The sequence below is a fragment of the Vicugna pacos genome, chromosome 4 (assembly GCF_048564905.1).
Source record: "Vicugna pacos chromosome 4, VicPac4, whole genome shotgun sequence".
In the NCBI taxonomy this organism is placed as follows: Eukaryota; Metazoa; Chordata; class Mammalia; order Artiodactyla; family Camelidae; genus Vicugna; species Vicugna pacos.
The window spans coordinates 44,433,245-44,568,467 of NC_132990.1; the positions used below are offsets into that span (position 1 = coordinate 44,433,245).

The 135,223-nt window shown below is 40.2% G+C and overlaps 1 long non-coding RNA gene across 1 annotated transcript; it reads right to left on the reverse strand.

Annotated features, from left to right (window-relative positions):
- Nucleotides 1–11,473: 11,473 nt before the first annotated feature.
- On the reverse strand, nucleotides 11,474–101,286 carry LOC140695855 (uncharacterized). Its single transcript, XR_012071685.1, has 3 exons — nucleotides 101,251–101,286; nucleotides 14,036–14,156; nucleotides 11,474–11,531 (listed from the first exon to the last, which is right to left on the reverse strand). It is a non-coding gene; the product is annotated as an uncharacterized lncRNA (long non-coding RNA).
- Between the last annotated feature and the right edge of the window lie 33,937 nt (nucleotides 101,287–135,223).

A 135,223-nucleotide genomic window follows, 5' to 3' on the forward strand; every position in this document is an offset into this window, starting at 1 on the left:
ATCTAAGAAATAAGTGTTGAAACAATATCATTAAGCCCCTTTTTAAAATGCACGTACTTAGGCACTGAAAAAACTCAGGGCTTGCTTTGCTGTTTCCACCCACGTAATGCTCAGTTTTGGATAATTAAACACGCCTGTCCCCACTTGTAGGCTAGTCTGACTGACTGTCCCAGTTTCCCTAGAACGACAGGGCTCTCTGGAATGAAGAAGTTTCAGTGCTGAAACCAAAGAAGACCAGGGCAAAGCAGGACAAGTTGGTCACCTTGTCATAGACACATGACCTGAGGCACTGCGTGGCTGGATGACTTCTCAGTCTCATCGCTTGATGGGAGAGTTATTTCTAGGTTTCCACTCAGACATTTAACGTATATTCGCTTAAGCAAGTTATAGCACTGTCAGGTATAATGGCCTCATTTGCTGAAAGTCAATCTGGAACCAAAAACTATCCAAAAATCTGTGTAATATCACTTGAGAGTGATCCAGGAAGCAAAACCATGTACATCCAGAGGGCCCAGGGCCTGTGAGAGTCAGACTCAGCTCTGCAAGAGCCATGACAACATCTCTCATTTTCCCGGTCACGGCCACTGACACCCAAGGTTGGATACAGTATTATGTCCCATTGTATCAAAGTATACCAAAGAGAAATGAAGTTTAATTAACTGCAGTTTTCAAAGTAAACATATACAGTATCACAGTCTGGAACGGGTTTGAGAAACTAAATAAACAACTATTGAATCTGGGGACTGGGACTGTCTTTACTGAGCACTGAGGTGAGCCCTGGACCAGAGTCTCCCAACGGCGCTTTGCAGAGCTTTGGCCTGTTGTTCCTCAAATCTTCATGTGCACTGGGAATCACCTGGGGAGCTTGTTAAACTGCAAGCTGTGATGCTAGCGGGCAGAGGTGGGGCCCAAGACTCTGCATCTCTTACAAGCTCTGGGGTGATCCCAGGTGGCCCAGAGACCGCCCTCTGAGTTGTGAGACCCATAGCTTCTGGGAGGTTGCCCGTGAGGTTCAGGGGAAGATCAGAAGAGAGCTCTACCTCTTTCTTCTCCACTTTTTTTTTCAACAGGAGCTGCTATCTCCTATACTGTAAGAATTTGTTTGAAAATGCATTCCACTGCTTAAAAAAGAAATGAAGACCACAGCATTAAAACATGCACACTGGTACGAAAAATAATTCTGCAGAAGCAGGACAATACCTCCTCCCAAACTCTTCTGCCTGACGCCGAGGTTCCCTTTAGGTTGGCCGAGGGCACTGCTCCCCCCGGGAATCTAGGATCGCATCACCTGCCTTCTGACCTAGCGTGGTGTGAACTCTGTGGCAGCAAGGCCAACTCTGTCGTTTAATTAAAAAAGGAAGGGAAAAACAAACCTCCCTCCAACACACAGAACAACAAAAGAAAAGCCTCCATCGGGAATGGCCCCATAGATCCCAACTAAACGATGAGTTTCATTTGTAGACCCTTCCACCTGACCCGTGTAAGCAGGAACAAAAACAGATGTTCTGTGGGCTGGTACCTAAGGCCAATTTTAAGAGGAAGAAACTGGCAAATGTAAGCTGTAGGTGGATGGGGGCCCAACTTAATTAGAGAATGTTTCAAAATCAAAACAGAATAGAACTCTTCCCGCAGGAGGGTCTCTTTGGAGCAAGGTCCCCATGAGAAGCCCTTTATGCAAGTTTCAAGCCTCCTTTATAACAACCAGAAAACGTATTAAACTTGGGCAAAGAACCACCGTGGGTTCAAAAACACCTAAGCATCTCTCACTGGAGCAATCTTCTCATATAAGGTTTAATTTGATTTAATTATTCATAATGGAACTTAGTGCTTTTTTGTTGTTGTTGGGCTGTTTTGCTGCTGCACTAATATTTTCAAGGGCCCAGCAAGGTAGACTCGGAGACCGGTAGCTCAGGCCTCCAGGATGCATTTTGCTAATTCGGACTTGAAGATTGCCTCCCAGACAGAGCACAGAGGCAGTTCAGATGGAAATCGAGTGGTTAATGAAGAAAGCTATGGATAGGCAGGCAGGAACTGAGAGAATTATGAAAATTAATTTTACATGAGATCTGGAAATGAAACGTCCTCGCGTATTTCTAGATCAGTGTCTGCTTGGGGAGGCAAATGAACTCAGCCACACATCACGTGAAGAGAATTGAGGTTTGAAACCAGGGCTGGTCCCCAGTTAGAAGGCAGATTCTATGAGCCTCCCGGAAACCAGGACAAGTGCCGTGGCCTACCTTAGCATTTAAATGAGTCCTTGTGGCTACTTAGGTGAACCTGGGTCATTGCTTAGAGCAGCAGAGATAACATGTTGGAAGGCCACTGATGAGCTGAGTTTGTGCCCATGGATGAGCTGCTCATGCAAAAATGGAATTAACTGTCAGGAACTTAAAATAAGGCTCTTTGACACCTAAGTATACAGTGAGAAATAATGGAGACAGGAGATGGAGGAGCTCAGGGCCTTCATCCTGCGTGGCAGCAAGTAGCCAGAGCTGAGTAGCCACTCCTTTTATTACATCCGTGCATCAGCTCCCTGCGGTTTTGAACTGGCTTGCTTCCCCCACTGGGCCTGCCTGCCTGGCCCCCAGAGGCAGGTGGATTTACAATTCCTAAATTAGAATCTCTCCTCAGACTCAAGCCAGGATCATGAGAAAAACAGTTACCAAGAGAATTATTTTTCTTCCCAAGATGACTCTTGGGCTTCCCAGGTGACAGAACACAACAGGGCACTTGCTAACGAAGTCCCATAAATGAGGAGAAAGCCAGCGCATCCAAGTCGCTTTCCTGGAGGCACTTAGTTCATCAGGCAACTATTTATCGGTAAGCTCTGAGCCCCCCCACCCACGGCACAGTCAAAGAATCTTGCTGCGTGGCTTGGGCTGGATTCCCCAGGCTTCCCTAGGAGGCGGCCCCCTGGTTTTCCCATTCATGCAGGAGAGATGAGGCCAGGTGGAGTGAATGTCGGGTGCCAGTGCAGGGGGGGTCATGAGCGGGTTCCCAGGACAACGAGGGCTCAGTCCTGCTGGAGACCTTTGGGGCGTGGTGTAGAACATGCCTCAGGTTTGTCCTACCTGAGGGGCAAGGAACATGAGACCTATATCCTCCAGTCCCCATTGTCACTTGGTGAGGACTACGCCCAGGCCCTCAATTCCCAAGCCTGCCCGGAGCGGGGCCTGGGGACACTCGAGGGCCCAGAGAAAGCCCTCAGGCAGGGAGTGGCTGATGTTCACCCTAAGAAGCTGCCAGCATGCAGGGAAGCAGTGGGTACTGAGGGGACCTGGGCAGGGCACCCATGTTCTCCACTATAGAGTCACTGACTTAAAAAAAAAAAATTATAGTCTCATTGAGAAGATAATCAATTAACATTTATCAAGCAAATGTCTATGTTCAGGGCTGTGTATTAGGCATTTTCCATTTGATTTTCATGTCTGTGACGTTAGGTAATATCATTACGTCCATTATATGGATAAGAAAACTGATGCACAGAGGCATTCAATTACTTGACCTTGTTTGCCCCAGCTAGTAAGTGGTAATAGTAGTAGTCATCCTGACAGGCTGGCTCCAGAGCCCACATTCTTAACCTCTCCATTACTTCTCTTTATGACTCATGAACAATGAAAACAAACACTATGAGACAACCAACAGAAAGGGATCTCCTTGCATCAGAATATACCTTCTGGAGACACTTACTTCCTGAGGCAACTGCATTTCATGGAGAACAAAGACTTAATCCAAAGGAATGTGTATCCAATGGGGGACCCACCAGAACTGGCAGCAACAGGGGATGTTTGGAGGGCCTGGAGGACCCTTAGCAGTTAGAGCTCAAGGGTAGGGACTGACAGAGGGGACCGTTACTCCTCCTGGCTGCTCACCTTTGGGATAAAAATCTTCTGATCCCTGTGCTGAACTAACTATGCTGTCCAACTGCGCTGACCTTGAATATTCAGACAACAAAGGTGTATCAAGTGTGTCCACCCTGAACTGTTTATGATCACAAAGCGTCCAGCAACAGGGAACAGCTCAAACTACAACACACCCATAAAATGGAATAAAACGCAGCCTTAAGTACAAAATCACTGGTTTCTAAGAACCTATTGGAAACTTGCTTGTTTACAAGTCCAGACGGACACTATAGCAGTGACTCCCAGGGCTTTCTGTTTGTGGCAGGCAGAGTTGATATTCTTTGGCTTAGCTTTCTTTCATTCCTTGAACTTTGTAAATCAAAAGTTTATCACAGAAATTTCTGTATTTATGGACATGAGAAAGATGTGTGTAAAACATCATTAAGTGAAAAGCAAGTTAAAAACAGCTTTTCTGGTATTGCTACCGAACGCACGTTCCTGTCCCCAGTGCACAGTGAGCGAAGCCAAAACATGGGAGTTTGGAGCAGAGAAAGGTTTATTGCAGGGCCAAGCAAGGACGAGAGGCTTGTGCCCAGAAAACTTTGAACACCCCCGAAGTTTCAGCTGAGCCTCTTTAAAGGCCAGGTGAGGGAGGGGCGTCCCAGGGCATGCGGTCAGCTGTGCACAGTTCTGATAGGACGATGACCAGCAACTCTAGGCCCAGAAAGTCTGGGGTCCGCGTGCTCATGATCATCAGCTTGTTACTTTCTTTCATTTGGTGGTGGTTTTAGCCTCTGAAAAACTCAGGAAATACCTGTGAGATACTGTGATCCGGGTGCTTCAGAGAGGAGCTACCGCAGAGGATATAGGGGTGGGGTCTGTCCCAGGAAGTCCCCATAGGGTCCTGCTCAGTTACAATTCCACCCTTTTCCTTTGATCCTCCTCAGTCTTGAGGAGAACAGGTGTTGGACAAGAAAGAGAATCATATTTTAGATAGAGAAGTTAATCAGAAATTCGGCAGGGGAACTCAGTTTCAATTTCCAATCCTGTCTCACCCCTCCCCAGATCTTTCAGGGAAGAGGGCAGTGACCACTCTGGCTACTTCCTGCTAAAACAGGACATAGTCCTACCTCAGTTTGGGGAATAGACGCCTGAAGTTGGAAATACTCTGGAGTTCCAAGTCCTGGATCTGAGTCTTGTATGATTAAGGTCTCCTTCCGTGAGGAATTCAGGAGAATAAACCTGAAAACAAGTCAGGCCCCGGCACTCTGCGGGAGGCTTGTAGCCAGGTAGCCAGCTGTCTACTTTTATCTGAGCAAGTTTTAACTTTTGATGTGGTATTAACATACATATAACAAGAGCTATTGGCCACTACACATTTCCTTTTTTCCACTAATATCTGATCTAAAGCAATTTTATTATCTCAAAATTCAATAGTTTCAAGAGGAGACCTTGAGGTCATCAGGTTGCAGCTGCCAGCTGCCAGCAGACACTGCTTTGAGAATGGCTGGTGGCATCCCAAGTATGACACAGCCCAGAAAATTCATGTTCCCAACATACAGGAAGACGTCCGAAATCACGTCCACAATGGCCACTTAATTTTACCTTGAATGTCTGAATCACAGCTACTCCATTTAGACTTTCAAATGCATTCCCCTCCTGAAAGCCAAAGCAGATGTACAATGCATGGCCAAAAGCCCATAAAACAGGCCCTTTGGGTCAGTAAAGTTTCAGTTAAGCCATCTGTAAGTCAGAATGACCTACCCATACCTTAATAGTGCAGGTTTCTTTCCAGCATTTCCCCTTTCGATCACAAATTTTTCAATAGAAAGCACTGATGATCAAAATATCAAACATTGTGAATGGGCTCAGAGGTATGTTAACGAGGAAACACTTTCTAGGCCATACATTTTGTCACTTATACCCGCCTGTTACACAAGCATTATAAATACGCTTTTAACAACAGACTTAAAGCAAACACTGTTCTGTATCACAAGTGGTGGTACTCTCATTACAACTCCGTTAGAAAATTCTCTTTCTCTCCTAAACGTTGGAGGCAACAGTGTGGTTAGAAGTAAAACAATAACTTTTAATATCGATAAGGAGACAAACATTTGGTAAAGAGTCAATTAAAAAATAGGTTAAAACCCAGCAATATTCCAGACAAAACCAAAAACTTACAATCACATTCACCAGGCCACCCAACCCCATTGCAGTCAATCTCCTCTACCAACAGTTTCATGAAACCAGAGTCTTCATTAGACTTTTCAAATATCCTACCCAGTTCACAGCATGATCCAAAATAAACCCGTGCTTGTCAAAAAGTCCCTTCCACAAATCCTCTTGAAGATGAAGCAGCCCTGCAAAGCATCAGCTTAACTGTCCATGAATGACAAAAGGCCCAAAAAGGCAAGGCAAAAGATCCAGTCAGTGTTCTTGACAAAGAGGCTTAATCAAGTTGCTGTAATGTAAATCACTTCAAGATAACAACCAGAACCACGACTGACAGCATTACACCAGGACACACCCAAACTTCAGAAACCCCACACAATTTCCAAAAGGTCCACACCAATGTCTCTCCAGACTGTACAATCCAAAGAGTCTGATCACTCATTTGACGATGCTTCCTGTGCCATTTAACACACCATCCAATCTTAGTTATTTTAATATTTTTCTCTCAGGTGCCTCAGGGGCCCTCTGAAGCCTCCCAACGTTAGCTGGAGTCAGAAGAACTTTAATTAGAATTTGACTGGAAGTTTGTCAAAAATATCAAAAAGTCTCACACAATCCGTTGTCAGAAGCATTCTAGGTAAACTTGTTCTCATAACAGAGAGGGACCAAATCTAGTCCTGCACCAGCCTGCTTTTAATAACAAAACTATTTGCCTAATTAAATTTAATCTAATCTCAGCCCAGCCATGCACAGAACTCCTTTTTTGGGGCTCCCTTTCCATAACTTTCTGTATCCATATTAGTTTGTCTCTTATTTTTTTCCCATTTAGAAACAAACAACAACCAAATCATTTTCTTTTCCTTTAACAAAATGCAGTTCCATTCTTCGTAACTTTTTTTAATTCAAACCGTATATCCTACTTTCCTACTGTACAATGAAATGTTTCCTCCATTATTTTCAGTAGTTTTAATTACATATTTAAATTAGAATCCTTAACTCTTAAAAATCTTAATTTGTAGTGAAAACCCAAGAAGCACGCAATCATGAACTCTTTTACATTAGCATTCTATAGACTGGCAAACCTGAACAATAACCTCTAAAAATATGTGCTTTTTATAGAAAGCACCTCAGTGTGCTATCAAACGTTAATAATAGTCCTAAACACCTTCAGCATCTCTGTAAAGGGAAGCCAGTGTTCAGTACATAATGCTTCAGTATCTTATTTTGTTTGGGAATAACCCAACTATTCAACTATTCAATAACCATCCATCATGTAACTTAGCACAACTCTAAAATTTCAAGTTGCCAAATACGTGGAGATCATTTTTAAGTAAATATTCCTAAAACGTAATTATTTCTAAAGAGTTCAGTCTACTTATAAGAATTTCATACCAGGTTAGTTTTTTTCTTTCTGCTGACAAACTCTGCTACAGAAATAACATTAAACTCATTGACCTTCAGTAAACCTAGCCACAATAAAAGACATGTCTGTGTTGATTGTATCAACAAGCTTATGCTCACTTTAACATCAGACATTAATTCAATATTGAATATTTCCTAGATCATGTGAACCTGAAGCGCGTTCTATATAGCTTCTTCTGTGTTAGAAGTATTTCATTTGTAAGCACTTACTTTTAAGTCAATTAAACAGAGCTCATTTACAAGTTAATTTTTACGTAAAGACAGACAGAAGCTGAGATCTGTTTTTCCATTTGTGTTTTAAAAAAAAAAAATTTGTTCCCTCAAGAGCCCACGTAGATCATTTACATCTCAAAGGCACAGGAAGAGGAATGCAAATGCCTCTAACTGCTTTTACAAAACCCAACCATCTCGGCTATTTTCAGAGACTTTTTTTTTTTCAATTCTCAAATATCCACTTCAGTTTAAAGAAATAACAGTAATAGACAATAATATATATATATATATATATATATATATATATATATATATATCATTTGCTTGCATTCACATACCTCACTTTCAGCAAAACCAGAAAGAGAGCAGAATTTAGACTCAGGTACGGACACACCCCCCCCAAGATAAAAGCTGATCATTTTCTTTCATTTATGGGAGCATAAGCTAAAGACCTCCTACTTCTGCTTGCAAAAATACCCCAGGGGGACTATAAGATGCAACAGAGCTCTGAACACCCAAATAATAATTATTCATGGCTGGTGTTGTCAAATACCAAGCAAACAAATGCAACGCAAAGCAGTCTCTCAAGGTCACAGTTCCCTAGCACCAGAAAGATTCCCAACCAGTGGCTCATCAGTCCAAAAGGGGAGAACCCCAACCAACGCCTCATCAGCGACGAAGCTGAACGAAAGACCCAGGCTAGAAAGGGAAAGTCCCAGCCAGCGCCGGGCTGCAGGTGACGCCAGGGCAGTGGGGAGGGGCGCCCTGGTGTCGTCACAGGCGAGCCCCGTTACTCACCAAAGACATCTCAGCTGGCCAGTGCAAGTACTGCTACACACACACACACACACACCACGAACGTGGTCCTGCAAACACAAGCTCAGGCAAGGAGTAGCCCCAAACTCCCACTTCCACTCCCATGGAAGCTTCCAGAGTGGCCTGGCTCCCGAAAGAGAACGGACCTAGAGTGGCTCCCAGGACGCCGAGAGTGGCTCCCTTCCCACAAGGGAATGAGCTCAGGTGGAGCGGGTAGGATTTTCCCATCCTGCACAAGCCAGAGCGGCTCACCCCGAAACCGCACACACACACAAACACAAACAGCACACAAGCGCCGGTCGCACAATCAGAGATGTCGTCAAAAAACTCCGCTTCCACTCCCATACGGAGGCCTCCAACTAGATGGGCCCAGCTCCCAAAAGAAAACGGACCCAGGGTGGTTCCCAGTGAGCCCAGAGCAGCTCGCCTCCCCGTGGGACTGAGCCCAGAGGGAGCGGAGAGAACCCCCAGGGGCTGGAGCGACTTACCCCCAGGCGACACCGCAGACGCTGCTCCAAGCCGCCTCGGCTGTGGATCGGTGGTGCCTGTCGGGGAGAGTCCTTCCGTCTTCCTCGGGGCCAAGCGAGCTCTGGCAGCTGCTGGGACCCAGGCAAGGGGCTGCCCCGGCCGAGGTCGACCTGCCTCGGGCACGGACTCCTGAGCTAGCTTCACCAACTTTGCTACCGAATGCAAGTTTGTGTGCTCGGTGCACAGTGAGGTCAAACAAACTGAAGCTTTGGGAGCTCGGAGCAGAGAAAGGTTTACTGCAGGGCAGAACAAGGAGAGCGAGTGGCTAGCGCCCAGAAAAATCCTAACTCCCTGAAGGGTTGCACCTGAGCCTTTATAAAGGCTACGTGAGGGCGGGGCGTCCCAGGTATGCGATCAGCTGTGCGCAATTCTCTGATAGGACGAGCACCAGCAACCATAGGCCCAGAAGGCTGAGGACCACGTGCTCACGATCATCACGTAGGTAATTTCTTCCATTTGGTGGTGGTTTTCAGCATCTGAAAAGCTCAGGAAAGATGCATCAGGTTCTATGATTTGGGTCCTTCAGGGAGGAGCTACAGCAGAGGATATGGGGGAGGGGCCTCACCCCGGAAGGCCCCACAGGGTCCTGCTCAGTTACAGTATGACACCAATTTAGAAATTATGCGTATGTAGACACAAAGGGTGTCAGGCATATACATCAAAATGCTGACGGGGTGGTCACTGCCTGCTGGGAAACTGGGTGATTTTTTGGCCATTTTTTTCTTTCTGTTTCTATTTTTTCTATCTTATAAACATGCCTTCTCTCTCTCCACCTCTCTCTCCATCTCTCTCTCTCTCTCCATGTGTGTGTGTGTGTGTGTTTATGTTTCCCCTGAACAAGATTTAAGATTTTGGTAAAATGTGCCGTAACATGAGAAATTGGGAAATCTCCCCTCCCTGCAACCAGTCTAGCAATAGTATAAACAACTTTGGTAAGGCGGGGACCTGACTTGGTTCTGCCATTTGTTAGCTTTATTCTTGGCCTCTTGACCCTTCCTCTACCTACAAAATGAGGATGACAAGATTTCCCGCTGGGTAGATTACGCACACTGACTTGGGACGTGACTGTTCAGCCCTCTGGAAATGGCCTTCGTTCAGGCAGTGGGCCGGTACGGTACCATGCGCTGAGAACTAAGAGCGAGGGGAGGCCTCAGCATGAGAAAAGATACACCGGGCATGCTCCCAGCAAGGGGCTGTCAGTGCCTGAAGGTATCAGACACAGCGGAGCAACGCAGGCACCACCTTCTAACTCACCAAACCAGCAGCCTGGCTTTCAGCCGCCCAGAATCGCTGGCTCAGTGGGTCACCCTACCATTCATAGGGAACATTTCCAAGGGAGAGACCCTTCCTGTATTCATTTCTGAAGAATTATGAAATTAAGGGTTAGTATCTGTTGTAGCAATTATGTGGGAAGTTAACTGCTGTTTTTCTTGATGAAGCTGACTCTCTGAAGCCTTGGATGAAAAAATGCATCTGCCTTCCCCTGAATGATGTGGGTGGTGGCGAGAGAGGCCTTTGCCTTGTTATGTGCCTTGTCTTTTTTTTTTTTTTCTGCAGCTACAACTGCTGCTCCCGCCACTGCTATTTGTTTTTGTAATTGTTCTTTGAAGGCCTCGGGCGAGAAAGCTGTTCTAATTGTACAAATCACAGTGCAGCTGAATCACAGAAACAGTCCCAAGTAATCTGTGCAGCCATTTGACTGAACTTCCAAACTAGCTGCGGGCTCTTGCCCAGTTCCCGGGAGGACAGCATCTGACGTCCGGCATAAAGCAGCCGACAAATGAGATGTGGGAATGGCTGTGAGTCACAGTGTCAGAGGTTCAGTCGTGGGCAGGCTGGGGGCAGGCCAGAGTCAGGCCACCCTCGGCCACACCGGATGGGCAGTGTGTAACGGGGGGTCCCAAGTCGCACCCCATCTTGTTAAAATGGGGTCCTGGTTGCAGGCTGGCGTAACAAAAGCGGATGTCTCCTGGACCAGTCTGTGCTGGGTTCAGAGGACTCTCGGCCACTAGAGCTGCGGGAATGAGGCACGTTATGCGGACTTGCTACGTGGAACCTTCCCTGTTGTCTCAGAATCCCAGCTCAAGTCCAGAGAAGAGGCTTATCCCCCACTGCTCATCCACACGAGGCCAAGAGATGGCTTAAATTGCCCTGTGACTCCCAGCTCCTCACCCCCAAGTGAGAGAAGTCCGGGGATGTGCTGAGGAGAATCCTTGAAGAGCCCAGTGTCCCCAGAGGAGATTTCCCAGGAGGGGGAGGGGCAGGGGGGCTTTTCACTCCTTCAGTCATTGAGCAGATTTGAATGGAGCCCTGATAGGTTCCAAGCGCAGTTCAAGGCACCAGAGGGTGCAGCAGAGAAGAGAAACTGCTTACTTTTAAGGCAAGTGAGGAGGGCTCCCAGAAGCGTCCTGAGAGAAATCCGTTGTCAGTGAGGAGGGAGAGTGAGGCCGCATCTGCAGGCTCGCCTCTCTAACTGTGAGGACACAGAACCAAGCGTCTTCTTAGAAGCAACATGCAGGACCATACGTTTGAGTTTTCCTACAGGATGAATGAATATGTGGACGTCAGAGGGGTGTGAATTGTCTTGAAAGGCCTGTGCTCCGCAGCAGTAGCCCCCTTAGACCAGGGCAAGAGGGATTCCTGCCTGGCCCCTGCGCTTTAGCGGACTCCCCTGGCCTCCCTCCGCCACGCTCCTCTCCTGTAGAGGAACGGTTCCTGAGGCAAAGGAGACATGACCACCTTAGAGATACCCCCCTCCCCAAACCCAGAGAAGATGCCCTCTTGTAAACTTCGGTGACTGAGAATGCAGAATTCTATTCCCAAATGGCCCCAAGCCAAGCCTACTTCAAGGGCAGACCCATCACCATGTGCACGTGTCTAGGCCCCCTAGGTGTTCAAGGGCTAGCTTTTTACTGGTGGATGCGAGGGCGAGGGTGTCCACGTGCATACACGTAAGACCCTTTGGGATCACCAAAGGGTAAGAGAGAGCTTAACAGTGGGCTAGGGCCTTAGGCTTGGAGCCAGTTTCTAGCATGAAATGCCAAGGAGTGTGAGAACTCTAGATGCAGGCCTGCCTGGCCGTCCAGGTTGTTATAAGGGTGTGGTCGTTAGGGAATAAGGGTAGAACACATTTGATTAAATACATTGTAGCTTGACTTCAAATTCTTAAATACACCTAAATATTTAAAATTGTGGGTTTCCGTTTGTACTCCTGCCTGGAGCCCACAAATGGCAGGGGTGGCTCTGTCCACAAGGGCGGCCTGCCGGTGCATCAGCCCCCAGAGAAGTAAACCGAGAGGACAGTGGGAGGCTCCACCTCTGAGGTCAAAGCGCACCAAGTCAGAAGCGCCTGGAGCCAAAGGGAGGGATGGGGCAAGTCTGCGAGAAGGTTAAGGGAAGGGAATTAGGAGGAAATAAAGGAGTTCAGGGGCATCAGGGAGGAGGTCATAAAGAACCCTCCAGAGCTTCCCGTATATAGTTAGACTTTGTGGACATTTGCCCTAACAGAGGGCATTCAGCAGCCAGGAGAAAATCCCAAACACAGCCCTGGAAGATGCTCTCACAATACACCCCTCATCCCTCCTGCCTTGACCCAAGAGAAGGGAGCACAAGCACCGAAAAAACAAAACAAACAAAAAAAACCACACAGCATTTGTTCTCCACTGAACTTTCCAGAACCTGGGTTCAGTCTGGGTTTAGGTAAAGAACAGCTTTTATTTGGATGAGAGAATGAAGTTTGATTTAGATTTAATTGGGCTTTTAAAAAAACCTGAAAAGGAGGCTTTTTTGAATACCTGAAAAGGATTAGGAAAGCTATGGGAGCCGAGGTATCTCAGGAGGTGGGGCAGTGAAGTGTGACAGAGGGGGTTTGAACAGCAGTGGCGGGAAGGAGGGAAGCAGAGCTCTTTATCGACTGTACCCCCCTTCGGTTCAAACTATTCCACAGATGTTAACTTCCCTAAAATTCAGTCTCCTCGGCTCCAGTAAAATGAGGGTGAAATACAGCAACTTTGAAAAGATATTGTATAGAACAGAATAACGCAGGTGGAGTCTCCAGCATGTTCCACGCATCTAGGGAGGTTCTAATTCTAATTGCTGTCACTGTTATAAATAGCATTATTCCTGCAATTGTGTGCTAACAATACAGAGCTTCAATTCCATGCCCTTCACCTGCTCATCCTTTCCTGAGTGGCACTGCAACGCTGGGGAAGTACAAGTTTCTAGAAGGCCCCCCTCTTTGAATCTGGTGGGCATGAACCTGCTAGCTGCCTAGTAGGGAGTGACTGTCCCTTGACACAGGGATGTCATCACTGACTCAATCAGTGCAAAAGGAGTGGAAGAAGGTAATATTCAGGGAGGACCTCCTGAGGGTCGGGCATGGCACAGGGGACTTCACACACGGTCTTGGCATTTAATAGTCACGCGAGCTAGGGCCAGGCATTAGATCGCTTCCTGGAGCCCTCCTCGGCCAGTTCCCTGAAAAGTGAAAGAAACTCAAAGAATGCGTCTGAAGCCTTAAAGCAGGAATCTTGAGAGGTGGGGAGGTGCTGCTCTGTCAAGGCTGCCTGGGAGGGCTTTCAGCTCTCTGCAGCTGGGACGACAAGAGCCCTTCAGAGAGCAGTTGTGTCTACAGGAAGGGAGGGACAGCGCACGGAGGACGTGCGGCGAGCGACGCCTTCTCCAGGCGCCTCTGTCCTGAGCTGTATGCGTCAGGCCCCCTTTAAAGCTCTGAGAACTGGGGGATCTTGCCTGATGAGGAGAATGGCTATTCATTCCTCCTTCAAAGTCTGCCATTTTGGCCAAACTTGCACGTCAAATTGGTGCTTCATTCAAGGGCCAGTAGTGAATTTTAGAGCAAGAACCCTAAGCCAGAGAGCTGGAACGTGAGTCCAGGCAACTGGCAGAATGGGTCAGAGACTGAATAAATCTGTGAAACACCCTATCTGGAATGTTCCTGCCAGGGGTGTATTATCTAGGTAGATGTCTCTCCTGGTTCGCCTTGGTCAGTGGCCGAGGTGGGGCTGCCCAGGGGTGGTACTCACCCTTCGTGGTTCACAGAGAAGGGTCTGAGTCAGCAGCTTTTCACCTGGGCTGCAGACAGGTGCTCCCCGGGGAGGACTGCGACACGTGATCCGATGCGGAGCGCTCCTCATGCATGGGGTCCTGTCACCACAGGAAAAGAGAGAACAAGCACTAACATGGCAGACTCTTCACGGGGAAAATAAAACATACGTACACACCTGGAAAATAAGCAGGGGGCAGGATTCCACCACACCAGTAATTAAGAAAACATAAACTCCAAGAGAAGTTTTTTCAACAAACATTTCATAAGCTCCTACCACATGCCGGGTGTTCAGTCCTAAGAATTCAAAGATGAAGAGGCAGTTCTAGCCTTCAAGGAGCTCACACTCCGATGGTGAGAAAGACAAATTAAGACTATGATAGAACAGAGCCAAGAAGGCACACAGAGATGGTCTGGCACAAGGGGGCTACGAGATGTTATCGGTTACCCCACCCAGATTTGGGAGGTCTGGAAGAACTTCATTCACCAACAGAGTGACAGCCAACTGAATTCCTGGAGGACGGTTGAGGGTTAGATGGCAAACATGGGGAGGAAGGGTCAGAGAGAGGAAAAGGAAGGCCGAAAAGCACAGGGAACATCCCATACAAAGGCCTGGAAGGAAGAGTAGGTTGTTCGATGCAGCTGGAGCCAAAGACAGAAAGAGGTGAGGACTGGGTGAGGAGGCTGCGGGATACACCGTGGGCAGATCATGGAAGGCCTTTGGTACCCAACTGAGCCCAAGGCGTTGGGACTCTTTCCTAGGAACAAGTAAGAGTCAGTGAATGGCTCTAAGTCTGGGAATGCCAAAAATAGATTGCATTTGAAAAGGACCCCTCCCATGTAGGGTGGAGAAGAGCTGCAGGAGCCCTGAATGGGAGCAATGGGACTAAGGCAGAACCACCTGTGATTCAGGAGGCAGCCCTATTTTGACACCCTGGCCCCATGTACAACTGGAGGCAAAGGTTTACTTGCAAGTGTTATTTTGGGGAGGTAAGCCCTGAAGTACGATGAGGGAGGAGGGAAGAGAATGAAGCCAAAGAAGGGTGTATTAATAATCAATGGGCAATTTGACTGTAGAGATGACACCTAGGAAACTGAGCTGTTTCTCCACCAACTGTGGCCTCTGATTGGTTCTCTCCCTGGCTTTTCCCCTGCCATAGGGAAGTCTCCAGCAGTGAGATGCAGGAGCTTGAGGTAGGAAGCCACAAGCAGACTGTCCACAAAAGGCTCAGGAGACCTCCAGCCTGGGCCAAGTAGATATGGGTGACAGTCCCCTCTATGCACCAGGCTTCCACAACCATGTCTCCCAGCATCTCCACACTTCTGTGGAAATTTACACATGCCCAAGGTGTAAGCAGGCTGTGAGTTAGACCCAAGGACGGGGACAGTGTCCCTGGGGCGTGGACTTCCCTCACTGTGTCTCCATGTGAAACCTGCCTGGATCTGGGCTGGGTTGACAGCCCCTCATTTCCTTCGGTGTCAAATATGTCACAATAATTACTATTATGATTATTTATTGAGCACTGACAGGGCTCACACAGAAAATGTTTTGTAAAATAATTAACGTTGTAAAAAGGCAATTACTGGAATTTATTTCTTGAAACAGATCCAAGAGCACTAGAAATTATTACCAGTAACGGGAGGAATGTATAATAGGCAACCAGCAGCAGGTCGTGTGGGGGCAAGATGTATATTTCTCTCTTGGTTTTCACTAGCACTACATTATAGACATGAGAAACGAGAGTGCTAAGCCAGCTACTGGCTCTCCATTTTTAAAAAGTTGGTAATTCTAGATGATTAATAGATAGGTGACATAGTTTAAATTATGGATGTTGGAGTCACAAGACTAGAATTTGGGTCCTGATTCTTACACGTACTGGCAGTGTGACTTGGAGGATGACATTTTACTTCCGTTCAGTCTCAGATGACGCAGCTATAAAATGGAGCCAGTAATCCCTGCCTTCCTGCACCACACCTGCATCACAGTAAGCACTTGCACTGGTCAAATGAATAAATATGCATAAAGTATATGCATGAAGCATTCAGCACACAGCAACAGCATAAAAAAGTCAGCAATGATATTGTTTTTGTGTTTTATAATAACACAAAGCTATTCAACAAACTAACTTCACTATAACTCCTTATTGCTATCATTACTTTATAGGTTATATAAAAGTGAATAAGAGATTGCTGAATTTGAAGTGAGAGGACCTGGTCCCAGGCCCCTGCTCCATCGCTTGCTGGCTGTTTGATCTTGAGCAAGTCACTTAACCTCTCTGAGCCTGAAAGCTCTATTGTCTGTAAAGTGGGATGATGATGCTTGGTCTCTCTACTTTATAAGTGCGGGTCAAAATTAGAAATAAGATCCTTGAAAGCATTCATAAACTGCAAAGTACATAAGGGTAAAAGCATTTGTTGTTTTTCTTGTGGTTTTTCCGGTGCTTTATTTTATGAGGGTTTTAAAACATCGATTTAAGACATTAATTTCAATCCTTAAAGAGGCTTGCTCTGTTAAGGAAAGCACATTGAAGGCCTGACTGGTCGCTGGAGGATCACGGAAGCATTCTGTTCTCCTTTGCATGTGATGAAGTGGCTGGTGGCCTCTGGGGCCGTGCGTTCAGGGAACCGTGATGGGGTCTCCCCCAGGCACAGCGAGTTCTCTTTGGGGAACCTGCAAGATGTCCATTCAGGGTTAAATGCAAGGTGAGACTCCACAGAACAGAGAGAGGTAGACTGATCTCAGCCCCTCTGACACATGCAGGAAGGACTCAAACCTGGGATGCAGGTTGACTCTCTACCTCCTAGTGTCCCCATCATTATAAAGGAAAGAGCTTGGAGATGATGTTTGTCTCATCTAACAGGTGAATCCATGAGTAGTTCCCATGGCAGTCCAAGACCAAAGGAAAGAGCCCATTAGACTTATTTAGACACCCGTGAGGCCATACTTTAATAGAAAACTGAGAGGATTTGTAACTGGGTTTTTTTTTTTGGCTGGATTTCACATAGCTTCAAAATCTCAAACCCTTTTTTTCCTTGAGTACAAGTAAGATGAACTAGACAGACAATCCAGGACCGAGAGGGACTGAGAGATCAGAAACCAGCAAGTGAATTCTTAGCTCTGGGAAGCTGGTGTGAGGTTTAGCTAAGGCAGATAACCAGCAGAATGTCTTCTCGCCCCCTCTCAAAAATTAATAGTCCAGTGGGAAAGTGAAGAGCATGATTAGGCAGAAAAAACTTCTGTTAATATGTCAGGCAGCAGAACACATGGCTAGGACCGTGGACTCTGGACCAGACTGCCAGGGCTCAAATCCTGGTATTACAGGCCATGTGGCATCTTGGACAAGTTACGAACCCTCTCTGTGCTGTCCCCTCATCTGTGTGATAAGGAGAATAAGACCCAAGGTATGAAGATTAGAGTCCACATTTGTAAAGGGCTTAGTGCCTGGCACATAGCAAGTATCATACAAGCGCCTGTGAACTCAAGTCCAGTCCTGTTGGCTAGTCTTAGAGCCATGACACCAGGTGAGCCGTGATCTGCCTGGGAGAACTCTAGCAGAGAGGTACTAGCCCTTCAGAGGCATCACTTGGCCTCCTTTTTTGACTGACAGCTTCAAAACCAGATGGGCTGCATCTTGGACCATCCCCCAGTGCTACATAAATCTTTACAGAACTGGATAGTAAAGAGCCGAGTATCAGAAAACTGAAACCCCTAATACCCTCGTCGATGGCCTGAGAGGAGTTCACCGGCCTTTCTGTAAGCTGTCCAGCCTCATCCAGGCCCCGCTGTAACAGCCCTCCACCTTGGGCCCAGAAGGCAGAGGGCAATGCCGCCTCGCAGTCTGTCCCTGTGCCTCTCTGGCTGCTTTCAGGTGGAACAAAATAAATGTTCAAGGGAGCCGAGTTAGTCTCGTTTAGCGCCTAAGCCTGGCTTCAGCTGTTGGCACTTACTCCCCACCAGCAAGGGTCACCATGCCCAAAGAAAGAAGCCCGTTGGGGTCTGAGCCCTCTGGGCCGTGGAAGAGGAAAGTCTCCTAAATGCAGTTTCGAGCAGGTCATTCTCCTCACCTAGTCTTCTGTCTCCCCTCTTGGTGATCGCGAGCTCATTTTGAACGAGTCAGTCTTAAGGCCTGTTTGAATTCCTGCGCGCTCAGCTCCCTGTGACCCTCATAAGCTTAACAGGAAGCACTTCAGAAGCATGACTGAGGCCAGCTGTGCCGCACCCCAGCCAAGCCAACGAGCCCCCCTTCTCTGTGATGGATTCTGACTGCTGCAGCGGCAGGGATCCTATCATGGTCAGCAAAGATGGCTAAGGGGGCCGGACGGAGTGGGGCTGGCCTGATGGCCCAGCCTCTGGTCACACCAGTCCGGGAAGGGCTCCTCCCTCAAAGCGTCTCTTGTGCAGACAACTTTCTGACCTTTTCTGAAATGAAAAAATCACCTTCAAGGAAAGAGGAAGAAATGCTTGAAAATGCCCTCAGAATGCTTGGCCTTTCATCAGCCTCAGTAGCCCAATACATTTGCCTCTTCAGCTGAATCTCACCTCTCATGCCAGTCATCCCAGCAGTCCCCAAGCAGGTTGTGGTTTGGAATTCCCAAGCTGTGGTGGGCTGTGAAAATGGCTATGACCCTTCATGCTTCCCTGTGTCAAATCACAGCACACTGTGACTTCGTAATTCGTGCCATGAAAAGGAAGCATCGCTTTCCCCTGCCCTTGCATCTGGACTTGTGCTCGCTTCAGCCAGTAAGTGGATTGCTAGACACACAACAGTGTGACATTTCCAAAATCTTGACCTCAAAAATACTTCTGCTTTCTCTCCCTCTCAGCCCTGCCCAACTGTCATATTAACAAGCCCAAGCTGGCCTGCTGGGTGATGAAACATCATGTGGAACAGAGACAAAGCATCCCAGCTGAGGCTGTCCTAGACTGGCCAGTTCCCAGCGAGCCAGAAACTAAACTAACTGCAGAAGCATAAATGAGCCCCCGCTGAGAGAAGTGAGCCCAGCCCAAGCTGCCAACCCCCAGAATCACAAACCAATTAAGTGTTGATTATCTTAAGCCATTAAATTTTAAGGTTATTTGTTGCACAGCAAAAGCCCCTCTTGTGAGGCTGGAGGAATAACCCTCCCAGACTTCAGACAATACTACAGAGCTACAGTCATCAACACAGCATGGTATTGGTACAAAAACAGACATATGGACCAATGGAACAGAATAGAGAGCCCAGAAATGAACCCACAAACTTCTGGTCAACTAATCTTCGACAAAGGAGGCAAGAATATACAATGGAATAAAGACAGTCTCTTCAGCAAATGGTGTTGGGAAAACTGGACAGTAGCATGTAAATTAGTAAAGCTAGAACACTCCCTTATACCAAACAAAAATAAACTCAAAATGGATCAAAGACTTAAACATAGGACAAGACACAATAAACCTCCTAGAATAAAACATAGGCAAAACATTATCTCACATACATCTCAAAAATGCTGTCCTAGGGCAGTCTACCCAAGCAATAGAAATAAAAGCAAGAATAAACAAATGGGATCTAATGAAACTTACAAGCTTCTGCACAGCAAAGGAAACCAGAAATAAAACAAAATGACAACCTATGGAATGGGAGAAAATTTTTGCAAAAGATGAAACTGACAAAGGCTTGATCTCCAAAATATATAAGCAGCTCATACAACTTAATAAGAAAAAAACAAACAACCCAATCCAAAAATGGGCAGAAGACCTAAACAAGCAATTTTCCAAGGAAGAAATACAAATAATCAATAGGCACATGAAAAAATGCTCAATATCACTAATTATCAGAGAAATGCAAATCAAAACTACAGTGAGGTATCACCTCACACCAGTCAGAATGGCCATCATTCTAAAGTCCACAAATGACAAATGCTGGACAGGCTGTGGAGAAAAGGGAACCCTCCTACACTGCTGGTAGGAATGCAGGTTGGTGCAGCCACAGTGGAAAACAGTATGGAGATTCCTCAAAAGACTAGGAATAGACTTACCATATGACCCAGGAATCCCACTCTTGGGCATATATCCAGAAGGAACCCTACTTCAAAAAGACACCTGCTCCCCAATGTTCATAGCAGCACTATTTACAATAGCCAAGACATGGAAACAGCCTAAATGTCCATCAACAGATGACTGGATAAAGAAGATGTGGTATATTTATACAATGGAATACTATTCAGCCATAAAAATGACAACATAACACCATTTGCGGCAACATGGATATCCCTGGAGAAAGTCATTCTAAGTGAAGTAAGCCAGAAAGAGAAAGGAAAATGCCATATGAAATAGCTCATATGTGGAATCTTAAATAAATAAATAAATAAATAAATACAAAACAGAAACAGACTCATAGACACAGAATACAAACTTGTGGTTGCCAAGGGTGTCGGGGGTGGGAAGGGACAGACAGAGTTCAAAATTTGTAGATACTGACAGGCATATGTAGAATGGATAAACAAGATTATACTGTATAGCACAGGGAAATATATACAGGATCTTGTGGTAGCTCACAGCAAAAAAGAATGTGACAATGAATACATGTATGTGCATGTATAACTGAAAAATTGTGCTCTGCACTGGAAATTGACAGTTGTAAACTGACTATAACTCAATAAAAACAAAATGGTAAAAAAAAAAAAAAGCCCCTCTTGTGGCTCAGATTTTTCAAAATGACAAAATCACCTTAAAAGAAAGTAAAGAGAAGAATTTTAAAAGGTGGGGGGCAGGGGGGATGTTGTACGGAGAGCTTCTGAATGCTGTCTTTCCTATCTTTAGGGCTGAGAAACTGAGATGCTCCAGAGGCAGCAGAATGTCTTGGAAAGCGGCAGGTTCTTGAGTGTGCCTGAGTGTGTGCTTTTGCATGCACACTGCAAGTGGTGTGGAGAGAATGAACATCTGTTGGGTGCCTACTCTTTGTCTGGCATGTGCTATGTCTTTGCTCTTTTGGATGAAATCTTACAGCATCACTGTGAGGACGTTTGGTTAGCACTGATTTCTAGCTGAGCACACTGAAGTCCCCAAATTTTAAGTAAACCGCCAAGGTCAACAGCCAGCGAGTGGAGAGCTCCACGTCGCCCTGTGCAGTCACCCTTGAGTGTTTTCACTGCGTTGACCAAATGAGAGGCTTCTGCAGAAGGGCATCAGAAGTTCTACAAATATTTGATTAAACAGTTTTCTTAGATTTACCTATTTAAAAGACCATAATAAAAATCCACGTACCCCAAATATGCTACCTTCCAACATTTAATATAGAGGTGAGCGCCATTATCTTGTCATTTTAGGGTTTCTGTACATTTTACTGTGCAGACGTCAGAATCAAGCTGCCCTTCGTGTCTGTGGCACATATGTAGATAAGTATTATGTATATTATTGCTTGGGAGGGTAGAAGATCTGTACTGTTCTTTTCTTCTTTTTTTTTTTTCTGTTTTTGGATTCAGGCCCACGCACATCAGCTGAAGTGAGCCGGCAACCACGCACGTGTGCACCATTCTTAATGGAACCCCAGGCTCAGCCCATGTCAAAATCAGAGCATTGCAAACAGTTATAGAGTGACTTGAGAACACATCGTGATACATCTGTGCTGTGGACGGTTCCCAAACTTTTTGATAGTTTGGAGTGTTCCCATCTGGACATTGATATTTATGATTCAAAGGGCAGGCTTTTATTGGGAAAGCAGAGCCAAGGGGAGGAGGGTCAAAGAGCAACATTGTGTAACCGAGCTGGGCGTTAGAGTTAAGGGAAACACGACAGACGGTACCACAATCGAGGTGATGACCAAATCTCAGGCTCCTGGCTACCTGTGAAGAGCTGGGGCCACTGAAGTGGCAGGACGGAAAGTGCAGGCTGCTCCACGGTCTGCAGAGCGGGGCTGGACGACCTCCTGCCTGGAGGAGTCCTCCCTGGACCACTGCCACCTTCCCCACCCTTCTAGGAGAAAGAAGAGGGAAAGGAAGGAGCAGGGTAAGGACAGCCTTGGGTGAAAGGGGAGACGGCGCCTTCTTTGCCAGAGCAGAGGAGCCCTAGCTGGGGGGCAGGGCTGGTCCTCCCAAATCTTGAGTCAGTGGACGATTCAGCCCTGAGACAAAAATGCCCCCACTCTTCCTTTTCTGAGCTGCTGTAACAATTCAATTAAAGCTGCTTCTGAGATTGAAAAGCAAGTGGCTTACAAAAATAAAACAAACAAAAAAATCCATTTCCATTTGTAAACTTACCTATGTGACTCCAGACTCTGTTGGTACAAAGGAAGAAGTAATAATAATCAGAAACAAAGCCAATGAGAAGTTAGTAAACTTCATTTTCAAATACTGTAGTATAAAGAGCATCTGCTTTAGGACCTGACAGACCCTGGTCTGGAGCCGTTTTTCCACTTAACAAACTGTGTGAGTTTGGGCAAACAACTTAATATCTTGAAACTCAGTTTCTTATCTGTAAAGTGTGGATAATACCAACTCACAGGGTTCTTCAGAAAACTCAGAATGAGATAAATATGTGAAATTTCCTAGCACAGCAAGAAAGGCACCAAATAGATGTGTTCATCCCGTTTCCATCCACAGAGACCTTTCCACCATGTTACCTGACGTGCCGTCTTCTTTTCCTTCTACCCTCAGCAAAATCTATAAAAGCCTGATGAACTCAAACGCATCCTGAGTTGCCAATGATGCTTAATGACTTTAATTTTCACAAAGCACTGGATCTGAAGTTGTATAATTTCTGGGTCAGATACTCAGAAAGCCAGGCATTGTTTTGGACAGGGAGACCTTTCTGGCATCCCTGAAATCACTCCTCTCTCCAGTTAGTAACTGAAATCATCCACAGTCTAGGTCAGTGATCTTCAAAATGACCAGGAGTGTTCACCCCTGGGGCTGCACAGAACACCCTACTAAGGGGCAGGAAGAAAATAATGGGTCTTTTATTTATATTAATCTTAAAAAGTAAGAAAGAAATTAAGCTTTCCTAAAAGTTGATTAATAGATTGATGGAAACAGTGTCCATGGGCTTTTGTGTCTACATGTCACATGCAGGGAAGAGTCAAATTTCAACAACACAAAGGGACTGACAGTGACCCATTTTCTCATTTATTTACCTTTCATTCTTTGCCTGGCTGATTACCCAGACCTTCATTCCAGAGGGAAACCGTTAGTGGTCCTGACAGTACTGAGTTTTATAGTTTTCCATTAACATATTCCTTTGGACATGGAATTAATAAGAGACTTCCCAGTGAATATCCTGGATTCAGACATATTCATCCTTGCACTGTATAAATTTCTCCTTGATTATCAGGAAAAATCACCCCAACCAATATGGTTTAAAGCATGAGAAGCTCAAAACAGCCAGATATAAGTCCCGGCTTCCAGCTCAGTGGGACCCTTGTGTCTCCCGCTGAAAGCACCCATCCTTTGGGAATATGACCTCTCAGTAAGTGAAGCTCAAAATTGCAACAAAGAAAAGCAAAAATGCTGCCAGTGTATTGTTAGGAGTAACAGAGAGGAGCCACTCCCAGCTCCACCCCTTGGCTCTCTAGTCTGTGTGGTTGGTTATGAGAGAAACGACGGCTTGTTGGTCACTGGTATTGTACAGGGTGGCGCCCCAGACCCAGGAGAAGTGTTAGCTCGGCCAGTGCTATACCTGGCTCCTCAGTAGACCAGACCACTGCGTTACAAGGCCAGTTGCTTTGGACGGCAGAGCACGCAGTAAACCAGTGAATTCTGTGGGTTGGGTGACTGCTGCAGTACATCACTGTAAAATGAGTCCCTGCTCAGAAACAATGTGGTGTGGAATACCATGACCACGACACAGTCGACGCAGTGGTGCTGACTGAAGCCCTGCAGGTGAAAGGCAAATCCAAAGTATATTCCAGAAAAAAATCAAAGCATGTTCCGTGATAGCAGTAGGAAATCCCTACTGCAGGCCAGGTTACCTATGACCCTGATGTCTGCGTCCAAATTTTCTCTTCTCATAAGGACAGCAGTTAGACTGGATTAGGGTCCACCTCTTTAAAGGCCCTGTCTCCAAATACGGTCACATTTTGAGGTATTGGGGTTTAGGGTTTCAACGTATGAATCTGGGGGGCACAATTCAGCCCGTAGCCATAACGAGGGACCATCATAATGCGAGGCAGTCGCTCATGAAGTTTATTTGTAACCTTCTGGACCTGCATGAGATTGACCTTCCATTCATCGATGGAAAACTGCTGCACACCCCATCGTGATGGCTGGCAGGGGGAGGGGTCAAACAACACCCAGTTCATGATCGGCAACTCAGGATCCACAGACATTTGGTATCACCTAGGCAAGTGTTAAGTATCTCTCAGGGCCCAGTAGCAAGATAGAAACTATTTTTCAAAAGGAAAGTAGTTAATCTGCAATCAGCCCGGCTTTGCTTCAAGACTCTAAGGGACTTGGCTGTGATTCTTCTGTCAGGGGATGGTGGGGGCGCCGTGCTTCGTCCCTGTTAGCCATAAGTGCGGAGCTCCTGCCAGATCACACGGCACAATTGGCCAAGCAGCTTGCATGGAAGCCTTGACCTGCTGTTGCACCTTCTCCTGCTCTGGATCCCATGCAAAAGTGGCTTCATGTGACACTGAGTCAGAACAGTATGTCTGAACATGAGATGTGTTTCTTCCAGAATCCAAAGACGTTCACCAGACCTTGTGCTCTTCTTCAGAGCCAGGTGGTGTACAATTAAGAACTGTATCCTTTCCATATCTGCATATTTCTGAAGTCTTACAAGGCTGATATATAAGTTAAGACTAATTCAGGGTATCCCAGACCATGACAGAAAAAGGATGTTTCCACCTGTGTAATCAGAACATAATCCCCACCTCATCAGACCCAGAGACATGGGATTCTAGGGCAATCCATTCAAACTGCTAGGAGCGCCTACAGCGGAAGCTACGTGCACCGATGCAAATCAGCAAGCTCATACCTCGGTAAAAGTGAAACACAAAGTCCAGTAGGCCTGATATACAAACAGGAGATACAGGTGTTAAACAGCATACTCAAAAGAGCATGGATTCTAGGTTCTTGAATATGAAAACAAATATATGTATGTGTATGCATGGCTGGGACATTGTGCTGTACACCAGAAAGTAACACATTATAACTGATGGTACGTCAATTAAAAAAAAAGGGCACGGATATTTAGTCAAGATTAAATATTAAAGCCACTAAGATCAGGAATACAGTTAGTCTCTCTGGTGTCTTTGTGCTAATTAGATATGGACATCCCAGGCCCCAGGGAGATGCAGGCCCAGGGCAGGAAGCATGGCCTGGTGACAGGAACCCAGTCCCACCCACCACGCATTCAGGCACCCTAGCTCAGGTGCAGTCTGCACCGCCATTTGTTCACAACGGCCCTGGCAAAGCCATGCATGAGTTGCAAAGAGACACAACAGCCTATTTTAAAAAGGCCACAAGGAAGTGCAGGCTTCTGTATTTCTCTCCTGAGTTCCCAGGCTCCTTCTCCATGATTTACCAGGGGATCGAGGGAGCTTAAAACATATGTGGGCAGGAGGAAAGAAACAGCTCCTAGGAACCTAGACATCCAAGTAATACTTACTGGAATGGATTTGGGATGAATCGAATCTCTTTAACTTGGCTTTGTCTAGATGTGTGTTTTTTTTTAATATATATATTAGGATCACATCATCCAAATAATGAAAATAAAGTAATAATTTAAACAACAAATTCATTTTGCCAATCAATTAATGATCAAGTAGTTATCTGTTTCCTTGATATATCAGATTTCTGAACTAGGGGATATAAAAGTCTTGAAAGAAATAAAACCTTGGAGGTTTTCAGAGTCGAGCTAGGGAGACGTTACTGATGCACGGAAACAATAGGGAAATTCAGCCCATAAGTATGTATTTTTCCCCACCTGGCAAGAACTATGAGAATGACATTTGTTTGAATATTCTGCTAGTTACTGGTAAATATTTTCCTCTTACCTTACAAAAGATATAGTTCTCATTTCACCAATGTTTTGGTATATGAGAAAATTTCATGACCCTAAATATTTTTTCTACATCAAAGTACGTCCAGACGCAAACAATGAAACCAGTCTATGTTGCAGGCCTGGGCAAGCGTACTTTCTAAGTTAAAAGTTTAGCCAGAGGAGAGGGAGCTAGAAACAAGAGAGCTGGTCTTCCAGGAATGTATCAGCAGTACTCTGTGCATCACTAGATTTGCTGCGACGTTGAGGCATCCAGCCACCATAGTATTTTCAAAGCCAGCAGCTTCTATATGTGTCCACAAATATAAATCACTTGCCGAGATGAAACCCTGCATGGCCTCTACTCCATCCCATTTATCACCGGGCAAGCCTGCTAACTGCTCCACCAAGGTTCTCACCCTGACCTAGAGACGTGACCTTTGCTGAGAGGCAAGAGTGAATGAACTGCCTTCACCCCTCATATTTCCATAATGTGAGTCCTCTCCCTGACCGATGAGTCATGCCCCTCGTTCCCCAGCTGCACAGGATGGCTCACTTTGAAGTGTGTACACCCGACAGTACCTCACAGTAAGGCCATGTCCATCTGCAAAAGGAAACGAAAGTGAAGAGGACCCTAAGAAGTTATAGGGGAGAGAGTGCTTGATTCCCCCCCTCCTTTTTTGGTTTTGTTAATGAAAAGTCAAAGCACATGACCATTTTCTTTTAAAGATGAAATTACATATTGAAATTTGTTCTGAATGGGTGAATGGGTTTGTCCATTCTTATTCATACAACGGTCCTCGAGAGTAAGGGTATCTAAGAATCATATATGATGAAGTTGTTTAAAATGTGAATTCCTGAGCCTTGTGTCCTGAGAACCTGATACCGCACAAATGGGGTGTGGCCCATGAAGCAGCATTTTAATTCAATACAGGTAGGTAAGCATCTGATGCAGTAAGTCCTTGGACCTGCCTCTGAAAACGCTAGCATCTGGCAATCACCGCTGTTGCCGGACCGTTGTTGCAGCCGCCACCGGTGCTCTCAACAGTCGTTCTCCGCGCATGTACCCGAGCAGCTGCTTACTCACTGCTTGCTGCTGGTGACGGTGAATTTTCAAGTCTGAGGTGCGGTGTCTGGGACAGAGCAGCAGTCAGCAGTCAGGAAACCTAACCCCAGGTTCTACTGCTAAGTAGGGGTGTGGCCTTAGGCCCCTCAATTAGCCTCTCTGGTATGCTATTGAAATAAATGATTTTCGAAGGCCTTTTCAGCTTGTAATATTTAGATAGCTTGAATCTCAATTACAGTGACCAATCTAAGCTTTCTTCATTTCATCTTTCTGAAGGCATTGGAGAGCTCTGATTCCTGGCACTGCAGCCTCCACTTACCAAGTGTGTTAATCTGAGGAAATGACTCCATCTCCCCAAATCTAATTCTTCTCGCTTGCATAAAGGAAGGATGAACTCCCCCTCTGTTTACCTCACAGGGTAAAGTTAACGCAACGGGACTCGGAGTATAGGATTCACAAAGTATGGCAAAGGTGTAATGTCTCACGCCCTCCGAGTCAGCAAATGCAACTGTGGGCCCTAGGGCTGGATTTGTCTCATAAATATGTCTTGAAGAAAGCCTGTGAGGATTGTGTTCAAATGGAATGGGAGGTAAGACAGTGGAGACAAGCAGCATGGGTAACGTTTTTAGGAGCTTGTCTTGTGAAAGGAGCAGAGAAACAGGCCAGTCACGGAAATGATAGACTGGCACCAAGAAGAAGGGGAAAAGTAAAGTGAGGGGTGTTATAGCACACTTACATGTTCAGAGGAGCGATCCAGTAAAGGATTAGACAGTCAAATGAAAGACTCAAATTGTAGGAGGCTGTCCTCAAATAGGTGAGGGACAGAATCCAGAATATTAGGCTGGAGCAATTACAGCTTGTCTGTGGTATGAGGCAAGAAATAGTGCAGAGATACAGATGCAAGGGAGTTGATGGATTTTTGGTGGAGAATGTGGAAGCTCTTTCTTACTGATTGTATTTACCCGGTAAAATAAAAATCAAGGTCAATATCTGAGACTGAAGAAGGAGATGAAGGTGTTGGAAATTTGAGGAGAAAGGAGATGAAAACTGGTTTTCTGGGGTAGTGGGACAGAATAATTGCAACATTATGAACACTAAAGGCTTAGAGTCATGAATTTCAAGTGAGACCATTCTTCATGATTGTGTATTTTCCTTCAGTCATATTCAGCTGCTTGGTTCAGGTGCAGAGTAGGTGTAAAACTGGATTTTTCCAGGGTTGAGTTCTTTTTTTTTTTTTTAACGAGGGGAGTATGATGGAGTGAATGAGTTAGGGAGATGGAGGTGTATGCAACAGAGCAATTATGATGTTAGAACATTATATCTAAGCTTAGTAAGAACCTGTATCAATGGATTGGTAGCCCTGATCACCTGGAGTCTGATTATTAGACAGAAGCAACTGGAAAACAGAAAGTGGTAGCCAGAGAGTGAGATGTTTCAAATTGATGGTAGTGGCATTGATAAGGTCTAGGGAATGGCTGAGGAAGGAAGTGAGTATGGTGGAGTGGAAAAATACGTAATTTGGGCAGTCCAAGGAGCTGAGGATGAGGGTGTTGGCTGGACCACTGACATAAATATCTAACTTCCCAAAGTGCTCCTTGAGTATGATGAGAGTCAGACACTAGGCCATGAGCTGATGCCTTTCTTCAGTGAATTCATTTCTAGAGGAATGAATAAGATAGTCCTCTAGCTTGTGCTTCAAAGGACTACATTTGGAGGGGAGTGAGAGTAAAGAACTATAGGTGGATGGTGGTCCTGAAGAGACCCTGAGTAGTGGAGAAAACAACTCCGGTCCCAGTGGTATGCAGGTTATTCACATGGACATACAGATTTTCATTTCTCCTGAAAAAAAATTTGAAGTTTCATCACAAGGGATCCCTTCTCCACAGGTTAACAGACGGCTGAAGTTGGGTCTGGCTGCCCCCTTTAGATAGGTCATGGAGTCTCCATTCCTCCATAGCCCCTGCCACATCCCCTCTTCTCCCTGAAACAGGGATCCCATGTTAACTTCCACTTTGTATGAGTCATGTTTTCTGAAAACAGACCTAACCTGTAAGTAAATGTTGTACTATATTATTTTTGTTAAATAAAGGATTGAAAGCAGAAAATAAGTCATACCAAGAGGACTATGTGTTTAACATAGGCTTCTTCTCTTTTTTCCCCTTTTTTAATTGGAGTATAGTTGATTTACAGTATTATATTGCTTTCAGGTGTACAGCATAGTGATTCAATATTTTTACAGATCATACTCCATTAAAATTTACTGTAAGATAATGGGTATAATTCCCTGTGCTATATATTTTTGTTGCTTATCTGTTTTTTTAATTGAAGTATAGTCAGTTTACAATGTAGTGTCAATTTACAATGTAGAGCATAAAGTTTCAGCAATACATATACATACATATATTGCTTTTCATATTCTTTTTCATTATAGCTTACTGCAAGATATTGAATATAGTTCCCAGTGCTATACAGTAGAAACTTGTTGTTTATCTACTTTATATATGCCAATTTCCATCTCCCAATTTATCCCTTCCCACCCCCTTTCCTCCTGGTAACCATCAGTTTGTTTTCTATGTCTGTGAGTTGGTTTCTGTTTTGTAAATAAGTTCATTTGTGTGGTTTTTTCTTCTTTAGATTCCACATCTAAAAAGTGATATGGTATTTCTCTTTCTCTGTCTGGCTTACTTCACTTAGAATGATGATCTCCAGGTCCATCCATGTTGCAGCAAATGGCATTATTTTATTCTTCTTTATAGCTGAGTAGTATTCCATTGTGTATATGTATATGGACCTTGACTGTACCCTTGACATCGCTCAAAAGTTAAAAAGTTAATGAAGCAAAGGGAAAGCAACCAAGATCAAGTTATTTCTGCAAATACATCACACATGGACCAGTTTTCTGGTTCTGGCCTAATTATTCTGAAAGGTAGCAGATTCCTAATGTCTTCAAAAGTTGCGTTTTTAGAATTTTCCCTCCTAAAAGCAGTTCATCAGAATGGACCAGATTTGGGGGATTTATTCCAAATACTTCATAACAGTTATAGAGTAGAGATGGGTATTTCTAGGATCCTAAAACACAATTAGGAAGTTCCCATGTATGCTCAATTACTTGAAGCTGAGTTCTAGATGATATAGCTAGGGGGACAGTATGGTTTTTTTTATCCAAACTTGGACACTTTTGAGAATAAAGGGGTGTTGCTATTAAAAATTACTCCAAGACAACACGTGTGAACAGGATTTCCAAACAAGCTGGGTGGCACAGTCACCTTAATTACACGTAGCTTGCCTCACAAGACTCCAAAACATGTCACCCAGAGACCAGAGAGGAAAGACATGGAAAAGATTTAGCAGCATTTACCCTTCTAACAGGATTTACAGAGCTAACCTGGGTTTGCTCCCTCTCACTGTTCACAACTCAGAGACAGGTTTTCCAAAAATATATATTTAACAAACGAACTTTATTTGGTCTCTGTGAAGAGCTTAAAGGGGATTTAGAGGAGGAATGGGTAAGTCAGGTCTTCAGCAGTAGAATTTGATGCCTAGCCCCAAACTGTTCATCCCACCCCCCTCCCCTGGTCTCCCTCCCTCCCTCCCCACTCTGCCTGCACCACCATCAAGCAGGAACCCTTTTCTCAGCCCCGCATAATAGGCAACATGCTTTGTTGTTGGTTTGCCTTGCCGATGCCTCATTACTGGAAGGTTGCCAGTGTTAGCATACCAGCTACATGCACCACCGGTCCGATCTGGGATGGGAAATCCTACTGTATATTCCTGTGCGGGAGACAGTGCACCAAACAGCTCTGAAGAGGAACTAGACAAATGTTTGAATAAAAAGCAACTGAAGGGTAACTGCTAATTCAAAAGAAGTCGTGGTCCCAGCTGACTTTCTTGGCTTCCTTCCCTCCTAGACTTCCCTGCACTCCTTTGTCACCTGTGGTTTAATCCTCAAACACAGTTCCGGTACTATCAGGCAACATTTCTAAATGCTAGCATGTTGGCTCAGTCATTCCAAAAGAAGGGAACCAAAACTGTTCTTCCTCTTGCAACTACCACAACTTTGGACAGCTTGCTTAAAAACACACCTGTACAAAATGGTTTGCCCCTTGCCTTCACGCTGCCAAGAGGCAGCAGGGGCCAGAATAAAAATATGGGCCATGTAGAGAAAATCTGTTTCACTTATTTGTATCATTTTTAAAAGAACACCCCCATCGTTCAGGTTGGATTTTCTTAAATACATTTTTGTTTTCCACTATAAAACAAAGAATTGTGTTAGTTCATTTTGCCCCCAATGTATGGGATTAGCAAATAAATATTTAGAGTATCCTAGTGAACTGCTAGAAACTTTTTTTTTAATCAAATTTCAAGATGTTAGGTCTGTGTATTGGGGGTACATATTCCTGTTCCCTAGGGGTAAGGAATGACCGTCCTGAGGATTCATATGGGACAATAAGTGATTTTTTTTTTCCGTGAGTGAACTGCTGCTGAAGGTTGCAGGGAGACTTTATTTTAGAATAGCTGCTAACTAGTTTCCATCGTATTTATTAAAAGCTCTCAAGCTATTTTTGTCTTCCACCCTCTTCTTTCAACAGAAATCAAAAACACAAAGGACCGCACGGCCTGACTCGCTCCGGATAAACACGGCCCATCTCGCGTTCCGTACAACGCGGGGCTGGGCCCATTGTGTCAGCGGGGCCCGTGATTGTTCATTAGCACAAGGAGTGTGTAATAAATATAATGAAAGACTGCTGGCTTTACTCTATCTTTGTCAACTAAAGCAGTTCCACGAATAACTACAGGGATTTGTCACCAAATGACGTATTTGCTTCCTTTCTAATAAATAACATGTAATTAGGGTAATATATTGTTTCCTCGTTATGTGAGCAATGTAGTGAAGGGAAACAAATGCACGATTTTCGATATGAAAGAATAGTAGATAATTTTTATATTATCCCTTAAAGTATTTAGACTCATTATGCATAAGTTAAACTGCTGGGAGGTCTAAGTACAAAGCAAGAGCCGAGCTTCTACATTTAATGAGTTTCTTTATTACTGAGGGCATGAATTACTACTCTGATACTATAAAACTGCAGCGAGTGCTCTGCATCTCAGATGAGACTCTCTTTGAGGAATGCACTCGTCAGTGAACTGTCAGCGACGGGATGGGCTAATCTGATTTAGAAAGGATTAGGTTGGGAACTGTGCCTCTGAATGTCAAGGTATCTACATCACTCCACAGAGGAGTGGAATGTTTTAACTCTTCGCATCCAGGGCCACAGTGTTAGGAGAGCCCTGTGTGACACAAGGTCACATCCATCACTGAGCACTGAGATGGGAATAAATTGCACTGATGGCCTCCTCTGGTCCCCTGAGAGAAATCCATCTTCAGTCCCACGATACCAGGGAGCCACTGCTAAGCCTTGGCCTTGGAATTCAAAACATTTTTCTGGGGAAAAAGGAAAAAAAGAAAAAGAAAAAGAAAAAAGGTCTCTGCTAATTATTGGAGAAAAAAACAATGATATGCACCAAATCTCATCTCCTTACAGCATCCCACACCTCCCTGGACAAGAGGGTCAGCCAGTTACTAGGGGTGGAATCTGCTGAATGTCTAGATACAGGACAGGGCAGAGGGGGCTTTAGGGAGTCACACCTTAGGGAGCTAGTCAAGATCTGTGGAGTCTACAATGGCATAGACCCTCCACAGACCGGGGGTTCATTACTTAGGAAAGTTAGATTGCCTACTAGTACCACAGAAGTTTGGGCAGTGTGGTCTCTCATCTCTACACCGTGTAGGACAGAAAGCACTGGAGGGCTTCTCTTTACTCAATCTTGTCCAGCTCTCTGTGAAGCCTGAGCCCTTTACCGCCAGTTCAGACAGCCTGGCGCATCCACCCAGACATCTGATGTATATTAAGTAGAACGTTAACTGGAAAAATAATCAGGAGCTCTGACCCAGCCTGAAGGTGAGCGTCGGGACATGGCTCCTCTTAGCTGGGGATGGAGGAAGAAAAGGGGCGCCTGAGAAGCAAGGGCTGATAGGATCTGCTGAGTGTTACTTTGCACTAAGCTTTGATCTACTCCCTCCACACAGAGCAACTTTTCAGTCCTCAAGATAACCCTGTGACCCCCCCTGCACCGAGGAAGTGGCAAGATCTGAGTTTGAACTCCACTGCCTGGCCACAGACCCCAAGCTCTTAAGGTACTCCGGTGGCTCTCTGAAGGTCACCTACTTCCTCAGTTTACCTTCCCACAGGGTGAGAATTGGAGCTAATTCCACATTCAAAAACAAAAACAAAAACAAACTACATCAGGAAATCGAACTCCAAGGCTTCCACTTGGGAAAACAAAAAGCGGTAGGCATCCTGTTCATTAAAGAAAAAATTTCCAATCTGAGACTGAGAGTTCCAGCTTTCCTCCTCGTGTTTGAGGAGTAGAACTCCAAGCTAGGAGTATATAGAACTAGTCATGGCGAGAACACAATTTTAGGTCCAAAGTGTCCAACTGCAAGCATATCTATGACAGACCTTATTTTAACAAAAATTCATTTCAAAAGATAGCAAGACAGAAAAGTGAGAGAGGCTTTCTTGTCCAGTCCAGGGTGGAGAGGCTTCACCCTGCATATGTCGTACAGCGTTATTAGCAAGAGGACGTCCAGGGAAGATGCGGGAACAGCAGCCAGTTTTCTAAGCAAGTAAGTGGGAAAACAAAAAGGCATGTTGGAATACATCCTTCAATAATACATGCCAGGAAAGTAATTTCTATTAATTAGAGTGTACATTATTAATAGAGTATTTAGAACTCTTACCCTCATTTAGGTGTTATAGGAAATTAAAGTGCGACTAATTCCACCCTAAAGGTTGATGGCTGAATATTCAGAAGACAGCGGGCGAGTCCTGACAAGCGGCAAATGTGCAACTTAACACGAAGGAAGAGGCTCTGGGGCTCAGGGAGGACGGTCCTGATCCTGAGTCTCACCAGGCATGCGCACCGGCGACGCAGCTCCTCCCTGCGAAGGTCTTCCAGCCCTTCCACTAAGTCATCTTCCCGCTAACGCTGCGCCCCATTGGCTCTGCATCCTGGAGAAGGTCGTTAGCATTTTCCTTCACATTTTAGCTCTTAGGACCAGAAGGAAACCTACCAAAAGGCCCTCTTCCCGCAAAAACAAATTGAAAGGGTTCCTTGGGACCCCAAGATTCTTTCTCACTGATGCCTAAAATTTCTCTTCTAACTTCGCTTGCTGCCAGCCACCTCTCTTCACTCCAGTCCTCCACAGAGCAGTGCCAGTTTCATCTTCTGAAGGCAGCGAAGGCTCAAGTCCCTTTTGGCTTGGTCTCTGCACCTCTATGCCACCACTCGCTTTTAAGGAATCTCCATACTGTTTTCCATAGTGGCTGCACCAAATTATATTCCCACCAACAGTGTAGGAGGGTTCCCTTTTCTCCACCCCCTCTCCAGCATTTATTATTTGTGGACTTTTTGATGATGGCCATTCTGACTGGAGTGAGGTGATACCTCGTTGCAGTTTGATTTGCATTTCTCTGATATTTAGCAATTTTGAGCATCTTTTCATGTGCCTATTGGCCATCTGTATGTCTTCTTTGGAGAAACGGCTAATTAGGTCTTTTGCCCATTTTTTTGATTGAGCTTTTTTGTTGTTGTTATTAAGTTGTATGAGCTATTTCTTTATTTTGGAAATAAAGCTTTTGTCAGTTGCATCACTTGCAAATATTTTCTCCCATTCCATAGGTTGTCTTTCCATTTTGTTTATCATTATCATTATTAACTGCTGTTTTACCTTATTTATTCTAAGCATTATCTTCTTCCTGAAGTCCTCTTTCAAAATTAACTTCTCTCTATGCTCTGAAAATTGCTATGCTTTCCCAATGTCTTCATGTGGACTCATTTATTAGATTTGATGACTAGAGAAAGAAGCAACAGAAAGGATGGGGGATTTTGAAAGGACAGGCAGAGGTGACATAGTGGCCACTAAAAGCAAGCCACCTACATCCCAATTATCCACCTACAGCTGGCACTGCCTTGTGACATATTGTTCTTGATTAATTGTACGATCGCTAATAGAAAACATTAACTAATGGATATTAACATTAATTTGTGATGAATAGTCGTTGGCATGGGTCTCTGCGGCTTGCCTTCTGACCGTCTGAATTAGATTTTAGAGAATCTGTATTTATGCCTATGGAAAGCCTTTTGAAGACCAGGGGAGCCAAGGGTGTGGAGTACATATGGAGAGAATAATGTTCATTATCTTATTAAACCCCAGTTCCTCCCAGGGAGGTTAGGAGACAGCTGGCAAATTTTATCCCTCATTTGCAGATGGAGAGTCGTTGGCTTACAGTAATTCCATAATATGCCTTAAGTCCAGAAAGGAGCAAATGGGAAGCTAAGAATGAACAGTGGATTCTCAGGTGCTGGCTGGTACCTACCTGTAGCTCTCAGGTACCGAAGAACACAGGGGCATGATGACAAGGACCAGTACAATTAGGCTGCCCAGGACAGAAAAATGAGCACTTCCGTGCCTCTCACCAAGCAGTTATTCTTTATACTAATACCTAGCATAACCGAATGCATTCTATTCACATTTATATCTTCACTAAAGATGTTGTAAGCTCAACTATAATACATATGTGCACTGTGCCTTCAGGTTTTTTAAAGCCTATTCATAAACATGATCTCACTTCATTCACAGGGTTTTCATGTTCCCACAGCTCTAATTTTTATAACCATCTGCCCTTTAGTGTCTCGACTTGGAGAATGAAACACTTGCTCAAATATATCCCGTGTATTTGTGGAAGAACAGAGCTCCCCCCACCACATCTTGCTCTGGGGTCCTCCCGACCAGCTGGGAACTTGTCCCTCTGCTGGTATCTCCCTTCCCCCATAGATGCCTCTCACATGATGTAGACAGAGGAGGTGTTTCCTGCTGCTGACGATGAGAGTGACGGCTGGAAAACACTTGCCTGAATACTGACTTCTACATCTGCACTGCACTTCTTAAGGAAGCAGTGAGGCTTCTGAGTTTCAGTTCTGGCTAAAACCCTGGACTCCGAGCGTGAACAGGGACCGCGGAACAGCGTTAGTCTGCCCTGGATGTGGAAACTAATTGTTTCCTTTCCCCCCGGGAGTATCTATTGAGCATCTACTATGGGCCACTCCTAGGTATGTGATGACAAATAGCACATGCGCAGTCCAGTCCCAAGCCTCCTGAAGCTCAGTCTGATGGGCAAGGTGGACACAAAGTGTCTGGAGTCATTTCAGAATTCACTGAACCCCGTTTCTGTATCTTGGGAAGTCCAGTGTCCTTCTCAGGAGTGTGGGAATTCCCAAGGAATGATGTTCTCATTTCCTGTCTGGCTCTGAGCATCTCCTTCTACTGAATTAGTTCAGTTTAGAAAACTTTTTACTGTCAGTATCACATTTTCACCAGACTCAGCCCTCCTCTTTAGCTCACAAACACACACACTCCCCATTCACAGCACTGCTTTAGTGAGTGAGCGAGACTTAATCCAAGTTTTAAGAGATGGAGAAATACATCACAGTAAATCTGACAACTCCACCTTCCAAATATGTTTACAATCTGACCACTTTTCACCACCTCTAAATTGACATTATCTCTCCTTTGGATTATTGTAACAGCCTCCTAATTGGTCTCCAGCTTGCCAGAGTATTCTTCACACAATACCCAGAGTGATTCTTTTAAAATATGAATTAGATCAAGTCCAAGGCGGCTCAAAACCCTCCAAACACTTCCCCATCTCACTCAGCATAAAAGCCTAGAGGGCCTACCTGTTCGCAACTCCCACTTCCTTGCTGACCTCATCTCCAGCCTTCTTACACTCGCTGCTCTGCTCTAGACGCAGTGGCTTCTAGAAGGTTCCTCAGAAACAACAAGCCCACCGCCTCCTCAGAATCTTTGCGTCTTCCTTTCCCGCTGACCGGCTCACCCTTCCCCAGGTAAATGTGTGACGTGTTCCCTTCCTCTCTCCAGGTTTCCATCTAGTTACCATTTTACGAGCAAGGCTCCCTGCTCCCACCTTTGAAAAGAGATCTGAGAACAGTGCCTAGCATGTAACAGACACTCAATAAAAACTGTTGAGGAATAAAAGCAGCTTAAAGTTAAATAGTGAGAAACACACTGCTTAAAATACAGCCTCTTGGCATCTCAGTAGGTTCTTCCTCCTCCCCCATGTTGTGTGACTTCAGGTGTCACGTTCTCTCTGCCGGTCTCCGTAGCCACTTCTGTCTCTCCTGTGCCCTCCCTCTCAAGAACATATTCCACCTACATCACCTATTACCTTAGAAAAGATACCATTTCCTTACTATAAAATAGGGATAAGAATGGTACCTCCACGTATGTTGTTGTGAAAACCGTGAGTTAATACATGGAAGACACTTAAGCCAGGCCTGGCACATAGTAAGTGCTCAGCAAATAGAGGGAAAAGCAGAACAGAAACCTCTCTTATTTTTCTATGCTGAGCAAATCAAATCATTCTGGGCCCTCAATCTAGCTCAGATCCAGCCCCAGTTTTGATTATCCAAACCCATCAAGACACTCTGCAGAACCATGAGGTTTTTCACTGGAATAGGAACCAGCCACTTAGAAAGTATCCATGGTTATGAAAGGCAATTTTCCAGTTATACAAGTCACCACAATAAAGTCATGTGCAAAGAGCAATGGGGACAGCACAAAAGTCACAACCTGGACTAGAGGTCAGAAGAGTCTTCTTCAAGCAAGTGATGATTGTCTGAGACCTGAAGGATGAGTAGGAATTGCACAATTAGGAGAGAGAATCCCCAGGCCAAAGAGTCCGTGTGTGTGTGTGGAAGCCCAAGGTGTGAGAGCCTGGCATGCTCGGAGCTCAGAAAATGGAGCCCAGTTCATACCATAAGGTCAGAGCAAAGGCTGGGCACCAGATGACCCCATGAAGGTGGTCTGGGGCCCAATCTTGGAGCTTTGTAACCTGACTGCAATATCTGGATGTGATCTCAAAGGGAAGGGGAAGAACCCACTGAATGTGTGAAGTTTGATAGTCATAGTATCAGACTTGCCCCAACTGGAGGATCATTATGAATGCAGATCCGAAAAGGGATCGGACCCGCATGGCAGGTTGAGTGGGTTTATCTTTAACAATGAGCAAGAGTATCCCCTGGACATAACCCTTGAGGGCCTTTCAGTCCTCTCGTGTGCAGGGACCACTTCTTGGTCATTTTTTCTTATACATGTCCCTCTCTCTACAAGCTCTCTACTTCTATGTTAACCCAAGAACCTAAAGAAATAGTTGGCAGCTAATGGGACTGAATCAAATACTTCATGTCACATTCTATTAATTTTGGTAAATCTAAGTTGTACTTGGTTGTGACTGGCAGCCGTCTGGAACCGAAGGATTCTAGATTTTCTCTGGAAAATCTCTTGTGTGTGTAAAATTGACATAATTCCACCTGTGAACCCAGGTTCCTAAGGCAGGGATCCCACCAGTAGCTGCTCCTAATTCTTGTCTTTTGTATCCATGTTCTGTTTAACTAAAAAAGATAATCTGTTTCTTCTTAAAGTGTTCTGTTTTTGCCAAAGTGCATGGGGGAACAGTCCAGCACCTGGCTCACCTGGCCAAGTGTTGCTTTGCAGCTGAGAGCTCCAAGTCTGAGCCTTCGGAAAGCAGGGTGGTATGATGTGAAGAGTGGTCATGGGGCAGAAGAACTCGCTCAAGGTCTGATCTTCCCATGATTAAGATCATGGTCATGGGCAGATCTCAGCATCCTCTGGATCTTAAAGAGCAGCCACTGAACATTATTTCAAATGAAATCTTACCAGGACTAATACCCGATAATGAACGCTAATTAAGGCTGCTCTGGCCATACGGCTGGGGGTCAGGATCCTCACCACTCAGTCTTACTCTTCCCACTTCACCAGCCACTAAGGTAACAGTTCTCAAAACCAAGTTCTGCAGGATGCAGTTTGAAAACATGGCTAGGTCACCTCCAAGATCTCTGTCCACTCAAAGTGTCTTTGGGGGTATTGGCTGTGACTTGTGTTCCGGAACATTAAGTGCAGGTGATTTCTCCAACGGTAATGTTTACCAGCATGCCTACACCATGGCGGGGTCACGTGACTTCTGTCATTCACGCCATCTCTTGATCCCTGTGCAATACAACTCAACAAATACTTATTATAAGAATAATATGTTCTGTTTGAATAGTATTTGACAGTTTTTGTTTTTAAACTTTTCGCTTCATCTTACGTAACCCTCTTAGCAATCTGCAAACTTCATATACAATGATCACTTGTCTTTACAGCTGAGAAAACTGGAGTGCAAAGAATTAGATGACCTGTACAAGAGCACAAGGAGGGAATTTCGTTGTTGCCATTGTTGTTGGCTTGTGGCCTACGTAACCTGCTCCATTTTGTAAAGGATTTGCAACAATTTAGAGAAAATTATCTTTCAACATCTTCCAGTACCTTTACAATATTGTTCCTTTTTTACTTTACAATAAAAAAGAAATAGGTGAATAATTAGTGTATCAGGACTACTGAAATTTAAATTAAAATAGAAGATTAGGGCCAGCAGGGAAGAAAGAGAAAGATATAATCTTATAAGTCATTTAACTCCCATGAGGAAGAGAAAACTCCAGCCAAGCTCTTTCCGCTCTGTGTGCGGGGCTTGTTCTACTCCACTGGACCTGCCTTTCACATACAGTGCCCTGCCCTAGGGCACTGAGTAGAGATGAGAAGCTCTCTGTTCTCACCTTCTAATGAAGATGCATTTGTCGGGATCATTGAGGACCTCTACTCCTTGAGGTACAGACATTAAATAGTCTTAATGTTTCCCAATAACTAATATCCAGGTCTCCTCCCTCAAACCCCCTCCCCTGCTGGGTCGTCAGCTCTCTTAATGAAAACTCAAGACAGTTCCATAACCTTTTCATCTCTTTGGGGTGTTGGGATAACCTTATGCTGGTTCTTCGTGTCCTGCCCTCCTACTCCACTGAGGGCAGGCTGCATGGGTGACTCCCAGGCCCAGGCAGGTGGCCGGGAGCTCTCTCACTCCTCCCCGCCCCCTTACTGAGCCTGTTATTCCGTACCAGAGGGTCAACGTCCGGATCAACTCTGAGGCTCACTTACTCATTCTTGGAAGGGCCCATGCAGCCCTCCCACTGCACAGCCCTCTGAAGTGGGTTTGCAACTGCAAACTCTTGTCCCTCATGACTCCACAAATGGCCCATCGTGCACCCTTTTGCTACTAGGATTTCTTTGGCCAGCAGGCAGCCCACTGGGATGGGAGGGGTAGAATTCATACCAGCCAGAAGCTTCAGCCCAGATGGCTTCAGCACTGCAGGCCCGACCCACAGGACATGCGTATGGCTATGCCAGCTGCCCCGCCGGTACCCCCCTCATGGCTCTGTCCCCTCTCTCCTGACTCTCTGTGCTTGCTCTAGAATCATCAGGGGCTCTACTTGGTCACTATCTTGGCAATTCGCAGGCACTAAACCATCATCAGTCTCCAACTCAGGGGAAAAGAAAGACTCAGGCACTTGAAATTTTTATGGAGAGGTGAGAAGAGACCCTCTTCCCAAACTGTACTCCCCCCAGAGCCAACCTCCTCCTCTCCCCATCAGGCCACCCCTTACAGCAAGGCTGGGCTGGGGAGAGGACAGCTGAGATGGTGGAGACTGTTTCTCTCAAATAGACCTCTCTGGATATACTTTTAGGAGATGACTGCTCCCTGAAGTCTGAAGGGTCTATTGGGTACCCAGTATAAATCTTGAAAATCAGGAACCCCAATGAGAAACAAACTACATCCTATTACAAATGCCAGGAAGGAAATATTACAGTTAACGAGAACATCAAAGAGTGAGAAATTAAATTCAAATCTGGAAACCTTCAGCCAGAGGTCATCGGAGCCTTAATGTTAGGAGCAGAGCCTCCGCCTACAGTGAGGCACAACATTTAATGGGGAGCCAAAAAGCTCAGTAGTCAAGATGAGTAATATTTTAGTGCCATATTTTAAAAAATCAAAATTAATGCAAAAACTCCAGAATGAAAAAAGATCAAATTTTTATATGAAAAATATCAGTGGAAATGATGCTTCTTTGTATAAGAAGATATTTATACAAAAATAAACAAGGGGAAAACTTGAGGAGATAAAGCAAAAAAAAAAAAAATCAGATTAGGTTCCCATGGGGCTGAGGCATATGGTTCTGGGAGAAAGGGACAAGCGTGTAACAGGTTTGTAAGATCAGGAAAGGAGGCCGAGTTCATGTTACAGAGAGTCACATGCTGTATTAAAGAGTTCTCATTCTTTCTCTATCAAAGAGAATCACAGAGGAATTCTTTGCTATAAGATAACTTGTTCACACCACGTTTAAGTAGGATACATCCATGTACTGGCTGTCACCTTGGGATGTGCCACCCCAGGTGTCCTGACAGGAGGTTCCGACAGCTTCACTCTCTTGGCAGCCAGGACTTTGAGATGCACCGCGCTGGGTGGCTGGGGAAGGGGAGTGCTGGGTGTGCTGCTCACTGTTCCTCCTTGCAGGGCACTGGGGCAGAAGGGCGAGTGAGGAATGGTCCTAGCATCACAGAGATGCTCCCGGCTTAGTCCATGGGGATAAGAAGGGGCCAAAGGGCAGAGAACTGGGCAGTTCATTTACTGAAAGATTCTGGCCTTTTTCATTTAAAGAGTTAAAATAGATGGTGTCAGGGAAAATTGCCTTACTCAACTTCTTTATTAGTACTGCTTTACATCAAAACTTTTTTGAGGACATGCCTGGCACATATCTTCAAACTCCCAGAACTTCAGCCCTTATAGAAAATAAATAAAAGACTATGAGCAAGGTCAAATCATTTATCCCCTGTATCCATGGTCCATCATTTAGAAGTTTTCTTTCTAATTAAGCACATACGTATATAAATACAAACTCATGAAGTGATCTTGTACAAATGATATGCTTTTATTTTAAAAAGAATGTTTCTCTGTGTGTACTTACTTTTCTCTTTCCTCTCCTTGTGCAAGTGTGAGTGTCACTGTTTCCTTTCTTGTTGCATATACACCAGCAAAAGAATTGTAGACTGCAAATCCCTCAACTAGGGTCATCGGACTTAACTGGGATCTTTGCATTTCCACTCAGTGGAATTGCCTCTACCTTCAAATGAGGTAATTTTCCACTAGTAGAACAGGTGAAAAAGAAAAAAATGTAATGTTAAAGTGCAGTTTTCTGAATGGGAGATTTCCTTTATTCAAATTTACTATGTGTCAAAGTCATTTTTGTCAGTGGGCATAAAGTAATTAATCAGGGAAACTGTATCCTTTAATTAACTTGAACATCAACATAATGGGGCAGCCACTCAGTGCAATAAGGTGGCGAGATGTTGCCTCTTTGCAAGTGCAAGAAAGAGAACTGGGGAGTCAGGAAGGGAAGAATTGTGTGTCCTGCCGGAGGGTGTGCACCATTTATCATGCTGACTGGGCTGTCATATCAGTGGGAGGACCCTGGAGAGCCCTGACCGTGAGATTGAAGGTTGGTGCCAATTTACAGCAACACAAATGCATTGAACAGGAAAGAGATAGCTCCTAATCTCTTCAATTTTCTTACATTACCCTGAAGGCCAGAGAATTAAATGAAACAGTAGCTGATGACAACTTTAGAGGGTCCTGAATGCATGACAGGAAAGGTATTAAAATAGCTCAACGGTTTTATTGTATATGTGTGTTCATCTTGCCCCTGAAAGAGAAACAAGGATAGAAAATGCTGCCTTTTGGTTATACCTATTCCTCAGTGAGAAAATGATACATTAATTCTGTTTGCCTGTCAGAGATTCTTACACAGGCAACAGCAGTAAAAATGGAGAACAAGAAACATAAGGTAGACTGAATCCGAAAACACCTGCCACAAATGTTATCTGGATCATAGGACTCACAGTTTGTTGGTATGTCTTTAATGATGTCTAGTGAATCCATTAGTCTGCTCCTGCCTGCAGTGTATGTCAGGAGAATATTTTTTAAAAAATTATTATTAACCTGTGGTCACATTGGGGGAAATGGTCCCTGATGAAGTACAGGTTCTTGGCACACATGTGGTTAGTTTGGACAGGGGTCAAACATCAAGACTACTTCAGGGCCCTGGGTCACAGAAACTGAGCAAGGACACAGCCAAACAGGCCCTGCTAGGGGCCTGCCAAGAACCATATTCCATTTCCTAATTTACTAAGTTGCTGTTGAATGCCTATTAAGTTCTAGGAACTGAACTGGGTACTAGAAACACAAAAATCTGTAAGTTGTCATCCCAGTCCTTAAGGGTAACTCATTAGAACAGTGATTTAAGAGGCAGTGAAGACCTTCAGTCTGGGGTCAAAGAACCTGTTTCAGATCCTGGCAGAGATACTTATCAGCAGGATAAGTGTGAGCAAGTCATCCCTGCTAAGCCTGTGTGATCGAGTTCTCTGATAGAGGAAGGGTGAGGAAGTGTAGGGTAAACATTCAACAGATACTCACTTTTATGAGCTACTAGTCTAATGTGTAAAAGTTATGAGAACCCAGATGAGGAAGCATCTAATTCTGTGGGGAAAGCAGAGCTGAAATCAGGAGGTGTCATACTTGAGCTGTGTTTGAAAATATGAATAAAATTTGCCTGCCAGAAGTGATCTTAAGAGCCTGAATGTATCAGTTCAACTCAACTGACTCAGTCAAATAGTTCTCTCCTTGTTAGAGCATGAAGATCGGAGGTCAAAATTAGAGTGAAAATCAGAGCTTCTGTGGCTCATGTAGAAACGTCACTTCATACAAAGAGAAAATTACTGTTCTGTTACCACAGGCCATACCCTCAAGCCCCACTTAATGGACATTGATGATCAGTGGGCTGTTTGAGGGTTAATAGGGTAGGTTAAACCCATGAAGAGTTTAGAACTATCAAAGATAGCTAACGATCACAAGTATCCTCTTCCTACAATACTTGGAAGTTACCAAATTAATAAATCAGGAGACACTTTATTTTCATTTAAAACTAAGATCATAGGAAAATTTCAAGTTGAAACACTTCAACTTGAAATTCAATTCAATTCAATTTATTCAACAAATATTTCTCGAATAGCTATTATGCACCAGGAACCATGCCAAGCCCTATGGATACAAAATAAAAATAATATAATTCAAGACCTAGAATTTTCATTTTAGAAGGAGAAATTTATAGAACTGAGTTAGTACAAGCTGATATGTAAATTTATAATGCAACCAAGTTATATTACATTTTATAAATGCCCCAAATTTCTAGCACTGCATCCAAACAATGAAACATACTGATCAAGGAAATACTGATCTATTTAATAATGCAAGAATAACAAATGTCACTGAGTTATTAAAAAAAGAGATCATAAGTAAAAACCTAGTACAATACAAATAGATTTTAAAGAGTTAATATCTATTATCAACTTTCCATATTAATGAGACACACATATTGATGAGATCCTGCTAATGTCAAAAGCCAGAAAACACCAAAAGCTTGAAAAATACTACATGAAAATGATCAACCTCACTAGTAATCAAATAAATGCAAATAAAAATGAGGTACCATTTTTGTCTATCAAATTAGCCAAAGAAAATAAAGGATTATCCCATATACTGATGAGGATGTGGTGAGACAGATGTTTTCATGCACCACCGGTTGTCAGTAAACTGTAATGACCTTTCTGAGACATTTGGCAACACATACTGAGAATTTTAAAACTGACACTATTCTTTGGTACTATAAGTCTACTCTTAAGGTGTATCATAAGAAGCTGTTGAGAAATGCAGGCGATGGCTTACATACAAAAAGAAATTTCAATTTTTTATGCTAGTAAAAGATAAATAAAAATGATAACAACAGATATCCCCAACAGGAAAACATTAATACATTCTGGTATATTCTGATGCTAAACTAAGATACAAAACACCCTTTGAAAATGCTATTTTAAAAGAATAAATTTAAAAGCGCTCATGATACAATATTTTAGGGGAAAAAAAACAAATAAGTGGATATTTTAGTCAACAAATTAAGAAAAAGAAAATGTACTCCTGTTCAGTTACACTGAAAATTGAAAATAATCTAAGACAAATTATTTTTATTAGTTAATAAGAGAGTTTAGCAAGATCCTTGAATATTAAATCAATCTACAAATACCAAAAGCACTTCATTTTCCAGTAATAAATATATAGAAGAGGTAATTTTAAAAGCAATACCATTTGCAATGGCAATAAAAATAACAAACAGAGGAGTAAATCTTATAAAATATGTTTAAGACCTTTGAGGAGAAAATAATACAATGTATCATGAATACATTAAAGAGAACCTAAATGAAGGTGGGGCTACGCCTTGTTCATAAGCAGTGATTCACTACAGTGGAGATGTCAGCATTCCCCAAACTGATGTATGAATTCAGTGAAATTTGCTTTAAAATTGCAACAGGAATTTGACAAACCTACTTAAAAGTTTATATGTAAAAGCAAATGGAAAAGAACAACAAAGACATTCTTGAAGTAGAAAAACACGTGGCATGGAAGATTAGTGGGAAAGGAAAGAGTTGATAATCAGTGCTGGGGTAGTTGGGTATCTAATATCATAATATGGAATTCCTTGTATTAAAATTAATGCCAAATGGATAAGAGTAAAATTTGAAAAGCAAAACTTTACATCTTTTAGAAAAACAATATATGAAAAATTTAATGTCATCAAGCTAGGAAAAGATTCCTTGAAAAAGACATATAAAAGCACAAGCCATAGTGGGAAAATATTGATACATTCAATTATATTCCATTTAAAAATTGTTATTCTTCAAAAGATACCATTTTTTAAAGTTAAAAAAAAATCCACCACCTGGGGAAAGATGTTTGCAGCACATGTAGCTGCCAAAGAATTAATTTCTGGAATCTATAAAGAACTCCTAAAATGTAAAAAGAAAAAAAACAACCCAATTAGAAAAATGGCTAAAAGGACATGAATAGACAGTTTGTGGGCTGGGAAGCAGGAATGGCTATCAGCGTATGAAGATGTGCATCCTTAGAGGTCTCCATGGAAATGCAAGTTGATATCAATGTACAGGCACTCCAGTTTGGCAAAAATTTTAAAGACTGATAATACCAAATTTTGGTGAGGATGTGGAGCAACAGGAACTCAGTACTGTTGTCGCAAATGTAAATTGGTATAGTTCAATATGTGATTTAAATCAATAATAAATTGAGATCTTAAATAAGAATTCCTGAAGAAAGGGGAAAATACAGATAATGCCAAAAAAAGAAGTATGAGCAGCTGGGGCAAAAACTAGGAGGTAAATTATTTCTGTTCAATTCATCATTCACATCTTGAACAGGAATAGTCACTTAATTTATTCCCCTATAACTTTTTAAATAGAATCTTTTGAGGATTTTTTCCCCCATGAGTTTATATCTCCAGCTTTATAATGATCATGGTGGTGGACACCAGTTGTTTTATTTGTCTCAAAATTCCTTTGAGAAATGCACCTCTTCTGGGACACACTAGTTCCCCTGCTCCAGGCACGCTGGGCTGACATTAACAACCTCAACTTCCCTGGCCACAGGGATTGGACAGGACCTAGGAACATTATGTCAGAGATAATGAGAGATACATAGAGTCCTTCTATGGTTATAGGTAGGCTGGGAGATGTAAGTCTCATATTTATTGGCAGCTATGTTTCCACTGATGTGGAAATATCTAGACTAGGAGAATAAAGTTTGAACATACAAAGAGGCAGAAGTGAGAAAAGGAGATAAATATTTTGAGAGAATTAAAGTCCTTATACCCAGGCCTAGATACAACCTTGCCATTTTTGCAGATTTATTATGTGAGTCAATATATTACCATTTTTGTTCTAAGCTGTTTTCAATTAAGTTTCTTTCTTGCAATTCAAAAATTCCTAACAACAGCTAGTTTGAAATCAATTTACCCAAATCTATCATGTGGCCAAATTTATTTAAAAATGTAAACCTCATAATGGGAATGAGTAAAGTCAGTTCCTGAAATGAAGGACTACATCTAAATTGGTAAATACAATCACATTTACATTTGAAAAGACATGTATGATGAAATGAAATCAATTACAGTGAGCATTTCTGAGAGACAGTTGACATCAGTCATATAAACTATCTTTTTTTGTAATGTTGCTTCTAGTATGTACTTTCCAAATTATCTACATTCTTCTAGCATTGGTGATACAAATAGTTAACATCATTTCAAAAAATTGTTTCATATCAGATACTCTTTCAATATTATAAATATTGAAAAAAGTTGAGATTAGTTGAGATTCCTGGAGCAATAAGACTGCAAAAAAACCCAACTGTAATCAAAATTAAAACTCAAATGGCAGACTGGAGAAAGCATTTGTAATACACAAATTTAACAAACAACATGAAGAATACATATTTGTTAAACTTAAAAATCAGTAGTCAACAGAAAAATTAGCACAAATATGAAGAGAACATGAGCACACAATTCACAGAAGAAGAAGTACAAATAGCTTATAAATAAATGAAGATATGCTTCATCTCCTCAGGAGTCCATACTTTGCAAAATAAAGCAGGTAAATATCATTTTGTAATCATCATATTAAACTACCACTTAAAAGTTAAATAGCATCATATATAATAATTGTAATAACCATGCACAAACTAAAATGATTATTTCATTGGCAAAAATAAAATGATTAGTGATAGCATATGTTAATTAGAATATATGGACAGAAGTATTCCCTCTACCATTGATAAGAGTTTATATTGGTTCAGTTTCTTCAAAGCCAACTTGGCAAGTATCTATTTAAATCTTGTGTGACCTCTGCCCTGTAATTCCTTGATACTAGAGTAAGTTTTACATACATGGGGAAAAAAATAACATGTATAAAGCTGTTTCTTACAGAATCGTTAATGACAGCAAAAAAGAGCATGTGATCTAAACATCAATAGAGTGTTAAATTACGCTTCATATATTCAATAGACTACTATGCAAGAATTGAATAGGAATGATATGATCACTGTGTGCTGACATGGAATATTCTTCAAGGCATATAGTTATGTGAAAAATTCATCTAATAGAGCAATTATTATAATACGATTCAACTATTTTAACCCTTGATGATAGTTTACCTGGTGATAGAATTCTAAGTTGAGTGTTCAGTATTTTTAGAAGTGTATATCCATTGACCTCTGATATCTAATTAATGTGGAGATCTACAACTTTACTTTGTAGATCTTTTATCAAACCTGTATTCTAGATGTTTACAATTTTATTCTAATATAACTACATGCACATTTATTACTGTTTATCTAGTTCAGCATTTAGTATAAACTTTCAATCTGAAGACTAATGCTTCTCCAATGACTGAAAATTCTCATCGTTTCTTTTGGAATATTGTTTTACTTCCACTCCCTATTCTCTGTTGCTGGAACTCCCATTACAAATATGTGGGAGCCTCTTGCTTCATCTTCCTTTTCATTTAAATTCTCTTTTATAATTTTTAGCCTTTTATCTCTCTGAAATTTGTTCTGGATGGTTTCTGCATTATCACATAACAATCCATCCATTCTTTCTTTGATTTCAAGTCTACTCTTATTTCCACCTATTGATATATTTCAATGGCTGTATTTTTTATATCTGTTATTTCCAATACATATTCCCCTATTCTCGATTAATATTTTATTTTATCCTTTTATGGGTTGTTACTGTTTGATCTTTTTGAGAACCTTAAACTTACAGATTTTAAAGTCACCATCAGATTGTTCTAATGTTTAGATTTTTCACGGCATGAATTTTTCCAATTGTTGCTTTTTTTGGCATCTTTTTCAAGGGATACTTTTTTCACGCATTGTGGAATATACTTTCTATGAATAATTCTGAATCTGAGTTCTCGCTTATCCCTCCTTGTCTGGTTTTACAGTTTTAAAGATGCCTCTATCCCGTCCCCGGAGCGCCCAGTGCGTAACTGTGTCTTACACTGCCATTCCAGGAGCTCTGTCCTGTACAGGCATGTGAAACCCCACTCACTGAGCCAGCAGGCAGCCTGGCACAGTTCCTCCTTACGTCATTGTTTTTTGCCCTCTGACCACTAGAAGAAAGCTACATCCCTGGGTGGTAGCGTTTTTTGTCAGTTTTGTGCTGAGGGCTCAGTTCTCAGCGCCAGCCCTGTTTGCAGGACACTTTTCATCTACCTGCCCTGCAGTAGTTTCACCTGTGTCCATCTCGGTCTGTACACGATGCGACAGTCAGTCCAACAGTCTGCAGCTTTAGCCCCCATATGCTTCTGCTATATTTCTCTTCCACAAGATTTCCACCACGTATTTTACTGTGTTTTATCATTTATGTTTAATTTTTAATTAGGGGTAGGTGAGCACTTAAAGCAAGAACTCACAATGGCATTTTCATCCGGTCTGTAAAAGGAAGTTCTAGCTGAGAAATAAAAATGTTACATTACTCTCTGGAGGATGGATAGATAGGTTGTAGGGGAAACATTTATTATAATTTTGGCTTACGAGAAGTATTAAAAAGTTGGATTTGGATCAGAGAGAACAGCTCTGATCTAGCTAAATAAAACTTCTACTGAAAAAGTGATTAATATTAATAAACATGACCAAATATGTAAAAGTTGCCAGAATTCTGCCAAGAAAAAACAGTAGATATATATTAATTGACCAATTGATATTGACTAACCTGAGTTCACAAGAAATTATAAACTGATTGAAGGAATGAGTACAGTACATATTTCAAAATAAATTTGTCTTATTTGTTTTGTAACTGTGCTCTATTTAACATCATATAAATTGAGAATTATTATCATTTGTATAGCATATTCAAAATGTAATGTTTTGGTATAAACAGGGGGTACCTAAAATGTGAAATCATTTCCATAGATTCAACTTACACATTACTGAATCTATTAAGTTACTGACTCAAGATAACGGTCCTTTAGCAAATTTAATGGAAAGTATTCAATTGGACTTGTAAATCCTGGTTACATCTTGAAAGTCTTAATTAAGAATTACTTTGGTCCTAAAACAATAAAAATAGTTGATTAGCATTAATTTTGGTAAATGTTACTCACAAATGTTGCCCATGACAAATGTAACTTCCTTAACATCAAAAAAAAAAAATGAGTTAAATTCCCTAATTTGCACAAAGATGTGTTTCCAATTTTATCCAAATCCAATCTCCTTTCTAAGTGGAAATCTTTCTTTCTCTGGCTTTGTGATATTGTGTTTGAAGGACATTTTCTAGAGAGCACACCATATTATCCTTTGAGGATATTAGTCTATCAGGTATTCAACCTGGATTAAACAGCCCTGAACCCTCATCTTAATTTCCTCCCTTACATTCAGATATGTCCCACACCATTTAAGAGACAGCTTTAAATGCTGCTGCTGCTGCTACTGGTGGTTTTAGTTCAGCTGTTTCAGTTTGATGGCAGCACACTAAATTAACTCTGAATAGAGATAGTAAAATTAATTCTCACTATACCCCTCAGCCATCTCCAACTCTAGCAAGCACCAGCATTTGAAATAAATTTTTTTTTCCTGTCCCACAAAAATCTTAGGCCCCAGCAGTGCAGAATTATAAAACTAAAGCTTAAGAATGCATTCCCTATGGAGCCAAAAAGTATGTCCATTTCACCTGTACTCTTCCATTCTACTGCAATTTGCTACACCACTTCTTGCATCCTTTAATCTGTTTAAAAACTTTTCTCCAATATTCCTTGAGAGAATTTAATATGAATACATTTACTGGGGTAGGATGCTTGAGAGCTTAAATACAGGGATACTGGCTCCAATTTTCAATCTTACTGGCAACTTAGGCTACAGCTTCTGGGAGTGACTTAACCTTTCAAGAGGCACACACCTAAAGTTCTGCTTGTGTTACTTTCCTGCTCTGCCAGTGGGTTCATTTGAGTCAGGGTTACTCAGCTTTCCTTTATGAAAAGTGGATTCTAATTTGCACAGATCTTTTATCTCCAAAGTTGGGATGGAGGAAGTAGATGGCAGTGAGGCAGAGTAAGGAGACAGGAGAAGTCAGAGCCAGCAGCAGAGTTTTGCTACTACATTTTACTCTACAGTTTCAGTCATGAACCTGGAGTCTGGAAGGCTGCCTGAATTTCTTTGGAATGATTGAACAGTACCATTTTTTTTTCCATTTCTTAACTCTATCACTGATCTGTTTTTCCTTTTCCTGCATCTTGTCCTGGCACATCATCTGTCTTCATCTTAAACAGCGGACCCATTATGTGGTCAGTAAGGTCATCTGAGCTAGGAGCTACACTGGCAATGCTTTCCACAAATGCAAGGACACGAATTTAGAGTTATCCCTAGGCTTTTTTATTAGTATAAATAAGAACATGATTATACTTTATGAATGTGTTGCTATTGCTAGAATTTAAAACTGTAAGTTATGAACTGTATAAGCCCAGTCAAAATATTCCAAAGGGGCTTACATTCAAAATGGAGGACTTGGGGGAGGAGCTCAAGTTATAGAGTGCATGCTTAGGATGCGCAGGGCCCTGGGTTCAATCCCCAGTACCTCCTCTAAAAATAAGGAAATAAGTAAAACTAATTACCTCCCCCCAACAACAACAACATTTTTTTTAAAAAATGGAGGACGTATTCTGACTGTTAACTTTTGATTTAAAAAACTCAACTACAGTCTGTCAGTCAGTCGATCACCTCATGTTGACCCACTACTGGCTGGCTCAACTAGAAGTTTCAAGAAGCCATTTTAGGTTTAGCAGTCCTATAACCAGGTTTACAGACATAGCCTACGACCACCTGTTTACACTTGTCACATTGTAGTAAATGTCATGCACATTTTCAAAAATGACAGAATCATTCAGGTGACATCTTCTTACCAGAAGGATAACTTATCAAAGTTGGTTTCTGAAACAATCAATTTATTTCTGACTTCAACCCAATAGCCTCAGTAACAATGCCATTTTAGGTAGGAAATACCATGACATTTGATCTAGCCATGGAGGCATTGCACATGAATTCACTTCAAAAGAAAGAAATGATTAAATACTTCCTTTACAAGAAAGAGTAGAATTGAATTACTGCTCCCAAAAATGAAATTATGATCGATGAACTAATTAGCCTCCAAGATTTCCTTACAGAGAGATGCGGGAAGGGATGAAAAATTTACATGGACTACCCAAAAGAATAACTAAGTACTCATGGCAAACGAGCTAAGGGATGTGGGTAGTGTTAAAATGAATAATTTGACAATATAAACTGTCATTGGAGGGTCTATCATTAAATTGTCATTAGAACAGCCTCTTGCTATTGAGCAACACTTTTATGAAGAAGATAAATATTGCCAATCACGTGGGGAAATAGAATTATCTTTTGTAAATCTCAAGACAGTCTCAAGAGAGGTTTATTATAGTATTATTTTTAGATGAAGAGGGTAACGAAAAGCACACACTCTACTCTAACAGCTCCTAGACAAACTGATGAAAACCCACAGACAGTTCAAGACAATCCTGTTTATTCTAGAACAAAAGAGATCCTTAAAACTCTACTGTTCGTGAAAAACTATTTCTTAATTTTAACTACTAAAAAGCCAGGACCCATGGCATTTCAGAGCCCTATTTAAATAATTATTTTAATTAAAATTTGTATCTCTATCATTGCTTATAATAATACAATTCCCTCTATAATTGGCCAATTTTCAGAAGACAATGTGAACTAAGACTAGATCACTAATAGTTATGTTTGGCTAAGAGAAGGTGAGCAGTTAAAGCCAATCTATCACTTCCAACAGTTTGGTCAATAGCTCCAACATTCTCTATGCAAGTATTATGCCATGCCAAAGAAAAGAAAAATCAACAAGATATATTCTTCATTTTCATTTCCATACATTGCATGTATCTTGATCCAAAATTCAGGAGGAGGAAAAGCAACATTCTCGAATCAACCACTGACTCAAGTTCTTGAGCTTTAGCTCAATGGAAACATCTAAATTCTAAATAAATTCAAAAGGCAGAATAATCCCAAAGTGAAATGGAGAGCAACAATAAGCCAATATAACTACCGCCCAGTGTAGACCCCAGACGAGTTACACACCAGTAAATGACACTGTCTTCTGAAAGAGATTCAAGCCAAAACCCAGGAATCATCATGGAGGCCTCTATTGCTCTCAAACTTCAAATCTTCATCTGCAATCTGCCAGCAAATCCTGATGGCTCCAGTTCAAAGTCACATTCCTCCTTGGTCTACTTCTCCCCATTCCCACAATCACTCAAAGCCAGGCCACCATCACCTCTCACCTCATCTAAGGCAAGAACTGGTCTTCCTGAGTCCCCTTCACCACAATTCATTATCTAAATAGAGTGGTTAACTCTTGTAACTGATATCTCCAAAGTGTTTGCATATAATTTAAACTCATGAACTTGGCCCATACAATTCCACACAATCTGGCCCCTTCCTACCTTTTCAGTTGCAACCGATACCCCTCCCCTTCTCTTGTTCTCTCCAGCAGTTAGTGGTCTCCTTCCCAATCCTAAGGGATTTCTGCCTTTAATGTTCTCTCTCTCTAGTAAGCTCACACACTAGCTCCCTAATAAGGAGCTCAAACCTCACCTCTCCAGAGAAACTGTCCTTAACTATTTTCCCAAATAGTCTTTTGGATTACTCCCCAGCATACCCTCCATTAGTAATTATGCACTTGCCTTTCTCTGTTCTCTAAAATATGTGTTCCATAAATAAAAGTAACTTTCTTGTTCATTCCTTCATTTATTCATTCCACAAATATTTCAATCTCCTACTATTTTTCAAGCCCTCTGCTAGGCCTAGTGTTGAACCAGACAAAATGGGTACCCTTGAGCTTCTGTTCTACTAGAGGAGGACAGAAAATAAATGTCACAAAATTTAAATAAGAAGAACAGTGAATAAAAATTAAAGCAGAGTAAGAGGAGAGACAAAGATGGAGGGTGTGGACAGAGTGTACAGATAGGGAAGGCATCTTTGAAGAGGTGACTGTGAGCAGAGATTGAATTAAGTGAGGGAGAAAGACAGGGGAGGCTCTAGAAAAGGTCAAACTCCCTGTTAAGAAAGTGTGCTCAAGGCAAAGGAAATAAACAAATGTAACTGTCTTGGATATTCTATTCACAGCTAAATGCCCAGGGCCCAGCACAGGGTCTACTATGCTCAGTAATGTTTGTTATGCTCAGTAAGTATCTGCCGAGTGAATGAATGAGAAAGCACTCCATAAAGATTTATTAAATGAATGAGAAATTTGAGGTGTGGCTCTTAGTGTTGGTAATCAAAAGTGGATACCTGGGGAGGTGAATAATTGTTAGTACAAACTCTGTATGCCAAAAGGAACACACACACACGGGCAATTATCTTAAAAATGAGACTGGCTAGTCTAGCAGGACGCAGATCCAGTGGTGAAGAAGATAACAACAGTAATAGTGAAAGCATTCAGACAAGCATGCTACTGTAAAATCTGCTAAAAAGATGGGACTACTAGACTAAGTGGACCAATGTAGAGTCAAATAAGAATTTTCAGCTGCTGTAACAGGTCATCAGTCACACTGATATAAAAGGTATCAGATTTATTCTAAGCATTGCCTGATTAGCCAGCAAAATGACCTTTTGAGGGTTGGTTATTATTGACATCATTAGTCTGATACTTGATATGGGCTATGGGTTGAAAGATAACATAAAAGGGTCATAACATTTGGTCAAGCATTTAAGAAAATGTCTGTATGAAGTAACTTAAGTGGCTATTACCCAACAATGTGTTTCATACTAAATAGCGCTATCTTTTGTGTCTTGGAAAATTTTCAGACTTTGGATCTTGTATCGCCAGTTTTCAAAATAACCAATGACAGTTCCAAATCAGAAAATCAGATTCTGTTAGGCTGCAGAGGTAACAGAAATGTCCCCCAAAACACAGGTACGTACACATTTACTTTTTCTTTTTTTTTTTTTTACCATTGTAATAATTTATTTTTGTATCATATTTTAGAGTTTACATTGCACTTTCAAATAAAATGTGTCATTTACTCTTCATATCAATCTTTTCTTAAACATTTTTTATTGATTTATAATCATTTTACAGTGTTGTGTCAAATTCCAGTGTTCAGCACAATTTTTCAGTCATTCATGGACATATACACATTGTCACATTTTTTTTCTCTGTGATTTATCATAAAATCTTGTGTATATTTCCCTGTGCTATACAGTGTAATCTTGTTTATCTATTCTACAATTTTGAAATCCCAGTCTATCCCTTCCCACCCTCTACCCACCCCCGGTAACCACAAGTCTGTATTCTCTGTCCATGAGTCTATTTCTGTCCTGTATTTATGCTTTGTTTTTGTTTGTTTTGTTTTTGTTTTTTAGATTCCACATATGAGCGATCTCATATGGTATTTTTCTTTTTCTTTCTGGCTTACTTCACTTAGGATGACATTCTCTAGGAGCATCCATGTTGCTGCAAATGGCATTATGTTGTCGGTTTTTATGGCTGAGTAGTATTCCATTGTATAAATATACCACCTCTTCTTTATCCAGTCACCTGTTGATGGACATTTATGCTGTTTCCATGTTTTGGCTATTGTAAATAGTGCTGCTATGAACATTGGGGTGCAGGTGTCATCCTGAAGTAGATTTCCTTCTGGGTACAAGCCCAGGAGTGGGATTCCTGGGTCATATGGTAAGTCTATTCCTAGTCTTTTGAGGAATCTCCACACTGTTTTCCATAGTGGCTGCACCAAACTGCATTCCCACCAGCAGTGTAGGAGGGTTCCCCTTTCTCCACAGCCTCTCCAGCATTTGTCATTTTTGGATTTTTGAATGACGGCCATTCTGACTGGTGTGAGGTGATACCTCATTGTAGTTTTGATTTGCATTTCTCTGATAATTAGTGATAGTGAACATTTTTTCATGTGCTTTTTGATCATTTGTATGTCTTCCTTGGAGAATTTCTTGTTTAGGTCTTCTGCCCATTTTTGGATTGGGTTGTTTATTTTTTTCTTATTGAGTCATATGAGCTGCTTATGTATTTTGGAGATCAAGCCTTTGTCGGTTTCACTTGCAAAAATTTTCTCCCATTCCGTAGGTTTTCTTCTTGTTTTATTTCTGGTTTCCTTTGCTCTGCAGAAGCTTGTAAGTTTCATTAGGTCCCATTTGTTTATTCTTGCTTTTATTTCTTCTAGGAGAAAATTTTTGAAATGTATATGAGATAATGTTTTGCCTATGTTTTCCTCTAGGAGGTTTATTGTATCTTGTCTTATGTTTAAGTCTTTAATCCATTTTGAGTTGATTTTTGTATATGGTGTAAGGGTGTGTTCTAGCTTCATTGTTTTACATGCTGCTGTCCAGTTTTCCCAACACCATTTGCTGAAGAGACTGTCTTTATTCCATCGTATATTCTTGCCTCCTTTGTCAAAGAGGAGTTGACCAAAAGTTTGTGGGTTCATTTCTGGGCTCTCTATTCTGTTCCATTGGTCTATATGTCTGTTTTGGTACCAATACCATGCTGTCTTGATGACTGTAGCTCTATAGTATTGTCTGAAGTCTGGGAGAGTTATTCCTCCAGCCTCTTTCTTTCTTTTCAGTAATGCTTTAGCAATTCTAGGTCTTTGATGGTTCCATATAAATTTTATTATGATTTGTTCTAGTTCTGTGAAATATGTCCTGGGTAATTGGATAGGGATTGCATTAAATCTGTAGATTGCCTTGGGCAGTGTGACCATTTTAACAATATTGATTCTTCCAATCCAAGAGCATGGAACATCTTTCCATTTTTTAAAGTCTTCTTTAATTTCCTTCATCAATGGTTTATAGTTTTCTGTGTATAATTATTTCGCCTCCTTGGTTAGATTTATTCCCAGATATTTTATTACTTTGGGTGCTATTTTAAAGGGGATTGTTTCTTTACTTTCTTTTTCTGTTGATTTATCGTTAGTGTAAAGAAAAGCAACTGATTTTTGAACATTAATTTTGTAACCTGCTACCTTGCTGAATTCTTCGATCAGCTCTAGTAGCTTTTGTGTGGACCTTTTAGGGTTTTCTATATACAGTAACATGTCATCAGCATATAATGACACTTTTACCTCTTCTTTTCCAATTTGGATCCCTTTTATTTCTTTCTCTTGCCTGATTGCTGTGGCTAGGACTTCCAGGACTATGTTGAATAGGAGTGGTGATAGTGGGCATCCTTGTCTTGTCCCAGATTTTAGTGGGAAGCTTTTGAGTTTTTCACCATTGAGAACTATGCTGGCTGTAGGTTTGTCATATATAGCTTTTATTATGTTGAGATATGTTCCCTCTATACCCGCTTTGGCGAGAGTTTTTATCATAAATGGGTGTTGAATTTTATCAAATGCTTTTTCTGCATCGATTGAGATGATCATGTGGTTTTTGTCCTTTCTCTTGTTGATGTGATGTATTACATTGATTGATTTGCGTATGTTGAACCAGCCTTGTGTCCCTGGGATGAACCCCACTTGGTCATGATGTATAATCTTTTTTATGTGTTGTTGGATTCTATTTGCTAAAATTTTGGTGAGGATTTTGGCGTCTATGTTCATCAGTGATATTGGCCTATAATTCTCTTTTTTTGTAGTGTCTTTGCCTGGTTTTGGTATCAGGGTGATGGTGGCTTCATAGAATGAGTTTGGGAGTATTCCCTCCTTTTCAATCGTCTGGAAGAGTTTGAGAAGGACTGGTATGAGTTCTTCTTTGTATGTTTGGTAGACACATTTACTTTTTCAACTTTGATATTCATATTTTCCTCTTGTCTCTGAACCTTCTGAAATGTTGATTCTGTTCCTGGGATTTTTTTCCCAAAGCCAGTGATGGGTACCAAGCCTCCTAGATTTTAATTTCTGCTAACATTGTAGATGGCGTAGTGGATGCAAAGTTAATCCTCACTCATGGACTACTTCACTAAACAACTGCCTGATGCCTTCCTTAACATGCTTCTCCAAGATGTTGAACAGAGCTGGACTCCTCTCTCCCATTCATTTTGTATCTTTCTGAGAAGTAACATTCCTGATACATTATCTGGATTCTATAGCATCAGGTACTTTCAATCCCTGCTACCTTCCTCTTATCTTCTTTAAACAACAGGCAATAATCTCTGTGTCATGGACTTTGTTGTTTCCATTTCCCCCATATCTCATTGCATATCTCTGCCAAAGATTAACTTATATGGAGAGTAAACACTCCATCTACCTGAACAGTGAGTCTTCACCAGTAAAGGAATCTTTTTCCAGATTTGTGCTAGATTTTCTTATTCATAGACATATTTTCTCTCTGAAATCTTGAATTTACATTTTGAGCTGCAGCCTTTTATTCATGCTTTCTTTCTTTTCTTCCAGAGTTAAAAATAAGGTAAATGTCCCACATTTTCAATATTTCTAAAGGTCTCTTAGAACCTTGTGTTTCTTCTTACTTGGTATCTTCTGAAATCATCCCACATTAAGAATACTATTTGAACAGTACTTTCTGTTCACCTCCTTTAATCCTCAGTCACCCTACAAGGTAAATATTCTTTCAGTCTCCAGTTCACAGTAGGAAGCTGAAGCGAAGAAATGTTGCATGACTTGCCCAAGGTCACCTACTACAAAACGGATGGAGCTGAAACTTGAACGTGGAGCCTTCGGATGTGCGATCCTACATTCCTTCCACGGTGCCCAAACAGTTTAGGCCAGTACATTTCTCTCATCGACTGTTTTCTCTTGGTTCTTATTGTCCTGTAACTCATGACTTTATTTTTATTTTAAAGCAATACTTGTATCCCATACAAAACTGAAAGATCTGCACACAAGTATACTACTTTACTAGTTTGCATTTTTCCAGAAATATGTGGATAATAATGTACCTGTTCTTTTGTCATCTGCTTTTTCCATTAATGACAGATGGTGATGATTTCCCAGCTCTCAAACCATGTCATTTTGAATGTCTTCTGGGGATCTTTCTTTCTGTGATCCTCCTACAACGTATTTAGCCAATTTCCAATTTGAGGAAAGTTAGTCTGTCTCTAATTCTTTAGTATTATAAACTGTATCACAACAGTCTCTTGATTCTATGTTTGTACCTATCCATAAACGTTTTGTTGTATCTGTTACTTGAAAAGGAATGTTTTGTTTACAAAATAATTAAGTTTAGCCAAATAGCTCTCTAGAAAAATGTACCAGTTTACTCTTCCAACAGAATAATAGGTGTATGTATGTTTTCAGGGTTCTCCAACATAGGGTACTGTAACTTAAAAAATAAATTCTTGTCCAGTTTGATAGTCATATGATTTCTTTATTTAGAATGAAATTGGATTTTTTTCATGTTTATTCATATTTTTGTAGGTTGCTGTCATATTTCATAAATCTTTTCCTTAATCAGATAAATTTATGTATGACTTTCAAACATTTTTCTAGTTTATCTTTCACCTACAAATTATGTTTCTGGTATTTTTAACATATAAGAACTTTGTTTTATTTTGTTATATGTATTTGTCTGTAAAACCTAGAAATATTTTTCTTTACACTGTCTGGTATTTGTATCCTAATTAGAATGGACTTCTACTCCTCAAAGTTATATAAATATTCACTTTCTTTTTTCATCAACTTCAAAGGTTTCATTATATATATATAAAACTTTGGCTTGTTTTGGAAATAAGGCTTTAACTTCCTGTCTCTCTCCGAAAGGCCAGCCAATTTCCCCTACCACATCTGGTGAAAAAATCCTTTTCCCTACCAATTTCAAATATCATGATAAACATGCCTCAAAACTTTATAAGTACTTGGATTTGTTCATGGAATTTTAATTGTCTTCCTTTTTTTCCTTTCTCCTACTTGGGATCAGTTGAACATCATGTTGTTTTTTTTTTAATCCGGGGTGTAAGTCTTCTTTCAGTGCATGTCATCTTTCTTAGACGTTTCATGCTTACTCCCAATTAGCCTTCCAAATCGACATTACAACTATTCTACTACCTTACGAAAATACTACTCTTGAGGCTTCCTTGGAGAGAATCAGTATCTGTACATCAAGTATTCCCACTGAATATCATGATATGCATCTCCATTTATTCAAATTGTCCTTTATGAAGTTCCTAGTCTGTGCCAAATACTGCCATACCTCTGCCATAAATTAGAGAATACACTTGTGTATATGCTGATGTAAATGGAACCATTTCTTTAGCTGTATTTTCAAACTGGCTATCTGAAATGTTGGAAAGCCATTCACTTTTTCATATTTATTTATAATCAACCAATTTTCTGAACTCTCTTATTAGCGCCAATGTTTTTAAGAAATTATTTGCATTTCTAACAATCAAATCATCTTCAAGCAATAATTTGCAATGTTTCTTTTTTAATGAAGTATAGTTGATTTATAATGTGTTAGTTTCAAGTGTACAGTATAATGATTCAGTTATATATATATGTATAAGTATATACATATATGCATATGTATATTCTTTTTCAGATTATTTTCCATTATAGGTTATTACAAGATACTGAATATAGTTCCCTGTGCTATACAGTAGGACCTTGTTGTTAATCTGTTTTATATATAGTAGTGTCTATCTGTTAATCCCAAACTCCTACTTTATCCCTCCCCCTACATTTTCCCTTGGGTAACTATAAATTTGTTTCCTATGTCTGTGAGTCTGTTTTGGTTTTGTAAATAAGTTCATTTCCATCATTTTTTTTTTTAGATTCCACACATAAGTGATATCATTTGACAGTTGTTTTTCTCTATCTGACTTACTTCACTTAGTATGATAATCTCTAGGTCCATTTGGGATATTTCTTTATAAATATTTGTATATTTTTCCCTTGTCTTATGAACTGGATTAAATCTTCTAGAGCAATAGTGACTCATATGTATTTGCTTATTTTAATGGAATATTTTGAAAGTTTTCATTATTAAGTAGAATGTAAACTGTTGGTGTGAGAGAGATTCTTAACTAAATTAAAGAAGTTTTCTATTTTAATTTTCAAAGAGCTTTTAATTCAGAATGATTTTGATTTTATCGAATGCTTTCGTAGCATTTATCAGTAACGCGTTTTCCTCTTTGGCCTCCTGCTGTCGTGAATTGTATTCGCGCAGCTCCCCACGTCAAACTATTCTTTCACTTTGCCGAGAGACCACACTGCACTGCTGTGCTTTGCTGCTCTCTGATATACCCTTAGACTGATTCGTTAATAATTTGTGATTTTTGCATTTTTAAATATAAGTGGAATTCATGTCTATTTTCCCTTTTTGTATACTACATTTTTCAGAATTTGGTATCAGTCTTATGTTAATCGTATGAAACAGATAAAGATTATTTCTTGTGTGTGTGTCTGTGTGTGTGTTTATACACTCCAGAATAGTCTAAGTCCTCTTTCGATTTTTTTCAAAGATTTGATAAAAATTATTATCTGGGTCTGGTAATATTGGAAAAGTAGATCTTTTGACAATGTTACTGATTTCTTACATAGTAATTGATACATTCTGGACTTTTACCTCATTGTTAGTCAATTTTGATCATTTTTGTTTCCTAGAAACTAATCCATATATAAAATACTTCTTATTAAATTAGTATAAATATGTCAAAACATTAGTAATTTTTAATTGCCTTTCTATCTATAATCTGTTCCCTGGGAAAGTAAGCCACTTACACAATATTTCCTACTTAATTACAATAAATATCACATGGTATTCTAATTTTTAATCACCTGTGTATCTGAGATTATATCTTCCAGCATCTCAGAATGTGACCTTATTGAGAAATAAGATTGTTGCAGATGTAGTTAGTTAATGGAGCAGGATGGGTCCTGTATCTAATGTGACTAGTATCCTTATAAAAATGGGAATTTGGACACAGACATGCACACAGGATGAATACCACCCGAAGATGAAGATGAGGGTAAGGCGATGCTTCTATAAGTCAAGGAACATCAAAGATTTCCAGCAAACCACCAGCAGCTAGTCGAGAGGCATGGAGCATTCTTTGTCACAACCCTAAGAAGGAACCACCCATGCCAACACCAAGGTTTTGAACTTCCAGCCTCCAGAACTGGGAGACGATACATTTCTGTGGTTCAAGTCATCTAGCTTGCAGTGCGACTGTATAGCTAGCTGGGAAGCGAATACGCTTTATTTTGAGCCTTTCTATTTATTTCTTCTTATGTGGACAACTCTTATGAATGATATATAACTAATCAACTCAAAATTAATAGGATAATGTGAGGCATAGGGCCACAGATAACCCCAAATCACCAGGAAAAGAAAACTCCTGTGACATTTTATGATCCAGTTTATCCAGTTAATATTCAGATTAATGAGAGTTCAGGTTAATCCTGATTAAGCACCCACAGGAACTAGAACTCACTAACTTTCAGTGGGTGTAGTAGTTGAGTACCTGCTTATTAACGCTGATTATTATAGTCCTTCATAGGGCAGCATAAGATACAGGCCTTGAGATGAGAAGGAACCTCAAGTTTTCACCCTCAGTTCAAAAGGACTGCTGTGTGTCTGCCTTGGAAATTATACCTACATTTGGCACCTGGAATTTTTTAACTCATAGTGTTATGCTCCACAGAATTAAAGTGGCCAAAATTCCAAATTTTTTTAGAGAAGCTACAACTTAATAGACTGACGGAAATGACACAACTCACTTATATAGTAGAGAATAAAAGGAAAGCAGATTAAACCAGTATGAGAAAAAGCCTTTCTCTAAATTCCACACCACGAACAAACTCACTGTTGCTCTTTGAGAATATAAAGACATGACGGATCCAAATTTTCTTTCATCTGAGTGTATACTCACAGTAGCCCAGCTGTATCCTCCTACTTAAATAAAAATGGGAAGTGTTTCATTTATTTGATCAACAAACATTTATTAAGTACTTGCTGTGCGTTAAACAATGTGCTGGAGAATAGGGAGGAATAATATATGGTTATCAAATAACTCCCAGGATACAGGAGAGATAATTGACATCATTCTATTAAGTACAATGGTATCCCACAAAGAAGAAAATACAAAGCATCAAGGAACATGGAAAGCAGAGTAAGTACCTCATGTCATCACTGGGTGGGGAGGGAGGGAAAGAGACAAAATGCAGCACACACACACAACTATTGTACATTTATAGCCACGTTCAAGAGGAATAAAGTAGATCTCTAGGTATCAGAAATAGAAAACCAAAAGCCAAAAGAGTAACAGAAATTGGTGCCAGCCCGACTCATATGGGAAATGGACTTGGACACAAGCCCAAGAGGCTGAGAGCTAGGATCATAAATACTCATTGGAAGCAGACATCATGGCTCCCAACCTGCAAGGCAAGGGACTGATGATGCTAATAACTATGCTTAAACCCTGGAATCGCAAAGAACTGAGCCTTCCATAAAAAGGAGTCAAGAAAATCGGTGCCCATTATCCTAGGGAAATGGCAATGAAACTCTCATCAATTAAGGGCAATGGATGAGGACAAACTCACAAACAAAAAACCCAAAAACTCAAGCTTGAGTTATATCTCAGTGAATAGAGATTAGAATTGTCAAATCAGAAGAAAGCAGTGAAATGTTTCCAAAAGACTGAAAAAAAAAATCAACTCGAATTTTTACAGTCATCCAAACCATCATTTGATAGTGGTGAAAAAATAAAGACAAAGATTTGTAATTTGCTACATGCTGACCATCACCAAAGAATTATTAAAGAATGTACTTCTGTAAGATAATAATATTAATAATAGTGGTAATAATCATAGAAAAAAAGCAGGATACATAAACAATGACAAGCAAAGGAATTGATAAGTGTAATTGTAAATAAAAATAAGCAATGATAATCATAATAGAGAAAATATAATAAATTGTGTTGGGGTTTAAAAAGAAAGATGGATTCATAAGATTGGGGGGGGTATTATAACTGAGTATGCTACAGTTGCCCTCCACTCTCAACCCTTATTTCAACTGAGTTGCCTTTTTTAATCATAATAATGCTTTATTTTGCCTAGGCTTTATTTTTCAGGTGTTGATATAGCTTTCTTTATTTCTTTCTTTTTTTTTAATATTTGTCTGGTGTATCTTTTTCCATCTTTCTACTTTTAGTCTTTCTGGTTCTTGCATTTTAGGTACCTCTTATAAATAACATAAAGTTCAATTTTCTTAGTTTTAATCCAAACTAGAAATTTACAAATGATAATTTATTACATTTATACTTAATGTGATTAATAAGATATCTGAAATCCACTGTACTATCATATCTTTGCTTTCTAGTTGTCCTTTTTAGTTCTAAGCTACTTTTATTTCTTCTTTCTTTGGGAATAATGTTATTTCTTTTCCACTCTTTTCCCTCTGTTGTTTTGGATATTACACAAACTATTTCTATTCTCTTAATGTCTAAAATTATTCATCAATACCTCTATTCCTGAATAAGATAAGAGTTTCAGAATACCTGAATGCCAATCTTCCACATTCTTTCTTCCCTATTACTACTGTCCAGTATTTAATTGTGTATCATATTTATAATCCTCAAATTAGATAATATTATTATTGCTTTATTTAGTTAATATTAACTTATATTTTTACCAATTCCCTTAGTCTCCATTCTTATTGAATCTCAGACCTTTTTTCCAAGATCACTTTCCTTTTTTTTTAAATGAATCTTTCAGAATGTCTGTTAATGTGGGTTGATTGGTGGTTAAATTCTGTTTTTAATTTTCAGCTCTGTAATTGAAAACCTTAAAGTAAGTAAGTATACTTTTACAATGTTTTTTACCTTATACTAGTTGTAAATTATACAATCTTTTTATTCTTTTGGTGTCTTCCCTAAAATGTTAACATACATAGATTTTGTTTCCTAAATCCTACTTAGGCTTTATTGTGAATACTAAATCTAAGGATTTGTACCTTTCTCCATTATCAAAAACTCTCAGGTATCTCATTCGTTATTACGTCTCCCCCAGTATATGCATCAGATTGACAAAAAATTAAAGGTTTGGAAACATCGAGTTTTGACAAGGATTGTGGAAAATGGGAAGGTTCATACACTTCGAGAGAGAGTATAAATGGGCTGAATGCTTTAGAGAGCAATTTGGCATTATCTAATAATGTTGAAAATTTCATCCTTTATAATGGAGCAATTGCATTTCTAAGTATGTATCAGATACACACTCACATACATACACAAAGAAACTTGGCCACTGAGTGCATAGCAGTATTGTTGGTAATTACTGAATGGTGGAACTACCTAAATGTCCATTGAGATAGATAAACAAACTACTATACTCATACAATGTTCAATTAAAAATTTATTACATGGCAGTTGATAGTAATGAAATTCATCTAATTGTATTAAAATAGGTAGATGTTAAGTACACTTGCAGTATGACACATTTTATTCATTTATTCATTTATTCATTTTATTCATTCATTCCATTGTTATGTATGTACTGACAACTTACAAAGATTTGGATGAATGCCACTTTGGGAAGGAAGGGGAGGAAGAGGCTTGGGAAAGGAAAGGGAGTTGGGAAGGGCAGGAGGATTCGATTATATCTATAATGTTTTATTTCATCATAAAAAGACAAAAGTCTGAAGCAAAATGTTAACTTTTTTTAGATTTGGTTGTTAAGCAAATAATTTTGATATTTTCTCCTTTAATTTTTTTCTGTCCTTTTCTTTATATTTTAATAGTTAATCTATACCTACACACACACGTGCACGCGTGCCAGTAACACTAAGGGGTTAAAATCTAAGAGAAATTTCAAACACATTTTTGTCCTCTTGATTTACGCCTGTGAACATTCTAAGACACGGCTGGCTACCACTATCTCCAATATTCTTGTCATAGCTCCTTGTCACTTCGGTGTGCACATAGACAATCATTCCAATTATGGGTTCTCCCCAGTGATTACTCCCTGCACTGTACCCATACTTGACCTCTGGCTTCTACCTCCTAACTTCCCAACTCGTTCCATCTTATACCACAATTCCAACATTCCTCAGTCAACAGATACCTACAATTCAAATTGTACCCCTGCTCTGACTACATGTCTCTGCAGGTCCTCTGACTCCCAGCTTAGGTTCTAAATCTGTCATTATAATCTCTCCTTTGCGCAATACTCTTCTAGCTAAACTAAAATCTTGTTTGATCCCCTCCCTTTGCTTGTTGTGGACCTGTGCCCAGATAGATGAATATGCCTGGAGAGAAACCCACAACTCTGCTGAGGGGTTCCCTTTAAATTCATGACTCATACCTTAAAAGATCCTTATTGCTGTTCAACACTACTAGTCATCTTATTTCATTCTCCCTCCTAGGCTTTTAGACCATTATTTTATATCTTCCCTTCTTTCCTCAAACTTCCATCATCACCTCCTTCCTCTTCAGTCAGCTAATGTTTTTACTTCCTGTTGCTCTAAAAAATAAAAACAATTAGACTAGAACTTCACATATTCCCACCATTACACCTACCAGTCCTCCTGCATTTGCACCCACTTTCTCTGCTACCTACTGTCCCCCCATTACCGTAGATAAACTATTTCCGCTCCTTTCTGTATATAACCTCCCCTATTCTGCACTGATCCCATTCCCTGTCTCCAGTTCAAATCACCCGTCCAGCAATTCTCCCTTCTCTCTTCTATACATCATTTTTCTCTCTCCACTTATTCATTCTCATCAGCATGAAACATTCTGTAAGTCATCATCACACACACAAACAAAAAAAACAGTAACTTTGCTCCAACATTTCCCTTCAACTTCACTCCATTTCTCTGTTCCTCTTTATAGCCAAACTCCTTGAATATATATATATATATATCTTTTCTACCTCCTTTTCCAGCATCCTCTTGAAGGACTGCTGATCAGTCTTTCATCTCTACCTCTGTACAGCTTTTGTCAAGTTCACCATTGATCTTTACATTGTCAGATGTGATGAACAATCTTTTGACCTCGTCTTATTGGACTTAGCAATAGCATTTGAAGAAATTGATCACTCTCTTTTCCTTGAAATGCATTCTTCACTTGGCTTGCTAAGTTTCACTCTTCCCTGGCTCTCTTCCTTCCTCACTGGGAAATTCATTTTAGTTTTCTTTATCTCCTCCTTTCCTCATCTTCCTGACCTGTGAACACTGGAATGTCTCAGGACCCAGTCCTTGAACTTCCTCTCTTATAAATCTTTGGTAATTCCCTTGATGATATCATCCTGTATTATGGATCTAAAGTTCACCTACATGCTGATAACTCCAGAAGTTTTATCTTCTAACACCAGCCTCATATGTACAGCTGTCTACTCAACTTTTCCATCAGAATGTTTGACAACCATCTTAAACTTACAATGTACTGCACAGAACATATGATTCCAATGCTCCCCTGACCTGAAACTGAGCCTCCAACAGTCTTCCCTGCTCAGTAATTGGCAAGTCCATTCTTTCTGTGGCTCAGGCTAAAATCCTCGGTAGCTTTCTTCACTCCTCTCTTTCACTCAAAAAACATTAACTCTATCAACAAACCCTGTCAGATCTGCCTTCAAAATATTTCTAGAATCAGACTATTTTCAACTGTCTCCATCTCTACCATACTCCTTCATGCCACTGTCATCTCTCCTCCGGACTGGTGCAGGAGTCTCCCACTAGTCTTCTGTTCTTGCTCACTTATAGCTCACTCTCCATGGGGCTGCAAAGAGATCATTTCAAGACATAAACCAGATCTTATCAGTCCTCTGCTCAAACCTATGCAAGCAAAGTCCTTAAAACCTCACCTCACCCTTGTGCCTCTTGGCCTCATCTTCTAACTACCACCCCACCCCCATTGCTCATCCTCCTCCAACCACTTGAAGATTTTTGTTCCCAGAAAATAAGCACCTGTGGCAGTTATAGTGTGATTGCTGGGACTATTATCGTGGGTTTGAATTCCAACTCAACTAGATGCATGCTTGTGCCAAAGCTAATTACTCTCTCTCTGTATTTCTTTATCTGTAATCAGAGATGAGAACAAAACCTGTCCATAGGGTTTTGAGAACCATATCAGTAGTTCTCAGTGTGGGACAATTTTGCCCCTAGAAGACATTTGGCAACTCTAGAGACATTTGTGATTTTCACAACTTGGGAGGTGCTGCTAGCATCTGGTGGGTAGAGTCCAGGAGTGCTACTGAACACCCTACAATGCATAGAATACCCCCCCACCAAAACTGTCTGGCTCAAAATGTCTTAGTGCTATGGAGGATTATAAAACTTGGGTTACATAGTAATGATTAAATGACTCAATATTTGTAAATCATTTAGAACAATACATAACATATAGTAAGTACTATATAAGTCCCAGTTTTTAAAATATATACATTATATGTGTATACAGTATATGTGTGTGTGTGTGTAAATATATAGTCCTCATCCAGGGTTTCTGACCTAGCTGCTCCCTCTGCCTGAAATGCTCTTCCCACACTGTGCATTCTCCACTTTTCACAAATCTTGCTCAGATACCGTCTTCACAGAGGAAACTTCCTTGATCACCTTATCAAAAATCTCACCAATCTTGCCACTTTTCCTCCCCCACCTACTCTGCTACATTTTTCTCCATTGCATTTTCAGCACATGAAATACTAAATATTTTATTTATTGGTTCATTGCCTGGACTCCAACAATAATTGGTGGCTTCTCTGATACTGCATTTATATTCTGCTGTGCATTTGTTTTAACATGACAAAATAGATTGCAATATGCTTTCAGACCTCAGTCATAATTGATTATGTGTTATTTTCTGGGAATTCTAGTGTAGTACTCTGCAAACAGTAGGTGTTCAGCCAACATTTGTGAAGATGTTCAGCAAGTAATTGGAGACATAGACCTAGATGTTGTGAAGGAATTGTGAAGTCAGATACGGCTATTTGGGAGTCCTTTGAAGTATGCAACAATTCAGATAATTCAGACTCAGAAAAGATCTTTTAATTTTAAAAAGTACTTACCAAGAAAAAATTAGCCTCCTTATTGGTCTTCATTCATCCTAGTCTTACGATCAATCCCTGAATTTTCCCTCTAAAGATACAACTATTTTGATAATTGTGGGATATAAGTCAGGCAACAGTTCAGAGTTTCAGAACCAATTGCCAGAGGGCAATATCACATTAGGAATTGGAGAAGGAAAGGGAAGGAGAGTAACTGGGATTTTCTTAAGTAAATACAATACAGAGTAATTCGACTGTGAAGAGCACACATGAGACCCCCCAATGCATCTACATCTGGGGAGAAATGGAACTTTAAAGATGTGCTTTCATGTGGGAAAAGCCCTTTTTATTACAAATATATTCCCAGTAAGTGGCAGTTTTCATACCAAAATGGTGCTGCATTCATAGCACATCACCTGTCTCATGTGACAAAAGCTTGGAATGCACCCGCCATTTCTGAGTGCTCCAAACTCTTTGGAGGCTGTACAGATTATATTATACGTTATTTATGGAAGTAAGTGCTGCTTTAGCGGGTTGGCGAAAGCACTTCCAGTATAACCCTCCCCCACTCTCAGAAACACAAAACTTCCCAGATGAGGGAGAGGGAGAGTTTGTGCTTTGCATGCACCAGGTCCTGGGTTCAATCCTCAGTACCTCCATTAAAAAAGTAATTAAATAAACTTAATTACCTCCTCCCCCACCAAATAAAATAAAATAAAAATACATGAGAACAGTGCCTTAGAAAAAAAGATGTTATTAAAAAAAAAAATTCCCAGATGAGTTTTCAGGGGTTGATGTCAGCTAATAAATGGTGTTTGTTGCCTTTGTCTTGTTTTTATTTTTCATGACCCAGTAGTATGATTTAAAATTATCTTGACACATGTCAGGAATAAAAAATTATTTTCATTTCAAGAGAATTTTTTAAATTTGAGCAAAAAAAATAAAAATGAGCAAGCTTAAACTTTGGACTTCATGAATGCCTAACTCCTTGGAAAACGACAACTGTACTTAGGAAATTTAAATTGGCAATGAATTTGATACAGTCTCATTCATTATCATGCTTTTCCATTATATATTTTTTATGAGATCAGGAAAAAAGAAACATTTCCTGGTGAGCATTTTTTTTTCTATTTTGGGTTTTTTTTTTCTTTTTTCAGTTTAAACTATCCTTTAATGTTATTCATTTCTATGAACCCTTCCTTCCTCACCAGATTTACTTCCTAGTGATTCTCTTCATGAACTCTTCGCGGGGCCCACTGGCCTTCTTATTTTCTCCCCCGTGTATCTTGTACATTCCCACCTCCACCTCCTTCCTCACGTAATGCCTCCTCTCCCTCCCCTCTGTCTATCAAAATCCCGCTGCTTCTTCAGTTCATACCTCAAATTCTGTATCATCAGATTTCTGCTTTGACCCACAATGTTCTTTATATCCTGTGAGCTTATAGTCATTACTTTAAACTGTATTTTAATTCAATGTTAAAGTAAAACATGCATACACAAAACTACACAAGCTGTAATTATGTGACTCAATTAATTTCCACAAGGTGAACACACTTTGTAACCAGCACTGATATCAGGAAAGAGAATATTAACAGATCCTCAGAACTAAACTACATCAAGGATCTAAAATAAAATGGCCACAGGGGCCGTGCTCTGTAAATGTAGTTAAGTAATGACGTATCTTTCAAGAAAAGAAAATTGGAATTATAGAAATGCATTATGGATATGGCTTCTGCAAGAAAGATGGCAAAGAATTCCATTCCTCAGCATTAAATTAAAAACAATAAAAACAATAAGAAAGGCCTGGACCCTATAGTTTCATGCTAAAAGGCTGACTAATATGAATTTTATATTTATAACTAATATGAGTTTATATGGTTTCTATTAAAATGAATTTTTAAGGTATCATTTTAATATTTCACCAGTTTTGGCCTACTAAGTAATGATAACGGCCAGCAGTGGTTGTAGAAATGGAAAGAATATGATCAATTTGAGAAAAACTTAGAATGTAATATTGGCAAGACTTGGTTCAATGCTGGGGTGAAAGAGAGAAAAAAGAACATGAAAAAGTTTATATTTCTAGCCTGGACATCTGAGTGGCATCAATAACAATCCAGGATGTAGAAGAAGGAAGTGCTGGTGATGGAGGACACTGATGAATCTGTTGCATAGTTTAAGTCTGAGCTGCCTATGGAACATCTGAGTATAAGAATCTAGCAGATCCTTGGCTGTAGGCACCTGAAGTTTGGGAAGCTGCAAGTGAAGAATTGAGATTTGAGGATGAGAGCTGTTCTTAAAACCGTATGTAAAACCAACCAAGGAGCGAGAAAGTTTAAAGGGTAGCTTAAGGAGGAGACACCTGCAGAGGAGAAAGAAATGAAGTACTGTTGGTTCTGGTTATTCACTGAAATTAGCCCATTACATCACCACAAACATTGAATTAGAGAATCTTGAATCATTGCTCTGGTCACAACATTTTCATCAGCTGATAAATACATAATCTTGTTTTATGTGTGTTTCCATTTAAGGATACCTTATTTAATATATGTATACTGTTGATTCAGTTCCATTAAATTAATGAGCAATAGTACTGTATCTCATGCCTGAAAGAACACATTTTCTTTAAAAGGCACATCAGAGTCTTCTTGCTCTTAGAACATTAGGCAGCTCTTCAGCACTATGTTCCAGGGCCATTTTAAACAGTGTGATCACCAAGAAAAAGCACAAACATGCAAAAAAAAAAAAAACATTGACAAAAACTAAAAACTGCAACAACTAATTGACAGTGGAAAGGACACTTGTTTACCGTATGAGAGCTGAAACAAGAAATTAGAGCATCATCTCGTAAGACCTCAGCTAGGAGCATGTGTGTTGAGTACCTCAAATTTTTCCCCACCCCGTTCATGACCATAAAAGTGCCACAAATATGATCTGAGGTTACAAATAAATTTTAGCAAGTAGGCAAATTTGCAAATACGGGATCCACCAGTAATGAGGATCAACTATAGTAGAAATAGTTTACTTTTAGGAGCCATGATGAATTTATCAGTTCTCAGATTGTGTAAAGGGAAGGAGAGATAGTCTACAGTGAATTGAGGAGCAAGCGTGCAGTGAAGTGAATAGAGAATTTAAAGAATAATTCTAGGAAGTTTGAAGGGAAGGAATGAGGATCAACTATAGTAGAAATACTTTACTTTTAGGAGCCATGATGAATTTATCAGTTCTCAGATTGTGTAAAGGGAAGGAGAGATAGTCTACAGTGAATTGAGGAGCAAGCGTGCAGTGAAGTGAATAGAGAATTTAAAGAATAATTCTAGGAAGTTTGAAGGGAAGGAACTAGAAAGCTGAAGGCATCCTAAAGACAAAAGGAATGCAATATCTTTTGCCCAACCAGCTCACTGGTACTGAGATCAAGCTGATTCTGATATATGTGTTTTCTACCTAATTTCGGAAAGCAACCAGAAGAAGGTAGGCATTTAAGGATTGAGGAATGTACCTTTTTGACAACTCTATATGCAGTGTTTGCAATCAATTTAAAATAATTCAGTCTCCATGTAGGGCAAGCAGCCCAGGAAGGATGATTCCACTGATGCCTAATAAGATGGCTGTAAAAGAACACAATAGTGTTTGACACATTTTCCTTTTTGTAAATCCTGAGCCGCTTGCCCCAGCTGCAACATTAGCTGACTCAGTAAAGAGGTTTACAAATGAGTATTATTCTTTGGGATTCACAAAATAATGTCTATCCAAACTTAATTATAACCACAAATGTTTCTAACGTTTAAAAAGTACAAATAAAAAGCAAACCCTGAAGAGGCTGTGTCTTCTAAAACTCTGTATAATGTAAAAAAAAAAGTTTTTAAATTGGAAAATGAAATCCTTAACCTGTCTTTGAAGGGACCACTAAAAGTGCTCTTTTACATATAAGCAATTTAAATAAAATGAAAGGAGCAGAACTGTTCAATTTGTACGATGGTTGTTGAATCAACAACCACAGAGAATCTGCTACAAAAGAAGGCAGATGTTTTCAACTTCTTTTCTCACCTAATCTCTAAACTTATATTTTATGTGGGGAAAATTACAGTTTGTGAGAAAGACCCCTGTGAAGCAATTTATACAGTATTATTTATATTTTCAATCACTCCTATCACATTGTTGGAATAAAACACTGAGTAGCCACAATAAAAGGAGACATTTGAAAGCAACTGGAAGAAAATGACTATGTAAACATATTTTGATGATTTAGGTCAATATCAGGTGAAATAGTTTCCAGCATACAGAATGTTGACCTATAAAGCCCTCAATATAATAAATATGTCAGTGTGAGTAATAGGAGTGGCAGGTTCCTCCTTGGGCATGACTGTATGCTTCCCAGATTGACACACAACTGCCCCCTTACCCAGATCAAAAACTATAAACTTTGGTCAAACTATAAAATTCAACTACCTGAATGAACTGAAGAGTGCATAAGCATACAGCTTCTGAAGGAAGTCAACATTTGAAAGAAAGAAACTGCACAGAGTGAGTTTCCCATTTTTCCAGCTTTTAGCTTTGGAGAAAGGTATAGTTGTCATCATGTAGGGAAGCCAAAACTCCGATATAAAACTTGCAGTTTTTTTCTGCCTAAGAAACCAGAGGACAGAGATCAGGGCAACCATAATCACTGGAAAGTCAGAGGTATCCCAGAGAAGCCAGAGGGATGAAATCCTAAATACTTGTGTATAAACCCTGCCCAAATTTTTAGCTAAACCTTAACCATGCATGTGCAGGACAGACTCAAAATAGCTCAGATAAGGATAAAAGAACTGAACTGACATTTGAGCTCTCTGCAAGAAGAGAGTTTGTGGTTTGAGTCCAAACAACTGAATTGTCTGCTAAAACAAAAATATTGACACGCTTCAGAAAAATAATAGGAACCAGAGTGTTCACACATAATATTCCCAATGCACAGAATATGATCCAAAATTACTCAATATATAAAGAAACAAAAAATATGGTCCCTTCTCAAGAGAAAATACAATCAACAAAGATCAGTCCAGATATGTTCTAGATGCTGGAATTAACAGACAATGGTTTTAAATAACAGACCAGAAAGTGGTGTAACTATGTTTAAGGATGTAAAGGAAAATATATTCACAATAAATGAACAAAGGAATTCTAAGAAGAGAAATAGAAACTATTAAAAAGAAAGAAAATGTAAAACCCAGAACTGAAAAACAAATATCCGAAGTAAAAAATTTATTGAATATGCTTAAAAAAAAAAAACGCAATGCAAGAGAAATGAGTCTGAACTTTAAAATGTATCAGTAGAAATCGTCCAGTCTGAAAAAGAGAAAGGATGGATAACTATGGCAGAGACTGGGCAGAGATTCAGCAAAAATGTTTCCCTTTTCTCCTGTGACTGAAGCTAAACTATATTTTCTGACTTCTATTGCTGTTGAGTATAAATACATGACTGTATTACAACTGATGGAATATAGGTAGAAGTGAGGTATGGCACTCTCAGTGGTAGAACACAGAAACACTCCATGTTATTCTCCACACTCTGTTCAACAATCTACCAGCTGAAAATACCTAGGGTGATCACAGGAGCTATGCACTGAAGATGGCATAGCCTCCATGCCTGAATGCTGAGCAGAGCACAGCCATCTTCTTCAACCAAGACACATTAGCAAGAAATAAACTTCTATGGTGTTATGGTCCTGAGATATTTAGATTGGCTTTTTTCAGCAGATATTATTACCATACCAAATCAGTTATTGTTGTTATTACCTTCAATGTCATCTTCATATAATGCTTTCATACTTTGTCTTTGGCCTTCTTCCAGCTAATCTTTATTTTTTTAATTGAAGTATAGTCAATTTACAATATTGTGTTAATTTCTGGTGTACAGCGTAGTGATTCAGTTGTACATATATGTGTGTATATATATTACTTTTCATATTTTTTCATTACAGGCTAGTACAATGTATGGAATATGGTTCCCTGTGGCAGTCAGTCTTTATATTAAAAGTGAAAAGACCTTCTGAACTATTCTTCTTCTGTGACTAATACTTTCTTCCTATACTAATCATAAATAATAATAGTTAATTTAAAATTTTTAACTAGATTTTACTATTTAATACTTTCTTTTGCTAAGTCAACTTATTTGATATTAACAGTAATCCCTTGAGATAAGTGTGGCAATTGTTAGTGTCTCCATTCTCTAGAATAAAAAAAAAAAAAAAGGAAGGCAGGCAGAAAGGAAGGAGAGGAAAAGAAAACAACATAAGCTTAGAGAAGTCTAACAAGCTGGCTGAAGACGGCACCGTTCCTGTGGGAGGCAGACAGACTTCTCACACAGGGCTGCCTAGCAGCTGCCTGAGGACGACCGCCTCACTGAAACGTTTTATTTCCTTGTTCCATCTAAAAGTGAAATTCGAACTCCAACTTTATTATAGGCTCTCATCTTTAGAAGCTGCACATCCTATAGGAGATAGTTCTATCAGTTTTCCCTGGGGTACCTGCCCTTACCTTACCAATAAACTAGTTTGGAAAGTTGAAGAGTTCCATAGAAAAGGCCCCGCAGGGCACCAGGTGTCTGGTGGGGATGACTTGTTGCCTGAATGTGACAGACTTCAGATGCTCAGTCTGACCTGCGCACAAGCCCAGTACTCTTGCTCTGTGACCTCCTCTACATCTTCCGCCGTCTCCTGAGCAAGTGCTCTCGCAGGAGTGATCCTTAGGTGGCTAGCTATGTGAGACTTTTTCATCAACAGTGAACTCTGCTGGTGTTAGTCTGGTGAAAACCTCCTCTTCGTCTGTTTGCTTGGCAAACGGGGAGGGGGTGGCAGACAGGGGTTAGAAGTGTTGCTCTGTTGTTTTATTTCATAGTCAGAAGAGGGATAACCTTGCTGAGAGGGTGACAAATTCAGTTATAGTCAACCAGTACTTGACAGGTTTTATCAGAAAACCAAACAAGGAAAGAGTATGTATGCCTGCTACCAGCTGTCACAGTATTGAACAATAAATGTTTGATGAAGCCGACCTGCAAATACACACATCTCTGTGGAAGTCAGCTTTAAGTAGCAAGTGGCTGGCAAAATTAACAAGCAAAGGCCTTGGTAGGGGATATCAAAGGGAAAGGAAAAAAAAAAACGAAACCCAGAATCTCCCAATTCCTTTCTTTGTTTCGGTGTGTGTAGAAAGAGCTTCCACACAAGGTGGAATTTGAGATGCAGTTGCAGTTTTGTTATAATAAATACAGTTTCCATCTCAGCCCATATTGAAAGGACAGTTTGGATAATTGTCAGATTTTCCCAAATGAGCTGTGTTAAGAGAAAACTAGAAGCTGTTCTGCTGGAAATGCAAGGGTTTCGCTCTGCTTCAGAAGCTGCGCCTGGCTCCCTGCTGACAGGTCAGGTGCTGGAGAAGCAGCCAGGGTGGCACCGGTGGAGGGGCTCACAGAATGCCCTACGTCACCCAGGCCAGCCCCAGGTTTGGTTATCCTATTCAAAATCACTTTTCCTGAAGCCCAAAGAGGAACAAAAAAATTTCCTTGAGCCAACAAAAAGACCTCTAGCTGACGAGTCCTGTTTCATACCCCAACTTCTCCCCTCCCAAGTCAAAATCAGTGGCATTTCCCACCTTGAAGGGAAAATCCTATAGGATTAGTTTAAGCTATATGGTAAATCCAATTTCTCTCAGAGGCTTATGAAATTACTTCAAATTAGAGAAAAATCAAGTATTATTAAAATATTTCAGGTAAAGCAAAAAAGGTTTTCTCCACCTTCACCTATCCCCTCCCCAGCGTTTCTGTTGTGCTGTTTTTACGCTTCCATACTAAGCCTAAGTTGCATCTTAACTTGTATTACTTTTGCACAGTTCATTGTGGGTTTCCTGATGACAGCGATCTGCTCTTATTTAACCTTGATACCTTGCTAATTCTAGCTATTGCTCATAGTAGATCTCAGTGTGTGATGATAGAATTGACCAGCAACCAAGAAATGTTTAAGAGACTCACTTGAAGCAGACCATGGGCACCCCAGGCAGAATCCTGCAGCCCCTACGTCATTACTCTAGTGATATTATTTTAGTTACTACTTGGCAAAGTGGAAGAATAAATCTGCAAACTATGGAAGAAAGACACAAAAGATTACATCCCGTGCTTTCCATTCAGCTGACTGAAGTAAGTAGAAAACTGAGGAAGGAAATTCCACATCCATATCCCCAGATAGAGGCTGTAATAAAATATAATATATCATAATTAAACCATCTTTCAACACATTAATGAATTTTCACATGTGCATTTTCCCTGTGAACTTTCATTCTGTTTGTACATTTTTTGAGCCCATCTCATGATAGCATCTAGTATTTTATGGTGAAGAGAGTGGTGTTATAAATATAAATTATGTGTTCTGTCAATCTGGAAAAGCCACAACTATTATCTACTGGGGTTTCTCGCTTCTTATCTCTGTCTCTCCAAATTTTTCCAATCTATATTGTGTTAAAGAACTTTGAAGTTTTTTTTTAATCTGTTCTATTATTTAGCTATTTCCAAAGTGGTGAAAAAAGTTTAATCTTGGCAATAGAGATACAGAGATGAAAAATGTCTATGATGGATTCTATAAGCAAGAAATGTCTATAAAACTAAATAATCCTTTATGCTGCATAGTGGTGGGTCTCCATATGCACCTGAAAGGGCAAGAGCTGACTCCCTTTTGATATTTTGCTATTAAAAATATGAAGAGGAGAGATGTTGGAGGAAATTAATGCATTTATATGAACAAATGTTAAGGGACAAAATTCCACAAAGAGAATGATGACAGAAACATATTCTGTGGTGATCAGTAAAAAGAAACAGAGGTAAGGGTTAACCTTACAGTCAGTGTTGTGTAGAAATGAAACTGCCAGTCAACCTACTATTTCTCCTTGAGAACAGGAGGAAAGGCTTGCTAAGAAATCTCACATCTATCTTTAACGTTAACAACTGAGACACAATTTAGGTATCCTTTTTGCCAATATCCAGCACAAACTTCAGTGTTCAGAGAGCATCCCACAATCCCACACCTCCAGAAGAAGGAGGAGGAAGAGGAAGAATAATAGTGATGCATAAATCCCAAATAAATCATCAAATGCCAATTGGGGTACGTGTGTCCTTTAACCTAGAGTAACACCGTAAAAATGGAGAAAAACTAAATTTTAATACTGACCTTCATTCTACCTCTGCTCCATGGGCATCTGTAGCTCTATTACAAATTCACACCACGTTTCTGTGAACTAGATGTAATATGTACATGCAGTGAAACTCTCTTACAGATCTTGCTGAAGCACAGATTTAATTACATATGCAGTCCACTCCTACAACCCAGAGCTTTGCCCTCAATGAGGAAAATCCAGGCTCTTATTAATATTGTCAGTTAGACCAAAGGATCTAGCAATCCCAGTTCTGGGTGTGTATCCAAAGGAAATGAAGATACAATAGGGAAGACATATCTGGACTCCCATGTTCACTGCAGCATTATTCAGAACAGCTATGATATGGAAGCAACCTAAGTGTTCATCAATAGATGAACAGATAAAGAAGATGGGATACATACATATGTATACATACACACATATATACATATACACACACACAGTGGAATATTATTCAGCCATAGAAAAGAAAGCCTGCCATTCGTGACAACGTGGATGTACCTTGAAGGCATTATGCTAAATGAAATAAGCCAGACAGAGAAAGATAAATACAGCATGGTCTCATTTATATGTGGAATCTTAAAAAAAAAAAAGTCAAATTCATAGAAACATAGAGTAGAAAAGTGGTCTCCAATGTGCATAGCAGCACTATTTACAATAGCCAAGACATGGAAACAACCTAAATGTCCATCAACAGATGACTGGATAAAGAAGATGTGGAATATTTATATAATGGAATACTATTCAGCCATAAAATGACAACATAACGCCCCTTGCAGCAACATGGATGTCCCTGAAGAATGTCATTCTAAGTGAAGTAAGCCAAAAAGAGAAAGAAAAATACCATAAGAGATCACGCATATGTGGAATCTTAAAAAAAAAAAAGAACATAAATACAAAACAGAAACAGACTTACAGACATAGAACCCAAACTTGCGATTGCCAAGGGGCCAGGGGGTCGGAAGGGACAGACTGGGATTTCAAAATTTGTAGATACTGACAGGCATACGCAGAATAGAAAAACAAGATTATACTGTATAGCACAGGGAAATATATACAGGATTTTGTGGTAGCTCACAGTGAAAAAAAAAATGTGACAATGAATATATGTATGTTCATGTATAACTGAAAAATTGTGCTCTACACTGGAATTTGACAGAACATTGTAAAATGACTATAACTCAATAAAAAAAGTTTAAAAATATAATAAAAATAAAATAAAATAAAATTTCAGTAACCTAAAAAAGAAAAAAGAAAGAAAGAAAGGTGGTTCCCAGGGGCTAGAGGGTGGGGGAAATAGGGAGAGGTTGGTAAAAAGTACAAACTTTCAGCTATGAGATGAATAAGGTCTGAGATCTAATGTATAATATGGTGACTAGAGCTGATGATACTGTACTGTATAGTTGAAATTTGCTGAGACAGTAGAACTTAAACGTTCTCATCAAAAAAAAAAATGTTATTCAATGAGGTGACAGATGTGTTAATTAACTAGATGGGGGGGAACCCTTTGGCAATGTACATGTATATCAGTTCATCACTATGTACACTTTAAATACCTGACCATTTTATTTGTCGATTATACCTTAATAAAGCTAAAAAAAAATATTACCACTGTGGTCTGAATGAATTTGAAATGAGCGGGGAAACTGAGATATAGAGGGGTACAGTGAGTTTCTCAAAGTTTAATAAAGAATCAGTGGCTGAAACAGGAAATTTATTTTTTTGGCAGGAAACGGACATTCATTTTCAATATTGATTCCATGCATGAAGTGTATAGAGTATTTCATCAATGACTGTATATGCATTTTTTTTTCTGCTTTTCTTCTTCAGCACTAGAAGAAAGCCACTGGGGAACTGTGACAGTATTCTGCAGTTCATTGGCTGAGAAATCATTTAGGCAGACTTACTGCCTGTATTCTGAATGTGTTTGTTCATAAACGCACACACACACATATATATAGTCACACATTACTTATAACATAGATTCCACGCAATTATATCAGAAAGTATAACCTAGATACAAAGCTCACAATTGTCTGATTATTAATAAAACACTCAACAATGAATATCATAAAAATATTTTGAATGGAACAGACAATACTCTTCGAGAAGCCCAAAGAACTGGCTTGAAGGATTCATGGATGTTAACTGCTACTGCAGCCTCTGTGTTAAGAGAGAAAGTAGCCTCCTCAGTGAAAAGATTTAAAAGACACCAGAAGAAGCCACTACTAAGTGCCTGCCTTCAAAAGCCACCACACCTGAAATTGTACCATTGGAAATCTGTCCCATAAGAGTAGAAAGAAAGAATCAGTGATTCTTTCTGATTGGTGAGAGTACATGTGACTTATTTTCTTCTTTACCTAGTTTTCTTTTTCTCCGATCCCCTGTTAATTAAACCATGATTAAAAATTACTTTAGAAAAATGGTTCTTGAGAGGAGTAATTATGCCAAATAACTCTGCAGCTCCAGGAATTTCTGGTACAATGATACACACATAGTTGACATAATAAATATGTGCATTGGACAAAAATATCTATTTCTTTCGTTTGGGGCATTATCTTCAGGAGTCGTTCCGCCCTAAGGCAACGACACATTTTCAGTGATTCTCAGACTTTGGTAGACTAGACATCTGAATCATCTTGTTCCCAAATCTACTGACAGGCATGGTGTTTGCATTTTAAAGGTAAGCAGGGGTCTGTAGGACTAACAAGAAGACGACGGGGGCAGAGGAAATCGACAAGACAACTCTGCTGTTACCAGAATGTTGTCCACATTATAAAAATAGCCAAAAGAGTGGTTCTCAAGCCACTGTTCAGTGTTGATTTATCAGTGACCATTGGGAAGGGGAAGGACTGGCGTTGCTGGTGAGTAGCTTCCAGGCCCCTCACCTCAATTTCGATTAGAGCAAATCAGTTTTGATCAATTAAATATATTGACACCTCACATAATATTTCTCTTGAAGAAAGGATTCCACTACTATAGAAGAGAGACACAGAGAGACAGAGAGAGATGAGAGAAGAAAGGAAAACTCCGTTGGTTGCTAGTCCTGGTCTTGGAGGAAATTTCCATTCCTAAATGCAAATCACTTGAAAGGCTAAGGAAGGAGAGGGCTGTCTACTTTGTGAACTGATAACAGAAAATCTCTGCTCCATTATGCAAGTCTAGAGAAAAGAATGCTTTATAAACATTGGTTTTTCAGTCCATCAGGGCACCAGGACCCTGCGTTGCCAAGAGACACCTCCAGTACTGAAATGAAATGAGACGACCGTGTTTACATTAACATCCTCGTTTGATTCACTGTTTGATTAAGACAAAGGAGAGGGAAAAATCAACCTGCCCAGCAGCCTGAGTTGGGGGACACAGCACGGAGAGAGGCTGTACGCACGGTCCCCATCAGAGGCAATGAGTGAGGTGGGTGTTTCATGGGCATTGCGCCCAAATCCCCATTCCTCACTCTGCCCCCAGCCAGCTCCTGGGTCCCCCTATTACTCGATTAAAACCTGATATTAAGAAATAGACTGATGAACATTCTTGGCCAGTGCCATGATGTCTGAGAAGGCAGCACAGAGCACTGAAAATAATGTTCATAGGAAAATAAACAAGAAGGTCTCGTTTTCCATGAAGTCTGCCACCTATGAACTTCATCTGCCATACACTGAATTCTTTTACGGAGACAGAACAAGAGTGAGAGCACCATGGCTGAACACCGCCTGGAACAGGACCAGGATGTGCCCATACGCCTGCTCTATCCCTACCCTTTAGAGGAAAAAAGGTCAGAAGAGGTCTGTGCAAACAGGAGTATTGTGTATTGATGATTTAAAGCAGATGCTCTTAACACGACCCCAACGTGTGACAGACACGTGGATGACTTGCTGTTGGGGGGGAGGGGACTGTGTGGACTGACGTTTCCAATAAGAGCCAAAGCACCAACGTTTATAAACAGTTCATCTGTTTGTCATGAATTTGACAAAATTCAAAGGCATTCCTCGACTCAAGTCACTCTTCCGCATCTGTGTCTCCACTTTCTGGAGTGAGAGGCAAAGAGGTAGCCAACAGGTGGCCAGGAACTCATTGAAAACAGCACCCTCCCCGCCTCTCCTCTGCTATCGGTGCAAGAACCTTTGAGGGAAGCTATGTGACATGTAGTGCCAGGAAGTTTTCACTTCCCTGAACTGTCTAGCAAAATTTTTGTGTGAGAGTGTGTTACACCTGACAACATCTCATGTGTCATGGTTGAAAAGATCTGAACACCTAGGATCAATGGGAAAAGGTATTTTCCTTGATTTTACCACCGGATGGCTTCAGATGATTCCTGAGAATTTAAATGGGCCAAAAGTGCAAAGCGCTCAGAACAGCACGTGATGCTACATATGTCAGCTGTTGTGTCCTTAATAAGACGAGACCCCAAGTTGGGAAGATGCTGATAAGACTTGCTTCTTTCCAAGATTCACTGTGATGTGAAAGGAATACCTTTGCACTCTCTAATCTCTGTTTTAAAAGCACTAAAAGGCAATAAACCAGAATAAGGAGGAAATAATTAACCAATGGACTGTCCTTTTATCTGTTCTCTAAATTAGTCTGCCACTGATTGTGGTCTTTCCTCCATTATGACTTTCTTCTCCTCAGATCACTTGAGGTTTCTTCCTTCTTTTTACTCCTTCTTAATTCACTTCTGCAAACATTTGTGGGTGACTTACTATGTACCAGAAATTGTGCTACATAAACTCAAACACAGGACAGTTTCTCAAATGTCATTCTTCCATCCTCGTTGAAAAATCTTGCTTCTTTGCACTTTGTCATTCAGCTGTAACCCCCACTTCTCCTCTTCTTTCAAAGTCATCTACATAAGTCATAGTCACTTCCCACATTTAGTTAAGATTTGAACTCAGAGTCCTCCTCTTTCTCCTCAACTCCTCTCAATACCCAGTGTGTCTTCAGTTTCCCGATGGAAAACCCACCTTTTAACAACCTCATCTCTCAATTCTTCCTAGATGTCTTCAATTCCAATGAAAATCATCTTCACCCCACCCACCCACCCCACTTCGGTCCCCAACACCCACAACCACACCTTGGACCTTGTCGTTATCAACACTGTTCTTCAACGGAAACCACTGTTTCAATCATCCTGTCACCACCTCCTACCTCTCCAGTCTTCTCACTCACTCACCACAGATATTTAGACCTTATTGAGATTTGTAATTTCTGGACTCCTTCACTCTTCCCCATCAGGGCTCTCTCTCTCTGCCCTTCCATCCTCTCTCCAGCCCAACCCCATGGCCCACTGCCTCCATGATACTCTTCCAAATAGTCCAAGCCTCCAGTCTTGATGCCCTCCCAGTACGTAGGAAACAAAAGTACATATGAAACAAAAGTGTGCTGAGAAAATATTTTTAACTCCCTCAAAACCATTACCATCTTAACATTATCATTTCATTTCACAGGTAAAATTTGAGCAATTCTCCTCCACTCTCATCTGCCCTTCAGTCTTCAATCATTATCCTATGTTTTCCACCTCCTTCTAATGAGAACACTTTCCCAAGATCATTACAAACTCTGTTGCCAAATCCAGAGGACTCATTTCATTCTTTGTTACCACTTGACTCTCAGGACTATTTTAAACTCTCAATTACTCCCTTTCAAAGCCTGATACAACTCTCTCAGCCCCATTCCTCCTCCTTTACCTGCTTAATTCCTACATTATCCTCAGAACTTAGCTTAAATGTCACTTGTTCCAAGAGCTTTCCTTAACTCCCCACAAGTGAATTACGTATCCATCCTATGCGTGTGTATTGAACCCTTTACTTATCCTTACAAATCATCATTCCCTGTTTTCTTCCTTTAAGTGAATGACTGTATAGGTTTAAAGATGGAACCATAATATGCTGCTCTCATCACATCTGTGCCCCAAGTGCTTTGACCTCCTTGTGATTATCAGGAAGAATGTGGTAAAGATTCCCACTAGAGTCATGGCACTAGACAGCAAACCTTATCTCAGACATCTCCCAAGAATAGGCTTTCAGAGATTTTAGTAGGTCAAACTCCTCTGTTTTGCAATATCATTACCAGCGGTAATGATATTGCAAAACATGGTGTTATGATATCACCATAACAACATCTTTCCCATTATGAGGACTGGAGACTCCTAATTGGAGGGATAATCTGGAGATGTCTGAACTCACAATACTGGTCTAGTGACCTCATCTCTCCTATAGGTCCTTTGTGGTGGCATGCGTCACTAACCAGTCAACACCAGAAAGCTCCTGTCAGGGTCAAAACCCTCCCAGTGACTTGGCTCCAGGAATATTCTGAGCCATGTTCTTCCACAATATTAACCTTTAATACTCATTAAGTTACACAGATCTTACATATCAAGTACAAGAAAAACAAATCACCCCAATTTCATCAAATGATACTGCAATCATAGTATGTCTCTAAAATATTTAAGAAAAAAGTCAAGAGAGGTCAGTGGGTAGTATATTAACTATCATGAAATTATCCATGGACCCTTTCGAGGAACAGAAAGGATAAAAGAGTGCAATGTAAACAGTGAGATTTGGGCCCAAGATTACCACTAAAACCCACTGGCTGTGGAGTTGCATGCCTACCACAGATTAAATAAGCCTCCTTAAAAGAAGAAAGAAAGGAAGAGTGTAGGGAAGTGGGAATGGAAAAACTAAGAGAAAAGAAGGAAGGAAGGGCGGGAGGGAGGAAAGAAGGGAGGGAGTAAACAAAATTTTGGTCCTTGCTCTCAGTGAGTTCATAGTGCAATGGTAAGTGAATATGTATTCTGACAACTGCTAACCATAAAATATGAGTAAGATGCTAGGGAGATCTTCATTAAAAAATTACTTTAAGGAAACAATCAAAATAGAAAGCTCTGTCTGGGGTCACAGAAGCAAGCGCCCACTTGGGAATGCCTGGCAAAAATACATCTCCTGCGGCTGATGCTCACTTCCTCAGCACATACGAAGCAGCTAAGGAAAAGGGCTGTGCTCCCACTGGCTGCTGCCTACCTGTGTGGTCTGGGAGACCAGGCCAGGGATGCCACTTGCCCATGTCCTCGTCTGTAAACTGGGTGTAGGCATGACACCGTCTACCTCCCCGGTGCCCTGTGACGGTTCTGTGAGAGATGGGGGATAAAATACTCAACACTGTGTCTCCTGTTGTGATCGTTCATATTGTTCCTCCATCTGCTTCAAGGTTTCCTTTGATGTTTGCTTTAACCAAAACTCATTAGGATAAAATTATCAGGGGGAAGTCCCCACATAGACTGTGGCCATGGAGATTGCCCCATGTGGGGAAGAGAATTACTTTGATGGTGGCCAGCTCATCATTTTTGAAGAGACTAAAGTGTGCAGTCTTCCTTCAGGCTCTGGCTCCACACCTACTAAGAGGTGTGGAAGAAGATATGCATTTGGTTGAGCATAAAGAAAATTTGAGGATGCTTCATGGCATTTAATTACTTCAGTGCATGTCAGAACTTGCATGGCCATGAGGTAGAGAAGAAAGCTAATGCTGTGAGAAAATCTAGCAGACTTACATTTTATTTTGTTCATCATTAGAAGATAGGGTAGTTAAGTTTTTCTCACATGTTACAGAGTCCTGTTTTCAACTGCTCAGAAGCAGCTGACCTCAGAAAAAAGTAGATTATAAAACTGCCCACAGAGGTTCCTGCTATTCCTCCTTCATGGTATCTGAAATTCTGTTGTTTAATCTTGTAAAAACAGGGACCAAAAATAGTGTTATTAAAACATAAATGTCCTCTGGGGAATGAATACTATAAGCTGTTATCAGTCATTTGTACCTTAGGATTAATGAATGTCAGAGTCTGTCCTAAGAATATGTTTTGATAAGTCAGGCAGAGAAGAGGAAGCACCAGGTCCCTAAATTCCTGAAAGTGTAAGGACAAAAGTTGCTCAAGAGAAAAGGAATTTTAACCCAGGAATCAGAGTGCAGTAAACGTCTACTTCAAGCATCTTATCAGTGTACCTTGCCTACTTAGAGGCAACAAATGGAGGGTTTTTTTTTTAATTGAAGTATAGTTGATTTACAATGTTGTGTTAGCTTCTGCTGTACAAGTAGTGACATTGAATCTAGTTCCCTGTGCTGTACAGTCGGTCTTTGTTGTTTATTTATTTTACATATAGTAGTCTGAGTCTGCTAATCCCAAACTCCTAATTTCTCTCTCCCACACCCCCTTTCCCCTTTGGTAACCATAAGTTTCTTTTTCTATGTCTGTGAGTTTATTTCTATTTTATAAATAAGTTCATTTCTGTCATTTTTTTAAGATACCACATAAAAGTGATATCATATTTGTCTTTCTCTGTCTGACTTACTTTACTTAGTATGATAATCTCAGGTCCATCCATGTTGCTGCAGATGACATTATTTCATTCTTTTTCATGGTTGAGTAATATTCCATTGTGTGTGTGTGCGCATGTGTGCGTATATGTATATATACCACATCATCTTTATCCATTCATCTGCTGATGGACATTTAGGTTGCTTCCATGTCTTAGCCATTGTCAGTAATGCTGCTATGAACATTAGGATGAATTTATCTTTTCAAATTAGAGAGTTTTCTCCAGATAAATACCCAGGAGTGGGATGGCTGGATCATATGGTAAGTCTATTTTTAGTTTTTTAAGGAAACTCCATACTGTTTCCCATAGTGGCTGCACCAATTTACATCCCCACCAACAGTGTAGGAGGGTTCCTGTTTCTCCATAGACTCCGGCATTTGTTATTTGTAGACTTTTTAATGATGGCCATTCTGATTGGTGTGAGGTGATGCCACGTTGTACTTACGATTTGTATTTCTCTAATAATTAGTGACATTGAGCATATTTTCATGTGCTTATTGGCCATCTATATGTCTTCTTTGGAGAAATGTCTATTTGGGTCTTCTGCCCAATCTTTGGTTGAGTTGTTTGCTTTTTCCTTTTTTGTATGAGCTGTTTGTATATTTTGGAAATTAATCTCTTATTGGTTTTTTTTAAACAAATGTGCTATGCTTGATCTCACATTAAATGTGCATCATTCTGAGAATATCTGATGGAAAGTTCCTGAAGCATTTTGAGTCCCTGGAGAAAGAAAAGAATAAGACAGACAGACAGACAGACAGATAGACAGATTGATTGATCCATCCATCCATCCATCCATCGATTTTGCCATTTTAAAAATAGATTGTATTTTTAATGTGTTGGCAATTTAGTAACTAATATTTTGCACAGTATTAACACTTAGGCAGATTGTTTATTCATTTAGATTGAAAACTTCACAATGAAAATCCCAGCAATATTTTGTATCAAGTGAAGACATTATTTCTCTGAGCTTGAGCCTCATTACACTACGAAATAAAGTTATTGCCAAATGAAATCAAAACATTTCTGAAATTTAGATTGTATTTGTTACCTTTGTGTTACATGTCTATATTGTATAACTCTTTATATATAAGACTGAATATGCTTCAACACAGGGTTCTTCTCCTAATGTCAAGTAGTATCAGCACAGAGCCGCATTTTTGGTGGGAAGAAAGACAAGTTTAAAGCCAAATGGTTTGGATGCCTCCACCCCCAGCCTGGAGTGCATTTAACGTATCTGTCTGTGCTTTACTTTTCTCTTTATGAAACAAAGGTTATAGTAATACCCGCCCACGGGCGCTATGAGGCATCGTGCTGTAAGAGTTCACTGAGACAGTGCATGTGTCTCTGCTTTGTTAAACTCAAGTGCCCTGTATTTTAATTTTTGAATGTTTTATACAGTATGTGGAGACGCAAGTGAAAAGCATAGATCTTCATGTACGGGTGTAAAGCTTGGTCACTAAATTCTACATGTAAAAAAACATAACCGCCACATGAAAAAAAACATGGTCACAAAATTCTCTGTTTGTATTTAAAACATGGTCATTAAATACTTCTCTGGGTACATATATAAAATATCCCCAAACCAAAAGTAAGATCAAAGAAATGACTGCTTCAGCCCTCAGTTCCTCAAAGAAAATATCGTGCTTCAGCTCCCTGACACATCAAGCTTCTCACTGGCCAGTTCACTATGATAAGATCTCTGAAGGCTTGTCCACACAAGTACAGCGCACTTATATGACGTATGTCAGAGTTCAAATGCCGCCTCCTCTGAGGGGACTTTGCTATTTTCTTTCTGAAGAACCACTGTCTCACTAATCACTCTGTGCTAAATCTATTTTATTGCCTTTTAGCCCTCATGACAATCTGAAATATCTTTATTTTTTTACTTATGCATTACCTGCCCATGTCATCATCTCTGCTATCCGTGTCCCCAGTATTACACAAAACATGAATGGAAATTCCTAAAGGGTAGGGTATTTGCTTGTTTACTGTTATATTTACAACACCCAGAATAGTGCTTAGGATCATATTTAATAAACAGACATCAAATAAATGAACACGGAACATTTCTCCATGTAAAAAACATACTCTCTGCGTGTAACATGACTTATAAGTTTATCTCAATCCTATCTGTTCCTTTATCTATTGACATCACGTGTTGTGTCTTTCTCCTAGAACTTTGAAAGTACTAGATCAAATGGCTCTCCTTCTGACCCCAGTTTCACTCTGACAATCCAGGTATTGGGTCTTGAAGCATTGAGGCCATTTCCCCAGAGCTGTGGAAAGATGAGCTAACAGACCGTGGACTGCCCAAACTCTCCTATCTCAGTCAGAAAAACATTGTCAGTGATAGAAATGTTGACAGTTTTCACTTCAGTAAATACAGGGATAATGTGATTCCAGTTATTCATCTCCTCAGGCTGATGTGTAGAAATCTGAGCATACTTTTTAGACATTTGGTGAGGAATCTGTAGTCATCCATTTTTTCCTGCTTCTGACAAAGCTGCCATCACACTGTCGCATCTTAGGAATCTTCCAGTACATAAAGAACAGACAAGATCTTGTTAGCTTCCTTCTAGACAGGCTTCAGTGGACTCAAGTACAAGAACTGAACTTCAATTACTTACACCCACTCCTATCATTCCTTCAGCACTGTGGCTATAAGAGCACCTTTCCTGGTTTCTTAAAGTGTGTGGATTCTTACCACTGTTTAAAGTAAGGTTTGGTGATCTTGTCAAAACGATATACCAGGTCTCACTTTTTTTTTTTGGAGAGGGTGGAATACTAAAACCCTTAAGATATTATTTGTGGTTTGATGACCAAACACTAACTCACCCCAAAATAACTTAAGACAAAATATAACAGATTATGTGTAAGTAGTAGATTCCCCTTTCCTCGCAGGGTGAGCAGATAAGACTGAAGATAAGGGGTGACTATATATGTCATATGAACAAGAATAAAGATATTGTGTTGATTTGTAAGGATAATATTGGCATATGGTTGTTCTAGGAAGTTATTAGGAGAAATCTCTCAGGTATCAGAAAGCTGCTCTTGGTGGCAATGATTTTCAGACCATCTTTGATCAAAGTTTCCTACTAAACCTTGGGTAATAAGATAAAAGGTGATGAATGTGATAGTTAATTTTACATGTCAACTTGACAGGGCCACAGGATGCCCGGATATTTGGTTAAACATTATTCTAGGTGTGTTTGGGAGGGTGTTTCTGAGTGAGATGGTCATTTGAGTCAATAGACTGAGTGAAACAGATTGCTGTCCCCAGTGTGGAAGGCCACCATCCAACCTGTTCAGGGCCAAATAAAATAAAAAGGCAGAGAAAGGGGGAAGTTGTTCTCTTCAACTGACTTTGAGCTGAGACATCAGTGTGCTCCTGCACTTAGACTGGAACTTACACTGTCAGCTGTCCTGATTCTCAGGCCTTCGGTCTGGGACTAGAACTAAACCACGGGTTCTCCTGGGTCTTCAGCTTGTAGATAGCAGATCGTGGGAATTCTCAGCTTCTACAATCACGTGAGCCAGTTTCTTATAATAAATTAATTTATCTGTCTGTCTGTCTGTCTGTCTATCTATTCATCAAGAGAGAAAGAGAGAGAGAGAGGTCTTCTATTGATACTGTTTCTCTGGAGAACCTAACACAATATATGTATAACATCCTAAAACATCCACAGGCTATAAACAAAATTCCACTCACAACTATGTAGTTTTAAAAGAGTTTCTTGTAGCCAAGAACATGATCTTTGATTCCAATTTTTAAATAGCTAGTTAAAGATGGTTATTTTTGCTTTCTCCTCTTCAAAATTATCCAACAGTCACACTAGATTGAGTTTTTGTTTCCCAAACTCAGCCTTACCAAATTTCGGAGGCATCCATACCCTAGAATCACAAATTCAAGGAAGGGCTAACAAATTGAAAATTCAAGAGGATGCCTGTGTCTGCAGATCCCAGAGACAATCTCAAGAAACAAATCTCCAGAATTATTGGCCCAGGCACAGAGGTAAAACCAGAAGTCCCCTGTCTGGAACAATGAGGTGACAATAATTTTCCAGGAGCAAAAGTTAAGTTTCAAGAAACACACTGGCCAGTCATATTTGCAGGACATATTCTGTTTGTGAGGCTAGAAGGAAGAGAAATTTGGCATTGTGTGTAGTTCTGCAGTGAGTGCCAACGTGGTTGGCTGGGGAAAATAAAGGCTAAAAGAAATTGTACACTCTCACAACTTCTTTAAATGGTTTTCTTGTAGCCTAGAACATAATTTTTATTTCTCCCACCACATGAACCTTCAGTAAACACACCTGATACAAAAATAAGTAACAACCAAAAATGAGCAAGCACAAGAATTACACAAATATACAGTGAGGATAAAATGAAGACAGTAATAGGAAAAACAAATAGTAAGGAAAAACAAATAGTAAGTCAATAAAACACACTAGGAGACACTGCTGTGAATACATGAACATTTTGACTAAACAAAGCAACAGGAACTTTTTTTTAAACTATACACAGCATAAGAACATGAAGGACATATACTAAAAATTAGAGAAGATATAGCTAAATAGCAAAAGAATAAAATATGAACAAGCAGAGCCCAAGAAATAGGAAAAACAAAATAATTACATAAAAGAAAGTTAAGTTAGAAAGAATATAAATGAGAATAGACATTTCTGAAAAGACACTAAGAAATATGGGGCCTAAGATATGAAAAAAGCAAATTAAATAATTTAGAAATGAACAAAGAATTAAAGAAAACTGTAGAGAAAATCAGAGGTGTGGAACTATCTAAAAGTTTTATTTCTTATACCAATTTAAATTTCAGATGTGTTAAATATTTACAGTGAAATTTTTTTTTAATTTCTAGAAATAAACATAGAAATCTGTTTTAAACAGTATCAAAGTGAGCAGCATTTTTAAGTACACACAAAATTCTGAACCTATAAAAGAAAAGAAATGAGAAATTTAACCATATAAAACTCAGAAGTTTCTATATGGCAAAATATTTTTTAAGACTTTAAAGAAAGTGACAGACATTAAAAAGTCAAAAGTTAATAAAATGAAAATGTGAGAAAAATATTTCAACTCATATCAGAAAGGTCTAATGTCCTTAATATGTAAAGAATACCTACAAATCAATGTGTAAAAAACACCTACAAACCAGTAAGACTAACAACCCAATAGAAACATGTGAGAAGGATATAAAAGGATAGATCCCTAAAATTAAATACAAATGACTCTTAAAGCAATGAAGCAATGGTTAATCTCACTCATAAGTAGAGAAATACCAAGTTACAATTTTCCAGTATGGTCAAATATCAAACAATTTGGTAAAACTCTATGCTGATGAGAGCATGTGGAACAGACATTCTCATGCATCAAAGATTGATACAATCTCTGTAAAGAGCAATTTGTCAAGATGTATCAGAATTTAAAATACAAATATCTTGAATCCCAGCAAGTACACATCTACATATTTCTCCTAATTATTGCCATGTGGATAAGATAATGTATTTGCAAAGTGATTGCAATATCGTTTGCAGTGTCAAAGCATTATAAATAACTAGAGGTGTATGTATCTACAGGGGACTTGTTAAGTAAATTGTGGTATTTCTTTACAATGAAATATACAGCTTTAAAAAGAATGAGACAGCTCTATATATACTGATTTTAATGGTCTACAAGATAAAATCTTAAGTAAAAAAATATGAATTAGAATTTAATGCTGTCATTTATAAGAGTATATGTTTGTGCATATAATGTCTTTGAAAGATTACACTAAAAACAGGTAAAGATGTTTACTTCTGGGAACCAGGGTGGCCAGAGGACAGAAATAGGTATATTTACTCTCCAGTGCCTTTTGAACTGTGTCTAATAGATATCAGCTATTCAAAAACAATTGAATAATTTAGAATAAAATTCAAAAAATAAATGTGCAAAATATAAAATACAAAGTACACAAAATCTAAATGAGTTTGCTTTTACTTTAATTATACTATAAAACTTCAAAGGGAACATTTTAAAATTCATTGCTCTGAATTAGGTCAGTGTCATAGGTTTCCCAAAGCTGTGCACTGAAACAAAAAGAAAACGGTGTGGTCTTAAGATGACAAACGTTTAGGAACCAAGCTCCACTGGAAATGGGAGTTGGGAACTGTTAGAAATGGTTTTGAATGTCTGCTCTTGAAATTTTGGAAAATAAAAGAAAAAATCGGTCTTGGAGTAGGTACTTCAAGATCCACTGTTTAAATTTATCATGAGATTTGTGGTCTTATAACTCCCAAAGACGTTAAAAAAAAAAAAACCCAACTTTTCTTCAAAGAACTCTTCAGTTACTTAAGAGTTAATAAAGTTAGTAAAGGTAGTGTGGTCCTTTCAAAGACCCCCTCATGACCTTGTCTTCATTCCTCCTTCAACCTATACATTCAACTTCTGACTCTGCTTGAGAACAGAACAAAGGCTGAATTTGAACTCACCATTTCTCTTTAGAAAAGAATCTGCATTTGGAAGGGGAAGGGGGACCCTCTTTGGGAGTCTCACTAAAGGAAAAGAAACAAAAATACCTTCTCCAAGGAAAACACAGCAACAGCCTGTAATCTGCTTTCCTCTGCCTTCATTATGCTCACATTCTGAAGCAAGACAGAATGTTTGACACTGTTTAGTCTAGTCTGGGAAAGAAGTGATTATTTAAATTGTTTTACACGAACACCAGGCTATCAGATTACGTGGAGTGGCTGAAAACCGTTTATCATCCACACTTTGCTCCCTTTACTAGTGTTACATATCACAGTTCCTTTCAACTGAATAAAATATTGTCAACATTGAAGGGAGCATCCCCTTTGCTATACTTATAAATGTAGAAAAATAGATCTACCCATAAAGTGAATATTGAAGCTATTTCTTGGAGAGGAATGATTTGATTGCAACTGCAAAATACCTGTTGAGGGAATAAGCTCACATATTAAGAACCAATAGTTCTACACCTCCATCTTACAGCATTTCAATAAAGATGACCAGAAAAACACAATCATAAACAAATATCCCAAAGATTAAACAATCTCAAGGAATCAAAAGAGGTGATTATATGTCACTCACTCGATAGTGGAGAATATCGTAACTTACTCCAATAGCTGCTTTTCTCCCACAGTATTTTTTGCTTTGCCAAACAGAATGTTAATATTCTTCAAGTGTTAGTCCTCTTTCATATGATTTCTAAGTTTAAAATATGTAATGGAGGACTCGCATGCATTCCCCCGCCACCGCCCCAGATTCGCAAACAGCCTATTTCAAACTCAAAATGTAGGCAGTCAGTACTTAGGGTACCAACGAAGGCAAGTCTACGTGCCCGATGCCTGATGCACCACGAGGCTGAACAAACCAAAATATCGGAGTTTGGAGCAGAGAAAGGTGAACTGCAGGGCTGAACAAGGAGGACAGGGCGGCTCATGCCCAAGAAAACCCCTAACTCCCCAGTGCGTTTCAGCAAAGCATATCTAAAGGCCAGGTAAGGGAGGGGGGTTGCAGGGTATGTGGTCAGCTAGTGCACAATTCTCTGGTTAGTGTTGAAGTAAAACGGCGGTCAACACTATCAACCCCTAGGCGCCTGGAGGTCTGGGGGCCACATGCTCTTGATCATCAAATAGTTAATTTCTTCTGTTTGGTGGTGGTTTTAAGCATCCGAAAAACTCAGAAAATATACATAAGGTACTATTATCTGGGTCCTTCAGGGAGGAGCTACAGCAGAGGATATGGGGGAGGGGTCTGACACAGGAGGGCCCACAGGGTCCTGCTCAGCTACAGTTTCCCCCTTTTCTTTGATACTTCTCAATCTTGAGGAGAACAGGTGTTGGACAAGAAAGGGAATAACGTTTTGGATAGAGAAGTTAACCAGCAACTCGGCAGAGGAACCCAGTTTTAGAGGGACTTGTTTTCAATCTCCAATCCTATTTCATCCTTCCCCAAATCTTTCAGGGAATGGGGCAATGACTGCTCTCGCTACTTCCTGCTAAAATGGGGTGTAGTCCTGCCTCAGTTTGGGGGATAAATACCAAATTGCAAATATTCCCAAGTTCCAAGTCTTGTATCTGAGTCTTGTGATGATTAAGATCCTAGGCCTTTCGTCCACCCTTTGGTGCCAACAGACCCAATCAGAAGTAGTTGGAGAAACGATGACTGAAACTTTAACAGACAAAATAAAACTCACTCCCCGTTCCCAGAGGAATTCAGGAGAGTAAGCCTGAAAACCAGCCTGGATCTGGCAGTTTAGGGGAGGCTTGGAGCCACGCAGCCAGTTGTCTACTTTTATCTAAGTTGGTTTTAATTTCTGATGTAGTATTAACATATACATTACAGGAGCTATTGGCCATTACATGTCTTCTTTTTTCTGCTAACATCTGATCTAAAATAATTTTATTGTCTAAAATTTAATAGTTACAAGAGGAGACCTTGAAGTCATAAGGTTGCAGCTGCCAGCAGACACTGTTCTGAGAATGTTGGTCATATCCAGATTATGACACAGCTCAGAAAATTTGAGTTTTCAACAATACAAGAATGTGTCTGAAATCACGTCCCCAGTGGCCATCTAGTTTTAGCTTGAATGTCTGAATCACAGCTACTCCATTTTGACTTTCAAATGCATTCCCCTCCTAAAGGCCAAAGCTGATGTACAGTGCATGTCCAAAAGGCCATAAAACAGGCCGCTCTGGTCAGTAAAGTTTAACTATGTATAAGTCAGAATGACCTACCCATACCTCAACATGTGCAGACTTTTCTATCATTTCCCCTTTTGATCACAAATCTTTCAATAGAAAGCATTGATGATCAAAATATATGTCTCTCAATGTTGGGGTAGTAGCTCTTGTCCCAGGTTCAGATCATGTCCCTTGGTGCTAGGCCTCCTTTATATTTGCCAAGGTACCCACATTGGGGGGGGGGGAACTAATCCGATATTGTGAACAGGTTCAGAGGTATGTTAATGGGGAAACACTTTCTAGGCCATACTTTTCATCACTTATACCCAACTGTTCCACAAGTATTGTACATGTGCTTTTAGCAATAGATATACAGCAAGCATTGTAATATATCATGAGTAGTTATACTCTCTGACAACTCCATTAGAGAATCCCCTTTCTATCCTAAACATTGAGGACGACAGTGTCATTGGAAGTAAGACAATAACTTTCAATATTGATAGGGAGACAAAATCTGATAAATAATTCAATTAGAAAATACAGATTAAAAGCCAGTAATATTTCCGATATAACCAAAAAAATTATAACCATATCCACCAGTTAACTCATTCCTATTTAATTACTCCTTTTTACTAATAGTTTCACAAATTCAGAGTATTCATTAAACTTTTTAAATATCTTACCCAGTTCAGCAGCATGATTTAAAAGAAACCCATAATTGTCAAAAAGTCCTTTTTATGGATCTTACTGAAGATGAAGCAGTTTTGCAAAGCATCAGCTTAACTGTCTATGAATGACAACAGACTTAAAAGGCAAGGTTAATGATCTGGTTACAACATTTTTGACAAAAAAGCTTAATCAAGCTGCCGCGGCATACACCATTTTAAGATAACTAGACTAGAACTGATAGGTAGTCAGATAAGTTGAGGGCACCAAGCAGATAGGTGGAGGAGAGGGAGGATGGTCTGGAAGATGGCATTATGCCTGCCTCCAGCATAAAGGGGCTTTACTTCCTCCAAATGAGTGCCAGCAAGAAACCAGTTAGAATATGACAGCCACAACCGCTCAGCAGTGAGGAGAACTTAACTGGACATGACCCAATGCTCATTGTAAATAATTAGCACTGACTGTGGTTTAGCTCCCCCCACCCCCATGGGTTTTTCTGTGTACACCATGGGTAAGGACATGTGCAAAGGGGCCAAACCTGACTAAGCATTCCAGGGCCAAGAGCCATCAATCAATCAAAAGGCCACCTCCAGGCTATCTATTCTCTTCCATTGATCCTGTCTGTTCTTGTACCAATACCAATATGTCTCTTTTTGTACAAATACCATGCTGTTTTGATTACTGTAGCTCTGTAGTATTGTCTGAAGTCTGGGAGGGTTATTCCTCCAGCCTCATTCTTTTTCTTCAGTATTTCTTTGGCAATTCTTGGTCTTTTATGATTCTGTATAAATTTTAGGATTATTTGTTCTAGTTCTTTGAAAAATGTCCTGGGTAATTTGATAGGGATTATATTAAATCTGTAGATTGCTTTGGGTAGTATTGCAATTTTAATAATATTAATTCTTCCAATCCAAGAACATGGTGTATCTCTCCATTTCTTTTAAGTCGTCTTTAATTTCCTTAGTCAGTGTTTTGTCGTTCTCCATGTATAACTCTTTCACTTCCTTGGTCAGATTTATTCCTAAGTGTTTTATTTTTTTGGATGGAATTTTAAAAGGGATTGTTTCTTTACTTTCTTTTTCTGGTATTTCATTGTTAGATTAAAGAAATGCAACTAATTTCTGTATGTTAATCTTGTATCCTGCTACCTTGCCAAACTCTTTTATCAGCTCTAGTAGTTTTTGTGTGGAGCCTTTAGGGTTTTCTATATGTAGTATCATGTCATCCACATAAAATGAAAATTTTACCTCTTCTCTTCCAATTTGGATCCCTTTACCCACAAACTTTTGGTCAATTAATCTTCGACAAAGGAGGCAAGAATATACAATGGAGTAAAGACAGTCTCTTCAGTGAATAGTTTTAGGAAAACTGGACAGCTGCATGTAAATCAATGAAGTTAGAATATTCCCTCATACCATATACAAAAATAAACTCAAAATGGCTTAAAGACTTAAACATAAGATAAGACACTATAAACCTCTTAGAAAGAAACATAGGCAAAATATTCTCTGACATAAATCTCAGCAACGTTCTCCTAGGGCAGTCTCCCCAGCCAATAGAAATAAAAGCAAAAATAAACAAATGGGACCTAATTAAACTTAAAGCTTTTGTACAGCAAAGGAAACCATAAGCAAAACAAAAAGGTAACCTATGGGATGGGAGAAAATATTTGCAAATTTCCAGAATATATAAACAGCTCACACGACTTAATAAGAAAAGAAAAAAACAAACCCAATCCAAAAATGAGCAGAAGACCTAAACAAGCAATTTTCCAATGAAGACATACAAACGTCCAATAGGCACATGAAAGAATGCTCAATATCACTAATTATCAGAGAAATGCAAAAATCAAAACCACAATGAGGTATCATCTCACACCTGTCAGAATGGTCATCATTCAAAAGTCCACAAACAATAAACACTGGAGAGGGTGTGGAGAAAAGGGAATGCTCCTAACTGTTGGTGGGATGTAGTTTGGTGCACCCATTATGGAAAACAGTATGGAGATTCCTCAAAAGACTGAGAATAGACTTACCATATGATCCAGCAATCCCACTCCTGGGTATATATCCAGAGAGAACCTTAATTCAAAAAGATACATGCACTCCAGTGTTCACAGCAGCACTATTTACAATGGCAAAGACATGGAAATAACCTAAATGTCCATTGACAGATGACTGGATAAAGAAGTTGTGGTATATTTATACAATGGAATATTACTCAGCCACAAAAAATAATAAAATAATGCCATTTGCTACAACATGGATGGACCTGGAGATCATCATTCTAAGTGAAGTAAGCCAGACAGAAAGAAAAATACCATATGATATCACTTATATGTGGAATCTAAAAAAAAAAAAAACTTATTTACAAAACAGAAACAGACTCACAGACATAGAAAACAAACTTATGATTACCAGTGGGGTAAGGGGGTGGGAAGGGATAAATTGGGAGTTCAAGATTTGCAGATACTAACTAATATATATAAAATAGGTAAACAACAAGTTCATACTGTATAGCACAGGGAACTATATTCAATATCTTATAGTAACTTATGGTGAAAAGAATATGAAAATGAATATATGTATGTTCATGTATTACTAAGGCATTATGCACCAGACATTGACACATTGTAAACTGACTATACTTCAACAAAATATATTAATACAAAAACAAAACAAAACAAAATAAAACAAAAAAACCACCTCTAAGCAAAGGTATAAGACAAAGGTCAGACAAAGACCACTGCTTTTCCCCCTTGGATCAGCCCACCTCCCATTCTTGGGAGGTGTACTTTTCCTAAGTAAATCCTTTAAAATCTTTTGCTACACAACACTCTCCATCTCCAGTCTGTAATCTTTATCTTTTGGGTATGACAAGAACTGGTGTCTTTTCCTTTTGGGGTAACAGAACTAGAACTATGACTAGAACAACTAGAATTATGACTGACAGGATTATACTAGGACATATCTAAATTTCAGAAACTTTCTAAATAATTTCAAGAATGTCTATGCTAATGACACTTATCCATGCTATATAATCTGAGGAGTCATTCCTGATTTGACAATGCAATGTAATTTAACATCCCAACCAATCCTAGTTAGTTTAATATTTTTCTCTGAGATGTCTCAGGGGGTCCTCTGAAGCATCCCAAAGTTAGCTGAAGTCAAAAGAACTTTGATTACAATTTGATAGGAAGTTTTGTCAACAACGTCAAAAAGTTTCACGCAATCTGTTACCAGAAGCATCTGTTATCACAAGCAAGTAAACTTGTTCTCTTACCAGAGAGGAACCAAACCCAGTCCTGCACCAGTCTTCTTTCAGTAGCAAAATCCATTTACCGATTTAAGTTTATTCTAATCTCAGCCCAACCATTGCACAAAACTCTTTCAGGGCTCTCTTTCTACAAACTTTCCACAACTTTCTGTATCCGTATTAGTTTGTCCATTATTTTTTTTTTCATCTAGAAACAATCAGCTTTAGGACAAAATCTTTTTTTTAACTCGAAATATATAACCTTCTTTCCTACTATATGCTGAAATGTTTCCTTTATTATTTTAGCAGCTTTATTGACATAAATTAGAATCCTCAACACTTAAAATTTTTAATTTCTAGTGTAAACAAAGAAATATGCAATTATGAACTATCTTTTACATTAGCATTCTGTAGACTGGCAAACATAAATACCAATAATAATTTCTAAAAACATGTGCTTTTTGCAGAAAATATCTCAGTGTGGCACCAAACATATTTAATAATGGTCCTAAACACCTTTAGTTTCTCTGTAAAGGGAAGCCAGTGTTCAGTAAATAATGTTCCAGTATGTTATTTTGTTTGGGAAAGACCTGGCTATTCAAAAAACTTCCATCCTTTAATTTAAGTTAGCACAGCTCTAAAATTTTAAGTTACCAATTATCGGGAGAGATCATTTTTAAGAAGCCATTCCTAAAACAGAATTATTTCCAATGAATTCACCCCAAAACTCTTAGGTTATTTGTATTTAATTTACTTATTAGAATTTTGTCATACTAAGTAAATTGCTTTTTTGTTTCTGACAAACTGCAACAGAAACAACATGAACCTATTGACCTTCAGTAAACCCAGGTACAATAAAAAACATGTCTGTATTGACTGTACCAACAAGCTTAAGCTAGCTTTAATGTCACATATTAATTTAATATTGAATATTCCTAGCTCACATGAGGCTGAAATTTCTTGTCTAACCTCTTTTATACTTAGAAGTATTTAATTTGTAAGTGCTTATTTTAAAGTCAGTTAAACAGAGCTCTTTTACATGTTAATTTTTACCTAAAGACAGAACCAGAGATCTCACAGTTTTTTCTGCCTGAGTTAAAAAAAAAACTGTTTCTCTGAGATCCCAGGTAGATCATTTAACATCTCAAAGACACAGGAAGAGGAATGCAAATTCCTCCTCTAATAGTTTTTACAAAACCCAAACATCTGGGCTATTTTCAGGATTTTTTCCCCAGATCCCAAATATCCACTTCAGTTTAAAGAAATAACAATAGAAAATTATATATATATATTTATTTCACTCATGGTCACGTGCCCCACTTTCAGCAAAACTAGGGAGAACAGAATTTGGACTCAGGTTCCAAGATACACACACGTACACATGTACATACCCAAGATAAAAGCCAAATTGCAAAAGGTCCATTTTGATATAATAGCAGAGCCATTAGGACTATTCTCCAGATCTCAGGGAGTACTGAGGTCATACAGTGTTACAGTAAAAATATCATTTTCTTTCATTTATGAGAGCATAGCTGAAGATCTCCCAGTTTTGCAAAATATACTCTAGGAGGACTACACATGTGATGACACAGGGCTCTGATCCTTCATACTTAATTATTCACGGCCGAAGTTATCAAACACCAAGCAGACAACAATTTGAAATGGTCTCTCAGGGTCACAGTTCCCTAGCTCCACAAGGGAGATTCCCAACCAACGACCCATCAGTCCAAAAGGGGAGAACCAGTGCCCATCAGAGATGAAGCTAAATGAAAGACCAAGGCTGGAAAGGGACATCCAGGCCAACGCTCTGCCACAGGTGACCCCAACTCAACAGGGAGGGATAGCCTTGTGTCCTCACACATGAGCCCTGTTACTCAAAGACATCCCAACTGGCCAATGCCAAGTAGTGACACAAACAACAAACATGGTCCCACAAACAAAAGATCAGGTAAGGTGTACCCCAAAATTCCATTTGCATTCCCAGGCGGAGGCCTCCAAACAGATGGACCCAGAGTGGCTCACGATGAGCTCAAAGCAGCTCACTTCCTGGTGGGAATGAGCCCAGAGGGAGCAGAGAGAATTCCCAGCCCGAGCAAGGTGGAGCGACTTACCCCTAGGTGATGCCGAATCTGGACGCAGCTCCAGACGTTTCTTGGCTCCAAACAGCCCCGTGCCTGCAGCGGCCAGTGCCTGTCAGGAAGAGTCCCTCCTGGTTCCCGGAGCGAGGTGAGCACTGCCGGCAGCTGCTGGGACCCAGGCAAGGGGCTGTCCCCAGCCAGAATCAACAGGCCTCGGGCACAAATTCCAGGGCTGGCTCACCAAAATTGTTACAGAAGGCAAGTTCGTGTACTCGATGCACAGTGAGGCCAAATAAGCCAAAACATCAGAGTCTGGAGCAGAGAAAGGTTAATTGCAGGGCCGAGTATGGAGAACGAGGTGGCTCATACCAAAGAAAACCCCCAACTCCCCAGTGGGTTTCAGCAAAGCGTATTTAAAGGCCAGGTAAGGGAGGGGGTCGCAGGGTACGTGATCAGCTCGTGCACAATTCTCTGATTGGCTGATGTTGAGGTAAGAGGTCAACACTACCAACCAGGCACCTGGAGGTCTGGAGGCCACGTGTTCTCAATCATCAAGTAATTTCTTCTCTTTGGTGGTGGTTTTAAGCATCCGAAAACCTCAGAAAATATAAGTCAGAATGGTCTGATGCTGAAAGGCCGCACAGGGTCCAGCTCGGTTACACTGGGAAGGCACCAGAAGTCATGGAGAAATGTGGGTTGGCTTTCCCCACTCCTTCCATCATCAAAAATTCAAAGTCATTTTGAGATTAGCCTCTGCCAAACATAGTTAGGAAAGTAAATGCACTTGAAAAAAAAAAAAGTTCAATAAACCGTCCATAATCCAGAGGGTTGGTTATGGCATTCAAGAAAATAGGCACCAAAATGGCTATGAGGAAAGGAGCTCATGGTGTGTGACCTCAACAAAACCAGATCTCCATGATAATGATCTCTCCCACGGAAATCTAAAGACTTGTTTGTATATTACTTACTTCCTTGTCATCTTTTGGCAGACCATTGAGTAGCTGTCTTCCTTTCTCTAGGCATTCAGTAATTTAGTTTATAAAATTTATTTTTCAAGGTACATGTTTCATGCAGAAAGAAGAATGGCAGCGACACTATTTGTTGAAACCTATTACGTACGCTGACATTTTGCACATGTGACTGTGGGGTCTCATTCTAGTCATCACAAAAAACATGGATGATAGATGTTGTATTAGTTCCCCACTTCCGCTGCAGTACATTACAAACCTAATGGCTGAAAACAACAGAAATTTATTCTCTTTCAGTTGTGGAGGCCTGAAGTCCAAAATGAGTCTTACGGCGCTAAAATCCAAGGTGTCAGTGGGGCTGGTTCCTTCTGGAGGCTCCAGTGGAGAACCTGTTTCTCATCTCGTCCAGCTCTTGGTGGTTTCTGGCATTTCTTGGCTTGTGGCTGCATCACTTGAATCACATTAAACTGTCCTCTTCTATAGTCTAATATCTCTCTCTGCCTCAGTCTGATAAGGTTACAAGTGATTACATTTAGGGGCCACAAAGAAATTTCCGATCTCGAGATCCTTAACTTAATCATGCCTGCAAAGTCCCTTTTGCTGTATAAGATGACATATGCATAGGTCTGGCGTTAGGACACAGGCATCTCTAGAGGGCATCGTGCAGCCTTCCACAGACACCATTATATCCGTTTTATGGTTGAGGAAACTAAGTCAGAGATGATAACCTGCTCGCCCACTTCCATGGGACTGCTCCAGCCAAAATTCAAAGACCTTCCTTGCTGATTCCCCTATACCAGGCAAAAGATTTTGTATTGGAGAATTATTTCAGATTCTAAAAATGTATATTAAAACCAAAAAGAAGTTTTTAAACTGAAAATGTGGCTTGAGATCTTTGTTTATAACTGATGATGATGTGCTCCAAAAAGACACGAAATTAAGTTTGTGCTGTGTAAAACTGTCACCCAGGTCCATGAGCTAAAAGGGGGGAAATCCTACCCCTTTCCACAAAGACTAGCACTCCAGGTTTACTTATGGCAATGTTTAAGCATGTGAATGTAAAGTTATTGACTACAGATAATTTATGGTTATTTCCTTTTAAAGCCAACTGGAGATGTTCTCTTGCATTTGAGCTCCAGGAGAGGCTCCAGAGGCCTGAGAATGGGGAGGAGGGTTAGGGCCAGGGGTCAGGAGGAGGTTAGGCCAGCTAAAGCTTTGGACTTGTCACCCAGAGCTCCACATTACCCTTTTCATATTAATAAGTCCTGGGTGAAAATTCATCTGGGAGTAATTTTTTTGGCTGCTGAAATTAATTTGAAAATCACTAATCTTAACCTTTAAGGACATCTGTGATTCCTAATGTGTCTGTTACACATCTAATACATTTGTGTGTGTGAGAGAGAGAGAAAGAAAGAGACATGAGAGCCTGAATCTCCACATAGCAGATTCCTCCATCATTTTTGCCATTTCCAAAATATTTTTCCATCCCCCCCAAAGCTTCCTGCCCCCAACAATTTGGCCAGATCAGTCTTGATGGGTTGTGAACCTGGTCAGAGTGCATGGATCAGGTGTGTCCTGCACAACACGTTCAGCCACTCCTTCCAGCCGTGAGGGTCTCTTTAGCAAACCACTTCTTCAAGTGCGCTAGTCTATCATCACAGCAATAAACACTTAAAGCCCTCTCACCGTCAGCCATTGACTCCTTCTCAGTGAGCCACGTGTGCAGGCGCTTCAGTTGTGTCTACAAACACACACTAGTAGGGGGAAAAACAAAGTGAAAAACACTGTTTATTTTGCAAACAACAGCTCCAAAACGGTATATTCTGCTAAACTTAATTATTTTCAAAATAACATGGTTGAAGACAGTCTTTTTTTGACACCTTCAAACCAGTCTTTGTTGATACATTCTTTTACATTTGTGAGAAGGACTTCTCCAAGGTCATGCGGTTCCTAGTATGATCAGCTCATGACCTCAGCTCACACAGGAGAGTGTCCGGAAGTTACTCCTGGGTGTGAATCCCTCTCCTGCTAACAGCTTGTGGTAGACTCCAGAAATTACATTAATGCTTACGTACCAGTGAATACTTCAGTATTTCACACCATCAACCAGGCTCCTAGAATTACTTGAGAGATTTAAAGCAACTTCAAAAGTATTAGCTTAAATCAAGGTATACAGAAAGTCAAGTTGTCTGCTTTAGATTAACTCATTCATTCTTTCCTTCCCTCATTCACTTATTTCCCCCTCTATGCATACCACTCTTTCATTTCAGTAAAAGGATAAAACCTCTGGTTTTAACGTGATATCCCATATTTATAAACTGAGGTGAGTTGCATTACTCTTGGAAAAATTATTTGTGGAACTTGCCCATTTCAGAGACACTTTTCCCCCCAGTGCCTACTGAAAGTTAGAAAAGATGGTTGAGTTCAAAAAGAAAAGATATAACTTTAGTGGATATATCTCAAGAAAATATGGCTGCTTAAAGTGCAACTTTCAAAATCATGTGTGTTTTTATTATTGGTAAAACATTTACAAAACATGTTTTAAACATTTGTAAGTGCTTTGGGGGGACATACAAATACCATCACCTTGTGAGTTTATTTTTCAGAATAAAATCTCAGTGAGTAGTAGTTTTATGAGTCCTAACACAGAGTGCATGATGTCACTGTGGTGGCGGAAGGAGGGGCAGCTATGCTGACAGAGCACTGTAGATACACACAGAGGAGATAATCAGCTGTCATTGGGAAAGGCTTTGCGGTAAGTGGCTTAACAAGCATTATGAAAATTGCCTCTGGCAACAAACAGTCAGCACGGGGGAAGCCTGGAAAGAAAAGTGACCATTGGGGGGATGGATAATTACCCCCAAAGAAGAGCTCACCTTCTTAAGATCAATTCCCTAACACACGTGGCTTTAGAAAGGAAAACTCCCTGTTTGCAGGTTAGGCTGGTTCACAATTATTTCTTGCATCTTTCTCTACCTAACTTTATTTAATCCATCATTGCCCATTTTGCTTCCCACAAGGACCCCATTCCTAATACATGCTCCATAGAAGTGCGGTTGCACAGAGGAGCAGCCCCTAATGCCAAAATCATCCCTAAGGCAGCAGAATGGAGCTCTGGAATTGGAGGGCCTGGCTGCAACAGCCACCCACTTCCCTCCTTCCACGAATGTGTTGGCAGCGTGAGCCAGTGAGCCAGAGTTCAAGGGCTGTTATGAGTCACATTTTACACCCTTGGCTACTGCAGAGTATTTCAGAGGCAAACACCTCATCAGCCTTGTAAACTTGGACAAACAAGACTCTTGAGAATTACAAGTGATTTCTCCCCCTCCTCCTCTGAGTGGGCGCCCTCTCTGTCATTGTTTCAGCGTAGACTCTGAAAGGCAATTCTGAAAACAAAAACACAGAAACTCAAGCGGGTTAGACTTGCCAGTCAATGAAATTGCAAGAATACGAGAGGGAAGGCAATTGAGGTTGAACCAACAGAAAGTTGGAGCCATCCTCCCATTTCCTTTCCTGTTTTATCCCATTTGGCTATGATACAAAAGAATGCCTGGTCCCCAGACACTGCAGTCTATGAACTTATGGAAATCCATATTGGTTGTCATCCTTTTGTGAATGTGAACCCCATGATGTGAACCAGTCCATCAACCCCAGGCTCTTTATTTTGGTAAAGCTCATTCATCTACACCTTCACCCAGGACCAAACTCAATTTCTAATTCCATAAATTTTAGCTTCCTCAAAAGTGTGTCAGGAATTTGAAATACAAGCTACTTCTAGCAAACAAAACAAAACAAAACAAAACAAAACAAAACAAAAAAAACAAAAGCAGGATCCCATGTTAATGCAACAAGAATCTGCTTCTCTGAAAAGATGAATCAGCTCATGCAGGCAATGGGCATGATGTACAGTGATGGAAAAAAGCACATTTTAATTCAAGTGGGTTGTTTCAGTATCTTCTTGGTTATGAAAATATGTTTAGTGCTGTTTACTACAATTTCTAGAGAAATAAAAATTGACTCAAATCATGAACTGCACCTACCTCTTCATGATCAGAGCTGTGAAAAAATTCTGTTCTCTCTATCAACAGTCAAAACCGAAAAAAAAAAAAAACAGTCAAAACCAACTATCGCCTCCATCTCCATCTCATGAATGTGACCCATGATCAAATAACGATTCGGTCATTACTGCTCTTTTACCTAATGGTAAACTTTAAAGAAACTATGCTGCCTTACCAGTTGGATTCTCAGCTTCTATACTTTTCTATAGATTATCCAGGTATCATCTTTAAAACCCCATGCCTGTTGCAAACTAAAGAGCACAACTCTTTGCCTTTGTCTTTCTACCAGAACTCACAATGGTTTATCCAGTCTGCTCCACCACCATTTTTAAAATTCAAATAATGATGACACCTACAGGAATATTGTAAGTGTTGTCACACAGATGCTGTATTAGTTGGCTAGGGCTGCTGTGACAAAATACCACAAACTGGGTGACTTAAACAACAGCAATGTACTGCCTCAGAGTTCTGAAGATCAAGGTGTTGGGTTGGACTGTCAGGGCTGCCTCCTACCTTCTAGTGGTTTGCTGACAATTTTTGGCTTTCCTTGTCTTGTAGATGCATCACCCGCATCTCTGCCTTCGCGTTCATGTGGTGTTTTCCCCGTGTGCGTGTCTATCTCTGTGTCCACCTTTCCCCTTTGGATTAGGACCCACCCTAATGACCTCATCTTAACTTGATCATCTGAAAAGACCCTATTTCCAAATAAGTTCACATTCATACGTAGTAGGCGTTAGGACTTCAGTGTCATTGGGAAGGCACAATTCAACCCATAGCAGATGCTAAATCCATGTCTGTTGAGTTGAAATTAACTGTGCTTTATAAATTGCAACCCTCTACACAAACCTATATACTACGTGATTATAGAAAAAGCAGCACATGTACCTCCTGAACAAAAGAGGGCACAGTAAAAGCAGGCAGCAACATTTCACTCACCAGATACTGTAAGTAGGTTCAGGGAAAAAAGTTGTTGTAACTTGACAATTAATAATCAAAGCTTTTGGCCACGGATGTTTTCAAACTGTACCCAGTACTATACATTCTAATGAGTCAAATGACTCCTTCTGGAAGCCAACCTGCCTGTGTGTGTATGTGTTGACCTAGACAAGACATATAGGTTGATGCTCCTCCTGTGGTGGCATTTCCCACAACCTGCTGTTAAAGCAGCAGTTCACACTCAGAATCGCCTCCACCCTGTAAAGCCCCAGCAGCTGGGTTTGCAAGTTAGCTGAGAGCTAGATGGGGCAGGATTCATGGCAGCTGCATCACCATTCAATGCAGGTTTGCCTTTAATAAATTATTTCTAAGAGTAAAGAATTGATTAATATACTCAATCAATGGAATATACTTCGGCCTCAAATTTTTCACAGCCCTTTCTAGTCACTATAGATTTCTCATTTAGTGCATTTTCCTTTATCGACCATACATTCTTTTTAGTTTCCTTTTTTTCCCCAAGAAATACAAAAGCATCAAGTTCTTGGGCTCAAGAAATCCTCTACTAACTGTCAAAGGTAAGAAGCAAGACTTCACTCATAAAGAGAAGGTAGGTCTGCTTCTGTTCTCCAAATTAATTTTTTCACAGCATGGCTGAAGTGTTTCTCTTCAGCTTACCTACGTGCCAAGCTCAGCTAGGATGGAGTGGCATATGGCGGCAAGTTATAAAAAGAAAGTCATGAAACCTTCCCATGTTTGCACTCCAAATCCAGATATCCACAGGGAATTCTCAATACCTGTTCTTATTTTACAAAGATGTTGCAAACCATTGGGATCCCAACTTGTCCACTCTTCAGGAGAGAGAATCATGGTAAGTAATATTCATTAAAAGTGAATCATGCTTCAGGAAATGTGCTAATTGCTCACATGCATTAGCTCTGATTCAGACCAATGCTGCAAGAAAGGTATTATTATCCCTACATGGAAGAAGTGGATGCAGAGGCTCAAAAAGTTAAGTAGCTTGCCCAAGAACACAGCTGGCAAGAAACAGAACTCGGATTCTACTCTAGACACCAAAGTCTACTCTCTTTCTCTTTTATCATAACATTAATACTTAATATTTTTCATCAACTAAATAAAAGATAAATCCAACACCCACGCTTGGCTCTATTCATGAGAAAAGCTTATTACAGTCACTGGTAATTGCTCTTATTGTTTGAAAAATTATTGTATGAATATCCCTTCTATTTCTGTTTAGGTTGGTAATCTGTAGATATCTGAGTCACTCGCAAGAAATCCTAAATCTAACAGGATAAGGAGAGAATATCGTCTTCCATGCCATTCTTGAAAATAAAAATTTATATATAAATCCATACTTAATTGAATTCAGCAGCAAACACTAACAAGAATTTACAGCTTACAACGGGGGTCAGCAAATTACTACCCAGGGGCCAAATCCTGCCTGCTGCCTGTTTTTATACAACTCAAGGGCTAAAAATGGTTTTTACATTTCTGAAAGCTTAAAAATAAAATCAAAATAAGACTATTTCATGAGAATTATATGAAATTCAAGTTTCAGTGTCCATAAATAAGGTGTGGGGGTTTTTTTGGTTTTTTTTTTTTGGAACACCGCCATCCTCATTCATTTATGTACTTACTGCCTGTGGCTTTGAGCTACAACAGCAGAGTTGAGTAGCTGTGACAAGATTTTTGGCCTGCAAAGCCAAAAAAATTTATTACCTGGCCCTTTACAGAAAAAGTCTGGCAAACCCAATTACACCAGTCACTGTGGAAGGACCTATGACTGTGAAAAGGATAGTACACAGACTCTGCTCTCCAGGAAAGTGCAATCTAGGAGAGGGGTAAGATGTACACACGTATCTTAAGGGCAGATAAAGCAAGATCAGTGTCACACGAGATGTTCAAGTTCAGTGAATATTCAAAGGAGGGGAAGATATAAAAAAGGCATGGAGACGGAGACTCGGGGGCTAACCTATATTCTCATCCTGGTTTATACAGTAACTGAAGATCAGGGTAAGTGCACACCAAGCCCTTCTGTCTTTCTTTACTCGGACTCTCACATACACACACACAGGAGATCATGAAAGGTATTTTTCAGGGATGACCTTATTCTCAAAACTCCGTTCTTATCCCAAATACACCAGTTGAGCCAAAGTCTTGTATGTGAAACTGTTGTACATTGTCCATGAATTTTAGAGTTCAAAGGAAATCAGACATTATTTAATCCAATGCTTTCATTCTACAGATGAGAAAACTGAGCCCAGAAAAGTAAAGATAATTCCCAAGTTCAAACAGCTGGTCAGTGACTAAGCTAGCCATAGAGGCGGGGAAGGCACCTAGGATTTGTAGAATACCTGCTTCCACGTATGTTTTCTAATTTAACTCTCACAACAGCCCTGCAAGGCCAATATTATCTCTATTTCACAAAACAAAAACCTGAAGCACAGAGAAAGTAAAAAGCTTACCTAAGGTCTCACAGATACTTTTTGTACAAGCCAGAAATGAAAACTTAGACTCCAAATCCTCTGATTTTTCTATTTTATAATCTTCTAGAGACCTTTACTAGAGGTACTTTTACCCGCAGACACATGAATTGCCTAGTTCCAAAAAGGTTATCTACTTCAAAGCCACAGATTTGGCCAAAAAACGGCGGCTTTCTTACACCACCACACATGGTCCTTACCATGGGCATGGTCGTGGCAAGCTTTAAGAAATAACACTGGTCATTTATAGATTTGTCTCATGTCATTCTTTCCTAAAACTAAATTGGTTAGGGTGAACATCTCAAAAGGTTGACTCCCTTTCAGAAGGGCAGGAGGTAAAAATCTGGCAGTAGTACATTATTTCTTCATACATTAGACGTGCACTAGGCCAAATCAATGAAGTATTTATTTTTGTCACAAAATACAGGCATATATGTTAATCTGGTCCTTAGTACACAGACTCTTCACCATTTATTACTTTAAAAATGTGGTCATATAGTAATATGTTCACTATTTTAAAAATAGTTTTACCACTCAAAGGCCCTGTACTCGTGTGTGTAAGGGATGTCTTAGGACTGGCTAGATGTTCAACCTGAACTCATTTCTTCTCCATCCTGACCTTACAACTAGACTACACTTCCCAGCTCCACTGCAGTTAGGTGTGGCCATGTAACTGAGCTCTGGCCAATGAAATATGGGCAGAAGGGAACCACACCCCCTTCCAGGCCTGCCAATAAGCCCTCAGCACAATCAGCTGTATCCCTTCTCTTTCCTCATCCGTTGGCCACCCAGACAATCTGCTGAAGATCTAAGAGATGACTGAACCACTAAAGGGAAAGAACCTGGACCCCTGAATGACTACTGGAGCAGAGCTCTGTCTTCCCTCTGAGCCCTCCAACCTGCACTGGACTGATAGGAAAGGCAGAAATAAGCTTATTGTGCTAGGCCACTCTGACCTGGGGTTGTTTTTACAGAATTGAGTCAGCCCTAAAATTCAAAAGTGATTCCATTGAAGCAACTCAAATGTTTCCAGCTGTTTGATTTTACTTCCTTTGAATCCTATCTTACTGTTGTTTTGAATGTTCATGTTCTAAGTAGAGGTGACTCTTTATTGTTCAGGGTGAATTTGAATATTGGTAACAACCAAATGGCATTTGATACCAAGTTTTGTAACTATAGGTTAATCAAACTACAAAAATCTGCAAAAAAAAATTAAGCAATAAAGTTACTAATTGAAATTAATATGTGACTCTAAAGCAGCAACTCTAATGCAAATCTGCTGACCACCTTTCTTTGTAAATAAAGTTTTACTGGCACACAGCCACACTCACTTTTTACATACTGTATAGGGACGCTTTTCCACACCACACAAACAGAAATGAGTAGTTGCCACTTGGCCAGCAATATTTAAAATACTTACCATCTGGCCCTTTATAGAAAACTTTGTTGGCCCCTGCTCTAAAAGAACAAAACTCATTTTCTTTTTTAATTGACTTTGAATGCAATTCCAAAATAGCAATTACAAAAGTTTTAGGTGTGCCAGCATCATAAGATCAATTATAGAAATCCCTAAGAAAATGATGTTGAAAAAATATTACTCATGAAAATATATGCTCCACAAGATCAGTAAAAGTTCAGTCACTCACACCCTAATTCTCTTAACAAAGTAAAAAAACAAGTTATATACTAGAAGAAAATATTTGTTGATAAAGGATTCGTGTCCAGAATAGATATAGAATTACAAGCCAATAAAAAAGACAAATATACAAATAAGAATATAGAAAAGGGATATGCAGAGGCAGTTCACAAAAGACAAAATCTAAATGTCCAACAAACATATGAAAATAGCCTTTACCTTACTAATAATCTAGGAAATGCAAGTTAAAGCAACAAGGAGATCATGTCAGACCCAAAAGACTGGCAAAACTCTAAAATCTGAAAATCTCAAATCACGGCAATATTGTAGGAATGTAGGAACTTGATTGCTAGGTGTGTAATTTGTATTGCTGCTTTGGAAAACAATTTGGTAATTCCTAGTCAGGCTGACTCCATGCCTGCCTGTCTTACAACCCAGCAATTTTGTTTCCAGAAATGCACCCTAAAGGAATTCTCATATATGACCATAAAGAGACTGTCCAAAGATGTTCACTGCAGCCCTTCTTGTAACAGAGAAAAGTGGAAACAACCCCATCAAGTAGGGAACTGGATAATAGAACTGGGGATTATTCATATGTGTAAAATTATGCAAGAGTTAAAATGAATTAACCACTTCTACCTGGATACTTCTCAAAAACATAATGGTCAATCAAAAAGCAGTTGCAAGAGGAATACACAGTAGCACACCACACGTAACATTTTTAAATGCATAGAATTATACATTCTCATAGGCATTTTTTATATAGTAAAATTACAAATACAAATTTAAGGTAAAAACAAAGTAAAAGTTAAAAAAAACTAGAGATCAGGTTCAGATGATAGTTAACCTCTGAGACGGGAGGCAAGGCATATATGGGGTGTTGCCCCTTAATCTTGTGGCTATTTCTTTAAAACAGAGAGAGGGTGAAAATAAGTGTGGCAAAGTTATACCACCTATTTATTAGGTGGCTGACTAGTAAATATCCACTTGTTATGGTTCTTTTGTATTTTTCTGTATGTGTCATACATTTTATATAACATACTTTTTTAAAGGCTAAAAACAAAGTAATCAGTCCCTCCTCTTTATGGTGGCAGTGGGCACTCTGCTCTCTGCACACAGTAGGACACCAGGCAGAATGTAGCAAGTGACACTCAGGGGACCCTGAATGGACAGGCCATTCAGGGCTGAGCCCACCTGGAGAAGCTGACTTCCATGACTTGTTCTTGCCTTGGGATTTTTGGAGAAAGGAAACGATATGTGGACTACAAATGGTGTTTACTGACTTCCTCCTTAGGGGATTACTGGCTCTGCAAAGTCACCACTTCCGTAGATTTTGGGATTTTAATCCACGATTAGGCATCTCCTCCTCTTCTCTTGTAATATGGGTTCCCTTCCGTTGCCTCTGAGCATGGACATGACCAAGAGACCCTAGCTCAGAGCCTTGGAGAATTCAGTCACCTTCTCATGACACAAGTAGGTTAAACACCCCTTCCCCATTTTACCCTGTCATTGCACTCACGCCTTATTAACACCTGCCACAGTCATAACTCATTACCCACTTATGTTAATATACAACTGATGTCTGTTTTACTCAGGGTTCTCCAGAGAAATAGAACTGATGAGAGGGAGAGAAAGAGAAGAGGAGACTTATTATAGGAATTGGCTTATGCAGTCATGAGGGCCGAGAAGTCTCACAGTCTCCCATCTACAAGCTGGAGACCCAGGAAAGCCAATGGTATAAGTCAGTCCAAGTCTGAAGGCCCGAGAACTGAGGGGCCACTGGTGTAAGTCCTTGAGTCTGAAGGTATCAGAAGGTCTCTCTCTCCCCCTGGACAGCAGGCTTTCAGACTTGTCCACAGCAGTATCCCCAGAGCCAAGTTCTGTGCCTGGAATAGGTACTCACTAATTATTTGTAGAATGAAATTCAACTTTCTGCTGAAGTGCAGAAAAGAGTCCTGTCTAGAATCAAAGCCAGGGCATGGACCAAAGAGATGCTCCATGTCTGCTCGCTATGAATACCGTAACAGTAATGGATTAGCAGTACTCTGAACACCTGATTTCCGACCTTCCAACCTTTACCACCCTGGCTTGGCCACTTACTAGTTCTGGACCCTCAGAATGTTAGGAGTACTAAGAGAAGTCTGCAGCCTCAAAAGAGAGGTAATCTAACTGGTGGTAAGAGGTCCAGCTCTCTCACTCACTCCTTCTGTGGTCTTTGGCAATTTATTTAACCTTTGAGTCTGTCTCTTTATCAAAAACAGAAAGCAACAATTGTACCCACGGTATAAATTGTTATGGGTATGATTTATGGGTATGAAAACACTGACTAGTGCTCTTGGAGTGTTAAAGCAATCAAGAAATACAAAAAAGAAGGTGGAGAAGGAGAAACTATAGGAACACTTGTAAACCAGAAATTACAATATAATGTGGTATTATTATTCTGTGCAAAACATTTCACCATGCTCTGCTGGAAATGCAAAGCTGTATAAGGAGATACGACATGTGTTCCTTGCCCTCGAGCAGCTTGCGGTCTCAGAGAGTAGTATGTGTGCAGGTTAAAAGTGAACAAATGCAGCAGTTGTGCTCCTTGGTGTTTATGCCAGTGAGCTGAAAACTTATGTTCACATAAAAACCTACACACATAGGTTTAAAGCATCTTCATTCAGAACTGCCAAAACTTGGAAGCCACCAAGATGTCCCTCAGTAGGTGAATGGATAAATCAACTGTGGTCCACCCGGACAATGGAATAGTATTCAGCGCTAAAAAGAAATGAGCTATCAAGCTATGAAAAGACATGGAGGAACTTTAAATGCCTATTACTAAGTGAAAGAAAACAATCTGAAAATGCTATATACTGTGATGATTCCAATTATATGACATTCTGGCAAAGGCAAAACTATGGAGACAGTAAAAAGAATCAGTGGTTGGCAAGGGTGAAGGGGGAAGGAGAGATGAACAGGCAGAGCACAGAGGAATTTCAGGGCAGCTGAAACTATTCTGTATGCTGCTGCAGTGGAGATATATGTCACTGTGCATTTGTCCAAACCCAGAATGTGCAACATCCAACGAAGCATGATGGACTTTGGGTGATAATGGTGTGTCAGTGTGGGTTCATCAGTGATAACAAATGTACCACTCTGGTCTGGGGTGTTGATAGTGTGGGAGACTGTACATGTAGAAGGGGCAGAGGGTACCTGGGAATATGGTTCTTTCTGTTCAATTTCACTGTGAACTTAAAAATAGAAAATAATAATAATAATAATGCAAGGCAGTCCTAAGCATCAAGGGTGTGGGGTGGACTAAAGTGCAAAAGGAGATCAGCAGAGCCCAGGGCCAGCAACAGAAAAGCAACATGAGCCCAGCCTGAAAAACAGAACTGGAAGGATCCAGGAAGCAGGAAAAATCTAAGGCCTTCAAGGAATCCCACCCATCCAAACACTGCTGAGACGAAGGGGGAAGAGGCCCCCTTTTCCCAAGAACAAATTCAAAGGGCTATTATCCGAACTGTTTGCACTAAAAAGAGCAATAAACACTCATCTCAATAAAACTCCTTAAATACAACAGTATTTAGTATGCCCAGTCTGGCTCCCCTTTGTTATTTTTGTTGCTGTTAAATACTCAATGCAGAGTACAATTTACTTCTCCATTAAAAAAAAATCTTTTTTTCTATTCTGTTTTGGTTTGTGGGTTTTTGTTGTCATTCCTTCCTAAAGCGCTGTTTCCTCACATTTGCATCTCCCAGCCTTTTTAATGTGATATTCCATTTAAACTGCCTTTTAATTGTACGTGCTGCCTTGGCAGAACATGACTGATGTACTCGCGTTAATTAGGGCTCCAGTCAGCAGCCCGTGCCAGCTGGAAACTGAGAAACAAGCGTAAATTATTCTGTCATCAATCAGCTCGAAAATGTTTGAATCACTAATTAGTTTGCAATTTGGGTGACAGTTTATCTGACGCAGGCGGTGTCAGAAACTTCAGATCTTAGATGAATAATTTGCCAGGAACAAGCGCAGATTCCCTGCTTTTAAATACATGAAGGTTTATCTGCATGTTGAAAGGTGGCTCAGCGGTCTTCATTAACTTCCAACTGGGACTATGTAAATCAGAAATCAGTGTGAGCCTCTTCAGGCCTGGGTGGCTTAGCAGATGATATTTAGAAAAAGAAAGCCTCTTTTCTCTCCTTTTTTTTATATTAATAATTCATAAACTGATAGACAAGGATGTTTGGGCTTGAACAGCTTAAAAAAAATCACAATGGTTTAAAAAAAAAGCAATCACCCCCCTTTTACATGAAAATTAGTTGTGCTGGATCTTGCTGTTGAGCTGATTTATGCTCCTCCACCACCACGTGACTGGAATGTTAAATGGGGAGTGGTTATTAGCCCTTGTCCTTTCGAGAAGGATCGTTACTGGGATTTTATTAAATGGCAGACTTATGTTTCCATTTAAGGAGAAAGGTATGTAGACCAGGGTGAGGGTGGGGGATGGTGGGGAGAATAAGCCATAAAAAATAGAAAAGAGAAATCTTTGTCTAAAAGCATCATAAAAACCTATTATTTATCCAGTAACGGATGCTAGTATGGTCCCCACTTATTTGATCGAGGATCAGGCCTGCGTAATAACTCCCTGCGTTTACTGTTGATGGGAAGAGGGTGTCATCTGTGGGATACTTTGGGATTATGGTGCAATTTGGGTCTGTAGCTCCATTATCTCTATGTTTATAGGCCACATGCTGCCGTTCGCATAGAAGATCGAGGATAAAGGGAGTTGTCACTTTTCCAAAGTTGTTAACAAGAAGTCAAGTCGGGCCATCCTACCAATTGTCCTAGACCTAGGGAGTGGCAGTGGCAAAAAGCAATGCTGCCCACTTCTAGAACGGGAAAGGGGAAGAAAGAAAGACAGATGAGCTTAGAGTATTCTGTGCCCTCCTCAGAGATGGCTTCGAGCACTCGATGGAGAAGTGGTGGGGCTTAAGTTGTCCCCGAGATGAGAGGGTGGGGGGTACTCTGGAGCAACAGGCGGCATGGACTCCACAGCCTGCTCTGTTCCGAGGCCTCAGTGTCCGGGCAGGGAGAGACAAGGTGGGAGAAACAGCGAAAAGCTTAGTGTGTCACCTTTTCATCTCAAAGCGAGGCCCTAACTTCTCTCACTGAGGGCAACAGAAAAAGATTTTTTGGCCTAGTGTGGTACATTACATCTGTTAAAAGACAGAGATAATTGTTGGCCTGCTCCTTTATCTTACAACATCAGAGCTTGGTCATTTCCGCCTATGACCTACACGGATAGAGCCACCTACACTCTATCTGCAGCTTTGGACCCACTCCAGACTCCCTTCAGTTTCCTGGAGGATGAATATGAAGTTGGTACCTCACTTCTTTACTGTTGATGCAGTTTATTCCCATTTCTGCTATGACCTTGGAATCCCAGTTTCTCAAAGACTGGATTTCTGTCTGATCTTTATGATCCAGCCTTGCCTTGCTTCTCACTGGCCAAATATTTGCCTTGACCCCCATTTCTCCTGTGAATTAATTCCCTTCTCATATTTCCTTCCTATTGAAATTCTTCCTTGCCCCACTTCCCATTTATAGCCTTCCAACAACTGTACTCCTTCATGATTTAAGTAGAATCACTGCCCTATTCATCACTCAGTTTGATGATTAGATGCTTTAATTCCAGTCTCTTTGGAAGACAAGCCATTGCTAGGCCAATCTATCTTAAATTCTCCTGGCACCCACTTACACAAGCATTCTCTCTTTCTCTCTATTTCTCTCTCTCTCTGATAGACCAGTATTGATCTTTTATTAATAATATTATCAATTATGTGCTACATGTAATTTTTCCTTCATTGGCTTCTTTCCTACTTTGAGGCTTGCTGTTCAAATATATTTGAATCACCAATTTGAATCACCAGTTTGGAGCCTAATTTCCACTTGTAGACTTCTAGTCCTCTGGATCTACCTCAGTTCCTGATATTGCCTTCTACTACTGGAGATGGTCCATAACTACCTTAATTGACGTATACCTATTTGGAGTGACGTTACAGTCAGCTTTTACTAGGTTGTGCTGCGGTAGTAAAATCCATCATTTCAATAGCTTACCTCAACAAAGGTTAGGTTTTCACTCACTCACTCACGTTATATGTTGGCTGAAGTTTTACTTCATGCCCTCCTTGTCTGGGAACCAATCTGAAGGAGAAGTTGCTATCTGGGACATGCCTGTTTCAAGGCAGAGGAGATAGAGCGGTGGCAGAACCAACAATGGCCCTTAGAGTCTCTGCTCAGAGGTGTCACATGTCACTTCCGCATATATACCATTGGCCAAAGCAAGTCACAATGCCAAGTCACACACCAATGGAGCAGAAATTCTAATCCTCCCATAGAGACAAACCTGGTAGAAAAGGGCCTGGGTCCTCCAAAAGAAATACAGTCTTCCAAAAACTCCACAAATGTCCCCACCAGCTTTCTGGGTTGCCTGGCAATAGCTAGTTAAGACTAAGGCTGCCTTCCCAGTAGTAGATGTTGCAACATCACACATCTCTCATGATCTCCATGGATGGGGGCACTGGTTTTTCCATTTGTTTCTATAAACACCTGACCATTAGGCTAAGCCTGTTTAGCATTGAAACAGTCTTTTTTGATCCCTCACTGATAAAGCTGCTCTCAAGCTTGATCCGTAAAAAAGGAGAACAGTGGAGTGGAGGGTTATTGGGAAGGGTCCCACCCTGAGAGCACAACCACAGAGCTTCCACCAGAACCTGGCTCAAACATGCCTCTACTCAGGACACCAAGAAATAGGAGGCTGTGCGCCTGCTCATGCTAAGAGATCTGTAAGCCACTTCCTTAACCCCTGCTGGGCTGACATTTTGAAATTCATCCTCACTTCATTCTTCCATGTTGGAGCTTTTATTTACAAGGCACTAGTCAATAGACTATTTTATTTCCTCCTCAATATCATGATCAAAATGTGGCCTGCTGCTATCAAGTATATGTTGTGAACAAACCACAGCCTTGTACCCCATATAACCTGGCTTCCCATATTAGTGGTTAACTATATCGAAAAGGATTTAGCCAGCTCGTCCATTCTATGTGGCTCTTCCTGAAAACAAAACTAAACAAAAACCCAACAAAGCTATTAAAACAGCAAATGCCAACAATAGACACTAGTCTATTACCTTTCATTTTTTAAAAAATGAACAGGATCTAAATAAACTCAAATGTCAGGGCAACCCTAAGGAATTATCTTTAAATTTTCCATTTCCTTTAACCCACTCAAGAGATGATGTTTAACTACTTCTCCTCCTTATTATATTATAGTTGTGAAAAGGCCCCAGGATTTGAAGGGTTCCAAGTTCTACCAGGAGCTTGTCTATGTAACCATGCTTATATGTCTGTCTATATAAGATGATCATTTAGCTGCTGAAGTAACTCCTAACAGATCAAATATACTGTATCCCTGTGATCAGCTTTTCTCCCAAACCATATCCATGGCAGACATTAACAATCAATCTCAGCACTCTCTCCTTCCATGCCTAAAATCAGCTTTAGAATCCTGCTCCGCACAGTGCTCCTGGCAGCACTCCTACCACTGAAAGGAATCATGCTGAAGACGGAATCAGAAACGGAAACTGTCATCTTGGTCTTAGTAGTAACTGGAAGTTCTCTGGCACCATGACAGCTACCTGTGATCCTCACCTAGCCTCTGAGGTATTTCTCCAGATTCTTTTGTTATTTTCCTTTTTGCTCAGAACTTGACCTTTTTCATCCATATAGCTTTGCAACATGATTTACCCGTCACTTCAATTTTAATTTAGTAAGTTTTCTTCCATTCAATACCTTGCCATGGCTGACTGCCCTTTGTGTCTAGTGTTTGTATTGACCTTATTTTACTTTGAATATTTAAATCTACATAGAAACTTGGAGCAACATTAGTAACATCTTTAGCAGATTACTGGACTCACTTAAACACTTTTCCTTTCTACACCTTGGCAAGCATCAAAGTTCTAACAGAGATATAAAATAATTTTTATCAAATAAATGTCTGGGGTCCTAAATAAGCCACTGTAATTTCATGGCGTATTAACCTCCTAGAACTGACATAACAATATACTACAGACTGGGCAGCTTAAAACAACAGAAATGTGTTGTTTCACAGTTCTGGAGTCTAGAAGTTCAAAATCAAGGCATTGACAGGGCAAAGCTTCCTCTGAAACCTATAGGGGAGAATCTTCCCTGACCTCTTCCTAGCTTGCAGCTGCAGCACTGTGAGCTCTGCCTCTGTCATCACCTGGCCTCTCCCCTCTTGTGCCTGTGTCTCTCTGTGTCTCCCCTCCTCCTCTTCTAATAAAGACACCAATCATACTGGATTAGGGCTCGTTCCCATGACTTCATCTTGACTTGATTACATCTGCAAAGATAATAAGGTCACAGTCACAGGTAACTGGGGTTAGAACTTCAACAAATCTTTTTTTGGGGGGGACACAGTTCAACCCATAATACCCAGGACTATAGGTTTAGATACAGTGCTAATTATCTACGTTAGTATTGAATCAGTGCCTAGTTGAGGGAGATGGTGCCTCGTCATTGTGTGAGAGGTATATCTCAGCTATTTCATCTGCTTGCAAGGGTGTGTTGTTCCCAAAAAAGTGTCCAAATGAGAAATCATACACCAAGTGACAGAAGATTTATTGGCTACTCTTTGCATATGCAATCTTGCCCTGAAGGAGTAGTTATTAATCCAACAAGTGCTCTAAGTAGGTTCCAATTCCTCTTTGAACCATATCTTAATTCTTAATGGTGTCCTTCACAAGGCATAATGAATCTGGATGGAAATAAAAGTATTATTTTATTTACACATTTATTATATATTATGTATAAATATTGTTGATTTGTTCTTTTTATAGAAATAACACAATACCATTATGGAAAACGTGAAAAAAAATCTGAAGGCTGTTAAAGAAAAAAACGTACGTAATAGTCTACCATCCTCATGCACTTTATTAATATTTTTATGTAACTCCGTCTGGTCTTTATGCACAGATTTGAAAAGTAATTATGAACATACTACAAATACAAATCTGCATGCATATTCAAGTGAGCAGCTTTAAATTTGTAGTTTAATTGTAATGAAAGAAACAAGATCCACTTAGTCCCTAGTAAGAGGGAAAAAAGAAAAAGACAATACCTTATTTATTAACTCCAAGTCTCAAAAGTTACATGATACGCATGAACAGCTTTAGTTTACGACAGGTAAGTGAGCATTAGGCCATTAGCTTATAGTAAATAACTAAGACATTAGGTCTACCTACTAAAGTGTTTTTGGTAAAAATGGTCTAAATAATACCACCCTTTGTTCACTTAGGGTACAAGCAACACTATGCATATATTGGACAGGGACAAGTTTGGCTGTAGTTACCCCACAAATCTAAATAACCAGCAGTGTAGAATTCCAAAATTAAATAAGCTGCTATATGCTTCCTGCTTTTCTTGAAGAAAATGATGTACATTTCTTCCAGCTCGTGACATATATGATAGAAATAGAGGCAACATCTTTAGTTTCTGACTTGTTCTTTTTCTTTGCTTGTAATTCTCAGGGATTTCAATATATCTACATGGACAATTCCCCTGACATTCTGATCACTCAGTTTGTCATCCTTCTCAAATCTAGTTACTGTGATCTCTGTGCCACTAAAGTTGCTCACTGATGAAGCCACACGTGAAGCCAATATTCACTCAAAATTCTCTCTGGTTCCCTAACCACCATCTCCTGAGTTTCTGTCTTGTTCAGTCTCTCAGACTTAAGGAATGTCCAGTTCCTTGAAAATCACAATTTTCTCTGCTTACGAATCGCATCTTGACCTCATGTTTCTATACAAATTCTCCATCTTTAGTCATTTACTATCTCCTCCATTTCCACCACTGAGAAGTATAGAAAAATCAACAAACCTCACTATCTAACTTCAACTAAGCCTTCATTGCTTAGTGTCTCATTTCAGTGCATTACAGCCCCCACCATAATTCATATTTTTCCCTTTTCACATTCTTCAAACCCTCAGCTCCTCCCTGAGATTCACTCCCCACCCCAGAAAATGGCCACACCTGCCACTTCAAAGGGAAGGTCAGAGCCTTGTGGTCAGACTGACCCGGCACCTTCACTTCGTAGCTGTGTGACCATGGAGAAGGCAGTTCACTTCCTGTGAGCCTCGGGCCTATTGTGACGATGAAACAAAGGAGGTTTGTGAAAAAAAGGCACCCAGTACCTGGAAGGTGTTCAAAGCCCAAATAAAGGTGAATAGAACCCAAAAGCTGAGTATCAGACCGCCACCTACATTGCCTTTGCCTAAGTCTGGCCCAAGCAGAGTTTCTGACATTCAGACTCTACTCTCACAGAGACAGATGATAGAAGGAAGTGATGAGACCCACCCATTCAGGCCAACTTAAGGAGCCTCATTTTCTTCCTTTCTTTCGCTTTTCCTGGCCTCTTTCCAAGATGAGTAAATCTGGGATTTGTAAAAACCATTTAAGAAACAGCAGATAAGCATGTGCGGTGAAACCAGAAGAGAGAGGATCTGAGTCTGTCAAGACTGGTGAAGTTTTCTGTGTTCACTTGTGGAAACAAGGATGCAGAATTGCATGTCAGCCTTTCCAAACTGAATAGACTCTTCCTACAACTGACTGATTTACAGCTGGAGCCAAACCAAGGCAGAGCTGGCTTGGTTGAAGCCTTCCCACTTCCCGATGCCCATGGGCCCCTTCCTGCCCCCCGGTACCTTCACAGCAATTCAGTTTTCCACCCAATTCTGCCTGCCCGGCCAATCCATGGAGCTCTACTTCCTATCAAAATTTAGCTGTCCTGGGTTCCATTCCCTAGGGGCCAGGTGACAGCCACTGTCTCTAAGAAGGAAATTTTAGAAGGTTGCGACACGTTTATGAGCCCTGACTCTCCATCCTCTTCCAGCTAATCTACACTCGCTGAGGCTCTCATGCTGAGATTTTAGCCATTTTGACAGAGCTTGAGGAGATACGTCCAGACCTTCAGTACTGCGTGGCCCCACTGTGGAGATGACTGTCTTTACAGTTTGTGTGAAAGTTCCATCCGCTGTCAACAGCCCATAAACAGCAAAAACCACAGCTACTGATTCAAAGCAAAATGAGGTCCTTGAATAATTTGGGGGTTGATGAATGTTCTGACTCAGATAGTTTGGTTCAGCGAAGGTCAGGTACCACGGACCAAACTGGAACTCGTTGCCCTTTCTAAATCAGTATCTATGGAGATACAACGTAAGGCCTGCAGTGTACCAGGCACCGTGTAATTTTTTTAAAAATCCCACCCAGAATAAAAGTCCTTTCCCAAAATAGAGGAGGAGCAGGATGGTGCTAATGTATGCTGACATCCTCTAGGTGGCAGACCCCATGCTAGAGACTTTCATATATCCTGCTGCTACTCACAATTAGAGTAACATTTATAGGGGCCTGTAATGTGTGCCCCAGATATTGTTCTAAGTACTTTACACATAATCACTCACTTAATGCTCACAATGACCCTGTGATGGAGGCACTATCACTAGCTCCCCGTCACAGAAACAAACATAAAGCTGGCAAGAGCGTGTGCTGCCTCATTCGGCCCCCAGAGCAGTCTGTGAGATGCATGTTATTATCCCCCCATTCTGCAAAAGAGGAAACTGAGTGTCATAAAAACGATGTGATCAGAGGCAGGTAAAGGTTACCTAGATTTGGCCCTAGGTCTTTGGGGCTCTGAAAGTCTGTCTCTCTTCATCACCTCGTGCTGCCTGATAGCCTGAAGTCACCACTCCTCCTCCACGCAGAAGTGGCAACTGACAACCGAATGGATTCCTGTCAACAGGCGTACACGGAATGGATGAGCTCAGGTATCCTGGCAGGTCTCCCCTGTGCATTACGGTCTCAGTGAGGAGGGCTATAAAACAGGGACAAAATGAAAGGATTGATGAGTGCTAAAAGGCTATAAAATCTCCCTGGATCTGGTTTCTAACAAATCAAATGTAGAGGAAAAAGCTTCCCGTCTATCTGGGAGCTCTGCGGAGGTGGTCTAATTCTGAGTCCTTTCTGAAAGCTCCAGCACTTTGTAACATAAAACTCAACTCTTGTTTCCGGGATGCTGTTATTGGGGGGGGGGGGCAGTTTCGAAGCTGGTCTGGGCTTCTGTTAAGAGCTCTTGATTAGAACCCGATTCTGGATTGTCTAAGAGGAATTTCCTCCCCCATACACTGGAAGAATCCTTGTGTCCCCTCTCCACCCCACCTCACAGAAAAATGATTTCTGACATCAAAACAAATCCTCTGTGACATGTGTCCTGCAGTGGTGTGATAAGAAATGGAAGACGAAGAAAGGAATTTTGCAGATGATTATGAAGGAGGTGGCCACTTGGGCAACAGAGAATATTTAGATGAGTTGGAGAGAAATAGGAAAGCAATATAACTTGTGGCTATTTGACAATTTAGAGAAGAATTCTGCTTCCACAAAGGAAAGCTTTATATATGTTTGGATTGACTCACTTTTTAAAGAATTTGCTATTTATATAGCATTAAAGGTATTCCAAACACACAGTAGGGACTCAGTAAATTCCCATTGAAGGAACGGATTAATATAGTTACTAAAAGGGGATCGTGACATCTCTGAAATTTAGAAAAAAAGGATAGACAATAAAATGTTTTAATATTCGTGATTTTACTTTGTATGTTGGGAAAAGCTTCTTTTAAAATATTTATTTCCTTTCACCACTGCTTTTGTAGCCTTTCTTCCCTGATGAATAATGCTAATACATTATGTGAAAACTACAGGTTGTTAAATATACTTTATTGAGACTGTGCCTGCTGAGTTCTTGGGGGTTTTCTTTTCCCCCAAAGGAAATAGCTTTGGTTGTTCTGAAATGACAGTAAGAGTCAGCAGGAAAGGGGGCCATGATCCACTGTCCAGTCTGTTCCCTGCAGCCTGGACCATGCCGAATTAATCAATTAATTAAACCAGCCATGGCAACATTGTTTGTTGCACATTCTGTTCAGGTTTCTAATCCAAAGGAAGCTGTCAGCCTTGACTGCCAAGTTGAGGTTGGATTAATTCCCCTCCATTGGGTGTGAAGACAGAGAGGAACTTGCTTAAGTGGGGTGTCTTCGGGCATGAGGGGAAGTGGCTGATGGCAGCTGGGGGCTTTAGTAACAAGGAGATTTCATAGAAAGAGTCTTTAGTAGGAAGTGAGCCAGAAGAAGCAGCAAAATTAGGGCAGAAACCACAGCCTGGGAGTGGAGGGAAGGGAAGGATGACAACAATCAGAGACCAATGGCAGACATTCAGGTAGTACGGAGGTCTTCATGGGGTCTGATGGGGGCAGGGAGTGGAGTAGAGTGAGGGGTGATTCCCAAGGAGTCATGTCAATGAATGTCTGCAAACAAATCAAGAAGAAAGTGGACTAGACTGATCAGGAGCTATTCAGCCAACCTGAGCGGTGGCATTGGGCAGGCTCACTTACTGTTCAGGGTGGGGGTGAACCAGAGTTGGGTATGCAAATGATCTCACCAGGCCTCTGAGAAATGCAGGCACAAGGGATGCAGGCAGCTTAGATGTCCTATGAGGGTGTGGCATCACTGTAGCTGGTGTCTCTGTTTTCCAGCGGGGAGAAGCTGACTAGCCCAAACTACTCAGGCTCACAGAGAGAAGATAATCAAGGCTGTATGTTTGACTAAGGCCTGACAGTCCCTGGTTGATTCCTGGAAAGGAGAAGAAAGGCTGGGGCAGACTGAGGGGTGGATAATGTAAATAACTGAAGGCTCAAAGTTAAATACATTTAACTTTGTATTAAATGCCTTTGTCTACGATTGCCAAGCATTGCACCACGTTCCAAGGCTTTAGTTGTTGACAAAAGAGAAATGGTCACTCCGATGAGGAGTTTATGAGTAAAGAGCAGTTACAAATACAGAGTGAAAAGGACTGTGATGGTGGTGGTCCAAGGCTTGATGGAAACACCAGAAGGGTCCCGAGTCTAACCTTGGGAGTTAAACAATGTTTCCAAGGAGAAGTGACACCCAAACTGAGACTTGGGGATAAGGAGCAGTTCAGCAGAAAAAGGGGGAAGTAGGGTGTTAGAGAGCAAAGAAGACTCAGGTGTTAGAGTTTGGAGGCTACAATTTTAGTACAGTGGAGAACTGAAAGTTATCCAGTTTCATTGGTGCAGGGTATATTCAGAGACCTGGCCAGAGAGATACTCTAGGGCCAGATAATGAGGCACTTTCCAAGGATGTCAAAGAGCATGTTTTTCTATGCCTTTTAGCCCAGTCCAATGCTTTCAAATTTAGGGTACAGAAGGTAGAGATTGCACCCTGTGTTATATTAAGACAGCTTGAGTTTTAGGGCTGAGAAGGACTGGTTTAGATCCTGGCTCTGCCACATATTGGGTAAAGGTGAGTGGTTCCTCACAGTCTCTGGGCCTCAATCGTCCCTTCTGTGAAATGGGGATTTTTTCCCTATATTGCACGGTTATTTTTAGAATTAGAATTCTTCTCACATGGAAAGAGAAGCCATCCACTTGGGAAGGAACATTTAGTAAATGGAAATAATGATGCATTCAGGTTTCTTGTACTGTTCCTAATATCTTACAGCACTATTTGAATTCTTGATGTTCTCTCTAAGAAAGGGCAGTGGGTACAGCATTGATGAAGAAGATAAATTTAAAGCCTCCTCTCTCATGTGCCATTAACAATGGGAGCTGAGGCTCAGAATAAAGCGGTTTCCTATCCGTTAAACGGGGGCCATAGCTCTTGATTCCTCACTTCCAGGCATGTTGTAAAGTTTCATTAGATGTTATCCATAAAGTACCACGAACTTCCCAGAGAAAGGCAGCATATAAATGCAAGTTACAGAGCTCTTATGATTCATCTTTCTTCTCTGACTTATTCTCAAGTCTGTCCCCTGTAACTCAGAACTTTGGCATTTTGTCCCCAGATATTCCTGCTTCTTTCTAACAGAAAGAATCAGGTTCTTGGTCTTTTTCTCTGTCTCTAAATGTTTGGTGCTTTGAATTTCACTCAGCCTTCCCTGGTCTCTCATTTAGCACGTCATCTGATGGATTTCCTTCACTCAGCTGATGTACTTTGGATGGAGGATGTTTCCAACCGTGGGGACAGCTTATCTTCCTTAGAGCTCTCTTGAACTTTCAACTTTCAGTTTCAATAGGCACCAAGGGGATTCTAATCGAGGCAAGGCAGATTATTGATTATTTGGCCCTATCATGTATGCATGACTCTCTAAATCTTTTAGGCTCCCTTGGTTTAAAAGGAACTGATAAGTCATTAGGATTGACACAGTGCCCTTCTAAACTGAAGACAAATTTCTAACTTGTTCAGGTCACTTGTGGCCTAGTGCCTTAAGCCTGTCATTTCTGTACAGTCTTTTTTTTAAATTTGACAAGACAGATGCTATAACCTGCTTTTTTTTTTTTTCTATGAGCAGGATTTCCACATACAGAACTAAAAGCAATAAGGTCCCACGGGACTGTTAAAATCTGTGAATAAATTCCAGCTTTTGTTCCTCCTCAAATGAAATTCATTGTTTTTGTACAAACTGCAAAACAGGAACAAATGTTATTAATAGTTAATGGGGAATTTTGAATTTTAGTGAAAATCAACAGTTCAGTTTTTCAAGGTTGGTTTCAAGGATTAATCTCTCTGATATTTTCACTGTTTACAAGAGATACTGCCATATGTCACAAACCACAGCTATATTGGAGAAACAGACAAAATACTGTACTGGGAGTGGGAAATGATCAAACAATTTTGATGTATCCTAGAAAGTTCAAAAAATCACTGAGATCCTATTTGGATATGATTTTTGCAAAAATTTAATTGGGGCACGATGAATATGATCAATTTTGGAAATATGGATCAATGAATGGGTTCATGGAGAGGCTCACAAGAGTTTGCAATTGTATCCACAATATTTAATTTTTTTAAGAAAAAAGATCCAAAGGAAATAAGGCAAAATGCTGACATTTTTATAAGTGGCAAGCGCGTGGCTATTCATTGTACTATTTTTATTCCTGTCTATAGGTTTGAAATAAAAATATAGTTTGCAGTAACAGTACTACTTACAATACTTGTAATTCTGAAAAGGGTAGAATCATACATGTAAATTGGTTTCCACCTAATGGAAGCTTCAGGACTCTAGTCAGGGATCTTGCAAGCGTTCTTTGCTGGTAGGATGTTATGGATGAAAAGCTGACACTGAACATGGAAATGAGAACCTTCCCTTGGTGTTGAGAGCACCATTTATGAGCTAGCTCTATAATTCTTTCCAACTAAAAGCAGAAATTTACATTTGTCTTTGTTACTTTTCATCTTAAGGGCCCACAGATCTAACATATGGAGGTATTTCTTTTAAAAGCATTTATTGTTTTTATAAAATCAATACACACATAATTTTTTAAAATAAGTGATATAGAAAAAAAGAAAGCAAGAAATTCTTGAAAATGCTACCTTTCCAGAAATAGAAACATCATTCATACACCTTTTCATTCACAAATTGAAATAGAAAGATAAATGGATGTTTGAGTGGAAAAGAATGATCTCACTGAGTTAACATTAAACAGTTTCCTTTAAAATATATTAAATTTAAGATTCTTTAAGCAGAAAAAAATCTACAGTGAAACTATAAGAACTGCAAAACTTCAGATAAATGAATCTTTTCCACAAGAGATACTAAGTCTACACTACTGCTGTAGCTTAAAAAGCAGACTGTGGACTTCCAGGTTCTGGTCTGCCATGTAAGGAGTTTAGAAGTCCACCTCCCCATCCTAAAAACTGAAAAACTGAACTAACTGAAAAACAACAACAATTCTTAGATCTGTCAGAGAAGTGAGTCACAGAGCAAGCCACAGCCCCCAAAACTGAAGAGACAGACAGGCAAATCAGAGAATCACAACTTATGAAAGCAGAAACCCAGAGACCAGAAACTTCTGTGGGAATGGGTACTGGGGTAGAAAAACCTGAGCTGTGATTGACAAATTGCTGGAGGCTCAGTGTGAACAAAGCTGAGAGATGAAAACTCTAGGAGGCCCAAGTCATAGTGCACCTCACACTTCTGTGAGTTTTACTTCCAGGAGCTCTACCAGGTTCTCACAGAGAAGATCAGAGAAAAATCCCCTCTGGTTTCCCACAGAGGGGAAAGAAAAAGTGACCATTTTGAAGCACGCCATCGCGTTCTGTTCTTAACGAGTTCTGCCCTCAAGAGAAACTATTTTACCAGGGCCTAACCGATTGGGGTTATCAGAACCTAACCAACCTGTGGGAAGGAAAATTTCTAACTCCAGCCCCCTCTAGCCATCCTGTCTCACCTAAGGAAGTGGAAAAATGAGAAGGACTTGTGAAGTTTGCAGCCCCAGGACACGGGTGCACTAAAACACTGACACCTAAACTTAGGACTATAAACACTTGCCTTCCCCCTCCTCTTACCACCACATTACCAAAGACCTATTTATTACTACAGTTCCTTTTATCCAATGCATCATGTCTGCCTATCAATAAGTAATGACAAAGCATACTAAAAGGCAAAAACATGGTTTGAAGAGACAGAGGGTATCCGAACTAGACCAAGGTGTGGTAGGGATGTTGGAGTTTTCAGACCATGAATATAAAACAACTATGATTAATATGCTAAGGGCTCTAATGGAAAAAGTAGACAACATATAAGAACAGATGGGTACTATAAGCAAAGAGGTGGAAATTCCAAGAAAGAATCAAAAAGAAATGCTACAGACGAAAACACAGTGACAGAAATGAAGAATGCTTTTGATGGGCTTATCAGTAGTCTGGACATGGCTGAGAAAACAACCTCTGAGGTTAAGAATATGTCAATAGAAACTTTCAAAACTAAATAGCGAAGAGAAAAAAGACTGGGAAAAAAAGGGAACAGAATCTCCAAGAACTGTGAGTCAATTACAAAAGGTGTAGTATATACATAATGGAACTATCACGGGAAGAAAGAGGAAAAGGAATAGAAGAAATATTTGAAGCAATAATGAGTAAGAATTTCCCCCAAATTAAAGTTAGATATCATACCATGGATCTAGGAAGCTCAGAGAAAACCAAATAAGATAAATGCCACCCCCACCCCCTCCCCGCCAAATACAAAGACAAACAAAATACAGATTTTCTGAATATATATGTGAATCATTTTCCGAACATTTGAAACTAACATTGTAAATCAATTACACATCAATAAAAAAAAATCCTAATCCCAAGATGATGATATTAGGAGTTGGGACCTTTGGGGGGTAATTAAATCATGAGGGTGGAGTCCTCATGAATGAGACAAGTGCCCTTATAAAAGAGGCCCTGGAGACACCTTACCTCCTTCCCCGACTTGAGTTTGCAGGGAAAAGACAAGTGTCTATGAACCAAGAAATGAGTGTTGAGATAAAAATACCTCTCAACAAATTCAGTATACAATTTCTTTTTAATAAAAACTGTATCATGGTACAGACGCTGGCCACTCAAAACCTAACTTTCTTAGAAAACATTTGCTTAACCTTATCTAAACCCAATCTCCAGACACCTTGACCTTGGATTTCCCAGCCTCCATAACTGAGAAATACGCATTTTGTTGTTTATATGCTACCCATTTTAGGGTATTTTTGCTGTTGTTGTAGCAGCCCCAAAAGACTAAGACATTCAGTAAAAGAAAATAATCTGAAAAGGCTATTCTGTATGATTCCAACCATATGACATTCTGAAAAAGGCAAAACTATGAAGACAATAAAAAGATCCATGGTTACCAGGAACTTGGGCAGGAGGAAGGGAGGAAGAAGTGATACTGAAAGATTTTTAGGGCAGTGACACTACTGTGTATGATACTAGAGTGGTGGATACATGTCATTATACATTTGTCAAAACAGTGGAATGTACAACGCCAGGAGTGAACTCTAATGTCAACTATGGACTTTGGGTGATACTGACATGTCTGTTTAGGTTCATCTACTGAAACAAATGTACCACTCTGGTGAAGGATGCTGATAGTGGGAGAGGTTTCCGTGTGTGAGGGCAGGAGGTATATGGGCTGGGCTTTTCCTTCCTTCAGACTCCACCTGAAACATCAGATCTTTCTGGGTCTCCAGTCTGCTGGTTTATAGGCTGGAACCACACCATAAGCTATCCTGGGTCTCTAGCTGGCTGGCTGACTGAAGACCTTGGGACTTGTCAGCCTCTGTAATTCCTTAAAATAAATTGTATAAGTATATAATATATATCCTATTGATCCTGTTTCTCTGAAAAGCCCTAACAGAGTTTCTTTTTTTTTTAATTAGGCTATTTTATTCCATTAGTCTGTATGTCCATCTTTATTCCAATACTGGTGCTGTGATTACCATAGCTTTGTAGTATGTTTTAGAATTGGGAAGTATGACACCTCCAATGTTTTCCCTTGTTTTCAAGATTGTTTTGGCAATTTGGAGTCCCCTGAGATTTTACATGAATTTTAGCATGGATTTTTCGATTTCTGCAAAAAAATCTTTTGGATTTTGATAAGGATTGCATTGAGTCTGTAGATTACTTGAGGTAGTATTAACATCTTAATAATACTAAATATTCCAGCTCATAAATGTCTCTCTCTATATGTGTATGTTCTATAACATCTTTCAGCAACGTTTTGCAGTTTTTCAATATACAAGATTTTTATCTCCTTGCTTAAGTTTATTCTTAACTATTGTATTCTTTTTGATGCTGTTTGTAAGTGGAATTATTTTCTTAATTTTTCCTTGGGTTGTTCATAACAATATAGAAATTCAACATCATTTCATGAAAAAACACCTCTCAACAAATTCAGTATACAATTTCTTTTTAATAAAAACTGTATCATGGTACAGACGCTGGCCACTCAAAACCTAACTTTCTTAGAAAACATTTGTTTAACCTTATCTAAAGGAATTTTAATTATAATGTCACAGATACAGGATATAGAGCTCTGAAATTCAGAGAAGCAGTCTGGGCCAGAGATTATAAATCACCAGTCAAAAGTTCCAGAATCCACCTTTTCCCCCTTGGGAGAACAATGTTTATCATCCCTATTCCACAAATTCTCAAACGTTCAAGTCATCCACAAGTTTGTCTGCCCCATAATATATATTCAACTGAGCTTGGAAGTCTGAAACTGAGTTAGCATATCCAGGTGCTTCCTTAGTCTATTCTTCTGTTTAATACTTTAATTTCCTCTTTGAAATGCTTTATCTATCCTCCTCAGTTTGAAAATTATCCTCTCTCAGGAGACGACAGAAGTAAAATCATGTTTTGGAAAACACATGGGCTTTGAAGATAGAGAATCAAAACTTCAGGCCCTGGAACCACCATTAACTCATTGTGTGATCCTTGGCAACTCATGTGGCCTTTCTGACATGTAGGTTCCCAAGCATATGGTTGGATTTAATAATATTCAACAGCATGATGTTTAATCGGAACAATATTGCAATGAACGGAAAGACACCAACAGACAAGAGGTACAAGTTCTTTTAACGCTGCTAAAGAATAAAGCACCACTGACTTCACACAGATGACGTCACAGCTAAGAAGAGACGGCATCAGTCACTTTGGATAGGTGAGCTTCCCTGATCTTCAAAACCCCATAAAGGCATCCTACCACCAAGGTACCTCCTAACCACAGTCAAGACACTTTCAAGTTCTTAAAGACGCTTCCTTTGCCATTGTTACCCAGTTTTTCTTTTCTTTTCCCTTCTTTTGACTTATTTAGCTTCTCTATGCCTTCCACCCACTAGGTACAAGTAACTAGTAACACTCCTAACACATTCCTGCAAGAATGAGTCCAAGGGGTCAATTTCCCAAGTGGGCGTCCCCTCTCAGGGTAAGGCTTTAGGTCTGCTGACCAGATTTATTGCTATACTTTGTACTCTTGGTGATACTATGAGGATTCAAATGTTAAAGTATTCATTAAATAAAAGTTACCCCCCAAACTGTAGTTCCCAGTTAACTTACACCATATTCCCTGTTTCTGATCAGTTAAGAATATTTTGGTTGCAAGTGACAGCAAAATTCAACCCAATTCAAGCAGTCTTTAATAATAAAAATCATTTATTATCTCACAAAACTTAAAACTCCAGAGGTAATTCTGGCTTTAAGAGAGAAATTATTTAGAAACTCACTGGATCCATTTTTTCTCTTTTCCGTCCCTTCTGTCTTTTACGGTTTTCCATTCAATTTCAAGGCTCTTCCTTCTATGATTTTTTTTTTAATGGCTAGAACAGTTCAAGACTTCACATTGTTTTAACACCAACTCATCTAAGAGAAAGAATGTCTGATGAATCTCACATATGGTCCTGGCGTTCACACTTTCTCACTAGCCCCAACTGGGTCAGGTATCTATCCCTGAACTAAACTTGGTAGTCAGAGGGAAGGGCTAGATTGATTGGATTCAGTGAATCAGGAACCATTTCTGGAACTGAAAATGGGATCTTTCCTGCACAAATCTTATGCATGAGAATGAATTAAACAAAGGAAAATTAGGGTACTATTAAAAGGAGAGGTAGGGAATAAATGTGAGGGAGACAAGAAATGAATATCCACTACTTGGATTCATTTTCTTTCTCCCAATAAAATAGTTAAAGTCCTTGACCCTAGCCTCAGCCTTCATGATGCCTGTCTTATAGGCATGCTGGTATCTGGCTTTCCTCTTTTGTCTATTGTTTCATTGAAAGCTGAATCTACTAGAGAATTTTTTATGCTCCCTTACTGATTTCTGCAATTGCTTCCCCCTTCCCTTTCTTATTGAGTTATTCAGGATTATGTGGTTAGAATTACATTCTGGAATTACATCATCTCTTATGTGTATTTTTCTATATATTCCTCCAAATATCTTAAAGGAACCTGACAATAGTGATAATTATACTGTTATTGGGGGAGATATAACAAGCATGCCAGCTAGCTCCACTCCTTTGTAGGAATGGGCCATAGGTGTGAATCATCATAGGAATAAGGTTAGAGGGAAACACGGTATTTTCTTTTTGGTAGAAGAAGAAAATGTACTTAGCAATCTTCAAAGGAGTCAGATAAAAACCATCTGATTCCTAACCACCAGCTCCAGATTGCTTCCCAGGCCCACCTCTCTTCTTTTTTTTTTTTTTTCTGGCCCACCTCTCTTCTGATCTGAGTTTTCTGTCCGTGAAAGAAAGAAATTTTTTTGGTAGCGAGGAAAAAACCCTCAGGGTGATTGGCTGATTGTATGCCATTTTGTTTTATCCCCACTCCATTGGCCCAGGTAATTGAGAGTTGACTCCATTTTCCTCTCTTATTGAGGTTTTTCATTCTCTCTCTCTCTCTCTCTCTCTCTCTCTCTCACACACACACACACACGCACGCTCTAGCCCTCTTACACTCTATCTCTTTCATCTAAAAGTATGAGATATTCCGAATATTCCTTTTAGCCAGGAATCACTTGACAACACTTATTAAAGTGAGTTGGGGGTGCAGAGAAAGGTGGTCAATGAACTTTAGGTGCAACTGAAATTTTTGTGGGTCTTAAGGAATTAAATTATGTGCATGCATCTTCATCACAAGGGTTCTTCTGTTATTTTTTTTAATTGCTCCAACTTAAAAATCTTTAAAAACCAAGTAGTGAGTTATCTATAAGGAAGAAGTTTAGAGGCAAAATTTAAACAATCATCTTCCCTGTATATGCATTCAAGATACCAGGAATATAACCTTTAAAAATTGTGAATCACTATCCACCTGAAACTAACATTCTAAATCAACTACACTGCAATAAAAATTTTTTTAAATTGTGAATCACTATATATGCATATGAAACTTATATAATATTTTATATCAGCTATACTGCAATAAAAGAAGATCAGAAATATATCTTATATCATCAATGCCCACCCTTTACTCCATTCCACACCCCAAAGACCCTGAAGCTTCGGAGATATATAACTGATGTTTGCTTCCATGACACATTTAACCATATATATGATGTTTCTCACAAACTTTGAAACTCACTAAAAACAGATGAAATACATGGGTGTACTTCCTCCTCCATTTTTGGTAGAAAGTTTCTTAACATAACTTTCACCAGGATTTCATTTGTCTCCTAATAAGAGATTCAGATTTCACAGCTAAATTCTTATCATTGAATATCACTTTTTGCTAAATTAGCATTTATTTTAGTTCAATAGATACCTTATGTTAACAAAATAAAACACTTTGCCTGTTCTTTTTATCATGACTAAGTCCACTTAGCCATATTCATTGTGCAGGTGCTAAATCTATGTGATTGATGGGGGGTTTGGTACTAAGCTGATAGTTAACTGAGCCTCCTGAGAAATGACATTCACTCTTAACCTAATACACAAACAAATACCAAATTATTTGTTCATTGATATTTTCACCTTAAAAAGTAAATGATTGAATGACAACACTGTTCATCTCTATTTTAAACCCTATAAAGCTCTGTTTACTAGCTGCCAGATAAAATGTTTTAAGATAGAGTAATCATACTGTCTTTTTTGCATTTTACCACAAGCACTTCCAAAAGGCTCTTTAGAAATAGAAAGGAGTTGTATTCCAAGGGAGCCCATGAGACCTACTACATAATGATGAAACCAAGACAGGAAAACAGGCTGATAAGATCAGCTGTGAGAGGACTGGAACTCAGTGGCAAGTCCTAGAGCCAAAGTCCAGAAGAGTTAAGAGGTAACCAGAAATGCCACAAATGGCGGTAAGAGAATAACATTATCAAGTCATAAAGCCATGGGCTAACCAACTGGAGACAGATGGGGCTGAGATAGTCAGAGAACATGGAAGAACAGAAAAGTCAAATGGAGCCACTTCGGAAGAGTTAGCTTCACCACTCCCTTACATCTGTGAATTGTGTTTCATTGGCTAC